This window comes from Crotalus tigris, unplaced genomic scaffold (genome assembly GCF_016545835.1).
Source record: "Crotalus tigris isolate CLP2741 ecotype Arizona unplaced genomic scaffold, ASM1654583v1 scf7180000024386.1433019, whole genome shotgun sequence".
Lineage (NCBI taxonomy): Eukaryota > Metazoa > Chordata > Lepidosauria > Squamata > Viperidae > Crotalus > Crotalus tigris.
This window is the reverse complement of record NW_024100556.1, coordinates 542,631-686,809: the sequence shown is the minus strand read 5'-3', so window position 1 is coordinate 686,809 and position 144,179 is coordinate 542,631. Positions and strand designations below refer to the sequence as shown.

At 42.9% G+C, this 144,179-nt stretch overlaps 2 protein-coding genes and 1 pseudogene across 3 annotated transcripts in view; 1 reads left to right on the top strand and 2 right to left on the bottom strand.

The window, feature by feature from the left end:
• Positions 1-10,246, top strand: part of LOC120301594 (zinc finger protein 345-like) — a 14,287-nt gene extending 4,041 nt beyond the window's left edge. For both annotated transcript variants that reach the window (XM_039329041.1, XM_039329042.1), the window contains exons 5-6: positions 783-912; positions 7,572-10,246. In XM_039329041.1, coding sequence (XP_039184975.1) covers positions 783-912; positions 7,572-9,340 — 1,899 coding nt within the window. In that variant the 3' untranslated portion in view covers positions 9,341-10,246. The remainder of the gene's footprint in view (positions 1-782; positions 913-7,571) is intronic.
• Positions 10,247-22,816: 12,570 nt separating this feature from the next.
• LOC120301581 lies at positions 22,817-35,596 on the bottom strand (annotated as a pseudogene).
• A 36,473-nt stretch (positions 35,597-72,069) lies between these two features.
• Positions 72,070-127,430, bottom strand: UGCG (UDP-glucose ceramide glucosyltransferase). Its single transcript, XM_039328972.1, has 9 exons — positions 126,933-127,430; positions 106,349-106,490; positions 91,029-91,131; positions 82,340-82,441; positions 80,904-81,016; positions 79,434-79,612; positions 78,013-78,099; positions 76,056-76,245; positions 72,070-74,644 (listed from the first exon to the last, which is right to left on the bottom strand). Exons 1-9 carry the CDS (start codon positions 127,028-127,030, stop codon positions 74,474-74,476), a joined length of 1,185 nt encoding a protein of 394 aa, XP_039184906.1. The 5' UTR covers positions 127,031-127,430; the 3' UTR covers positions 72,070-74,473.
• Between the last annotated feature and the right edge of the window lie 16,749 nt (positions 127,431-144,179).

Below are 144,179 nucleotides of genomic sequence, written 5' to 3'. Positions count from 1 at the left end.
AGATAAAATGTTCTCAATGTTAGCGTTTTCTGAATAGTAATCCTGTTAGTAATCCTTTGGCACGGAATTGTGCAATAATAACGGAAAGAATCACATTGGCACCTTACAGCTTCTAAAACGCCTTGTTTAGTGATAAGAAAAATAATGGCACCAGGTTAAAAGATGAAGCAGACTGTTAAAATCCAAAGAGAGTGGGCAGATCAAGGCCCTTCAGCCTTTAGAGGAATTTCTAATACTCCGATTTGTGCCTTGAATTTGGGGCCAAACAATCCAGCTTTGGAAAGGATGAGAAATGCTCTTCCCAAGCAGCTTTCTCTTCTTCGGCCATTGGGATGGGGTACAAGCCGTGGATTCCTTGTAATCTGAGGAGCAGCGGAAACAGGGCTTGTGTCCCTTTGTCTATTGATGACACCCATGTAAATGCCTGGGTGCCTCTCAAACAACTTTAATGAAGGTTTTGAGCATGGATAAAATTGTTTGCTCTGGGGACACCACAAGCCTTTTACTGAATTGGTAGAAAGAACCAGCACCAACTGCATTTTCATCTGCAAATATTGGGTTGATTGGAGTGAGTGATGGGTGGGGTTTCCAAGGCCCATTCCAGTTGATTTTCTCCAGAGCTGAAAGTCTTGCTGATAGAAGGGGACAGAGAGGCAGACCCAGACAAAAAGTGCAATTAATTTCACTAAATGGCCTGAAATGTATATCTTTGTTTGGAATCACTTAAATAATAGGACAGATCTTAAAAATCCTCCTGATTTTTCTTCTGTTTTCTTATGCAGGAGGATCTTGTGTCCTTTGAGGAGGTGGCTGTGTATTTCTCTGAGGAGGAGTGGTCTCAGCTGTATGCTGGCCAAAAAGCACTGCATCGGGAAGTCATGCTGGAAAATCATAGGAACGTGGCCTCTTTGGGTAAGAATATCCTACTCTCCAGTCCGAGTGAGATGTATTAGCTCTTTTTATTAAAGGAATTTTATCAGAATAAAAACAGTAACAACTTTGAAGTGTAAATGAAGAAAATAATTGAATAATAAATAAGAAAAAAGTATGATGAAATTAAGAAAAGAAAGAGAAAAGACAAAGTAATAATGAAGTTAAAATTTGTCCCCTGTTTTTAAGGTTACATCATTCTTTACATTACATAATTTATCCATTCTAATCTTTGAATCTGAGCGCCAAAGAATTGAGGCCTTTGAACTATGGTGCTGGAGAAGACTCCTGCATGCCCCTTGGACTGCAACACGTTCAAACTGGTCAGTCCTAGAAGAGATCAACCCCGACTCCTCTTTAGAAGGCCAGACCCTGAAGTTGAAACTCAAATACTTTGGCCACCTAATGAGAAGGAAGGACTCACTGGAGAAGGGCCTAATGCTGGGAAAGATTGAGGGCAATAGAAGAAGGGGACGACAGAGAATGAGATGGCTGGATGGAGTCACTGAAGCAGTAGGTGTGAACTTAAATGGACTCCAGAAGATGGTAGAGGACAGGAAGACCTGGAGGAACGTTATCCATGAGGTCGCGATGGGTCGGACACGACTTCGCAATTAACAATAAAAAATCTTTGAACTCAAGTTTGATGACAAGATCACTTTTTCTTTTTTTTAGCAAAGTCCATTGGAGGTTTCCAATCACTAATAAATATAGATACTATCCTTATCTTTATCAGAGTCACTTAAGTCGTCATTGAAAAGTCTATCATCTTCCCCAACCAGTCCACCATTCTACTTATTGCAGAGCCCTTCAGCTTTACGTGTATAATAGTCTCACTATGGCTGTCATACTCAGAAACTATCTTCTATGACTTTTAATTAGTGCCAACGTGAAGTGTTCTGATTTCACTTGGATATTAATCTTTAAAGATCTCCGTATCACTGAATGTCTTTGAATCCATACTTTTCTAGGTTTTTTACAAGTCCATTTGACTAAAGCATGACAAAACGACCCTTTATCTTGTCCACATTTCCAGTGTACGTTTGAGGTACATTTTTGCACTTTTAAATATTTTTCTGCTGATTTTCACATTGCTCAGCCTATTTAGAGATTTTAGCAAATACATATTCATCTTTTCTATGCAAGTGAGATTCAAATTCTGCTTTATGTTGTTGAATACTATAGTTTCCTTTATCTACCTAGAATCTTTTTGATACGAAAAATACTGACAGTTACATGTCTATGGAGATTCTCAGTCATCCAGGTCATAGTTGTCCCACAAGTACCTTTTCCCAAGAGCTAACTGGAATTTCTTTTGAAGGCAAGCTGTTTCCTTAGTTAATTGTCCTCACTGTTAGTAACTTTCTCCTTAGTTCCAGGTTGGTTCTCTCCTTGACCAGTTTCCAACCATTGTTTCTTCTCCTGCCCTCTGGTCCTTTGGAGAATAATTTGACCCCCTCTTCTTTTTTGCAGCCCCTCAAATACTGGAATGCTATCATGTCGCCCCTATTTCTTCTTTTCTTTAGAGTAGCCAAACCCAAGTCCTGCAGCCGTTCTTTGTATGTTTTAGTCGCCAGGCCTTTGATCATTTTAATTGCTCTTCTCTGAACTTTTTCCAAAGTCTCAACATCTTTTTTGTAGTTTGGTGCCAGAAATTGTTTGCAGTATTCCACCTGTGGTCTTACTAGGATTTTATAAAGTGTTATTAATACTTCATGTGATCTTGATCCTATGCATCTGTTTATACAACCCAAATTGTATTAGCTTTTTTGGCTGTTGCTGCAGACTGCTGGCTCATATCCAACTGATCCACTAGGACGGGTCCCCAACCCCCGGTCCATGGACTAGTTCTGGGCCGCGGCATGCCAGCAACCGGTCCGGAGAAACAGGGAAAGCCCCATCCAGAGGGTGAAGGCAGCACACAAAACCACACCCCCTCTGCTCCGTGGAAAAACCTCTCTGCACGTAACTGATCCCTGGTGCCCAAAAGGTTGAGCACAACTTTGTCTCCCAAAAAGTAGAGAAAGGAACTAGGGGATTAGCCATTTTGGATCTAATTCTCACTAACAGAGATGAAATGATAGAAGGTGTTGAAGCCACAGGAACCATGGGAGGAAGTGATCATGCAATATTGGAATTCAACATTATGGAAGCACAAGCAATAGAATATAGTCAAACTAGAGTCTTGGACTTTAAGAAAGCTAAGTTCAATAAACTTAGAGAGGGCTTGGGAAGGATTCCATGGATGAGAATCCTCAAGGGGAAAACAACTCAAGAAGCTTGGGAAATTTTGAAAAGTGAGATAATAAAAGCCCAGTCTAGTACAATACCAACAAAGAGGAAAAATAACAGCTCTCAAAAGAAGCCAGAATGATTGCATAAAGAACTCTCTGATAAATTGAAAGATAAAAAGGACAAGTATAGAAAGTGGATACAGGGGCACATAACTAAATCAGAATATCAGCAAATAGCCTGAGCCTGCAAAGATGAAGTGAGGAAAGCTAAGGCTCAAAATGAACTAAGGTTTGCGACCAAAGTAAAAAATAACAAAAAAAAGCTTCTTTCAACATGTAAAAAACAAGAAAAAAGTGAAGGAAATGATTGGTCCATTAGTGGGTGAAAGTGGCAAGAAGGTGACAAGCAACAGGGAGAAAGCAGAATTATTTAACTCATTTTTTGCATCTGTTTTTACACAAAGGGAAAAAACAGACCAACCTACCAAAAATAGTGCCATAAAAAACAGAATAGAAATACAAGTTAAGATAGGCAAGAAAACGATGTGAGCACCTGTTCAGCCTAGACGAGTTCAAATCACCAGGACCAGATGGATTACACCCCAGGGTTCTCAAGGAACTGGCAGATGTGATTTCAGATTCATTGAACTATAATTTTCAAAGATTGGAGCACTGGGGAACTACCGGAGGACTGAAAAAGAGCTGATGTAGTTCCCATCTTCAAAAAAGGAAAAAAAAATGGATCCAGGAAGTTACAGACCTAATAGCCTGACCTCAATACCTGGGAAGATTTTGGAAAAGATAATCAAACAACCAATCAGCAAACACCTAGAGGCAAACAAAGTCGTTACTAAAAGCCAACATGGGTTTGTCAAAAACAGATCATGCCAGACAAATCTTATTGCATTATTTGACCAAGTGACAAAATAAGTGAATCAGAGGAATGTTGTGGATATTATTTACTTGGATTTCAGTAAGGCATTTCATAAAGTAGATCACAACCTATTACTTGATAAGATAGAAAAATGCAGGTTAGACAGCATCACCACCAGATGGATCTGTAGCTGGCTGATCGGCCGTACTCAGCGTTTGGTCCTCAATGGAACCGCATCTACATGGAGTAAAGTGTGTAGTGGGGTGCCCCAGAGCTCTGTTCTGGGCCCAGTGCTCTTCAACATCTTCATCAACGATTTGGACGAGGGGATAGATGGGAAAATCATCAAATTTACAGATGACACCAAACTGGCAGGAATAGCCAACACGCCAGAAGACAGGCTTAAGATACAGGAGGATCTGGACAGACTTGAACACTGGGCACTATCTAACAAAATGAAATTCAATGGTGAAAAAAGTAAGGTTCTACATTTAGGTGAGAAAACCCAAATGTATAGGTATAATATAGGGGGTACCTTGCTCAATAGTAGTAACTGTGAGAGGGTCCTCGGAATCTTGGTAGACAATTACTTAAATATGAGCCAGCAGTGTGCTGCAGTTGCCAAAAAGGCCAACACAGTGCTAGGCTGCATTGACAGAAGGATAGAATCAAGGTCACATGAAGTGTTAATACCACTTTACAATGCCTTGGCAAGGCCACACTTGGAATGCTACATCCAGTTTTGGTCACCACGATATAAAAAAGATGTTGAGACTCTAGAAAGAGTACAGAGAAGAGCAACAAAGATGATTAGGGGACCGGAGGTTAAAGCATATAAAGAACGGTTGCTGGAATTGGGTATGTCTAGTTTAATGAAGAGAAGGACGAGGGGGGGACATGATACCAGTATTCCAATATCTCAGGGGCTGCCACAAAAAAGACGGAGTGAAGTTATTTTCCAAGACGCCTGAAGGCAGGAGAAGAAGCAACAGATGGAAACTAATCAAGGAGAGAAGCAACCTAGAACTAAGGAGAAACTTCCTGACAGTTAGAACAATTAACCAGTGGAACAACCTGTCTCCAGAAGTGGTGAATGCTCCATCACTGGAAGTTTTCAAGAAGAGACTGGACAGCCATTTGTCTGAAATGTATAGGGTTTCGTGCCTGAGCAGGGGGTTGGACCAGATGACTTCCAAGGTACATTCCAACTTTATTTATTTATTTATTTATTTATTATTATTATTATTATTATTATTATTATTATTATTATTATTATTATCTATGGTAATGGTACCAAACTGAGTCATCTGCCTGCCCTAAAGGACACCAGCCCTGGGAAAGGAATTTATAGCCACTCCTGTAAGATGCTAAGAAAAAGACTCAGGCATGTCTTCAGCAGAGGTTTGAAGCTGCAACCTAGAACTAAGGAGAAACTTCCTGACAGTTAGAACAATTAACCAGTGGAACAACCTGCCTCCAGAAGTGGTGAATACTCCATCCCTGGAAGTTTTTAAGAAGAGACTGGACAGCCATTTATCTGATATGGTCTAGGGCACAGGTTGGCAACCTGCGGCTCCGGAGCCGCATGCGGTTCTTTGAGCCTTCCCCTGTGGCTCCCAGCCTCCTCTGCCATTTGCAGAGAGAGACAGAGACAGAGAGAGGCAATTGCGCTTCCCTGCTTCTCTCTCTCTCTCTCTCTCTGTGTGTGTAAAAGAGAGTGCACTCACAGTGTACTCCGAGGAGCTGAAAAGCTTATTGGGCGGCGCTCTTCCCTTTGCTGCGTCTCTGCAGGAAGCAGGAAGGGCAGGAGATGGAAGACTTAGGCCACTATTCAATTGCCGCGCTGCCTCTCAGGAGGTCAGTGTCAGCTGCCAATGAAGCTGCGGGAAAGGTGGAAGACAATCCCTTCAGCCCAGTGGAACAGGTTTTCTTTAAGGATATCCCTATATCTGGCTCCATTCAGCTTTCCATCAACCTTGATCAGTCTCCCAGTCCCTGCTGCTGAAAAACATCCACACAGCATGATGCTGCACCACCAGGCTTTGCTTTTGGGATGGTATTGGGCAGGCAATAAGAATTGCCTGGTTTTCTCCAGACATAACGTTTATAATCGTGGCCACGCAGTTCAATCTTGGTTTCATCAGACCACAGAATCTTGTTCCTCACAGTCTGAGAATCCTTTAGGTGCTTTTTTTCAAACTCCAAGCAGGCTTTCATGCGTTTTGCACTGAGTCTTCCATCTAGCCACTCTGTCATAAAGCCCAGATCGATGGAGGGCTGCAATGATGGTTATCCTTCTGGAACACTGTCCCATCTCCACACAGGATCTCTGGAGGTTGGTCAGAGTGCCCATTGAGTTCTTGGTCACCTCTCTTACTAAGGCCCTTCTCTCCCGATTGCTCAGTTTGACCAGGTAACCAGCTCTTAGAAGAGTTCTGGTTGTGCTAAAGTTCTTCCATTTGTGAATTATGGAGGCCACTGATAGTAGGAACCTTCAGTGCAGCAGAAATTTTATTGTAGCCTTTCCCAGATGTGTGTCTTGCCAAAATCTTCTCTCTGAGCTGCTCAGGCAGTTCCTTTGACCTCATGGCTTTTACTCTGCTACAGTGTGCATTGTCAGCAGTGAGGCCTTCTATAGACAGCTGTGTGCCTTTCCAAATCATGTCCTGTCAATTTAATTTACCACAAGTGGACTCCAATCTAGGTGTAGAAGCATGTCAGCAATGATCAAGAGAAATAGGAGGCATGAATTTCACATGTTATTGCAAAGGGCCAGGTGTGCAAAGCTTGTCACATCATACCCAAAAAGTCTCAAGGCTATAAATGCTGCCAAATGTGCTTCAACAAAGTACTGAATGAAGTATCTGAATATTTATGTCAATGTGTTATTTCATTTTTTTCTTTTTAATAAATTTATAGACATTTCTAAAATTCTTTTCATTTTGTCTTTATGGGGTACTGAATGTACCTTAATGAGAAAAAAATGATTTTCAACCACTGTAGAATCAAGGTGCAACATAATAATTTGACAGAAACGAAGGGGGTCTGAATACTTTATGAATGCACTGTATATCCTTTTCGCATTCTTGACTTAATTTGATATTCCCACAGGTCAAATGCTAATGGCCCTCAAAATGTTATCCCATGTCATTTCCTCTTCCTGTTTTTTTTTTTTTTTTCTGAGAGCCATTTAGATGTTTTAGGGCGCAGCCTAAGTTTATATCTGTTTTGTGTTCTCAGTGTGGCATTTATAACATTACAGTTTTCAAATCTAGTTTGATCCAAAATTTATCGTACCACAAATATGCATGACATCCAAACCTTTATAAAGCCTTTCTAGTTTTAAAATTCTCTTATTTCTGAAGAACTCCCATTTCTTATCCAAACCACACAGCAGACTAGAAAGTCCAATTTGAAATCAGGCAAACCAAATCTTCCCTTTTCCTTCGAACCATGGAGAACTTGATATTTAATTTATGGCTTTTCCCTTGCCACACATGTTCAAAATTTTCAATCTTCTTTTCTTTTTGAAGGTAATAATGGGGAGGAAAATGAAGATTCCAGAAAACTATTCCAAGTGATCAGTCATGGATACAATACAAAGAACCCTACAATTCTAATGGAAGTAGAAAGCCATGAGAGAAACCAGTCAAATAATTGGAATCAGGAAAGTTCATCTTCCATTCATGCACCAATGAAAGCATCTGTGGCTCAACAAGGAAAAAGAAAGAACAAATATATTGGAAAATGTATAAAACCATTCAAAGACAAATTTGACGTAAATGAACAAAATCAAACCCAGATCAAAGGAGAAGATTATATATCTAGAGAAAGTGGGAAAAATTACAAATGGACCTTGTCTCTTCCTCATAAAAATGAGTGTGGGAAAACCTTTACTAGTAACAGTCATCTTACATGTCATCAAATAATCCATATAGGGGAAAAGCCTTATAAATACATGGAGTGTGGAAACAACTTTACGAACACTAAAGAACTTACTTCACATAAAAGGATTCACACAAGAGAGAAGCCCTACAAATGCACAGAGTGTGGAAAGTGCTTGAGCTCACTCAAAAATCTTTCTGTACATGAAACAATCCACACAGGGGAAAGACCTTATAAATGTATGGTGTGTGGAAAAAGCTTTATTCATACAACTCATCTTAGTTCACATACAAGGACCCACACAGGAGAGAAGCCCTATAAATGCATTCAGTGTGGAAAGAGCTTTACTCAGAGCAGCAATCTTACTTCTCATGAAAGGATCCACACAGGAGAAAAGCCCTATAAATGCATGGCGTGTGGAAAGAGCTTCACTTGTAGTACTTCTCTTACTTTGCATTATCGGATCCATACAGGTGAAAAGCCATATAAATGTATGGAGTGTGGAAAGAGCTTTACTCATAGGAACAGTCTTGCTTGTCATAAAAGGATCCACACAAAGGAGAAGATCTATAAATGCCTAAAGTGTGGAAAGAGGTTCCCTAGGAGCACTGACCTTATTTTCCATAAAAGGATCCACGCAGGGGAAAAGCCATATACGTGCCTGGAGTGTGGAAAGAGCTTTGTTAGGAACTCTCAACTTATTTACCATAGTAGGACACATACAGGGGAGAAGCCATATAAATGCATGGAGTGTGGTAAGGCTTTTATTACAAATAGTTCTCTTAACGTCCACAAAAAAACCCACACAGGGGAGAAGTCTTATAAATGCATGGAATGTGGAAAGAGTTTTTCTAGAAACAATATTCTTAACACCCATAAAAGGACCCATACAGGGGAGAAGCCCTATAAATGCATGGAGTGTGGAATGAGCTTCATTTGTAGGACTTCTCTAACTTTCCATGTCCAGATACATAAAGGACTGACACATAAATGCATGGAATGTGGAAAGAGTTTTTTTACAAACAATTATCTTAAGAAACATAAAAGGATCCACACAGGGGAGAAGTCACATAAATGCATAAAGTGTGGAAAGAGCTTTATTAATAAAAGCCAACTTATTTACCATAGTAGGACACATACAGGGGAGAAGCCATATAAATGCCTAGAGTGTGGAAAATGCTTTTTTGTCTCTAGTAGTCTTAACCGCCATAAAAAGATTCACACAGGGGAGAAGCCTTATAAATGCATGGAATGTGGAAAGTGTTTTTCTACGAAGAATTATCTTAACACCCATAAAAGGATCCACACAGGGGAGAAGCCGTATAAATGTATCGTGTGTGGAAAAGGTTTTATTACGAATAGTTATCTTAACTCTCATAAAAGGACCACACAGTGTAAAAGCCCTATAAATCTGTGAAATGTGGAAACATCTTCAAGACCAATGGGCAAATGTTCCATATACAGAAACATTTGGGCAATAATCTGTTTAACTGTTAGGTTTAGTTTTTGAAATATATGTATTTCCTAATTACATCTATTGAATTTTTTGACTCTGACCTTCACAATTGGAAGCCCCAGAGTGATGAATTTACTAATGGAAACCAAACGCTACGCATGTGGTGTTTTAATTATGAACAGTGGATTTTTGTAGCTACTGTCATTGACCACCAATGACATTTCACATAAATAAGAAAACATCTTTTTTCTTCATGTTTATCCCATTTCCAATTGGATCATAATAGAGAAAGCCCAAATTCCCAATGAAACTTTATAAAAGTTTAATTTTTGAGAGCAATCATAGGGCTTAACTAGCTAAATGTCATTCCAGGCATTCTATGGGAAAAGCATTAATCAGCAATGGTGTCAGATGTCTATCTTTGCTTTCTTTGAAGCTAGCTAGCAACTGCCATAACTAGGGGGAAGGGGACATTTGGTAGAGGAAGAGCACTGGAGGTGTTAAAGAATGGTGTGAGAATTTGAGTATGGGCATTAACAGGAACTAAAGGTACCAAACTGAGTCATCTGCCTGCCCTCAAGGACACCAGCCCTGGGAAAGAATTTATAGCCACTCCTGTAAGATGCTAAGAAAAAGACTCAAGCATGTCTTGAGCAGAGGTTTGAAGCTGCAGAACACCACTTGACAAACTCTTACTGCTTTTTATATACTTGTTAAATACACCAGCTTAGCCATTAGGTGCTGACAAAGGTTTCTTCATTGGAAAATGTCTTCATGTAAGCAACTATTTCCTAGTAACACATTACATGATCAAAGACCAGGTAAAGAGCAAACAAGAGAAGGAACTAACAAAGGTAGGAAAAGATAGAAGGAACTAAGCATATTATCTGTTTAGGTAGATAAGTCAAAAGGATATGACCTTCTGGCTGCTTCACTGGGACAAAGAGTATCAAAAGGTTATGAGGTTTGTGTGTGTGTGTGGGGGGAAATCACGGCAGTTTGCTACCCGTGCATTTTCCCCCACATACTCCTGAGACACCAGGTTGCTAAAACATTGGACCAGGATTGGATTGGACTGGTCTAGCCAGGGGAAGGGCTTTGGGCATTGGAGATTGCTTTCAATATATGGTTTTTGCTTGCCTTGCTTATGCTGCACTCGATATCTCTAGTAAAAGTACCTTTTCTCTAACATCCATGGAATCAAGGGTCATTCTTCCTAGGGAGTAAACTGTGGCCAGTCTGACAAGATTTGCAGAAATAATCACTAGATATGAATTATCAAAATAAGTGTGTTGCTAAAGAAGATACCTTATGAATAGAATGGTTTAAGTAGCCATCGTTTTACAGTTAAGCTTTTTATAGCTATCGGTTGTTGTTAGTTTCAAAGTTGTGTCCGACCCATCACGACCCCATGGACAATGTTCCTCCAGGCCTTCCTGTCCTCTACCATCTTCTGGAGTCCATTTAAGCTCACACCTACGGCTTCAGTGACTCCAAGAAATATCTTCTGAAGAAGCATCTTTAGAAATGAAGATGTTCCTTCGATATGAAGTGAAACCTTAAAGAAAATAAAAAGTCAAGTTGCCTATTGAAAAATTCCTTTGGGATCCCTTGAGAAATCTACAATGGAGCAAAAAGGTTTTCATATATAAACATAGAGAAGATAGAGATAAAAATATATTATGTGTTTCCCCAAAAATAAGACCAGGTCTTATAATTTTTGGGGGGGAACTAAAAGATCCATTAGGTCTTTGTCGAGCCCCGCGAGGCCGACTCGTTGTGAGGCAGGGACCCCCTCCCTTTAATGAAAGATCTCCTGGCCCATCTAGCCCAGGGTAGGATCTTTACAAAGTTAGATCTACGGGAGGCCTATTATCGGGTCAGAATCAAGCCCGGTGACGAGTGGAAACCAGCTTTAAATTGCCCCCTGGGTAGTTATCAGTTTAGGGTTATGCCCTTTGTTTTGCAAGGTGCCCCCGCGGTCTTCATGCAACTCATTAACGGAGTACTACATGAACACCTGTACAGTATCAGTATATCGTGATGATATACTGATATATATGGACACAACAGAAGAACACGTCAAACTAGTATGTGACGTGTTTCGTAAACTGCTGGAAGCCCGATTATATGTAAAGTTATCGAAATGTGAGTTCCACCAATCCCGCTTAGACTACCTGGGTTACAGGATCAGCAGTGGGGGTGGAGATGGACCCGAAAAAAGTACAGAGTGTGTTGGAATGGCAAGCCCCGCGAACACGCCGCCAGTTACAAAGCTTTTTAGGATTTGCTAACTTCTATAGGCAATTTATTCCTTCATTTGCTACGATAGCTTTGCCTTTCACAAACCTGCTGCAGACCCGGCTGAGCACTATATGACCACTAGCCTGGGCAAAGGAGTGCCAGACTGCTTTTGAAGCTTTGAAGGCTCTATTTGCTAGGGAACCGGTTCTGTTGCACCCGGATCCAGAATGACCTTCGTGATACAGGTGGATGCCATTGATGTAGCAGTGGGGGTGGTGTTGCTGCAGCACAACCCAGACGGGAGGTTGCAGCCCTGTGCCTATACATCGCAGAAGTTGACGGGAGCCAAGCGAGCGTGGGTGATTTGGAAGAAGGAGACATTCGTACTGAAGTGGGCCCTGTCCACGTGGCGGCATTTACTGGAGGGGGCAAAACACGAATTTGAAGACTGGACCGATCATAAAAACTTAGAGGTGCTGCAAACACCCAGGAGGTTGTCCCCGAAACATGTGCACCGGGCACAATACTTCTGCCGCTTCCAGTTTTGCCTCAAATATGTACCAGGAGGCAAAAACTTCCTTGCAGACGCATTGTCCTGGTCGCCGCAATACGCCAGCAAACGGGAGGAGGTGGTACAGGCAATCATGCCCCCATATAGGCAGGACGAAGCAAAGGCGGTTTCCCGTCCGGTAACCACAGCTCTTGTCGAACTGAGAACGGCTCTCGCGCATGACCCGTGGTTGCAGGAGAACCGTGGGTTGTTGACTCAGAGGGATGGTCTGGCCTGGTATGGCAATAAATTGTATGTTCTGCAGATGCTACGCAGTCGTGTATTCTACCATTGTCATGACTCCAAACAGGCAGGCCACTTTGGATATTTGAAGATATTGCATCTAGCCAGATGTCAATGCTTGTGGTCCCGAATGAGCACAGACATGGAAAAGTACATGAGGGGCTGCCCTGTGTGTGCCACCTCCAAGCCCAACCTGGGGAAACCTATAGGGTTGTTGCAGTCAGTGGCTGACCCAGACCAACTATGGCAAGACATAGCCATGGACTTCATTGTGGACCTGCCCGACAGTCGGGGGTATATGGTGATCTGGACTGTGGTTGATCTGTTCTATAAGCAGGCCCATTTCGTTCCCTGTAAGGGATTACCATCAGCTTGGAGATTGGCCCGCATGTTTTTGTCACATATCTATCATCTTCATGGGCCCCTGCGTCGGATTATCTTGGATCGCGGGGTTCAATTCACGGCTCGGTTTTGGCATGATTTTGTATGCCTGCTCGGATCCTCCCAAGGAGTAAGTTCGGCGTACCACCCGAGCACAAATGGAGCTGCGGAACGGGCGAATGCAGCGGTGGAACGATACCTTCGGAGCTATGTCTCTTACCAACAGAGAGATTGGGTGGAGCTAGTAGTGTTCGCGGAGGTGGCATACAACAATGCTGTGAACAGTAGCAGCGGTTTCACTCCTTTCCGAGTGGTTTCCGGCAGGGAGTTTGTACCAATGCCTGAGTACAGCAGTCAGGAATCCCAACCCTGTCAGCCTGGTGGATGGTTATTCCAAGTTAGCAGGGTCTGGGGTGTGGTGAGAAAGGCCCTAGCAAAAGCAAGAGATACTGCAAAAGTACAAGCGGACAAGAAACGCAGAACCCACAAACCGTTCAGGGTGGGTGATATGGTGTATCTGTCTACAAAAAATACATACGCCTACGAGTCCCTTGTAGAAAACTGGAGCCAAAGTATATCGGTCCTTTCCGGATTGCCCAAGTGATTAACCCGGTAACAGTGCGACTCCAACTCCCCCGGTTTCTGGGTAAGATACACCCTGTATTTCATACTAGCCTATTAAAACCACTCTCCCATGACCACTCAATGGAAACCCCGGGTCCTGTAGCGCCCGACCACTATGAGATCCAGGAAATCCTGGACTCACGGGAGAAACGGGGTAGTTTGTATTACCTTGTCTTGTGGAAAGGGTATCCTCTGTCAGAAGCGTCCTGGGTGAAGGAGACTGATATGCATGCCCCCCAACTGATTCGGACATACCATAGCAAGTATCCTGGAAAACCGGGGGGGGGAGGCCAGGGGGAATATGAGGACAAGGGGCATGATCATTAACTCTCTTTCATTTGCCTTCCAGAGGGACCCCTGGTAGGGGGAGCGGCATATCGAGCCCTGAGAGGCTGACTCATTGTAAGGCAGGGACGCCGCCAGACATCCCCGCCACCAACCAACAACCCCAATTGAAACTTAACCAGCATTGCCGCTCCATTAGCACTGTTGGCTGGCCGGTTCTGCACAGGTGGCACCAGTCGCAGCAGCCCTTGAACAGGGGAACCGGTTGCAGCGTTGCCGGCCTCCTCCTGGTTTCCATCGTTGCTGCCGCATGGCCGATGGCCTATCCTTGCGTGTGGCGTCATCTTTCAGTGCCTCCCAGGGCCGACATTGGACAGGGGGAGGGGGCTGATTGAGGCTCGCTGAATGTGCTGCTGGATGGGCTGCTGGTGTGGAACAGACGCAGGGCTGGGTGGCAAGGGAGGGGCTAGGCCCAGGGTTTATTCCTTCCAGGCCGGATGGAGGTGTGATGGGTGGGGCTAGGTCTGGCGTGGGTGGGGTGGGCATGCTTCCTATGTAAAGGCACTGGGAGTAAGCCACTCTCAGTGCCGACTTTATTCCTGTACGGAGTGCATTAAAATTCCGTTTGTTTCTCATTCCTGCTTGCTGGCTATTTTGTGAAGCACCAAGACAGGACGACCTGACAGTCTTATTTTGGGGAAATTTGTTATATATAGCAAGTGTGCGTGCATAAGTGGGACAATGTTCGGTATAAACAGCAGGGTGTTGCCTGCGCATGGGATGGAGACGCAGAGCTTCAATGTGCAGCGGCAATTGATCCAACCTCGGAGCATGGGGGTGGACCATCTACTGGTTCTGAGAGAGTTCAAAGAAAGGGAGTGCACATGCCATTCATGTGCCAATCCAGCCCCTGCAGCCCTTGGGCAGCGAGGGGAAAGGAGTGGGGGTGGCCAGGCAGATGCTCCTCTGGGTGGAGCAGTGATTCTTTGCCCCAGGGACACTAGGGGGCTGTCTTCCTGGTCTGGCATCACCGCCCAGCTACTCTCACTTCTCCCAAGCATTTCTTTGCTAACCTGCTTTCCAGCTCCATCGTGTATCTCTGTCTCCGTCACATTTCTCCGCCTCCACGTGCAGAGAAACAAATGTTTGTTGGATTAAAAAAAAAAGGTCAATCAGACCTTCCAACTTCATGAGATCTTTTTTGTCACAACAAATTGGAAGGTCTGATTGAACTTTTTTAGTTCTACAAACTTGTTTCGGTTGAAAGAAGTCTTCATCCTGGTTCATCGAAGCCGGGAATAAATAAACAACATGGCGACTGGTTTGGGAAGAAGGTTGCAGTTTATTGAAGATGCTTCTTGCAGGAAAGACCAGAGAAAAGAAGGGCTGAGAACATGGGTAGTAGGTTTTTATACCCTCTCTAGCCTTTTGTTTGGAATAGTTTCCTGTTCCTGTGGCATGAACTTTGAGGCTATTTCCTGTGTCACATATTCTGACCTGAGTCTGGGTGTGCCCTTTGGCCTTTGTGAGTTAATCCTACCATATCCTGTCACAGGTTGGGTATGCAGATTGTAGGTCTTTGTCTTCTTGAGCTTCTGGCTCCAACTTTCCTGATGGTTTACATTTGCATTTGTACAAGACTGGCTTCTGCTTGGGGGAGGGAGATCTGGGGTTATCAAGGAAAACTGGGCATGCTTTTCTATCTCTTTAAGATCCTTGAAGGAAATATATTTTTCTGCCCTTTTAACATTTCCTTCTCTGGGGCTGACATCCCACATTTCCCTGCATGTGGAGGCAGAAAAACACGACTGAGACGGAGAAACGTGAGAGCTGGAAAGGAGGTTAGCAAAGAAATGCTTGTGGGAAGCTTCCCCTCATGCCTTTGCCTCTCCCTGAGCGCTCAGCCTGCTAAACTTCACTTCTAGCCGGGTGGTTGATTTAGCAAAGTACACGCACAGGGGGAAAGGCGGGCAGTACAGTGAGGTCGGGGTTTTTTTCCTTGCTACTGGATTTTTGCTGCCATGCTGTTTTAACTTTCTTTAAACTTTAGTTGATGCAGAATTGGAAGGATCCGCATTCTGCATCAAGTAAACTTTAAACAAATTTATACAGTATGGCAGCGAAAATCCGCCAGCGGGTAAAAAAAACTTGTTTTTTTTCAGATGCCAGTCTAGCGTGAATTCATGTGCCTCCAATCCCCTTGCTTGTTGCAAAGCCAGATTGGAACCTTCGGGCCGCTCCTTCCAGAAAATTTTGGAGCCAGTCCAAAAGGAAAAGGAATGGTTCCCACCCACCCAATCTCTGTGGGGCTTCGTTTCCAAAGACCCTCTGCACAGGCTCCGAACAAACCAAGATCCAGGACTGAAAAAGCAACAGGAGCGAAGGGCTGATCAAAGGAGGAGGAAGGAGAAAGTTGGAGAAGCCACTGAGCAGGCGAGGCGCAACAGGTGTCAGGGTGTGGTAGGCCTGGCTGCAGGGGCCCTTCAGCATGGTAAGCTATTGTAGGACGTGGGGCAGCTCCCCCCCCACCTCCCCAACTGCCTTGTGTCTAGCAACCAGATGGTGTGACGGTATGGGCAGCCGGCGGCCATGCAAGCTCTTAAATAGGGCTTATTTTTGGGTAGGGCTTATATTAGGCCCAACACTAAAAATGAAGCTAAGTCTTCTTTTTGGGGTAGGTCTTATTTTGGGAGGAAAACTGTAGATCAAGCAAGATAGAAATAACTGCTAACCTGTGATAGGACAGTAGTGGCGAACCTATGGCACACGTGCCAGAGGCGACACTCAAGAGCCCTTTCTGTGGGCACGCATGCCATGCCGTGGAGATGGCAACCGTCCCTCTTCAACAAGCCACTTGCTAATTCACCGAGGTCCCACATGGCCAGATGCATCCCAGCACATTTGGTTCCCTCCCCCCCGTCCCATCTCTCCCGGCCTCGCATGCTCTTCTTTTCCTGGGCACGACCCACTACATTGCCTCCTCAGCTGTAGGCCGGCCATCCAGCTCAGAGCTAGCTTCTCTGAACTGTTGCCAAAGGGCCGTGGAGTCCCAAAGTGCACTGGTCGAGGGGCCAGCAGGCTGTGGCTGCTGACAGACACTGTCGGCCCCCATGCACTCACTGGCCTCTGTGTGTGGGGTCCGATGGTGTCAGGCAGCGGCTGCCCCAGCCCCTGCCTCAACTTACCCTGTGACAATTGCAACCCCGCTCTGCCTTGCCTTGCTTCACCTTGCATGATCAGCCTCCTGTCCACCGCCCCCTCCTGCCAGAGACCTCCTGGATCTCCCCCAACCATCCCTGTCCCTCCCCATGAGCAATATTGAGGTGACCATGCCCACCTTGGCCACACCCACCCAGTCTTCCATGACCACCACAGCCATGCCCACCCAGTGGGCCATGCCCACCTGGCACCCGGTGCCAGTGATGGAGGACTCATGATTTCTAAAGGCAAGCTGTTCCACTGGTTAATTGACCTCACTTTTAGGAACTTTCTTCTTAATTCCAGGTTGCTTCTCTCCTTGATCTGTTTCCAACCATTGTTTCTTCTCTTGCCCTCTGGTGTTTTGGAGAATAATTCAACCCCTCTTCTTTTTTGCAGCCCCTCAAATACTGAAATGCTGCTATCATGTCACTCCTATTTCTTTCTTTCTTCTTTTTTTGGCGAGTAGCTAAACCCAAGTTCTGCAGCCGTTCTTCATATGTTTTACTCTCCAGGCCTTTGATCATCTTAGTTGCTCTTCTATGAACTTTTTCCAAGACCGCAACATCTTTTTTGTAGTATGGTGACCAAAATTGTTTGCAATATTCCATGTGTAGTCTTACTAGGGTTTTATAAAGCGATACTAATACTTTGTGTGATCTTGATTCTGTGCCTCAACCCAGGATTGTATTACCTTTTTTGGCAGCGGCTGCACATTACTAGCTCATAGCCAAGTGATTGTCTAGTAGGACTCTAAGGTCCCTCTCACAGTTACTATTTTTGAGCCCAGTCTCACCTACTCTGTATTTCTCTCATTTTTCCTGCCTAAATGTAAAACTTTGCTTTTCTCCACATTAAAACATATTTTGTTGGATAGAGCTCATTGTTCAACTTTGTTGGATAGAGCCCATTGTTCAACAAGATCTTTTTGAATCCTGAACTTGTCTTCTGGGGTGTTGATTATTCCTGCCAGTTTAGTGTCATCTGCAAATTTGATGAGTTCCCCCTTTATTCCCTCATCTAAATTACTGATGAAGATATTGAAGCATACTGGGCCTAAGATGGAGCCTTGTGGTATCTCACTGCTTACTTCTCTGTGTTCAAGTCTATTTGTTGAGTAGTTTGTCAGCCAGCTACAAATCCATCTGGTGGTGATGTTGTTTATTCCAGGGCTTTTCAACTGGTGATACATGTACCACTGGTGGTACACGACCACCTGGCTGGTGGTATGCGGCATTGCCTTCCTTCCCCCGCTCATTCCCAGCTCACTTACTTGTGGAAAACATGCTGCTTGGGGGCGGCCTGCAGAAACCCTACCGAGGGTGCGCAAAAAGCACAGGCGCAGAGCAAGGCCCCGCCCTCCCGAGGGACTCGTGCAGCAATCAGATTGACTTCGCCTCGTGCAGGATCCATGTCACCCTTCCCCCCCTCTTCTTACTTCAGAAGCAAGCACAAGCCTGAAGGGGACAGAGCCATGCACTCACTCGGCAGGTCGGTGTTTGAGACCACTCGCATCGTGGCCCTGAGCACTAACCTCACAACTGCCCCCTCCTTCTTTTCCCCCTTCTCTCTCTCTCTCTGTTGCAGCCTCACTCTTTTCCATTTTCTTTTCCTCTCCCCCCCCTCCTGCGAGCTTGCAATACCCCTCATAGCCCTCACATTGCTTCCTGGGCTTGAGTCTTTTCCCCCCTCTCCTCTTCCCGAGGTGCCCAGCTTTATGGAGGAGAAAGCAAAGTGGCCAGACAGCGCACGCCCTCCCAGAGGCCTCATCCTGCAGCAGCAGGTGGGAATCCAGGCCGTATGTTTTGTTGATGTGTGTCAGGCGAAGCCATCAGAACACGGGTGTGTTTTCCCTTTCGGGGCAGAAGCACACAGCGTTGCCTGTATCACGGGCTTAACATTTTTTTAACTCGCCACTTTTAGGGGCAGTGTAAAGACAATCTCCGGGAGGCGTGTCTTGGCCATCTTCCTTTCCAGCTCACTTGCTTGCAGAAAGCGAGCGAGCAAGATTGCCGGGAGCCAGGGTAAACAGGCGTCGTCTCCTGCCTGCTTTGCACGGGGCGAGCCTGGAGAGATGCAGGGCTGTAATTTGCCTGAAAGTTGCTAGAAGTGTTTGGCTGGCGGGTGGAGGAGGGAGAGGACTGGGGCTCTGGCAGGTCTTGGGCTGGTGTTGTGCTTTGTGGGTGAGGGCGTGTGTGTGTGTGAATCACATACTCCTTCCCAGCTCACTTGCTTGCAGAAAGCGAGCAAGATTGCCGGGAGCCAGGGTAAACAGGCAGGCGTCTCCTCCCTGCTTTGCATGGAGTGAGCCTGGAGAGATGCAGGGCTGTAATTTGCCTGAAAGTTGCTGGAAGTGTTTGGCTGGCAGGTGGAGGAGGAGGGAGAGGACCAGGGCTCTGGCAGGTCTTGAGCCGGTGTTGTGCTTTGTGGGTGAGGGCGTATGTGTGTGTCAATCACACACTCCTTCCCAGCTCACTTACTTGCAGAAAGCGAGGGGGGTGGAGAACGGTGGGGGGTTGAGGAGGGAGAGGAGGGCTCTGGCAGGTCTTGGGCTGGTGTTGCGCTTTGTGGGTGAGGGCGTGTATGTGTGTATATATGTATATACACATACACAACGTAGGGATCCTTGGGGGAAGAAATGTCATTTGGGCTTGTGCTCAGAAACTCAAGAAAACAACCAAGTTCAGAGAGCGCCAAGGACCCCTCATGTCAACCCTGAGCTATAAATACTCTCCTTTATCAGTTGAATCAAAGTGTTATTCTTTTCAATATTTCTCAACTTTACTGCACCCTTCTAAGTTGCATTATCATTATCTTAACTTTATTGCAGTCATTAACCAGAACAAAAGAATTGGCATTCAAATACTCAGAATATCCAAAACTAAAGTGAGAAATTCAGGATGGTTAAAAAAGTACTTTCAGACAGACGCTTTGGCTAAAAAACAGTATCAAATCAGAATATGTTAAAAGGGCTTATACTACAGATATACAAGATGAAATTTAAATATGCAATCTGAATAATATGAACTTGGAATAGCACTGTAAAATATGTATACACAAATACATGTGCATATTCATATATATTCTCCCTCTCCCTTTCTCAGACACACACACACACACACACACACACACACACACAGTCCGCTTATCCTGGGGCTTTATTTAGCAAGCAGCATATTTGCTTTTCAGAGTATAAACAGTAACATGCCTATTGAAAAGTTTGGTTTCCCTCCTGCCCACTCACAATAGTAACAACTTTTGGCGTGTCTTTTATGGTGGGTTGTAGTTCTTACACAAAGGCTGAGATTTCTTGCACCAAATCTTGGCATGCAGTTTTTGCAATTGTTCCTGTATCAAGAGATTTAGTCATTCCTTTATATTGGACTTAACACTGCTCATCTTAATTATTACAGTAGCGGGGAGAGAGAGGGAGAGGGAGGGAGGGAGAACAGCCAACCAGCCACCTGACTATCAAGGTAGTGGTGCATATTTATATGGAGAAATTCCTCATACATTCATCAGTGCAAAAGGAAAGTGATTCAGCAAAGGAACCGCCACCGAAGAAATCAAAACTGGCACCAAATCGAAAATACAATGAAGATTATTTGAAGTTTGGATTTTATTTCCTGGAAGAGAATGATCAGCAGCTTCTTGTTTGTGTTATCTGCAATGAAGTATTATCCAAGCATTCCATGAAGCCTTCTTTGCTCCAGAGACATTTTACAACAAAACATAAAAAGCACACTGAAAAGCCAGTAGCATTTTTTTGTGAAGAGAGATGAATTTATAAAACACCGTGCTGCTTTCGTGAAGGGCACTACCATCTCCCAAAAATGTCTGGAAGCATCTTACCAATTGTCCTTGATAGCAGCTAAACGAGATAAGCCTCACACAATCGTGGAAGAAGTCGTGATTCCCTCTGCCATTGCTATTTCCTCAATTCTCTTTGATAGAAAAATAACTGGTGCTATTCGTAATATTCCATATTCTGATAACACCGTCCAAAGACGAATACAAGATATGGCCACAGATGTTATTCAACAAGTGGTGGAAAAAAATTGCATTTCAATTGGATGAAAGCACTGGCATCGCCGGTGAGGCGCAATTAATTGTCTTTGTGCATGTTCCTGATTCAGATGATATACTGGAACACATATTATTTTGCCGCCCACTAACTGGCAGAATGACTGGGGAAAAAATATTCACAATTGACAATTTTTTTCAATGAATATGGAATATTATGGACTTGGTGTGTAGGAATTTGTTCTGATGGTGCAGCAGCTCTTACAGGAAGAGCTTCAGGGATGATAGCATGACCTAAGGCAAGAAACAGCTCCATTGTTTCAAATCATTGCATCTTGCATAGACATGCACTTGCTGCTAAACGGATGAGCCCAGTATTACATGAGACTTTGGCGGATGCTGCAAAAATAATTACTTTCATCAAAAGCTGGCCATTGAATGGATGTTTATTCCGGCAATTATGCAAGGATTTGGATTCTGAACATAGCACTCTTCTTTTTCATACAGAAGTATGTTGGTTGTCAAGAGGTGAAACATTATCGAGATTATTCGAGCTACAAGATGAAACGCACCTGTTCCTGACAAATGTTTCATAACCCTTAGCAGAAAAGTTTAAAAATATCTTTTGGGTATCCTGCCTTGCCTATTTGGCTGACATATTTAAAAAGCTAAATGAACTTAATCAGTCACTGCAGGGCCACAGTCATAACGTGTTTATTATGGAAGACAAAGTTTGTACCTTCCACAAAAAAATCTCCATGGATAGGACAAGTAGAAAAAAGGAATATTGCCTCATTTTGCAATGTGTCAGATTTTATTGAACTAAATTCTATTGTTGACACTGAGGGCATTGAAACAGCCATCAAAAATAATTTAGAAAAATTGCACACAGAGTTTGAGTTGTATTTTCCATTCGTGTCAAGAGGATGCGATACTAGAATTTGCTGGGTTGCATCACCCTTCATCATGGACAATGTTGTGAACTCTGACCTTTCCTCTCCAGAGCAAAAGGCAGTTAAAATCAAATCACTGTTTGAAGGAACTTTTCAATGAAAAAACACTGAGTTCTGGAGCCAAGCTGCAAAATTATACCCGGAAGTGGGGGGAAAGGCTATCAGAGCCTTACTGCCATTTGGTTCCACATACTTGTGTGAGAAGGCATTTTCTTCCTCAACATGTATAAAAACTAAGGAAAGGAATTGCCTTCAGTTGGAATCTGACTTAATTCTGTCAGTAAGCACTCTCCAGCCATGACTGCAAAGATTAATGGCAGAGAAGCAGGCATAACTTTCCCATTAAAAGTGTGGTAAATGGGTACACTTTTTTCCTTTTTTTTTTTTTGTTCAATATAGTTTTTGACACCTTGCTAAGCTGGCACTCGAATATTGTCATGTTCTAAAGGTGGCACTCTCCTCTGCCTCTGCACGCGCACAGGGAGAGCTGTGATTTTCTCCAGGCTGGGGTCTGGGCGGCGTAGCACTGGACAATGGGAGAGAGGGAGGGAAGGAAGGACGGAAGGAAGGAAGGAAAGAAAAAAGAGACATGGAAGAGAGGGAGGGCACCCACCCCAGTCCCACCCCCCTCCACCAGAGACTGATGGATTCCCTCCACAAACACCCTGCAACCTGAGTGATGAGCTGGCCACACCACCACCCCCCGGCCATTGACTTCGCTTGTCAAAAAGATGCAAAAGGTGATCACATGACCCTGGGACACTGTGACCGTCATAGATATGAATCAGTTGCCAAGCATCCAAATGTAAATCACATGACCCTGGATATGCTGCAACAGTCATAAGTGTGAAAAATGATCATAAGTCACTTTTTTCAGTGCCGTTGTAACTTCAAAGTCACTATGCGAATTGTAAGTCGAGGACTACCGGTACTTTATCATCTTTTTCCTTTTTTTTTTGGTCAGGTTTTTGCAACCTTGCTAGGCGACTGGTGGTACTTGGATATTGCCTTATCCTAAAAGTGGTACAATGGGTGAAAAGATTGAAAAGCCCTGTTCTACACTGTGTGACTCCTTTTATGGGAGTTAAGATAACTGTTTTTAATAAAACCTTTTCCACACACCATACATTTATATGGCTTCTCCCGTGTGGATTCTTTTATGGATGTTAAGATAACTCTTCCTAGAAAAACTCTTTCCACATTCTATACATTTACAAGGCTTCTCCCCCGTGTGAATCTTTTTATGGGAGGTAAGGCTAGTAGAGAAAGAAAAGCATTTTCCACACTCCATGCATTTATATGGCTTCTCCCCGGTATGTGTCCTACTATGGTAAATAAGTTGGCAGTTCTTAGTAAAGCTCTTTCCACACTCCATGCATTTATAAGGCTTCTCTCCTGTATGTATCGTACTATGGTAAATAAGTTGGCAGTTCTTAATAAAGCTCTTCCCACACTCCATGCATTTATATGGTTTCTCCCCTGTGTGGATCTTTCTATGGAAAATAAGTTCACTGTTGTTACGGAAGCTCTTTCCACATTCCATGCATTTATAGGGCTTCTCTCCAGTGTGGATTCGTTTATGAACAGTAAGAGAAGAATTGTAATAGAAGCTCTTTCCACACTCTGTGCACTTATAGGGCTTTTCTCCTGTATGTATCGTACTATGGTAAATAAGTTGGCAGTTCTTAATAAAGCTCTTTCCACACTCCATGCATTTATGTGGCTTTCCCCCTGTGTGTATCCAGTGATGGGAAGTAAGAGAATCACTGTGAGCGAAACACTTTCCACACTCCATGCATTTATAGGGCTTCTCCCCTGTGTGGATCCTTTTATGGGAAGTAAGATTGCTGCTCTGAGTAAATGTCTTTCCACATTCCATGCATTTATATGACTTCCCTGCTGTATGGATCTGGTAATGCGAAGTAAGAGAATTACTACAAGTGAAGCTCTTTCCACACTCCTTGCATTTATAGAGCTTCTCCTTTATGTGGGTCCTTTTATGGCAAGTAAGACTTTTCAAGTGAGTAAAGCTCTTTCCACACTCCATGCATTTATAGGGCTTCTCCCCTGTGTGGATCCTTTTATGGGAAGTAAGACTGCTGCTAGCAGTAAAGGTCTTTTCACACTCCATGCATTTATACGGCTTCTCCCCTGTATGGATCCAGTTATGCAAAGTAAGAGATTTACTACAAGCGAAGCTCTTTCCACACTCAGTGCATTTATATGGCTTTTCCCCTGTATGGATCCTTAAGTGAGAAGTAAGAGAAGAAGTAGAAGTGAAGCTCTTTCCACACTCAGTGCATTTATAGGGCTTCTCCCCTGTGTGGATCCTTTCATGGGAAGTAAGAGAAGTAGTAGAAGTGAAGCTCTTTCCACACTCAGTGCATTTATAGGGCTTCTCCCCTGTGTGGATCCTTTCATGGGAAGTAAGAGAAGTAGTAGAAGTGAAGCTCTTTCCACACTCAGTGCATTTATAGGGCTTTTCCCCTGTATGGATCCTTAAATGAGAAGTAAGAGAATTACTACAAGCGAAGCTCTTTCCACACTCAGTGCATTTATAGGGCTTTTCCCCTGTATGGATCCTTAAATGGGAAGTAAGAGAATTACTACAAGCGAAGCTCTTTCCACACTCAGTGCATTTATATGGCTTTTCCCCTGTATGGACCCTTAAATGGAAAGTAAGAGAAGAACTAAAAGTGAAGCTCTTTCCACACTCAGTGCATTTATATGGCTTCTCCTTTGTATGGATCCTTTTATGGGAAGTAAGACTGTTTCTTTGAGTAAAGCTCTTTCCACACTCCATGCATTTATAGGGCTTCTCTCCTGTGTGGATCCTTTTATGGGAAATAAGACTGCCGATTGTAGTAAAGGTCTTTTCACATTCCATGCATTTATATGGCTTTTCCCCTGTATGGATCCGGTAATGCATAGTAAGAGAATGACTAAAAGTGAAGCTCTTCCCACACTCCATGCATTTATAGGGCTTCTCTCCTGTGTGGATCCTTTTATGGGAAGTAAGACTACTGCTCTGAGTAAAGCTCTTCCCACACTCCATGCATTTATAGGACTTCTCACCTGTGTGGATTCTCTTATGATGTGTAAGATGACAGTGCATAGTGAAGTTTTCCCCACACTCCATGCATTTATATGGCTTCTCCTTTGTATGGATCCTTTTATGGGAAGTAAGACTGTTTCTTTGAGTAAAGCTCTTTCCACACTCCATGCAGTTATATGGCTTCTCCCCTGTGTGGATCCTTTTATGGGAAGTAAGACTGCTGCCCTTAGTAAAGGTCTTTTCACACTCCATGCATTTATATGGTTTCTCTCCTGTGTGGATTCGTTTATGAACAGTAAGAGAAGAATTGTGAGAGAAGCTCTTTCCACACTCTGTGCACTTATATGGCTTCTCCCCTGTATGGATCCAGTAATGCGAAGTAAGAGAATTACTACAAGTGAAGCTCTTTCCACACTCCTTGCATTTATGGAGCTTCTCCTTTATGTGGGTCCTTTTATGCCAAGTAAGACTTTTCAAGTGAGTAAAGCTCTTTCCACACTCCATGCATTTATAGGGCTTCTCCCCTGTGTGGATCCTTTTATGGGAAGTAAGACTGCTGCTAGTAGTAAAGGTCTTTTCACACTCCATGCATTTATACGGCTTCTCCCCTGTATGGATCCAGTTATGCAAAGTAAGAGATTTACTACAAGCGAAGCTCTTTCCACACTCAGTGCATTTATATGGCTTTTCCCCTGTATGGATCCTTAAGTGAGAAGTAAGAGAATTACTACAAGTGAAGCACTTTCCACACTCCATGCATTTATAGGGCTTCTCCCCTGTGTGGATCCTTTTATGGAAAGTAAGAGTCTTTATGTGAATAAAGTTCTTTCCACACTCCGTGCATTTATAAGGCATTTTCCCTTTGTGGATCGTTTCATGCATAAAAAGATTTCTGAGTGAGGTAAAGCACTTTCCACACTCTCTGCATTGGTAGGGCTTCTCTCTTGTGTGGATCTTTTTATAAGAAGTTAGTTGTCTGCTCTTAGTAAAGCTTTTCCCACACTCCATGGATTTATAGGTTTCCTCTGCTTTGTGGATCCTTTTATGGAAAATAAGTTGATTGTTCTTAACAAAGCTCTTTCCACGCTCCACGCATTTATAGGGCTTCTCTCCTGTGTGGGTCCTTTTTTGAGATGTATGGGACCCATTTTTATGAGGAAGAGACAAGGTCCATTTGTAATCTTTTCCACTGTCTCCAGATATAGAAGCTTCTCCTTTGGTTTGAGTTTGATAGTATTTATTTACATCTAATTTCTTTGTGAGTACGTTTATACCTTTTCCAATATATTTGTTTTTTATTTTTCCTTGTTGGGCCCCATAGGCTTCAGCTGGTGCCTGAACAGAAGATGAATTTTCCCGATTACAATTATTTGCCTGGTTTCTCTCATGGCTTTCTTCTTCCATTAGAACTGCAGGGTTCTTCGTATTATACCCACGAGTGATCATTTGGAATAGTTCCCAGGAATCTTCATATTCTTCCCCATTACCTTCACAGGAAAATAAAAATAGCTTTAGAGAAAAAGAGCAAAGCATAGGAAGTTTAAATATAATAAAAAACAAACTACTTGAATCTTTTCAGAAAGCCCGTCAAGAATTTGATCTGGATTTTTTTGTTTAAAATTTTGGAAGTTAAATCAAGCTTTGTATGGCTAGGGCAAAACCATAGGTTAAATTTCAAATTCTCCAAAATTCGAAGGAAAGGGGAGGATTTGTCTGCCCAATTTGAAATTAGACTTTGTAGTCTTCTCTGTCATTTGGATAAGAAACAGGGGTTGCTGAGAATTATGAGAATGTTGTAACAAGAAGAGCATGACAGAGGTTTGCATGACATGGATCTTTGTGGTACGATAAATTTAGGCTCAATCTAGATTTTAAAACCATAACGTCAGAAATACCACATTGAGAATATGAAACAGATATAAAATCAGGCTGTGTCCCAAAACATCTTAATGTCTCTTAGCAGAAAATAGAAGCAGGAAAAGACAATGGATAACATGTCGAAAGTCATTATAATTTGAGCTGCAGGAATACCAAACTAAGTCAAGAATGGCAAAAGGATATAACTGTCAGTCGTTTTCATATTGTCAGAAAGATTCCAGGTAGATAAGGGGAACTATAGTGTTCAACAACATAAAGCAGAATTCGAATCTCTGTTGTGTACAAAAGATACGTAATTGTTAAAACCTTTAATCAGGCTGAGGAATATGAACAGAAAAATATTCAGAAGTGTATAAATGTACCTCAGACTAATAACGGAAATGTCGACAAGATAAAGGATCATTTTGTCGTGCTCTGGTGGACTTGTAAAAAAGCTAGAAAAGTTTGAATTCAAAGACATTCACTGATACTGAGAACTTTGAAGATTAATATCCAACTGTAATCAGAAGACTTTATGCTGGCACTGAGCAACAGTCATTGAAGATTGTCTCTGAGTATGATAACCGTAATGAGACTATTATAGACAAAAAGCTGGAAGGGCTCTTACCCAAAGAGGCCACGTTCCTATGATTTTCCAGCATGACTTCCCAGTGCAGCACTTTTTGGTCAGCATCCAGCTGAGACCACTCCTCTTCGGAGAAATACACAGCCACCTCCTTAAAGGACACAAGGCCATTCTGAATGACAAGAAAACAGAACAAAAACAGGGAAGATTTTAAAGACAAACAAAGATGTACATTTCAGGCCATTCAGTGAAAGGAATCCCACTTTTCACCTGGATCTTTCTGTCTGACTGTCTGTCCCCATCCATCAACAAGACGGTCAGCATCTGGAGAGAATCAACTGGAATGGGCCTTGGAACCCCCACCTATCACTCACTCCCATACACCCAGCGTTTGCAGAAGAAAATGCAGGTGGAGGTTCTTTTTACCATTTAAGTAAAAGCCTTGTGGTGTTTCCAGAACACACAATCCTATCCATGCCCAAAACCTTCATTAAAGTTGTTTGAGAGCCACCCAGGGATTTACATGGGTATTATCAACAGACAAAGGTACACAAGCCCTGTTTCAGCTGCTCCTCAGATTACAAGGAATCCACTACTTGTACCCCATCCCAATGGCTGAAGAAGAGAAAGCTGCTTGGGAAGAGCATTTCTCATCCTTTCCAAACCTGGATTTTTTGGCCCCAAATTCTAGGCACAAATTGCAGTATTAGAAATTACTTTAAAGGCTGAAGGGCCTTGATCTGCCCACCCCCTTTGGATTTTAACCGTCTGCTTCATCTTTTAACCTGGTGCCATTATTTTGTTATCACTGGTTATAAGCAAGGCTTTTTAGAAGCTGTAAGGTGCCAATGTGATTCCTTCGGTTATTATTGAGTAGCCTTGCACAATTCCACTTCAAAGAATTAATAAAAGGATCACTATTCAGCAAACACTAACACTGAAAATTTTATTTTTTATCATCATCTCTTACTTGAGTTTGAGTATCAACCACTCTTTCAGCACCACCATAGATAGGAGTCAAATTCGTTCTATTCTTCCCTGTGAGGGAGACAGAGTTTTTCAATGGATAATAAACAAAATAGCAGGAGGCATTCTACAGAATGGATGATATAGAACAGAGAGCTGAGACCTCTCTTAGGAATAGGTGGATTTTTGATTACCATCTGAGATGTCCTGACTTGCGGCATCCTGAGAGATCCTCCTGAAAAGCAGCTCCAGAGGGAGATTTGATGGATTCCTGATTCTCATAGGATCTCTAGTCTGCAGAGGGGAAGACTTGAATAAGACATTACACAACATGGATTCTTATTCTCTAAAAACAACTTCAATCCCACAATATCAATCAATGAGCCTAGAATGTAAGAAAGGAACAGCTGTCTCCAGTCTATCTTCTAGAATGGATAATGGAACAATGTCCTGCAAGAACTAGTGAAACATCGCTACATATTACGAAGAGCAGAGAAGTAGGAAAGGGAAGGGTGAAAAATTCAAACACATTCTTTATTCCCTTCTGAACTTCCAAGGTGAAGGTCTCTCACCTGCAACTTGACTTGTTCCTTCTGCTCCTCTGCTTGACTCATGAGGAAGCCTTCCGTCAGGGCCACCACTTGGGAACTGGTCTCTGCTCCACACTCCCGCAACCAGTTTTCCATCTGTGGGGGCAGAAGGGCCAGCAGCTGCTCCAGAACAACGAGGTCCAACATTTGGGTTTCAGGGTGCGTTTCTAGCCTCAGCCATTGACTATAAATATTGTGGAGTCGGCTGCAAAGTCCTCGGGGACCTTCAGTCTCTTGGTATTGGATGTCTCTGAAGTTCCAGGGCTGAATCTCTGAACGGATGATGGTTTTCTCCTCCAGGATCTTCTGCTCAGTTTTTGCCCAGATCTTCCCACAACTGCCAGGCTCAACAGCAGAGGGGCCTTTTCCAGTTCCCTCACTTGCTAATGGTTGTTTCTGCATCCTTTGCCTGTCCTAGAAGGAAATTCCAGATAGGTCAGAGGAATCTTGTGGATCTCCAAACATCTTTCAATTCATAGGACTATTCCGGTAACTGCAGGACTGACTGCACTTCACCCAAGAGTTAACTTTTTGTTGATAGGAAGGTTCTTGAGAGGACTCTAGTTTCTGCATCTGAAATGGAAAAGAAAATAAATTCAAAGAATGAGGTGGACTTAGCCACTGAACAACATTCATCTTTATGGAAGGGAGTCTTTTTCTGAGCTGGCAAAGGATTGCAATAGTAATAGTTCTTAGATGTATGTACTGCTTCACAGTGCTTTGCAGCCCTCTCTAAGTGGTTTTCATAGTCAGCATATCCCCCTCATCCTTCTCTACATCAAACTAGACCAGGGATAGGCAACCTTGGCTCTTTTATAACTCGTGGGCTTCAACGAACACCTAGAGGCAAAGTCATTATTAAAAGCCAACATGGGTTTGTCAAAAATAGATCATGCCAGACAAATCTTATTGCATTCTTTGACCAAGTGACAAAATTAGTGGATCAGAGGAATGTTGGGGACATAATTTACTTGGACTTCAGTAAGGCATTTGATAAAGTAGATCACAACCTACTACTTGATAAGATAGAAAAATGTGGGGTAGACAGAATCATCACCAGATGGCTCCGTAGTTGGCTGACCGGCCATACTCAGCGAGTGGTCCTCAATGGAATTGCATCTATATGGAGGGAAGTGTGTAGTGGGGTGCCACAGGGCTTTGTTCTGGGTGCAGTGCTCTTCAACATCTTCATCAACGATTTGGACGAAGGGATAGATGGGGAACTCATCAAATTTGCAGACGACACCAAGCTGGCAGGAATAGCCAACACTCCAAAAGACAGACTTAAGATACAGAAGGATCTGGACAGACTTGAACACTGGGCACTAACTAACAAAATGAAATTCAATGGTGAAAAAAGCAAGGTTCTACATTTAGAGAAGAAAAACCAAATGCACAAGTACAGCATAGGTAGTACCATGCTCAGTAGTAGTAACTGTGAGAGGGACCTCGGAGTCCTAGTAGACAATCACCTCAATATGAGCCAGCAGTGTGCTGCAGCTGCCAAAAAGGCCAACACAGTGCTAGGCTGCATTAACAGAGGGATAGAATCAAGATCACGTGAAGTATTAATACCACTCTTCAATGCCTTGGTAAGGCCACACTTGGAATACTGCATCCAGTTTTGGTCACCACGATGTAAAAAGATGTTGAGACTCTAGAAAGAGTACAGAGAAAGCAACAAAGATGATTAGGGGACTGGAGGCTAAAACATATAAGGAATGGTTGCTAGAATTGGGTATGTCTAGTTTAATGAAGAGAAGGACGAGGGGGGACATGATAGCAGTGTTCCAATAACTCAGGGGCTGCCATAAAGAAGAGGGATTCAAGCTATTTTCCTGAAGGCAACAAGAAGCAACGGGTGGAAACTAATCAAGGAGAGAAGCAACCTAGAACTAAGGAGAAACTTCCTGACAGTGAGAACAATTAATCAGTGGAACAGCCTGCCTCCAGAAGCAGTAAATGCTCCAACACTGGAAGTTTTTAAGAAGAGACTGGACAGCCATTTGTCCGAAATGGTGTAGGGTTTCCTGCCTGAGCAGGGGGTTGGACTAGATGACCTCCAAGGTCCCTTCCAACTTTATTATTATTATTATTATTATTATTATTATTATTATTATTATTATTATTATTATTATTATTATCTCCCAGAATTCCTGAGCTAGTATGGCTGGCTCAGAAATTCTGGGAGTTGAAGTCGACAAGTCATAAAAGAGCCAAGGCTGCCTACCCTAAACTAGACATACCCAATTCCAACAACTATTCTTTATATGTTTTAGCGTCCAGTCTGGTAATCATCTTTGTTGCTGTTCTCTGTACTATCTAGAGTCTCAACATCTTTTTTACACTGTGGTGACCAAAACTGAATGCAGTATTCCAAGTGTAGCCTTGCAAAGACATTGTAAAATAGTATTAACACTTCACATGATTTTGATTCTATCCCTCTGTTAATGCAGCCTAGCACTGTGTTGGCTTTTTTGGCAGCTGCAGAACACGGCTAGCTCATATTTAAGTGATTGTCCACTAGACTCCGAGATCCTTCTCATAGTTACTACTACTGAGCAAGGTACCCCCTATATTATACCTTTGCATTTGTTTTTTGTTTTTTTTGCTTAAATGTAGATCCTTACTGTCTTTACTATTGAATTTCATTTTGTTAGATAGCGCCCAATTTTCAGGTCTGTTGAGATCCTCATGTATCTTAAGCCCATCTTCTGGAGTGTTGGCTGTTTCTGCCAGATTGGTGTCGTCTGCAAATTTGATGAATTCCCCATCTATCCCCTCGTCCAAATCGTTGATGAAGATGTTGAAGAGCAGTGGGCCCAGAACAGAGCCCTGGGGCACCCAACTACACACTTCCCTCCATGTAGAGGCTGTTCCATTGAGGATCACACACTGAGTATGGCCGTTTAGTCAGCTACGAATTGCATCTTGTTGGGACCTAAAGTCACCCCAGAGAGGCGACAAAGAAGGAGGGGACCCTCGTAGATCACGGTGAGATGGTGGTTCAGCCATTTGATCTGAGGAAGCCTTCTGAACTAACAGATGAAAGACTGGCTGCAATCCAATGGCCAGTCAGAAGCTACCAACAGTCAGGAAAAAAAAGCACTATTCAGCAGTTTAAGCAACGCATTTGGAACTGGGTGTATTTTTTCTGCTCTACAATTTAAAAAAAAAATCCCTGAAGAAAAGAATCCCAAAAAGCAAGGCTCCAAGAAGCAAGAAGATGGAGGGGGGGGGGGTTCCTTGGTGCCCCTCTCCCTAGAAGAGGGGTGTCAAACTCAATTTCATTGAGGGCCACATCAGCATTGTGGTTGCCCTTGGGGGGGGGCGGGGGGGTGTGGCCAGGGTGGGTATGGATGGAGTGGGTGTGACCTACTGGGTGGGCATGGCCAGCTCTACATCGTTCGCGTCAAGGGTGCCTGTGGGGGCCTGGGCAGAAGTGGGACAGATCTGAGGGTCTCTGGCAGAAGGGGGGACCGGGGCAAGCGCCAAGGCATGGTCCATTTCTTCATTCCTCACAAAGGGTGACATCTCCCCAGCATGCACCCAGGGGGTGGGGCTGACACAGCAGGGGCTGGTTCCTCGCTGTTTCTAGATGGCCTTGTGGAGCTAAGACTGAATGCGTTTCAGCATAGATGGCCACCACAAAATTGTACATTGTCTCCCGGCTGGCCTGGGCTAGGGCCAAGGCAGCGGGGGTCGTTCCCTCACTGTTTCTAGGATGTCTTCGTGGGCCACATGAAACCACGTCGCGGGCCGCATCTTTCCCCCGGGCCTTGTGTTTGACATGTCTGCTCTAGAAGAACAGCAGTGGTTCAATATTTTTGGGGAGAAAGCAGATAGATTATAAAACTAATTTGGAAATAATTTAAAGTTGCAACACTGAAAAATTTGGGAGACTTAAAATATTTTGAAAACTTTATCCTGTTTTTGAAAAATACCAGATTGAACCTTTGAGAAATAAGTCCTGGTTGAAAAACACACATTTAATGACATCTAGTGGTGACAAAAGGAACAGCACTAAGACCTTGCTTTGCACGTTGCTTGGAAGGACTGACCTTGCCTTGAAGCCCAAACAGAGATAGCAACTAGACTCTTTGATGTGCCTGAACTTCTCAGCCTTTCAGACTGCAGCTGGAAAAGGATAAAAAAAAACCTCTTTGGGCTGAATACGGCCGGTCAGCCAACTACAAATCCATCTGGTGGTGATGCTGTCTAACCCACATTTTTCTATCTTATCAAGTAGTAGGTTGCGATCTACTTTACCAAATGCCTTACTGAAGTTTACCTTTTGCAGAGGGGTCTTAGTGAGGAAAATGATCCCCAGCCTGGAATAATACTGAGTGAAATGATCCTGGGAAGGAACAACATTCTAACAATGGCAGGAAGGCTGAGTTCACATCACATAAAATGACAAGGAAATGACCCTGGCTTCCTGTTTTTCAGCGCTGGTTTTTTTTGGGAACAAAGTCATACTATAACATGACGATTGTTGAGATGATTCTATTTCTACATCTGAGATGGAAAAGAAAATAAATTGAAAAAATGAGAAGATGGTGGACTTAACTATTGAACAACATTCCTCCTCATGAAAGGGAAGCTGGTAAAGGATTGCAGTGGAATTGAGCAGATGGATCCTCTGGGTATTTATGTTTCTGTCTGTCCAGCAAGTGTGGTATGAAATATGGTCCTTGCTTACATCAACACATGGAATATTTCATATTGGATTACAAAGCAAATCTTTTATATTTGGGTAAAAAGGAAATACAAAATCCTCCAGTGTAGGCTAGCTGTTTTTCAAATTTAAGATCATATATACTCTACATTTAGGGATCATATAAGATGCCAGAACTCAAGGGGCTTATTAAACTGGAATGGAATACAGAAATTGGACACGTTTCTTGTGCTTGATATTGAGACATTTAGGCATTAGACATTCATTAAGGATGTTCCCCACTCTTGTCTTTAAGTTTGTATGTTTGTAAGTAACTGGAGCCAGAGAAGAGGTAAGGAGGAAATTCGAAAAATGGCTTATCCCAAGAAAGAAAACTTTATCTTTTCTCAGGTGTCTTAGTGAGGAAAAGGAAGAAGACCCTAACATGGAATAATACTGAGGGAAAAGATTCTGAGAAGGAACAACTTTCAAACAATGCCATGAAGGTTGTGTTCACATCAAATGAAAGGCAAAAGAAATGATCCTGGTTTAGGATGCTCACTTTCTATTTTTCAGCACTTGCTTTTGGGGAACAAAGTCACACTATAACATAAAGGCTGCTCCACACAATTTGCCCTGACTCCAGCCATATAAGCAAAATTCACATGAAACACAGGGCTTGAAAGAACACACCCTAAAGTGATGTTCATCCACGCTCTTAAGCGGGGAGGATCTGATCCTAGTTTATTCTTTGTCTCCAGAATAAACACTAAAGATTTGCAGTTTACATATCCAAAATGGAAAACCAAAGAAAGTACCACGAAAACAGGGTCTCTAATTGAAGTAGCAAAAATCCATCCCCAAAGAAAAAATAACAAGAAGAAATCTTATAAAACCACTAAAGTCAGGAAAGAAAATGGAGAATCCTGTTACGTACTTTAACGTCTGTTCAGCTGGGGCATATTCTGACAAATCTTTCTTGATCAACTTCTATCAAAGACCTAAAATACATTTAAAATATGTTCTGGGTTTCTGTTTCCTAGTTATTTATTCCAATGATTTCAAAAGAGAGTTGGAGTTAAGAACAATCCTACAAACACGAAATGTCTCAAGTCACAAAACCGCAAGTGAGATGAGATCTACCGCATATCAATCGATTTAATGAGAATATGAATCAACATTTGAACTTACAGTAAAACTTTAGACAGCAGAACCCCATTAATCAGTCTGGCCCAAACCCCTTTGAGAACTTCAGAAGCCAGAATCAACAAGCCACCATCCGTTACACAGAGGACGAACAGCCGAATGAATAAACCATTGACAGCCTAAGATGAGCTTCTGATTCATGCAACTCCGACAAACACGTTCCCCGCTTCTTAGCCTAATCCACGCTTTTCCAAAGACGGACAAATGAAGATAAATATGGACTTCAACTCCCAGGCTTGAAAGAGGTTTGGGAAACACCAGCCCAACTGGGCATCCGGTGCGAATGATGCGTCTCCGCATTCTCTCCCTTCTGTCTGCCGGCAGAGCCCCTTTGAAGTTGTGGGGAGAGGCGGGGGAAGCAGCACCCCAGTCCCGGTCCTCCCACCCGGGGCCCCGGTCTTGCACCCGGAGCCGGCAGGGGGACTTCGGACCAGCCTCCCCCTCCCCCCCATGCAGAGGTTCCCCCAGGAAATGGGGGGAAACTGCCCCTCCCTTCTGGCGACCCCCATTTCTTTGTTTCCCCCCTCCGCCCGGTCAAAGCATGGGAAAGAGCGGCAGGGCAACATGGGACCCCGGACTCCCACCCCGGGGGAAGACTTGGCCCGTCTCCACGCTCACCTCCAGCGCGGGATCCCTTTGCACGGGAAGAGACGCCACTCACTGAACTCGGATCTCGTCGGGATCCGCGTCTTGCACGGCTTCGTTGCAGCCTCTGCGCCTCCCGATCCAGGCTCACAGAGGGGGAGAGGAAGCACATAGGGCAGACGCGCTTCCCTCCTCTTCAGACGAAAGCCCAAGTCGACACGTGAGCTGCGGTAGCGGAAAAACGCCGGGCATGCTCGGCTCCTTCCTGCAAGCTGAGCGCGCCCCCTGTTGGACTCTGCGCGAAGTGCTAGGAATCTCCGAAAGAGCGGGAAAGAGGAGCGTTAGGTGGTGGGACGGCAGGGATGATGGGCATGGGAGTAGGAGGAAACGTTCCTTGCTCGAGAAAGGCGTCGGTGTCTCCAGAGACAGCAGCTTCTCCATCTTCCTGTCCAGGAACCGTCTGTGGAAATGGAGAAAAATCTTCCAGGAGGATTTGAACCTGCTTCCCTCAAGAACAGCCACCCTGAAGGCTCTGCAGAGTTTGGAGGAGGCCTCAAAGGGGCCCAAATCCTCTCAGAAATGCAATCAGAAGATGAGGACCAGGAGCCTCAATTTGTGTCTTGCAGTTGTTGGGAACTCCAGCGTTAAGGGGGGGGGGGAGGAGACCGGACACATGTAGGGAAGCGGCAACTGGGAAAATGGAGATTTCTCCTGTTTCTGGTTCTGTATCCACATCTACCCTTGTCCAGTTCTTGGCTCCAGGTACCTCAGAATCACTGGAAAGGCAGAGTGAGCGGCTCCTTGTGACCAAGGAAAGGATGCTGAAGAAAAAAGCAAAAGCCATTGCAAAGTTGGGGAAAAGCTGAAACTGTTGGATGTTCCAGAAATTTTACCTCAGAAGGCTCCTTGGAGCACAAATGGAGGGGGGGGGCAGCGTTTCACCTGTGACTGAATAAAAGTCGGAACTGCAAAATGATGTAAAGTAAAGTAAAGATGGAATAGAGAATGTAACATTAAAACACCATGTGGGACAAAAAGGAAGAGAAAAATATGAGGAAATATGCGTATGAAAATTAAGACTTTTGTAGATGTCACGGACCCGTTGGAGCCCGGATCTGAGGAGGAGTTGGAGCCGAGGCCAATGGAGGGCAATGGGGCAGTCCCTATGGCCTATGAGGAATGACCTGGGGACAAGGCAATCCCAGGTCTCTCGGGCCTCGGAAGAGTAGGCAGGGAGGAAAAGAGGGTGCAGGCTGACTGAGGAAGGGTGGAGGCAGCGGATCGGAAGAACTCCAGAGGCTAGCAAATGCCTCCCTGCCCAGTACCTGAGAATGGAGAGGAGTCAGAGTCAGCACAGGGCAAACAAACTAAGTTAGAGGAGGGCACCCTGCCCCTCCTCAAGAGGGGCTTTTGCCAGCAACAAGTCTTTGTTTTTGCACTCCCCTGGCTTTGACTCAGACCTTTTGCTTTGAGGACTGTTTTTGCCTTTGAGGACTGTCCTTGTCTTGTCCTAGCCTTGAAGACTTTGCCTTTAGAGGTGCTTTTGCTTTGGACCCATCTTGTTTTATGGCCTGCTGTTTGTCTTGCCCCAGCCCTAAGGACTTTGCCTTTGAAACTGCCCTTGTTTTAGGCCTGGACATTTGATTTGTGTGCCTTGAGAACTGCCCTTGTCTTATGCCTGGACTTTTTCCTTGTGGACTTGCCGGGTAATCTACGGGCTGTTGTTGGGACTGAGGGTGGAGCCTTACTGGTCATTGGAGGGCCATTTGTTGAACCATTCACAAGAGAAATAAAGAACTGTCTAGAGGCCTGCCTAACCGTTACCACCTGGGTTATAACAGTAATAATCGTAATAATAATAATTGGAAGGGACCTTGGAGGTCTTCTAGTCCAACCCCCTGCTCTGCAGGAAACCCTATACAATTTGAAACAAATGATTGTCCAGTCTCTTCTTAAAAACTTTGAGTATTTGAGCATTCACAAGGCAGGTTGTTTCACTGATTAATTGTTCTGTCAGGAAATGTCTCCTTAGTTCTAGGTTGCTTCTCCCTTTGATTAGTTTGCATCCATTGCAGTAGAACTTGACAGAAGTAAAAGAAAGGTCTTCAAAATTTAATATTGAAAGAGAAATTTAAAATTGAATTTGCTGCAGTGGAAATTTACTGAGTAGAGAAGCTATGGTGGGAAAGAGGAAAGGTTAACATAAAGAAAGGATGTAAAGGAAATATGTAGGCAAAAATAGCTGGGTCTTAAGAGTGGGAAAAGGAAGAAGAAAACATCTGTAATAGAAGATAACTAGCAAAACAGGAAAGAACCTATTTTTCTAAAAAGTCATAAAAAAGGGGGCCAGAACTCAGGCAACTGTTGTTGTTGTTAATTGTGAAGTCGTGTCCGACCCGTCGCGACCCCATGGACAATGTTCCTCCAGGTCTTCCTGTCCTCTACCATCTTCTGGAGTCCATTTAAATTCACACCTACTGCTTCAGTGACTCCATCCAGCCATCTCATTCTCTGTCGTCCCCTTCTTCTATTGCCCTCAATCTTTCCCAGCATTAGGCTCTTCTCCAGTGAATCCTTCCTTCTCATTAGGTGGCCAAAGTACTTGAGTTTCAACTTCAGGATCTGGCCTTCTAAAGAGCAGTCGGGGTTGATCTCTTCTAGGACTGACCGGTTTGAACGCCTTGCAGTCCAAGGGACTCGCAGGAGTCTTCTCCAGCACCATAGTTCAAAGGCCTCAATTCTTTGGCGCTCAGCCTTTCTTATGGTCCAACTTTCACAGCCATACATTGCAACTGGGAAAACCATGGCCTGGACTATACGCACTTTTGTTGGCAGGGTGATGTCTCTGCTTTTTAGATGCTGTTAGATTTGCCATAGCTTTCCTCCCCAGGAGCAAGCGTCTTTTAATTTCTTGGCTGCAGTCCCCATCTGAGGTGATCTTTGAGCCCAGAAAAATAAAATCTGTCACTACCTCCATTTCTTCCCCATCTATTTGCCAGGAATTGAGAGGGCCGGATGCCATGATTTTGGTTTTCTTAATGTTGAGTTTCAAGCCAACTTTTGCACTCTCCTTCTTCACCCGCATCAAGAGGCTCTTTAGTTCCTCTTCACTTTCTGCCATTAGAGTGGTATCATCTGCATATCTTAGGTTGTTGATATTTCTCCCGGCAATCTTAATTCCAACTTTTGATTCATCTAGCCCTGCCTTTCTCATGATGTGCTCTGCATATAAGTTAAATAGGCAGGGTGACAGTATACAGCCTTGCCGGACTCCTTTTTCAATTTTGAACCAATCAGTGGTTCCGTGTTTGGTTCTCACTGTTGCTTCTTGACCCGCATATAGGTTTCTCAGGAGACAAATGAGATGTCTGGTACTCCCATCTCTTTAAGAACTTGCCACAATTTGTTGTGATCCACACAATCAAAGGCTTTTGCATAGTCAATGAAGCAGAAGTAGATGTTTTTCTGGAACTCCCTAGCTTTCTCCATGATCCAGCGTATGTTGGCAATTTGATCTCTAGTTCCTCTGCCTCTTCGAAATACTGCCTGTACTTCTGGTAGTTCTCGATCCACATACTGCTGGAGTCTAGCTTGTATGATTTTAAGCATAACTTTACTAGCATGTGAAATGAGTGCAATGGTGCGATAGTTTGAACATTCTTTGGCATTGCCTTTCTTTGGAATTGGAATGTAAACTGACCTTTTCCAATCCTGTGGCTACTGTTGAGTTTTCCAAATTTGCTGGCAAATTGAGTGTAGCAATTTTACTGCATCGTCTTTTAAGATTTTGAATAGCTCAGCTGGAATACTGTCACCTCCACTAGCTTTGTTGTTGCTCAGATTTTCTAAGGCCCATTTCACTTCACATTCTAGATGTCTGGTTCGAGGTCAATGACCATCTCATTGTGGTTATCTGGGATGTTAAGCTCATTCTTGTATAGTTCTTCTGTGTAGTTTTGCCATCTCTTCTTAATCTCTTCTGCCTCTGTTAGGTCCCTGCCATTTTGGTCCTTTATCATGCCCATCTTTGCATGAAACGTTCCCTTCATATCTCCAATTTTCTTGAAGAGATCTCTGGTCCTCCCTATTCGGTTGTTTTCTTCTATTTCTTTGCACTGTTCATTTAAGAAGGTATTCTTATCTCTTCTAGCTATTCTCTGGAATTCTGTATTCAATTGGGTGTATCTTTCTCTTTCTCCTTTGCCTTTCGCTTCCTTCTTTCCTCAGCTATTTGCAAAGCTTCCTCAGACAGCCATTTTGCTTTCTTGCATTTATTTTTCTTTGGGATGGTTTTAGTTGCTACCTCTTGTACAATGTTGCGAACTTCCATCCATAGTTCTTCAGGCACTCTGTCTATCAGATCTAATTCCTTAAATCTATTTGTCACCTCTACTGTATATTCATCAGGAATATGATGTAGTTCATACCTGAGTGGCCTAGTGCTTTTCCCTACTTTTTTCAATTTAAGCCTAAATTTTGCAACGAGAAGCTCATGATCTGAGCCACAGTCAGCTCCTGGTCTTGTTTTTACTGACTGTATAGAGCTTCTCCATCTTTGGCTGCAGAGCACATAGTCCATCTGATTTCTATGTTGACCGTCTGGTGATGTCCATGTGTAGAGCCGTCTCTTGGGTTGTTGGAAAAGAGTTTTTGTTATGACCATCGTATTCTCTTGACAAAATTCTATTAGCCTGTGCCCTGCTTCATTTTGTACTCCAAGTCCAAACTTGCCTGTTATTCCGGTTATCTTTTGGCTTCCTACCTTAGCATTCCAATCCCCCATGATGATAAGGACATCATTTGTTGGTGTTAATTCTATAAGGTGCTGTAGGGCTTCATAAAACTGGTCAATTTCATCCTCTTCAGCACCAGTGGTTGGGGCATAGATTTGGACTATTGTGATATTGAATGGTTTGCCTTGGATTCGAATTGAGATCATTCTGTCATTTTGTGGATTGTATCCCAGTATTGCTTTTCCTATTCTTTTATTGACTATGAATGCTACTCCATTTCTTCTGAGGGATTCTTGCCCACAGTAGTATACCTGATGGTCATCTGAGTTAAATTCACCCATTCCTGTCCATTTTAGTTCGCTGATTCCTAAGATGTCGATGTTCAGTCTTGTCATCTCTTTTTTGACTACGTCGAGCTTGCCTTGATTCATGGATCTTACATTCCAGGTTCCTATGGAGAAAAAATCTTTACAGCATCGGACTTTCCTTTCACCACCAGATATATCCACAGCTGAGCGTCCTTTCGGCTTTGGCCCAGTCACTTCATTCTTTCTGGAGCTACTAGTACTAGCCCTCTGCTCTTCCCCAGTAGCATATTGGACACCTTCTGACCTGAGGGGCTCATCTTCCAGCATCATATCTTTTTGCCTTTTAGTACTGTCCATGGGGTTTTCATGGCAAAGATACTGGAGTGGTTTGCCATTTCCTTCTCCAAGGAAACAAGGAAAAAAACCAAGAAAGTCCAGTTGCCTTTTGGAAAAGTGTCACTGGGACATCCCTTGTTATTAATAATGCTGCCTAAGGTGGGGGAAGGGAGTTATACTGGTCCAAATTCTGGAAGTCCATTGATGTGATGGAATCTCCAGCTGGGGGAGAAATGAGTGAAAAGACAGGTGTGCTTAGAGTTCTTGCAGGGAAGGAAGGAAGGAAGACATGGGAAACTAGACTCCCCCTTCAGAATTCCCGAAACCTTTATCTGGCTGTTCCCAAGATAATATAGTCAGTCTGATGAGATTCTTGTAAATAGGTAGGCAACAATAAAGAAGTTCTGATCAGCTCACACTGTCATTCTGATTCCTTGTACCTAACAACTATTTTTAAACCAACTCTAACAGAATATAACAGAATAATAAAGTCGGAAGACTTGGAGGTCTTCTAGTCCAACCCCCTGCTCTAGTAGGAAACCCTATACCAGGGGTTTGCAACCTTGACAACTTTAAGACTTGTGGACTTCAGCATAGCTGGCTGAGGAATTCTGGGAGCTGAAGTCCACAAATCTTAAAGTTGTCAAGATTGCAGATCCCTGCCCTGTACCATTTCAGACAAATTGTCCAATCACCTCTTCTTCTTTTTTTACATTTTTTAAATTAATTTTCTATTATTACATTTGATTAATGTTATTAAACATTGTTTTGTCTGGGTTAATTTGTTTGCTTAATAATAAAATTTACATTCTTAGTCTCTACCCCTTTTTCCCAACCATTGATAAAATAAATTCCATGTTTGAAAATATGCTGTATTTTCTTTCTCTTTGATCCTCAATGTAAGTCTGTCCATTTCAGCATAGTCCAATATCTTCTTGATTATCTCTTCGTCTAGTGGTGTTTCTACATTCTTCCAGTGCTGAGCAAATACAATCCTCGCTGCTGTTAGTACATGCAATTTTAATGTCCAATCACTTTTTAAAAACCTCCAGTGTTGAAGCACTCCACAACTTCTGGAGACAAGTCATTCTACTGATTAATTGTTCTAACTGCCTGAAAATTCCTCTTTAGTTCTAGGTTGCTTCTCTCCTGGATTAGTTTCCATCTGTTGCTTCTTGTCCTGCCCTCAGGGGCTTTGAAGAATAGGTTGACACCCCCCTCTTCTTTCTGGCAGCCCCTGAGATATTGGAACACTGCTATCATGTCACCCCTAGTCACTAAAGCCATTTAAAAAGAATTCCACATTATTTTGTACACTTGTAGGCTGAACATGTTAGCGTGAACTAGCCAGAATTACACTGATGAGACAACACTTTTCATTTCTATGATTTGCTGTTTGGTGGAAAGGTATTACAGAAGGCTCAACCAGTTGTGTGTTTTCCTGATCCTATAAAATGGTATCAGAGTTTAAGTATGGATTGAATACTGTAATACTTAATACTGTAAGCTTAATAATGCCTATATTAAGCTCATTGGCATGCCAAAAATGGACTTAGGTATTGAGCTCCTTGCATTACTTAGTACCTTTTCATCACTTTCTGTAATATCATGTTATGGCATGCAATGACTGCCTGCTTTCTAGAGTGTCAGCAATCAAAGATTTATTTTATTTTATTTATTTATTTATTTTCAGTGTTTATATGCCGCCCAATCCCAAAGGACTCAGGGCGGCGTACAAAGTTAAAACAATGATAAAACAATAAAATAAAGCAGTCATACCGCGAGTCCGATCATATCCCGGCCCCCCCGGGGACATCAGCCCCAGGCCTGCCGGAACAGGAGGGTTTTAACGGCCTTCTTAAAGGCCGGCAGGGTGGGAGTAGTTCGAACCTCGGGGGAAGTTGATTCCACCAGGTCGGAGCCACCACAGAAAAGGCCCTTCCCCGAGGGCCCGCCAGCCGACATTGTCTGGCCGACGGGACCTGAAGGAGGCCCAATCTATGGGACCTCACCGGTCTCTGGGAGCTGTGCGGCAGAATGCAGTCCTGTAAGTAACCTGGCCCTATGCCATGAAGGGCTTTAAAGGTGATAACCAACACCTTGAATTGCGTCCAGAGACCCACAGGAAGCCAGTGCAGCTCGCGGAGGATAGGTGACACGTGGGCGTACCTTGGCGCACCCACAATCGCTCTCGCGGCTGCGTTCTGAACCAACTGCAGCCTCTGAACGCTCTTCAAGGGTAGCCCCATGTAGAGCGCGTTACAGTAATCCAGTCTTGAGGTGACAAGGGCATGAGTGACTGTGAGTAAAGCCTCCCGGTCCAAATAAGGCCGCAACTGGTGCACTAGGCAAACCTGTGCAAAGGTCCCCCTGGCCACAGCCGATAGATGTTGTTCCAGATTTAGCTGTGAGTCCAGGAGGACACCCAAGTTGCGTGCCTGCACTGAGGGAGGTAAATTTGCCCCCCCCCAGGACTAAAGATGGACCATCCAGTTGGCCTTTGGGAGGCAAGACCCAGAGCCACTCGGTCTTGTCAGGGTTGAGTCTAAGCCTGTTCACCCCCATCCAGACCCTCACATCTTCCAGGCACCGGCACATCACGTCGACTGCTTCACTGAAAGGACACGGGGTGGAGATATATAATTGGGTATCATCCGCGTACTGATGATACCTCACCCCGTGTCGCCGAATGATCTCACCCAGCGGTTTCATGTAGATGTTAAAAAGGAGGGGGGACAGGACCGAGCCCTGAGGCACCCCATGATCGAGGCGCCTAGGGGTCGATCTCTGTCCGCCCGCCAACACCGACTGCGACCTGTCAGAGAGGTAGGAGGAGAACCACCGCAATACGGTGCCGCCCACCCCCACCTCTCCGAGACGACGCAGAAGGATACCATGGTCGATGGTATCGAAAGCCGCTGAGAGGTCAAGAAGCACCAGGATAGAGGAATGACCCCTATCCCGGGCTCGCCAGAGGTCATCGGTCAGTGTGACCAAAGCAGTCTCAGTGCTGTAGCCGGGCCTGAAACCAGATTGAAAAGGGTCCAGATAATTGGTTTCATCCAAGATCGCAAGAGTTGAGACGCCACCACCTTCTTTACAACCTTCCCCACAAAGGGGAGGTTGGAGACGGGACGAAAGATCTTCAAAACAGCTGGGTCCAGGGAAGGCTTCTTGAGGAGGGGCCTCACCACCACTTCCTTTAAAGGTTGCGGGAAAGACCCCTCCATCAAGGAAGCATTGATTATTGCCTGGAGCCAGCCTCGTGTCACCTCCCTACTGGCAGAAACCAGCCAGGAGGGGCACGGGTCCAATAAACAGGTGGCGGCATTCATTGCCCTCACGGCCTTGTCCACTTCATCAGGGGTCACAGGCTCAAACTCGCTCCAGATAATATGACTAAGACCAGCCCCTGGCAACTCGGCTGGCACTGCCCAGTCGGAGTCCAGGTCTCTCTGAATCTGAGTGATTTTATCCGAAAGAAACTGAACAAACTCCTCAGCTCTCCCCTGCAAGGTTTCCTCCGCCTCCTCCACTTTAAGAAGGGAGCGGGTCACCCTAAACAAGGCGGCCGGGCGAGATTCTGCGGACGCAATAAGTGCGGAAAAGTGAACACGCTTTGCCACTCTTATCACCACTAAATAAGTCCTAAGATAGGTTCTTAATAGTGATCGGTCAGATTCAGAGTTACTGGCCCTCCAACGTCGCTCTAGACGTCTCTTGTGGCGTTTCATCTCCCGGAGCTCCTCAGTAAACCAAGGCGCCCTCCGGGGACCACCACCACAGAGAGGTCGCAAAGGTGCAATTCGATCCAGGGCCCCGGACGCCGCCTAATTCCAGGCCGCAACCAGGGACCCGGATGAGTTGTGGACAAGGGAGTCAGGTATTTCCCCAAGCTCCTCCTGGAACCGATCTGGGTCCATTAGGCGCCTGGGGCGGAACCACCTAGTCGGCTCCCTCTCCCTGCGATGGGGGAGTGATGCTCTGAAGTCCAGCCTCAATAGGAAATGATCTGTCCATGACAAGGGCGAGATCTCTATTCCCCTTAATTCCAGATCATGTCTCCATTGCCCCGAGAGAAACACAAGGTCGAGTGTGTGACCACCCCTATGAGTCGGATCCTGAATTACCTGGGTCAGGTCCATGGTTGCCATGGAAGCCATGAACTCCTGCGCCGCCTCTGAGCGATCGCCGAGTGATGGTAGGTTAAAGTCCCCCAGTACTATAAGTCTGGGGAACTCCACCGCCAACCCGGCTACTGACTCCAGCAACGCAGGCAGGGCTGTTGCAACGCAGCTGGGAGGGAGGTACGTCAGCAGCAAGCCCAACTGAACCCGTGAACCCAACTTCAATAGGAGGGACTCACACCCAACAACCTCCGGGGCAGGAATCCCATGAGGACTCAAGGACTTCCGAGCGATGACTGCCACTCCCCCACCCCTGCCCTGATGTCGAGGCTGATGAAGCACCACAAACCTGTCTGGGCACATCTCCGAGAGGGAAACACCCCCTCAGGGCCCAGCCAGGTTTCGGTTATACATGCCAGGTCCGCCCCGCTGTCCAATATTAAATCACGGACAAGGGGGGCTTTGCTGACAACGGACCTGGCATTAAGCAACAGCAGCCTACAATTAGGGCCCTGTACTCCCCTGTCACCAGTACTACAGGATGAGCCTTTTGAGGGGCTGGAAAAAGGAATCGCTCTAACATAGCGAGTCCTCGTTCCCCAAAGATGGCCTGCCCCTCGGCTCCCGCCATATCTGCCCATCCCAGTCATGACCGGGATGCTCCGACCTTCTCCCCTCCCCGGAGTACCCCCACCCTCACCAGCCTTCTCCCTTCCTGACCGGACTCGCTTTCCATACAGACCAAGCCCAAGGGTAAGTCCTGCCCCCCCTACTTTTGCTATTGCACTCAGCAGAGGGGGTACCAGGCTCCACCCCCGACTCCACCATTCTCATACCCCAAACACTCAATACACATTCACACTCAATTTATATACATAGAAAATAAAAATGTTCACATTCATACGCCCTAAATACAATAATATGTATTTATGCATAACAGGGCCATCATTCATCTACATGCATACTCACACCCACAACAAACATTCTCTAAATATTAGTATTGCCCCTCTGTGTCCCAGGCTGGTCCAATGTGGCCGGCTAGGTGATCATTAGGTACTTGTCTTGGGGCAGACCGTACTTGGCCTTATGCTCCTCGAAGAGCTGGGTCAACTTCTCCAAGTTGTTGCTGGCCGTCACCGCAACGGTGGCAATTGCCGCCAAGGCAACGGGCAAAGTCACACGGGGAGCCCAGGTCACTGGAGAAGGCCCCGCCGTGGAGCCTGAAGAAAACAACGAGGCGGCGGCGGCAATGATAGTGGAGAAGGAAAAGGAAGCCACACACAGGGCAGCGAGGGTTGGCTGAACGCCGGGCCAGATTGCCCAGGCGGGCTGCTGAGGCGAGGCCTGCCGCCACGGGGGAGGCTGTGGCTGCTGGTAGAGCAGGCCGGCACTCTCCAGCGGCAGAAAGTCAGGCTGTGGGTCGCCGCCACGCGGGACGCGGGATATGCCAGGCAGCGGGGATGAGGCAGTGGCGGCCTCCAGGCACAGCGAAGCAGCCAAGGCGGCAGATAAAAGCCCTGCACAAACCCAGTTAGAAAACTGGCTAACCAGATCAAGCTTCAATGGGAAGGAAGCCATGAGGGTAAAAAACGCTGGCTGAGCTGGGCTGGGCTGGGCAGGGTAAGGCGGGGCAGCGGCAGCTGGGAGAGCCCCAGACGAGGCGCGCCCCGCCCTTCTCCCCGGCGAAGGCCGAAAAGTCTTCCTCCGCCCGAGAAGCCACCTGGCAGCCCCGCCCGAGCCCGGCCTCATTTCCGAACTCGCCGACAGGCCCGAACGCCACCGAAGATGAGTTTGGGAAGTTTCAGGAACAGGTTTTTATAGAAAACTCCCTCTGGAGCTTCAAGATGCATCTCCTTGGGTTTGTATTTGCTTCTTTAAAAACTATTCACACACATTTTTCTTTAATTTTTAGAAGTGTGGTAGGAAGACCAGTAGCTACTTACAAAGTCACTTTACTAATATTTTTGTAACTGAAGACTATAATGTAGGATATGGGATAATTTAGGGAATAATGTCCTTGAAAGATAGCCTGTAGCTATGTTTTGAAATAGAGCTACACGATTTTCTGAATTTACCCAAATTTCTGGGATCATAAAACCCAGCGAACTATGATTGACTATACTGACTAGGTTCAAAACAATTTAACCTTCAAACTGGCTAGCCTCATTTTAGCCCAATTTCACACTGCTGCCTTGAAAACTCCATGAACATGTTCATACAGTCGCAGAACTGAGCTCAACCTGAAGGAATCTACTGTGTAAAATCCAGGATTAAATTCATGATCAGCCTTAGATATTCCTCCCTCCTAATTTAATCTCCTTAACTGGATAATATAATTATGCTATGAATGTACTTTGCTTTTAATCCAGATTAATAGTTACAATTTCCTTGCATTTAAAAACAGGGACATTGTAGGTGTGAGCTTCTTGGGTATGAAGAAACCTCCAGTTTCCTTCATGCTATATCTGTGGAAGAGGATAACATATTTTGATGTTATCAAAGTCTTAAACAAGAACTGTGAGGTAGCTTGCCTTGCCCAGGACTTTTGGAAGTCAGATGCTGGATGAGCTTGGAATCTTGCTCCTTCTTTTATAATGTATTTATTGAACAAATTTATATAACCATCCAACTCACACATAGTGACTTCGGGTGGCATATAACATTAAAAAGCCAGAGTTAAAGTGGATTTAAAAATTCACAATTTAAAGCCCATCCCATGCCCAACACTATGATGGTGACAACAGAGTCAAACAAGCGACTTAATTGGCTTTGAATAGGACCCTCAGACCCACTGAGAAAACCAGGTCTTCAAGGCCTTGCAAAAAAAGCAACAAGATGGAGATCAATCTTATCTCTGGGGGGATGATGTTCCAAAGGGGAGGGGGCCACCATCTAGAAGGCCCTTTCCCCCTAGTTCCCAACAGAAGTATTTACTTAATGGTTGGGACACAGAGCATCCCCTGTCTTCTTGTTCTGGTGGGCCAGGTAGTTGTAATTGAGGAAAGGCAATCTGTTAAATAACCCCAAGCCATGAAGGCCTTTAAAGGCAATAAGCAGCAGCTGGAATTGCACCCAGAAACAAATCAGCAACCAGTGCCACTCTGGCAAAAGAACTGACACATTTACAAATTTGGCCTTGCACAAAGCCATGTAGGCTGCCTGCATTTTGAGCCAACTGAAGCTTCCAGATGTTCCTCAAGGTCAGCCCCATGCAGAGCACATTGTAATAGTCCAAACAGGAGGTGATCAAGGCATGGGTGACTATAAGAAGAGCCTATTGGTCCAGGAAAGGGCATAACTGGTACATAACACACAGCTGTGCAAGAGCCCTCCTGGCTGCAATTGCCACCTTCTTATAGTTGTGAGTCCAAGAGAAATCCCAGATTATGCACTCGGTCTGTCTGGGACAGGGGTAGGATACCCAAAACACTTAAAGAGCCACTTGGACCCGTTTCCCACCAAAAACAAAACACTGGGAGCCACAAAACCATTTTGATATCTAAAATGAAGATAACACTGCATATATCCTTTTTTACCTTTATTATGGGTGTGTGTGTGTTTGTGTGTGTGTATGCATGTGTGTGTGTATATATGTATATGTATGTATACATACATACACATACACAAACACACAAACACACCCACACCCATAATAAAGGTAAAAAAGGATATATGCAGTGTTATCTTCATTTTAGATGTCAAAAGAGTCTCTCTCTGTCTCTCTCTCTCCCTCCCTCTCTATCTGCCCTTAGTCTGCCACTCCTCTTCCCCCGCTCTCCTTCTTTCTCTCTCTCTTTCCTCTCTCTCTCTCTCTCTCTCCCTCCCTCTCTCTCTTTCTCTCTCTTTCTCCCCCCCCCTCTCCTATCTGCTGCTCACCTGGCAAGCTTCAAGCTGTTGTCCAACAAGCTCAGGGGTAAGCAACCTTGTCTCTTTTATGACTCATGGACTTCAACTCCCAGAATTCCTGAGTCAGCCTAGCTAGGCTAGCTAGCTTTCTCCTGCCCTTCCTGCTTCCTGCTTCCTGCAGAGATGCAGCAAAGGGAGGAGCTCTGCCCAGTAAGCTTTTCAGCTCCTCGGAGAACACTGTAAGTGCACTCTCTTTTACACAGACACACACACACAGAGAGAGAGAGAGAGAGAGAGAGAGAGAGAGAGAGAGAGAGAAGCAGGGAAGCGCAATTGCCTCTCTCTGTCTCTGTCTCTCTCTGCAAAGGCAGAGGAGGCTGGGAGCCACAGGGGAAGGCTCAAAGAGCCGCATGCGGCTCCGGAGCCGCAGGTTGCTGACCTGTGGTCTGGGATAATGCAATCCCATCCATGACCAAAGATGGTAACTGTCAAGAACCAAAGACCTCCAGATTCAAAACCATTCATCTTATCAGGGCTCCGTTTTAGCCTGTTGCTCCCTGTCCAGACGTCAACAACTTCCAGGAACCTAGAAAGGGCAATTGCTGCATCATTTAACTTACCACAGGCACAGATATACAACTGAGCACCTTCAACTAATTGATGATAGCTCACCCATGGTGATAGATAGTCTCCCTCAACAGTTTAATGTAGATGTTTAAACAGGAGCAAAGAAAGCACTGAACTTTAAGGCAGGAGTCCCCAACCTCAGCCACTTTATGACTTATTGACTTCAACTCCCAGAGTTCCTCAGCCTGGCTAAGGAATTCTGGGAGTTGAGGTCCATGAGTCATAAAAGGGTCGAGTTTGAAGACCCCTGGGTTAAAGTGTAGGGCAGTGGGATTGGTATAGCAAAAAAGAAATGGATGGAATAAACAGCATGAAGTGGCCTTTGCAGTAACGTTCCTCCTCATCTTCCAAACTGAGAAAATAATTTTAGATTGGCATTTGCTAATCTGACACCCTTCCAAATCTAGTGGGAGTGCAATTCTCAGACAGTACTGTTGACGTGGCCTTTATAGTCCTAACACATCTGGAGGACGCCAGTTTGGAGAAGAGTGAAAGTTTACATCTGTTATGAAAACAAAAAAGTGAAAGCATGGCTGGCTGAGGAATTCTGGGAGTTAAAGTCGACAAGTCATAAAGTGGCCGAGGTTGGGGACCCCTGCCTTAAGAGACCTGGTCCCCCACCCCCAAAGCAAGGGTCCAGGATTAGACCTCTCATTCCCCATCAATACCGACTGTCTCAGAGAAAGGCAAAGGAGACAAATCAAGACAACACTGTGTATGTTGTTTGAGTGTGTCCTCAAAGGTGTGATTAAAAAGAATCAAGGTGATATCCATGACAATACGAGAGAAGCCTTGCCCAATTTTTATGTGAATTCACATAACATACATTTAAAAATGGGTGGAATTTCAATTGCACCATCTTAATTTTTTTAACCACATCCCTGCTGACACCTGTTTCGGAGTTTTTGTTTAACGTGTCAGATTTAAAATTTAGGCATAATGACATTTACATGTGCAATTTTTGGCCCCGTCTAGCAACTAACCTAAAATATACACTTTGTTCTCCTTAGGCTAGGCAAACAGAAAGTTTAAGAGACCAGGATAGAAATTCTCTAATCCTGATGTGCATATTCACATCTTCCAATGAATATAAAATTCAGAACTGTATGTGCTTTGCATTAATTGAATTAACAGCAGTAGTCCACATATGGGATATACAAGCAAAGCAAATTTCAGGAAAAAAAATGAACTTCTAGGTCACAATCCCAGTCAAAGGGATCTTAAAATGGTATGGTTTAAAGCCCTGGTACATTTTATTATTCCCATTCATTCGATACAGTCCATTTCACTCCCAAAACATTATCACTCTAAGAAATTGCCTCTTCTGTGTAGTTTGAATCTTGTGAAACTCCAAGGTATCTGAAAGCATCACACATTTTCAAACATGTGTTTCTTTGTCTGCTTGTGGCACTGTTTTTCCCTCCAGGGCCAAACTCCATACTTAGAGCTTTCCTCTTTTCTCACATTATTACTTTTCAGCTTTGTTGCTAAAAGCCAAGTGAAATGTTCATCACTGTACTGATTTAGACAGTATCTGTTTTGGTGGTATTTCCCAGCTGCTCTGGGAAATCAACCATCTACACAAGGCTACCCTGCAGAAAGCTTCAATCCTGGGGTTCAGTAGCCCAATATTAGCAACTTTTGCATGCCATTCATAGATTCAGGAAGGCCTACGCCATGCAGTTGGAAGCAAACTTGCACAACAGCTAAGAATTCTTGATCTTGAGCCAACCAGTTTTCCTTTCCTACACATCTTTTTTTTTTCCTGCAGCTGGCAACATTAGAGTATTACAGTAGCTTCTCTCCAATGTCTTCACTTCCAACTTCCTTGCTTCTAATTCCTTCCTTCCTTCCTTCCTTCCTTCCTTCCTTCCTTCCTTCCTTTCTTCCTTCCTTCCTTCTCATTTTGCACAGTGCAAAGTTTTAATTTTTATTATTTTATTTATGGTACCAACTCTCCATTAAAGAAATCAAAGGTCCTGCAAAAGGATTTCAAATGGCTACTGATGGAACATTGCGACAGGTGCATGAAAGATCTAATTTGAAATGTGTAATATATACCATGATATCCAATCCATAATAATATTCAACATGATTCACAGTTGAATCACACAGCTATGCAAATCTCTAATTTAGGCAAGTTCAGGATTTGTTTCATGTATATTCTATATACCCACTCTCTCCCTTCCTTCTCTCCTTCTCTCTCTCTCTCACACACAAATCTTATTCTTTTCCCCATCATCTTTGGACATTTTTAATCCCCAAATCAAGAAATCATCCATTCAATCTTTTCTTCTTTCAACAAAGTCCATTTAAGATTTCCAGTCTTGGTTGTTGTTTTTCTCTGACAACAGAGAAAACTGGTCAGTTTAGCCATTTCTGCAAGTTCAATTAATTTTATAATCCAATCTTCTACTGTATTTCATTGCTTTTCCAACTTTTTGCATACAGTAATCTTGTCAGTTTCCATATACAATATTAATTTTCCCTATTTCTTTTCTAATTCCATTCCATAAAGCCCAATGGAAATAATTTTGGTTTCATGGTGACGTTAAGCCACAATGTCTTTTAGATCATTGTATGGATTGGAAGACAAACTCATGGGTTAAAGCAGGGGTCTTCAAACTCAGCCCTTTTATGACTCATGGACTTCAACACCCAGAGTTCCTCAGCCTGGCTAAGGAATTCTGGGAGTTGAGGTCTATGAGTCATAAAAGGGCCGAGTTTGAAGACCCCTGGGTTAAAGTGTAGGGCAGTGGGATTGGTATAGCAAAAAAGAAATGGATGGAATAAACAGCATGAAGTGGCCTTTGCAGTAACGTTCCTCCTCATCTTCCAAACTGAGAAAATAATTTTAGATTGGCATTTGCTAATCTGACACCCTTCCAAATCTAGTGGGAGTGCAATTCTCAGACAGTACTGTTGACATGGCCTTTATAGTCCTAACACATCTGGAGGACGCCAGTTTGGAGAAGAGTGAAAGTTTACATCTGTTATGAAAACAAAAAAGTGAAAGCATGTGGCATTCACCCAGAACATGAGATATGCCAATATTCATAAAACATTCAATCAAAAAGCAACATTAAACCTCAGAAAAAAATATTTTAGGGAACATTTCTTTAAACCAAACCATTCCATATGAGAAAGAATTGTTTTTTTCCCCATAGGAAAGAAGAAATTGCTAACACTCCAGCCTTCCCTTGTCAGAGGTTTTCACACACTTCTGCCCCTGAAAATAAATATTCTTCCAACCTCTTGGATGTGAAGAGCCCTGCAGAGGCAGTGACTTTCCAGTCTATGCATAGCTGGTGCCCCAAACGCATTGATGACTAAGTACAAACATCTGTCCTACACAGCTGCTGTAAGACTGGAGAAACCCATGAAACAGAATTACAGAAGTGAGAGAGAAGCCGCTTGTGTTCCCAACAAATACCGTATTTTCCGGCGTATAAGACGACTGGGCGTATAAGACGACCCCCGACTTGCATGGTTAGAAAGTCGTCTTATATGCTGGAAAATACGGTATATCAAAATGTGTGAGTCAAAAATCACAAACTTATGTCAATCTCTCAATAGATCATTCCAAATTATATAGGTTTTGCTGGCTCTATATTTGATATCAGTGCCTGAACTGTTCTCAGAAAGGACTATAAAACTGTCATAGAAGAAAAGGTTATATTATGAGACTGTAACAAAGAACTTAAACACTCCTGATGAATGTCTGTGGCCAGACATGGTATCTTCAGAAAATGATGCAGTTGTCCCATGAATTTTAAATGTTGGTTTCAGCCAGCTGATTAAATCAAGGTACCCATTGTTGGCACTAAGGATATACCTAAATTGTGACCCTGACACTGAGGGCATAATCTCAGTCAACACAGGTTTTTAATCTCCTGTCACTGCAGTTTGTTCACTTTTGCAGGAAAAAAAAAAAGAGTTGGCACTACCAGATGTATTGAATAAAGACAATCCTTTACTGTATTTTCCTTTGTGTAATATAATTATTAAATGATAATAATTCCCATTTATTATCCTTATTTATTAGATATAGAAAGGCAAAGCATCACACTTGAGGTTATACTAGAAACATGGTAACATCCATGCCAACAAATATTTGGTGGTTATTAAGCAAAATGTCTCATAGCTACACTGAACTTCCATTGTTTTTCATTGCAGTCATTAAGCAAATCAACCATTTATTTATTTATTTATTTACAAATATTTATATGCCGCCCAATCCCAAAGGACTCAGGGCGGCGTACAAAATTAAAAACAGTCGTAAAACAATAAAATAATCCAATAAAATAATCCAGTCATACCGCGAGTCCGATCATATCCCGGCCCCCTGGGGACATCAGCCCCAGGCCTGCCGGAACAGGAGAGTTTTAACGGCTTTCTTAAAGGCCGGCAGGGTGGGAGTAGTTCGCACCTCGGGGGGAAGTTGATTCCACCAGGTCGGAGCCACCACAGAAAAGGCCCTTCCCCGAGGGCCCGCCAGCCGACATTGTCTGGCCGACGGGACCCGAAGGAGGCCCAATCTATGGGACCTCACCGGTCTCTGGGAGCTGTGCGGCAGAATGCGGTCCTGTAAGTAACCTGGCCCTATGCCATGAAGGGCTTTAAAGGTGATAACCAACACCTTGAATTGCGTCCGGAGACCCACAGGAAGCCAGTGCAGCTCGCGGAGGATAGGTGACACGTGGGCGTACCTTGGCGCGCCCACAATCGCTCTTGCGGCTGCGTTCTGAACCAACTGCAGCCTCCGAACGCCCTTCAAGGGTAGCCCCATGTACAGTGCGTTACAGTAATCCAGTCTTGAGGTGACAAGGGCATGAGTGACTGTGAGTAAAGCCTCCCGGTCCAAATAAGGCCGCAACTAGGCGAACCTGTGCAAAGGTCCCCCTGGCCACAGCCGATAGATGTTGTTCCAAATTTAGCTGTGAGTCCAGGAGTCCAAATTTAGCTGTGAGTCCAGGAGGACACCCAAGTTGCGTGCCTGCACTGAGGGAGGTAAATTTGCCCCCCCCCCAGGACTAAAGATGGACCGTCCAGTTGGCCTTTGGGAGGCAAGTCCCAGAGCCACTCGGTCTTGTCAGGGTTGAGTCTAAGCCTGTTCACCCCCATCCAGACCCTCACATCTTCTAGGCACCGGCACATCACGTCGACTGCTTCACTGAAAGGACACGGGGTGGAGATATACAATTGGGTATCATCCGCGTACTGATGATACCTCACCCCGTGTCGCCGAATGATCTCACCCAGCGGTTTCATGTAGATGTTAAAAAGGAGGGGGGACAGGACCGAGCCCTGAGGCACCCCATAATCGAGGCGCCTAGGGGTCGATCTCTGTCCGCCCGCCAACACCGACTGCGACCTGTCAGAGAGGTAGGAGGAGAACCACAGCAATACGGTGCCGCCAACCCCCACCTCTCCGAGACGACGCAGAAGGATACCATGGTCGATGGTATCGAAAGCCGCTGAGAGGTCAAGAAGCACCAGGATAGAGGAATAACCCCTATCCCGGGCTCGCCAGAGGTCATCGGTCAGTGCGACCAAAGCAGTCTCAGTGCTGTAGCCGGGCCTGAAACCAGATTGAAAAGGGTCCAGATAATTGGTTTCCTCCAAGGACCGCAAGAGTTGAGATGCCACCACCTTCTCTACAACCTTCCCCACAAAGGGGAGGTTGGAGACGGGACGAAAGTTCTTCAAAACAGCTGGGTCCAGGGAAGGCTTCTTGAGTAGGGGCCTCACCACCGCTTCCTTTAAAGGTTGCGGGAAAGACCCCTCCATCAAGGAGGCGTTGATTATCGCCTGGAGCCAGCCTCGTGTCACCTCCCTACTGGCAGAAACCAGCCAGGAGGGGCACGGGTCCAATAAACAGGTGGCGGCATTCATTGCCCTCACGGCCTTGTCCACTTCATCAGGGGTCACAGGCTCAAACTCGCTCCAGATAACATGACTAAGGCCAGCCCCTGACAACTCGGCTGGCACTGCCCAGTCGGAGTCCAGGTCTCTCTGAATCTGAGCGATTTTGTCCGACAGAAACTGAACAAACTCCTCAGCTCTCCCCTGCAAGGTTTCCTCCGCCTCCTCCACTTTAAGAAGGGAGCGGGTCACCCTAAACAAGGCGGCCGGGCGAGACTCTGCGGACGCAATAAGTGTGGAAAAGTGAACATGCTTTGCTGCCCTTATCGCCACTAAATAAGTCCTAAGATAGGCTCTTAATAGTGATCGGTCAGATTCAGAGTTACTGGCCCTCCAACGTCGCTCTAGACGTCTCTTGTGGCGCTTCATCTCCCGGAGCTCCTCAGTAAACCAAGGGACTCTCCGGGGACCACCACCACAGAGAGGTCGCAAAGGCGCAATTCGATCCAGGGCCCCGGACGCCGCCTCATTCCAGGCCGCAACCAGGGACCCGGACGAGTTGTGGACAAGGGAGTCAGGTATTTCCCCAAGCTCCTCCTGGAACCGATCTGGGTCCATTAGGCGCCTGGGGCGGAACCACCTAGTCGGCTCCCTCTCCCTGCGATGGGGGAGTGATGCTCTGAAGTCCAGCCTCAATAGGAAATGATCTGTCCATGACAAGGGCGAGATCTCTATTCCCCTTAATTCCAGATCATGTCTCCATTGCCCCGAGAGAAACACAAGGTCGAGTGTGTGACCACCCCTATGAGTTGGATCCTGAATTACCTGGGTCAGGTCCATGGTTGCCATGGAAGCCATGAACTCCTGCGCCGCCTCTGAGCGATCGCCGAGTGATGGCAGGTTAAAGTCCCCCAGTACTATAAGTCTGGGGAACTTCACCGCCAACCCGGCTACTGACTCCAGCAACGCAGGCAGGGCTGTTGCAACGCAGCTGGGAGGTAGGTACGTCAGCAACAAGCCCAACTGAACCCGTGAACCCAACTTCAATAGGAGGGACTCACACCCAACAACCTCCGGGGCAGGAATCCCACGAGGGCTCAAGGACTTCCGAGCGATGACTGCCACTCCCCCACCCCTGCCCTGATGTCGAGGCTGATGAAGCACCACAAACCCGTCCGGGCACATCTCCGAGAGGGAAACACCCCCCTCAGGGCCCAGCCAGGTTTCGGTTATACATGCCAGGTCCGCCCCGCTGTCCAATATTAAATCACGGACAAGGGGGGCTTTGCTGACAACGGACCTGGCATTAAGCAACAGCAGCCTACAATCAGGGCCCTGTACTCCCCTGTCACCAGTACTACAGGATGAGCCTTTTGAGGGGCCGGAACAAGGAATCGCTCTAACATAGCGAGTCCTCGTTCCCCAAAGATGGCCTGCCCCTCGGCTCCCGCCATATCTGCCCATCCCAGTCATGACCGGGATGCTCCGACCTTCTCCCCTCCCCGGAATACCCCCACCCTCCCCAGCCTTCTCCCTTCCTGACCAGACTCACTTTCCATACAAACCAAGCCCAAGGGTAAGTCCTGCCCCCCCTACTTTTGCTATTGCACTCAGCAGAGGGGGTACCAGGCTCCACCCCCGACTCCACCATTCTCATACCCCAAACACTCAATACACATTCACACTCAGTTTATATACATAAAAAAGTAAAAAGATTTCACATTCATATGCCCTAAATACAATAATAAATTTAGATATAACAGGGCCACCATTCATCTACATGCATACTCACACCCACAACAAACATTCTCTAAAAAATAGTATTGCCCCTCTATGTCCCAGGCGGGCTGCTGCGGCGAGGCCTGCCGCCACGGGGGAAGGCTGTGGCTGCTGATGGAGCAGGCCGACACTCTCCAGCGGCAGAAAGTCAGGCTGTGGGTCGCTGCCATGTGGAATGCGGGATATGCAAGGTAGCGGGGACAAAGCGGTGGCGGCCTCCAAGCACAGCAAAGTGGCCGAGGTGAAAGACAAAAGCCCTACACAAACCCAGTTAGAAAACTGGCTAACCAGACCAAGCTTCAGTGGAAAGGAAGCCATGAGGGTAAGAACGCTGAGCTGGGGAGGGTAAGGCGGGGTAAGGCGGGCAGGGTAAGGCAGGGTAAGGCGGGATAGCAGGGTAAGGCGGGGCAGCAGCAGCTGGAAAAGCCCTGGACGAGGCACGCCCTGCCCTTCTCCTTGGCGAAGGTTGAAAAATTTTCCTCCGCCCGGGAAGCTACCTGGCAGCTCCGCCGCCTGCTTCGCCCGAGCCCAGCCTCCTTTCCAAACTCGTTGATAGTCCCGAACACCGCCGCTAGCCCGGCTCTAGTCCCCGCCTATCCTCAACTCCGGCGCAGCAATGGCGGCGTCGGCCTTGGCGCTGGCCATCAAAATAATCCTTAATAACCATGGTCATTAAGCGAGGCATCCTGTGACTGAAATTTGCCATTTTAATGCTGGCTTCTCCATTGGCCCTGTGGGAAGCCAGTTGTGAAGTCTGCAAATGGTGATCATGTGACTGTGGGACACTGTGAGGGTCATAAACACCTGAAAGTTGCAAGGGATTTAAGATCAAATTTTGATCAGATGACCATGGAAATGCCATAATCGTTGCAAGTGTGGAGTGGTTGTAAAGTTACTCTTCAAGGGCCATCACAACTTTGAACAGTTGCTAAACAGGGCAGTTGTTAAGGAAGGACTACTTGTACCAGATGTCCTCTGATTTTTGGCTACCATAGCTCAATCTACTCCTTTCCTAAAATGTCTGCCAACTGTGATGGTAAGTGGGAGTGACCACGACTGATAAGGGAAGACAAATTGCTGAGGGAATGACCAGAAAAAGGAGGAAGAGCCTGCATAAGGCTCAAAATGAACTAAGGCTTGCGACCAAAGTAAAAAAATAACAAAAAAAGCTTCTTTCAATATGTAAAAAACAAGAAAAAAGTGAAGGAAATGATTGGTCCATTAGTGGGGGGAAGTGGCAAGAAGGTGACAAGCAACAGGGAGAAAGCAGAACTATTTAACTCGTTTTTTGCATCTGTCCTTACATAAAGGGAAAAAACAGACCAATCTACCAAAAATAGTGCCATAAAAGACAGAATAGAAACGCAAGTTAAGATAGGCAGGAAAATGGTAAGTGAGCACCTGTCCACCCTAGATGAGTTCAAATGACCAGGACCAGATGGATTACACTCCAGGGTTCTCAAGGAACTGGCAGATGTGATCTCAGAACCACTGAACTATATTTTTCAAAGATCTTGGAGCACTGGAGAATTACCGGAGGACTGGAAAAGAGCTGATGTAGATCCCATCTTCAAAAAAGGGAAAAAAATGTACCGAGGAAATTACAGACCTATCAGCCTGACCTCAATACCTGGGAAGATCTGGAAAAGATAATCAAACAACGAATCAGTGAACACCGAGAGGCAAACAAAGTCATTACTAAAAACCAACATGCGTTTGTCAAAAACAGATCATGCCAGACAAATCTTATTGCATTCTTTAACCAAGTGACAAAATTAGTGGATCAGAGGAATGCTGTGGATATAATTTACTTGGACTTCAGTAAGGCATTTGATAAAGTAGATCACAACCTACTACTTGATAAGATAGAAAAATGTGGGTTAGATAGCATCACCACCAGATGGATCCATAGCTGGCTGACCGGCCATACTCAGCATGTGGTCCGCAATGGAACCGCATCTACATGGAGGAAAGTGTGTAGTGGGGTGCCCCAGGACTCTGTTCTGGGCCCAGTGCTCTTCAACATCTTCATCAATGATTTGGACAAGGGGATAGATGGGGAAATCATCAAATTTGCAGATGACACCAAGCTGGCAGAAATAGCCAATACTCCAGAAGACAAGCTTGAGATACAGGAGGATCTGGACAGACTTGAACACTGGGTGCTATCTAACAAAATGAAATTCAATGGTGAAAAAAGTAAGGTTCTACATTTAAGCAAGAAAAACCAAATGTACAGGTATAGTATAGGAGGTACCTTGCTCAATAGTAGTAACTGTGAGAGGGACCTCGGACTCCTAGTGGACAATCACTTAAATATGAGCCAGCAGTGTGCTGCAGCTGCCAAAAAGGCCAACACAATGCTAGGTTGCATTAACAGAGGGATAGAATCAAGATCATGTGAGGTATTAATACCACTTTACAATGCCTTGGTAAGGCCACACTTGGAATACTGCATCCAGTTTTGGTCACCACGATATAAAAAAGATGTTGAGACTCTAGAAAGAGTACAGAGAAGAGCAACAAAGATGATTAGGGGACTGGAGGCCAAAGCATATAAGGAAAGGCTGCTGGAATTGGGTATGTCTAGTTTAATGAAGAGAAGGATGAGGGGGGACATAACAGCAGTATTCCAATATTTCAGGGGCTGCCACAAAGAAGAGGGAGTCAAGCTATTTTCCAAGGCGCCTGAAGGCAGGACAAGAAGCAACAGATGGAAACTAATCAAGGAGAGAAGCAACCTAGAACTAAGGAGAAACTTCCTGACAGTTAGAACAAATAACCAGTAGAACAACCTGTCTCCAGAAGCGGTGAATGCTCCAACACTGGAAGTTTTTAAGAAGAGACTGGACAGTCATTTGTCCGAAATGGTATAGGGTTTCCTGCCTGAGCAGGGGGTTGGACTAGATGACCTCCAAGGTCCCTTCCAACATTATTATTATTATTATTATTATTATTATTATTATTATTATTATTATTATTATTATTATTATTATTTCTGTAGAGATGTAGTTATTTCTTATATAGAGAGCAACTCCACCTCCTCTTTTATTTGGTCTGTTTCTTTTAAATAATTTAAATCCCTCTAGCTGTGTGTTCCATTTGTGGGTTTCATCCCACCATGTTTCCGTAATGGCAACAATATCATATCTGCCCTCATTAACCTGAATTTCTAGTTCACCCTGTTTGCTGTTCATACTCTGTGCATTGGTGTATAGACATTTGAATCCTTTATGACCCATCCTGTGTTTATTTCCTATATAACCTGTGTGGTGCCTGAGTTCCCCTAATGCCTTACCACCTATTTGGTTAGTGCACTTTGTGTGGCACTCGCTATTAAGAGCTTGATTTTGCTTGACAGCAAAGTTGATGTTCTTGTCCACACACTCATCTGTTACATGCACTGATAGCCCTATAATTTTTAGATTACCGGGAACAGGGATGTTCTGTATCAGTTAGCTCACTGTCCCTGCTGTTTAGTTTAAATATTCCTCCAGAAAATCTGTGAATTTATAGCCAAGTAACTCAGTCCCTTTCTTTGATGGATGCAAACCATCTCTTTTGTACATTTTTTCATTGGACCAGTTGCTGACATTGTGACTAATATATCCAAAGCCTTCCCCTTTACTCCACTCCTTTAGCCATATATTGAATTGTGCTATATGCTGGCCTTTTCCATTTTGGTCCTTATACACTGGTAAGACCTCTGAAAAAATAAGCCTACAGCCTATTCTGCTAAGTTCCTGCCCCAGACTCTGGAAGTCATCTGCATAGTGAGTACATCTTTTTGGGACAGATCATTAGTGCCAAGATGTACAATAGCCTCCACATCACAGTCCTTGCTGGCATTCTTGATTATTTTACAAATACGTTTCTTCTCCCTACTGGCAGTAGCACCTGGAAGACACCTGACCTCTTTCGAAACGTCTGTGTCCTTTCCTAAATTTACATCCCTTATAATTGAATCACCAACCAGAAGATGGCTTCTGTTTTTGGGTGCCTTTCTGTTCTTGTATGACTGATGTGTAATACCTGATTCACACTTCTCTCTGTTGAAAACAAGTTCTTCATCTCGGATCAAGATCTCCTGCTTATTTGAGTTATCATCACAAATACCTTTACCTATCTCCTTATTGTCCCTATTAAGGTCAGCAAGGGCACTGTATCTGTTGTGCAGGGACACAGCGAAAGCTTTGTGTTTATAGTTCACAGCTTTCACCCTGCCATATCCCACGGTTGTCCACATTGCCTTTCTCCTGCAGGATCTTTGTGGCAGAGGGGGCTGATAACTTGGCAGCTCAATAGAGTAGAAGGGCTGAACCTAATTTCTGCCTGAAGAGCAGAGATTACAGATCCTAGATAAATAATCTGTCCTTGTAAACTAGTGATTTGTTTACAGATAGGACAGTTTCCAAGATTGAAAAGGGTACTGTGAAAGACAGCTGCAAAACAAGTGTTGCATTGAACTATGCCTGACATTCTTAGATACAAGGAATCACAGATGCACTTGCCCTGATTGTACTGCTGCTGTTTGATTTTTGGTTACAGTTACAGTTATAGCAAGCACTGGGAAGTTTAAATGCAATAGATCCAATCAGTGAGGCCTCAGCTTCCTTTAGAGCTGCACCCCCACCCTTACAGTTATAGCAAGCACTGGGAAGTTTAAATGCAATTGTTAATGTAATCTTACAATAAAGCAGTATTCTCTGGCTGTGCTTTCCTGCCTGGACTGCCTAGGAAGGTTGACCCAATATAGTGCAATAATCTCTGGATCATTCTGCTTCACGTGAATGGAGAAAGTCAGCAAGGAGTATTTGCCATAAGCCACAAGTGGTCATCCTCGAACAGAGTAGAAACGTTATGTGGTCAAGTCCCGTGACAAAACAGAGATTCCAGATGCATGGTGGTTTATACTTGCGAGTGATGGGGACAGAGCTAACATGCCTGGTCTTCCCTACGCATTTTATACATACTTTCTATATCAGTGGCCAACCTTTTGGGCATCAGGGACCGGTTCCATGGAGAGGTTTTTCTGCAGACCGGAGGAAGTGTGATTATGCATGCTGTCTGCATCCCAAAGGATGGGGCTTCACTTATTTGCGCAGCCCAGTTTCTGGCATACCACGGACCGGGGCCAGTCCACGGATCAAGAGTTGGGGACTGCTCTTCTATATAAGGCCTGGAGAGTGCTTTGGGAGCATACATGAATTTATATATTCATATTTGAAAGAAGGTTATAATGGTGCAAATGGGAAATGGTCCTATGCTAATCTTGATGTTGAGAATTCACTATGTATGGGGTGCCCAAATAGGAATAGCACTTCTGGTGGGCCTGTCATGCCACTTTTAGGGCTGCTTGTTCACCTTTGGTCCCCACCTGGTGTTCAACTCTCCACACACCAGCCACACCTTGATAAACCAATTTGCCAATAGGCCAAACCAGATGAGAGTAGCTAACTAGTCTTTGAGCCTCAGCAATGTAGGTGATCTGTCTATTTCAGCATGTCAAGTCTGGGTCAGGCAGATTAAGCAGAGGAGACCAATCAAAAAGGGAGGCCCAGCAGGTGCAAAAGATTGCTGTGAGCATGACGAGATACTTAGATATCCTGGTCATCCACTGCAGAGAAAGAGGTCTCCAGCTGTAATGATTAAGGTCTCTTCTGCCGAGGGAATGGGACTTAAAAATTCCAGTATGCATAGGTTTGTTGTGCAATTCATCTTCATTTACAATCCATCTGTAATTCACCTCCATTCCAAATGCAATTCCTTGAGTCCTGTGGCAATGGGGGAGTGACAAGGTAACAGGTGGAGATGACCATTGGCAGTTGTAGTCATAAACCTGGTCATCAAAGCAGTGGCTGGTCATCTCACTATACTGGGCAGCAGAGTTGTCCAGAAGCATCCAAGGTGACTGGACAGCTCTTTTTAAAGCTGTCCATCTTCGCCTGAAGGAGGGATTAGAAAAGGTATCCCAAATATTCCCTGTCCCACAACATCTGGTTATCTAACCACAGATGGCATATCATTTTCTTAGAGATGATATCGAGAAAAGCAAACAAAAGTTATCATTGGAGGCTGGAACATCTGCACACTGGGAGTAGAGACAAGGTGTCAAGCCTTCAAAGATGAACAACAGTTATAGCAGTCAACGTTATAGCATTGATATCACTGCACTCAGGTTGCAGATTAGGCTTTACTATAGGAAGCAGCAAGTGGATATACATTCTTCTGGGTAGGGAAAGCAGAGAGAGACAACCGCAGAGTAGCTTTTGCAATCAAAACTTCTTCTGAACCATGTCTCTATTCGACCCACTGGAATAAAGGAACATATTGTGAAGTTCCATTTCTTCTCAGCAAGTCCTGATATTATCACTATTGTCACTGTCTACACACCAAGTCTCACGGGTCAAGAGGAAGACAAGTAAGATTTGAAAGAGGACCTGGAGCAGATTATTCAAACAACCCCACCAGCAACAAACACATTAATTTGGACAAGTTCAGCACTAGACCAGAGACAGACATTGGCAATTAGGATGGAATTCTTGGGAGGCATGGGGAGGGAAAACTGAATAGTAATGGCTTGCTCTTCTGAGCAAGTGTGCTGAGTACAACCTGAGCATTACTAATATATTTTCAGACTTGCAAACAAGTACAAAACAACCTGGATACATCCCAGGTCCAAGTGTCACCACCTACTTGACCATGTCACAGTATGTCACCATGTCCTTAAAGATGTCATCATCACTTAGCCCATGCATGGTGCTGAGTACTGGACATATCACAGGCTGGTCTATGCACATAGTCCCATTACACTGTAAGGAACCAAGGGCTGTCAGAACATCATTCAACATCAGCAGACTCCAAGATCTAGGCCAAGTTTAAAGTTTTCAAGATGTATTTAATGAAAAACCCTCTGGCAACCTACCACTTGTAGGGCCTGTTTTGAAAAGTGGACAGTTTAAAGATGTCATTACACAGACTGCATCAAGTGTACTCAATTTAAAAAGCCAGATGCCCCATGAAGAGTTTAATGAAAACCATGAGACCATTTCAGTAGCCCTCTGGACCAAGAATAAGGCCTATGCAGGCTGGCTGAATAATCCATCATCTACAGTATCTCAAAGAAAGATAAGTTTAAACATCCACAGTCCAAAGAACAGGCAGAACTGTGAGAAATGCAGAACTAGTAGTGGCACAAGAAGGCTGATCAGGTGAAATGCTATGAAGAGATGCATCCGATCAGAGTTTTTCAGCACCAAAGTTTTGCAGTCTGGAATGCAAAATTCCATGCCTTAAGGAACTAAAATGTGAATATCCATGCGTAACATCCATGGCCAAGAAGATATTTTATCATCATGAACTAACCAACTGTATATCCGTACTTAGAGAAGAGATATTTATCTTCCACAACTCATGCACTGATTATATTAAAGCTGAATTATTGCAATATATTCATATGCAAAAATGTACCAGGAATTACAACTCATCCAGAATGCATCTCTGCTGATGAGTGGTACCTAAGGCCCTAAATCAGTGGTGGCAAATCTATGGCACGGGTGCCAGAGGCAGCATTCAGAGCCCTCTCTGTGGGCATGTGTGCCGTCGCCCCAGTCCTAGGCCTTCAGCTGGCCTCCACCGCCGTGTACAAAAAAAAGGTTCAATCAGTCAATTTCAACTTCTCGCAGGGAAAAAAAAGATCTTGCAAAGTTGGAATTGATTGACTGAACTTTTTAGTCCCACCCAGTCTGTTGTTACCAGCACAGCCACACCCACCCAATGGGCCATACCCACCCGGCACCCGACGATGCATAAGTAGGTTTTGGGTTGCAGTTTGGGGACTCGGTCTCTAAAAGGTTCGCCATCACTGCCCTAAATCATTTCTATGTTCAAAAAGCTCCACTTGTCTTCCAAGCCCAATTCAAAGTGTTCACAATGGTGTATGAACCCATTCATGACCTAAGCACAAAAGTAGGTTGGCTTCCTCCTGCCCTGTCATATCTACGCTCATGAACGGGGTACTACTTTCTGGTCCTGCTGTAGATAAAATTTGTCTGAAAGGATTATTTCTGTTTTGTTCCATGGTAGAGTCTATATTATGGAACCAAGCACCAGTCAAGTTGAAGTAAGCCCTTTCCTTGTTAGCAGTTTTTTTGAGTGAAGGGGCGTTGTCTTATTTGAACGCCTTTTTTCAGCATGATGATGTAGACTCCACCGGTGGGTTATCTCAGCCTTCCTGCTCAGTTAAGACTAAGTCAGAATTTTAGCCACATCTCCTTGTGGGCTGTACCTTCCCAGTTTTTGACAAGGGTAAAGCAAACATGACAAAGTCCGACACGTTGGCTCCTCCAAATATCACACAAACCAAGACGGCCGTGAAGGGTGGGTGTGGATTCTACATCATCATGCTGAGAAAAGGCTTTCAGGTAAGACAACGCCCCTTCTCCAGCATGATGAGTGTAGAATCCACCGGTGGGACATACCAAAGCTGCTCATGTCCCTACGGGGGGAAAAGAGTCTGGTCTTGTGTCTCCCTAGAAAAACCTACTTGTTGGAGAACCCTCCTACCAAGCGCAGCATCTGCCGCTGCAAATTTATCAAGCTTGTAATGCCTTATAAATGAGGAAGGGGAGGACCAAGTCGCTGCCCTACAGATCTCCACGACAGATGTCTGGGTAGACCAGGCTGCCAACGTAGCTGCACTGCGTGTGGAGTGGGCAGTGACCTGCGTAGGTACCGGGAGAGACTGCGAGAGATAGGCACGAGCAATGCATGCCTTAATCCACCTTCCAATGGTCAAAGAGGAGACCTTCTGACCCATGGAAGAGGGTCGGAAAGACACGAACAAGGCCTCCAACTTACGAAAAGTGGAGGTTCGCTTAACGTAGTATCGCAAAGCCCTGTGCACGTCTAGTTTGTGCCACTGTCTCTCCAGACTATCTGACGGATTAGGGCAAAAGTTCGGAAGAACCAGTTCCTGGGACCTATGGAACCAGGTATTAATTTTCGGGATAAAGGATGGATCCAGTCTAAGGACCACTCTATCCTCGAAAAAGGTACACAAGTCACTCCTGACGGAGAGCACAGCCAGTTCTGAAATACATCTGGCCGCCATGATTGCGATTAAGAAGGCAACTTTCAGAGAAAGGAATTGAAGTGAGCAAGACCGGATGGGTTTGAACGGTGAAGATATCAGTGCTTGCAGCACTCGTGGTAGGTCCCAAGAGGGATAACGATGAACAGCAGGCGGCCTGGCATTGGTCGCCCCTTTGAGAAAGGCACTGACTGCCAGGTGTTACGCTAATGGAATCAGATTGTCACAAGTAAGTACAATTGACAAGGCCGCTACCTGTCTACGGATAGTGCTAGCTGACAACCCCTTATCCATGCCTTCCAATAGATAATCCAATATGTTAGGGATAGTGACCAAAAATGGTCTGAGTTGATGCTTAGTGCACCGCGTGCAAAATTTCTTCCACGTAGAATCATAAATCCTACTAGTCGAGGGGCACCTTGAGGCTTGGATCATCGAGATCGCCACAGATGAATAGGATTGCTTGGCTAAATTCTCCCGCTCAGGTGCCAGGTGGCCAACTGGAGCCACTGAGGATCCAGATGCTGGAGTGTCCCCTGGCTAAGGAAGATGAGATCCGGAGGAATCCTCCATAGCGGGGAGATTGACAGATCCACAAGGTCGGCAAACCACGGTCGCCACAGCCAGTGTGGAGCAATAAAGATGATTTCCGCCTGCTCCTGAAGGAGCTTGCGGATGGCTGCCGGTATCAGCGGGAGGGGAGGGAATGCATATAGCAGTCCCCTGGGCCACTTGCTGCAAAGGGCATCTGCCCCCGGAGATGGGAACCTGATGAAGTATCTGGGCAGTTGGGAGTTTTTCGGTGAGGCAAATAGATCCAATCACAGTTGTCTGAATCTGCCCGTGATCTCCCTGAACAGAGCTGGGTCTAGGCGCCACTCCGAGTGGTTGACCGTAACCCTGCCCAGGGAATCTGCTTGATGATTCACCTACCCCGATATGTATTCTGCCCTGAGGGACCCCAGATTGGACTCTGCCCAAGACCCCAGGCCCTGAGCTTCTAGCATGAGAGACCAGGACCGGGTACCTCCCTGCCTGTTGACATGTGCCTTGGCTGCCACGTTGTCCATCAGTATTAGAACGTGCTTCCCCTTCACTAAGGTGGAAAATTGATGGAGTACCAGATGAATGACTCTGAGTTCGAGCCAGTTTATGTTGAGGACTAAATCTGAACGTGACCATTGACCCTGTGCTAGATGAGTCTGGAGATGGGCACCCCATCCAAACAGGCTGGCGTCTGTGGTCAAGGTGAACCTGATTGGTTCCTTGAAGAGGAACCCTAGCCATTGCCAATGAGGTCCACCACAGAAGGGATGATAGTGTCTGGTGTGGAACCCTCACCTTCCTGGTGGATAAACTCATTCGCCGTTTCTGAAATGGAAGAAGAAACCACTGGAGGTTTCTGGAATGTAGTCTGGCCCACGGAACAATCCCCAAACAAGAGACCATCTTCCCCAACAGTTGAGACAGTTGAACCAGAGGGACTACCTTCTCCCTCCGAATCCGGTGGACGACAGTCCTGATGCTGTTCTAGCGATCCTGAGAGAGGAAGACCTTGCATAGATTTGAGTCTATTATTGCCCCCAGGTGAAGGAGGCGCGTTGAAGGGATTGTGTGACTCTTTTTGAAGTTCACAGAAAACCCGTGATTTTGAAGAGTATTGATTATGATTTCCAGGTCCGACTGAGCCAACTGAAAAGAACTGGATTGGATAAGTATATCATCCAAATAACATTGTATGCACACCGGAATCAACCTCAGATGGGCTGCCAAGACTGCTAAGATCTTTGTAAATACCCGTGGGGCTGAAGAAAGGCCAAACGGGAGAGCCCTGTACTGGAAATGCCGGTGCGTGTAACAAAACCGGAGGAATCTGTGGTGTTTTGGAAGGATAAGGATGTGAAGATAAGCCTCCGTCAGGTCTATAGAGGAAAGGAAATTCCCTTTTCTGATCTGGCTAAAATGGACTTGAGGATCTGCATCTTGAACCTTTTGTAGGTCAAGAAGTAGTTCAGATCCTTTAAGTCCAATATCACCCTCCATCCCCCCGAGGCCTTTGGTACCATGAACAGAATGGAGTAAAATCCTTGTCCTCTCTGTTCCTTGGGCACTGGCTCTATGGCCTTTATCTCTAGCAGGTGGGAGATGGCTGTGGATACTAGACTGGCTTTGACGGGGTTTCTTGAAGTGGGACATTATAGGAAGCATTCTGGAGGATTGGAGAAGAACTCCAGGGCGAGACCGTGTTTTATGGTATCTATCACCCAAGAGTCGATGGTGGTGACCTCCCAAATGTCACTGAACCGAGACAGGCAACCACCTATAGGAGAGCCCTCCCTGGCGTCACTTGTTTCGTCTGAACAGGCGACCCCCCGAACCCCAGAAGGGTCATTTGGACTGGTACTGGCCCTTGACTCCAGGGTTCTGGCGGTCCTGCTGTCGATCCTGCCTAGGGGCAAAGGATCAAGAGCCTCTGGGCCATTCCCAGGACTGCCCGACCAAAAGGGCTGCCTCCAATCCCAGGTACTTACCGTACGGAAGGGCTGCCTACAGAAATCCTGTTGCGGTTTTCTGTCCGACCTCTTAGAGGGATGCGCAAGAACCTTGCACTTGTCTTTTCCCTCTATGAGGTAAGGCTCGAGGATTGAGCCAAACAGATGTGTTCCGCTATAAGTGGCGGTGGATAAATGCCACTTGGATTTCAGATCGGCCCGCCATTGCTTCAACCACAGCAGTCTGCGGGATGAGACAGTGGCCGCAATGGATCTCACGGAATACCCGGCAGAGTGGAGCAACGCATCCGCCATGTACTCAGACGCTGCTACTAACTTGCTCAACATCTGGTGTGCTCACGTCTGGTCAGGAGGGATGAGAGCCTGAAGTTTGCAGAGCCACATGATGGAAGACCTGGCGAAAAAGGGCAATGATGTTGCCGCCTTAATTGCCCATGCTGAGGCCTGGGGAGCTCTGCAGAGAGAGAACTCGAATCTCTTATCCTCCGCTTTCAGGGCCTCTGCCATATCTCCTGGAATTGTGGAGGTAGAAAACAAGGAAGTTAGAGGAGTGTCCTCCAGGAGGGAAGAGAAGGGAGAAGATACATTGAAGAGCTTTTTCTCCGTGCTACTAGGAGAAGGAAGAGTGGCCAATGAAGACCACTGTTTCTCCACCGTATTGCGGAAGAAGCTTGGGCAAGGAATTTGTTTCTCCTCCACTACTTGGCTCTGAGAACAAAGGGTTCGATTCCTGGGCAGTGGAGATAGATGATTTAGGATCCTGTTCAGGAGTAAGGTTGGCTGTGGTACGGGCCTTCATGAGTAAAGACCTAAATAGGGAAGGGTCAAAGAGACCAGAAGTAGGTGCTGGGTCTGACCCCGCCTCCTCGTCCTCTGACATGGGCATGTCAGCCATCTCAAAGTCAATTGACCCCTCCTCACCTAACTGAGAGGATGTCTCAGAGTTGCCAGAACCGGATAACAGTGCATGACCTGTTTGAGGCACAGAGGTCTGTGGAGGAGGTGGCCCATGCGGGGGTTGTTGACCCATGGAGGAGGCCATAAATTGTGCAAATGCATGGTGTATAAAGGCCTGAAATTGATCCAACCACATGTCTTGCTAGTCTGTGGAATGGACGCCCGCAGCTGTGGGAGTATATGTGGCTTCAGGGCCCTGTTGTGTTGTGGAAGAGGAAGAAAGAGGGGGACCAACCTGTCCAGTTTCCCCCTGAGGAGACCATGCCCTAGGGGCATCATGGGAAGGCGTGAATTGAGGCTCAAATGGGGAACGGTCCAGTGGAACAGGGGGAACTGCTTCACTGGACATGAGCCTTTGAGCTCTGGAGAACTCCCTCTCCAGCGCCTGATGTCTCCTCGAGGCCTCTCGCTCAGCTGCCTTGGAGGGCTCTTTGGTGGATGAGGCCTTTGCTTTGGGTTTTTTCTTTCCCCCTGCGTCCAATTCAGATGATCTGCGCTTTTTTTGTGCAGGGGGAACATCAGAGCCCTGCGATGGCTGAGGAGTTGCACTGTCTACCATTGCAGCCTGGATATTCCAGAAGATGTCCAGGAATGGGGGGAAACTAACACGCAGACCTGGTTGTCAGAGAGGGAAATCCCACGCTCTGAAACAACAATGGCAAACAGCCAGACAGTCCACTAGAGCTGCCTGCCTAGGCCTTGCGGCACAGCGCCACAAACTAATTTGGACAGGTGGAATCTAATTGAAATTCCCCCTCATTGAATTGAAATTCAGAGAGAAATAAGAATTTGCTGCTGCTACGTAAGATAAGGCCAATAGGTGAAATACAAAATGGCGGCCGCGCCCCAGCCCTTGTCCCTTCGATAAGAGTGGACAGGACCTTGCCCTTATATGGAAAGAGCGCTGAAGTATGTCCCCCCGTTTTAAGCCTGACACAGCAGACCGAGATAAGGGCTTAAAAAAGGCCCAACTGCCACCTGAGGTGCATGAGGCCTTTTCAAAATGGCGGCCACGCCTGTTAAGGCTCCCAAAATGGTGGCCGCACCAAAATTAATGGCCAACAGAAAGGCAGTCTGGCCTTTCCAGACCTGATAAGGGCCCTGAGGGAGCTCTGCCTGTAGTTAAAGGCTTTTTTTTCCCTTTCACCAAAGTTAGAATGAGCAACAACTTGCGGTTGTGTCGCGCAGCCTCCGCTGCGATCCAGGACGTTGCCTGCTTCAAACAAGGCATCATGGTGAAAACGCGATCCAAATGAGGCCATCCGGCCCACTAGAGCTCCAAGGAAAAACGACAGGAGAATCAATCTCCGTTTTGCGCAGATCAGCTGGAGCGGAGCTGCTGAAGCTCCGATGATCCGGAAATAATTAGAATTTGGAAATATTAAACTGATCAGTTTACTAAACTAATTCCTACAACCTAGTCTAAACAGAGGAGCCAAATCAATTGTGTCCTGCTGAGCTGAGACTAAGTCAAAAACTGGTAAGGTACAGCCCAGAAGGAGGTGTGGCTAAAATTCTGACTTAGTCTTAACTGAGCAGGAAGGCTGAGATAACCCACCGGTGCATTCTACACTCATCATGCTGGAGAACTTAAAACATTTATTTAACTGTGTGGTTTATATCTAATATGCTTTAAATATTCTTTTAATTGACATTTTAATTCTACCTTTGTAAGTCAGGCAGAGCCATTAACACACTGGAAGTATAAAAATGTATTAAACAAATAAATAACTTACACATTTCTGACTGATTGTAAATAACATTTACACATCTCCAACTGTAAATGTTTGTCTATATTTTAGAGACAGTTGTGTGCGTGTGTCTGTGTGTACATACACACAAATATACATACAGATAAACTTTAATTAAGATCATATTTGATGTAATTATTGAGTGCATTTTTATAGAAATGAGAATGGTAAAAACATTACAAGATGAAAAGCACTGATCTCTGTGGAGGAATTTGCACGTGCAGCAAACTGCCATGCATTGCCCCCCACAAACCTCATATAACCTTTTGATACCCTTTGTCCCAAGGAAGCAGCCAAAAGATCACCCCCTTTTGACTTAATATCTTACCTACCTAAATAATAAGTTCCCCCTTATCTCTTCCTGTCTTTATCTCTTCTTGTCTTTATCAGTTCTTTCTCCTTTTCTAATTTACCTGTATTTGTTTTACCTGCTCTCAACAGGTAATGTGTTACTAGAAAATAATTGCTTATATGAAGGAATTTTTCAATTACTTTATGTCAACAACTAAAGGTTAAACTTCTAAATGTAAAATGTCAGCAGTTAATGGTAAAGCCTATGTATGTAAAAACTATATAAAAAACAATAAACTCAGAGTTGGAGAAGCTGTGTGAAGATGTGTCATGCAGCTTCAAACCTCTGCCCAAGACATGCCTGAGTCTTTTTCTTAGCATCGTTACAGATCTCTATATGAGAAACATTCACAGGATATTACATGAAAATAAAAGCAATAAATAAAAGCATTTTCTCAAAACATGTGATTGTATTCAAAATTTATTTTTAAACAAAACAAGACAATCAATCTTAAATAAACATGGTATTCTTAACATGTTGACAGACAATTTGAGATTAAGCATTTTGAACCATTGCTTTGTTCTGTCACAGTGCCCTCTTACAATATTTTAAAGGTTTTTTTTCCCAAATCAACCTAGATTTCTTATACAAGAAATTAAGTTGTATATTAAGGTGAAGCATCAGTTTCCTTTAAGTCATAAAGGTTTCACTAATGCACGCACACACACTCGTACTTCTCTTACATAGTTCTTCATAGGTCTCTCTCACCCACATATCTCACACACACACACACACAAACACACATACACACACACACACACACACACACACACACTGAAGTCTGTCCAGCCTTTTTGGTTTTTGTATTACACTGCACATGATGATCAGCATCAAGCCAAGTCAGCTAAGCTTCACTTTAGCAGTGCAATGGATGGCATCAACCAAACTTCATAAAACAAAGAGAAATATACCAACATCATAAGCAAAATTAAGCTAGGTATCAGTGATAACAACAAACATGATAAAAACACAACTGGAATGGCTCATAACCAGACTAGTTTGCAATATGCAACCTTCCTCAGGAAGCAGCTCTTCCTGATTCACATGTAAAGAATGAAACATGCATTAAAAGCCTTTGTTCAAGGAAAATGATGCCCTTCAAAACAATTTCTGTAATGTCATAAGGCAAACAAAGCTCTGGGGAATGTTTCATAGGATTTGTCTGCACACAAAAATGTGCATGCTTAAACACGCACCCTATTACTTTACACTGTGTGTATACCAGACAATTAAATGCACTGGCTCAGTAAATTGGAAAAACATCCAATTCCATAAATACTCATAATTATTGCTAATATGCTACAAATTTTGCTCTTTATTACAGAAGTGTCACAACCCAGGACTTACAGCTGTCTTACTGGCAATGCATTTTGCAAATGTCCTTTATGGTGATAACATGCCATGCCCAAAGGGGTTTTTTTTGGGGGGGGGGAGAGGGGAAGCAACATAAGTACAAATACAAAAGAAAACAAAAGGCTTAATGCAGTGCCCCTCTCAATTTGCTTTGTGATCAAAGTCACATTTAAACAAGTCCAGTTCACCATGTTAAGAGCAATCCAATAATGGGTGAGAGAACAAACTGAGTAAAAGGGGTGGGGGTGGGGAGAGAGAAACAGCATGCATTTACAAATTGGTTATTACCTATTTTTTTCTCTTAGCAATTACAGCTTGAATACAAAAACCCAATTGAAAGACCAGATTAATAGAAGGAAAAAATTCAAAAGAAGATCCAGTTGATAATTAAAGCTTACAAGTTCAAATCAGTAATAGCAAAATCATCTTGCCTTTTAATATACTGACATCTATTGCAATTCGATACTTAAGGATGACTAGTGTAGACAGAAAGATGCCCACTTAAAAAAAGATAATAAATACCTGCTTCATGGAGTTACATTCTTAAGAAGACAGTAAGAAAATAGTTCATATGTGAAATGTTTCTGAAATGCTTCCCCTCTCCCCATAACTATCAAATGTTCACTTACAGAGAAACAAAAACACCCCTTTAAAAAAGTCAGAATGGGAATGGAGAAGATTAGCTAGGCTAATTACAGCACAGTGATTAAAATGGTTCAAGACAGAACCAGTTAGAGTTGGCCAAAAGATGCCCCCCCATTGAAGCACTAATTCTTCCCGTGTTCCACATCAAACTTCTGGCTCACTGAAGAGACCAAAATAATTTAATCTCTATATACCCAGAGATACACATTTTGCTATTCCTAAGGCCGAGTTACCTTTTCATATTTGCTCTGCAGCAACTGCAAGAGGTAGGCATAGATCATCTAGAAAGCTTCTCTCCTTGTGCCCCACTACTTGTGCTTTCCAAAGCTAACCACTATTGTATTACATTGTTAGCCTTTTAGTGGATGCAGTTCAATGACCAGAAGACCATTTGGGACAAACATATAGCTGTGCTTTGCATACATCCCATAGATTTTCAGTGGACCTATGCAGAATTTATTCCCAGTAGATTATGTCCTTTGATTAATAGAGAGTAGCTTTTGCTATACTGAAAGATGCTGTTTGTAGAATTTGCTGCAGAACATTCCTAAGAAAAATGAATCCTGGAACCAATCCTCTTGATTTGATTTTGTACATAAAAACAAGGTACCATTTGGCCAAGACTACAGATGTATCTTTTTTTTTTCACAGATGCAAGTGCCATGCAAAATAAATTAGGGAACAGATATGAAAACATACAGGTAATAAAACTATTGAAGGTAGATCTTTTAAAAGCATTTATAGAAACATAATTTGTAATACTTTCTCTTTTTTTCTTTTCTTGAAATACACAGTCACAAAGCTGTGGCTATACATCGAGGATCTCCTCTGCAGTGCCTCCACAGCGTAATCTGTAGCGTCCTGTCCTCCAGCTAATAGTAGGATCCCACAAAGCGGAGAGGAAAATGTATATCGTCATGGATTCTCTGATGAACCATGCTACTGCATAGTCAAGTTTTGAAAAACACAGAGTACCACCCTGGGGGATTATATGAACAGAAGTTCACAATTAGTAACAATTTCACCAACTAAATTAAATATTTACTTACTAAGCTTAAATTAAAAAAGATTACCATAAGATGCAGAAAAAAGTAAGTAGCTTAGGAATTACTTTTTAATTATTATTTCTAGTACTCCAAGTGAATCCGTAGCTCATATTTTTAAGAAACAACTATTCTAAACCCAGTTAAATAGAAACTAAAGGCTCTATGGGACCTTTAATAAAAGTATGAATAAAAACACTTTTAATTTTATATAGATAAATTAGTATCCTGAAAACATGGCATAGATCATAGTGCTTCACAAGAACGGCTCTAGATTTGTGGTACAAAGAGGCCAAATACAGGTAGTCACAATTGGGACCAGAATTTCCATCGCTAACAAGGCAGTTGTTAACGGAGTCGTGCCTGACTTTACCTGTTTGCCATGTTGTTAAACAAATCACTGCAGTTGTTAGTGAATCATGCAGTTGTTAAGTGATGAGGGTGAAGGCTCATTCTCTGAGCTTGTGGGTTGGTTTCTGGACATTTCGTTACCAGGCTAGATAACATCTTCAGCAACATTTAAGGGATGTCTGTGTCAGTGCTCTCTGCTGTGTCAGTTGTTAAGTGAATCTGGCTTCCTCTATTGACTTTGCTTCTCAGAAACCGGCTCGAATGATTGCAAATGATGATTGCCACATGTCTGAATGTTGATGTGACTGTGGGGATGTTGTGACTGTTAAGTGTGAGAACCAGTTTTAAGTCACTTTTTTCAGTACCACTGTAACTTTGAATAGTCACTAAACCAGGGGTCCTCAAACTTGGCCACTTTAAGACTTGTGGACTTCAACTCCCAGAATTCCCCAAGCCAGCAATTCTGGGAGTTGAAGTCCACAAGTCTTAAAGTGGCCAAGTTTGAGGACCCCTGCAACGAAACAAATGGTTCCAATTCAACGGCTACCTGTCACTGCAGCCAAAAAGTACACTGCTTCCTCAAGGTCTTCTGGGTACACATATGGATCACCAGAAGACAATTCTACTATGCCAGCTTCACCTTACAGACTCAGAGGGACATGCTGAAGGAACTACATAGCCCTGTTTCTACAGTGTTATCAGTACATGCATAATTAATCATCGTGGCATTGTTTATTTAAATTCCCCACCCAGATATCAGACACCTAACCCCCACTGTCACTTTTTATGACATTCCTTCTCTGTTTCAGAGATTTTTAACTCTCCACATTTTGGGGGTGGGGGAAAAAAACAGACAACATAAGAAAGAAAAGGAATTAAGCAAAAACCTAGGTGTCTTCAATATTTGTGCAAATAAAACGTTCATGCAAAAAAGCATGGTAATTAATTTGCAAAAGAATTTCTATTATATCTGAGTCGCCATTCAGTACAACCTACCTGGACAGCCCTGAGTTGAATGTAGTCAAATATAAACCATGCCAAACAATGACACATAAAAAACACCATTATGTCCCATCTGAACATATGATGAACTGCCCATCCAATAATCAAACTCGCAACAAAGCATTCTGAGATTGGCTCACATATTATTGTGGCTGGAAGCATGTTAATCCGTAGTTTGGCCCACCTATGTTTAAGAAATTCAAAAATATATTTAAACAGGGGAGTACTTGTTCTTACAACAACAATATCTATTTCTGCTTTCAGAAATTGATAAATGAAAGTTAATCAGTTTTCAGTTCATTAGTTTTCATGAGGAGCAGAGAAGTTATTTAAAGCTTACAGGCTTTTTGAGATAAATCACTAGCTATGTTTTTATTGAGTAAATCAGATATGTGATAACCTTAAATATCTAAAATGCTTTCAAACAAACCTTCTTTCATAATTAGACTTTCAAAGCCACTGACCCAGTCTCTTTCCCAAAACTAACAGAATGAGCCACATATAGGGCATCTCCAGTTAAAGGTAGTATACACAAAACTACTAGCTGTTATATTTACTGTATTATCTTTAATACTGGTGCAAGGTTTTAAAAGACTTCTGCTAATCTGGGGAAATCTGGTATAAAATGAATTTTTTAAAGCTGGTATTCTTTACTTATTGAGCATCAAATATAAGACAGCAATTTTATTCATTCTTACTCAGGAGTGAACACTACAGAATACTATGGATCTCAGTGCTGCACTACAAGAATTGGAATTAGAGTAACACTGGATTAAAAAGCAAGTGAGGTTAGAATCCCTTCAAGGGTAACATTTTCAGGCTGACAACTAATTAACTCATTTTACTTTATGAATTACATTGTACTAACAGCCGGACTTTCACCAGGTGCCAGCATTTTTTTCTTAAATAAAATATACTAGCTGAAAATAGGTAGATGTAGATCTAATAAATGTTACCTCAGTAGACTTGGATTTGAGGAAGAGAGGACTATAATAAAGTGACAAATCTCTAAAGAATGACTTACCTGCTGAAAATCTAACCCAAATCCTAACCCTACACCCTTCACATTTAATACTTCAGATCCAGCTCTGAGCAGTTTGCAACCACTCTGCAATATCATCTACCGTATTAGAACCAACATAAACCAGAAGTGAATCTGAAGTTAATTGTGATTTCTACCACAACAAACACATAAATAGATTTCAGAATTACTATCAAGGACAATCTGCTGAAACCAGACTTCTCCAGGACAAATACCACATCCAGGTATTAGGCTCTGACTTGCACGTGATTGCTTTTTAAATGTTCAAAAACTAAAATTCACATGTCGTAAGAACCAACTTAGAACAGAGGAGTCATTGCTTTGATGTAATTGTGTCCCCTTTCATTTACGAGTTCACATAATACCAACAAAATTCAACATAACTATGTATTTAGCTTACAATGTAGAAAGTAATTGGTTTTGTATTCTGAGTGGCCATTTTGTATCTTGTTTCATTCCCAGCATAATTTTGTGTCTGCCTTTACTTAGTGAATCTCAAGATTTTAGTTAAAAAAAAATAAAAGAATAGATATCCTTCATGCCTAAACTCTTTCTACATTTCTCTACATGAAACAAAGATGATTTACCTAAATTAGTTATGACTGGCATGCAGCTGGGCATTGTATTAGTAGTGCATATAAAGACCAGTTTCATCTGACATGACTTGAAAGCCAAACTCCTGAGTCTAGTTATTAATTACAAAATCAAACAAATCAGAAAATGAGATATTTATTAATATATGGCTGCCACAAATTTAATCACAAAATATGAAAAAAAATCAGAATAAGCTGTCAAAAATCCACACTATTGATTGAATAGAAAAACAAGAATAAATAGAACTATATATTTCACTAGGTTTGATTGAAGGGATCAATAAATGAGATAATAAAAAGTTGGGTATTTTTTTACCTTATCATTCTGGACTGAAACTGTGAAATTGAATAAGAGCCAGAGTTTTGCATTGCAACTTGCGTAGCCATTTGAAATTTCCAACCTCTGAAAGAAGGAATATAACCAAGATAAATAATCTCATGCTGAGGGATATTGGTTAGCCATTTTTTCTTTAAACATTGGAAAGGTAAACACTAATTGAGTTTGCTTTTTAAATACTTCGTAACTCCTGTCACAGAGCTCTAGATTTGACCCTAAAAGCCATGTTATACAAATTAACTAGAACGATTGTGCGTGAAGCCCTACCTTACATTTCTAGTGCTCTCACACAAACTGGGTAGGGCAGCTCTAACTAAAAAAAATCTATAGGCACAATTTAAATATTCCTTAAGCCAGGGATGTCAAACTCACAACGTCACGTGACGTGTCGCGACATATCGTGATTTTTTTTCCATTGCCGGCAATGGGGTGGGCGCAGTTTCGGCATGACGCATCCGGCCTGTGGGCCGGCAGTTTGACACCCCTGCCTTAAGCACATATAACTGAAATACCATGTCAAGAAAAAGTTTTCTGTTTAACATGCAACTTTTCTAAATTTCGTATAGTTTATATGGAGAGGCAAGTAAGTCGCATCTTAAAAGTTTGAAGTGACAGTTCCTCTTGAGCTGCATAGTGTAATTCTATAACCATATAGCTTGGCCCTTAATTGCATTTGTATATGTTATGACTGAAATTTCCATTTTTCTCTTACCTTGTGATTAACTCCAGATCACTCACTTTTAGAATACAAATATGATCAATTCAGAGTGCTGTCTGTCACCTTTAAAGCACTATGTGGCAGGACCATCTATATACAATTCTGCTCATCCCACTTCATCTAGCAGGATAAGTATGTTCCTGGGGCTTCAATATTATTCATTGTTTGATATTTTGAATGGTTTCTATTGTATTGTGTTTTTATTTGCTTTCCAGAGTTTCTTCTGATAGCTGAGTGGCCATATAAATTTGTTTAATAAATAAAATAAACAAATATAATCAAAATATATAGACACGGCATGATAAAAGCACAATACCATAATTGCTTATTTTTTTTAATCATCCTGTTAACTGGAAAAACCTGAATAAAGTTTCAGATTTTTTTTGAAAGATAAATGAGACAAATTCCTCTGATGTAGGAGAGCTTTAGCTAGGTGCTGTAAATAATTATGTGAAAATAATATAACTCTGTACAGAAAATAAATTATGATAGCTTGGCCTTAGCATAAAAAAAAGGAACTTCCTATTTGTAACTTCATTTTGATGGGAAAAAAATTCTGAAGATGACAGAAGATGAACCAGTTTAAGTGTGTTCCAGAACTCTATTATACAAACAAGTAAAAACATGGCAAATTATGATAAGCATTACAGGTGAACTTTTCCTGAGAACATTATCATCATACCTGTCAGCTATTGCTTTAGCCATAAAGTAATCTTCAGCAATATACTGTGCAAAAGCTATAAGTCCTCCAGCTTGGTCCAAAACATCTTTTCTCATCAAGCAAGACATCCCTGTCACACATTTAAAGGCAGTCATATGGGCAGAAATGTATGTCCTTGGATGGGAAGTACCAAAATAGACCTTTAAAAAAAAAGTATGCCAAAGTCATGGTCCTGTAGTGTCCCTTATTATTACATTTAACACTTGCCATAGATTTTTAAATATCTGCCTGCACAAATATACCAGAGGTAACACAGTCTTGTGAAAATATGCAATAAATGTTTCAGTTTCCTTGGATTTTTCCAGCCATTTGTAATATCTTGCTCATCTTGTATAGAAAAGAACTTTGTCATTATGCAGTCATCCTTATTATTTAATGAAAATTGTAATCTCCAAATGAAGATTGCTGTTGTTTCTGTATTGATCTGAATGTAGATTATCTTAAAACTGAAGTTCTTAAGAGTACTTTGTCACTACTTCTGTTAGTGAACATATATCAATGGATAAATATTCATCTACCTACGAAATGAGCCCAGAACATAAAGCAGTTCTATGAATTTATCTATACTGCCACTTTTCAGTTTAAGTACAATAGAATTATGGGGTATAGCAATAAAAAGGGGGAAAATGGGAGAAGGAATACAGGGATGCAACAAATATTTTGCTCCAATACTATTTTTAATCCAAAAACAATAAACTATTTTTTGTATTATATATGATGTTTCTACTTGAATTAGCAACAAAACAAATGTAGTGGCAGTAAGCACTATTCAATTCAGCATTAAGGCGTAAAGTTAACAAAGCAGAAAAGACTGAAATTTCAAATCAAGAATGCAATATCTGCTAGGGAACTAACTACACTTGATTCCTTTTAATGTCAACATGCCATTGTATATAAATTAAGGCTGCTATATTTGCCACGTGGGAAACTATGAATTCATGCAATTCTTTATAAATATGTCAGTTCATCCAAATTTAAAAAATTGCTACCTCTGCAGTACTAGCAATGTATTAAAATTCAAGAGCTCCAAAGAAGTTATTAAATGCTGCAAGCAATGGCCTCCCACTAAAATATAGACTATAGAGAGAATGAATCATCACTAGAAGAAGGAATGCAAATAAGCCTTTTCATTCAAAGCTATTAGAAAGTTCTACATGTAAAATGCTACGTGTAAAAGTAATAAACATTTTGCATAATAAACTGTCAGCAAAGTACTGACAGTTAAATACCACTATTCACAAATATCAGACTATCGAGAATAATATTTTGGAGTTAATATATGAAGGAAGACATGGAACCACTTTTACTACTGTAGTGAATATTTTTTGTGGTAAAATGTTTACATTTACTGATTCTTTTTTCAGCTTTAAACTATTACAATGTACAAAAAATTAAGCCTACGAAACTGAGCAAGCATAAATGAAAACTTACCTGTTCTAGAGTGGCAGCAAAGCCCTGTCTATCTGCTACATAAGGCAGGCCATGAACCAAACCAACTTTTTCAGTCATTTGATTGGCCATATCTGTTAGTGTATCTGGGTTAACTGAAAAATAAGAACTGTGTTTAATGTTTTAAAAAGTTACTCTCAGATAGTTAGGTTACTACCGGTACCTTACAGTATAAAATCCTATTATCTAACTAAAAAAAATCTCCCCATGAGATTTCCTAGTTCTGGCTGCTTTGCTGAACATTACAAAAGTGAGGGAGATTAATTTTTTGTTGTGTAGCCCTAATCTGACTTGATAACTCAGTAATTATAGGAGTGATCAGAGTCTAGAGAATAAATACCATCAACCTGAGATAGTTGTTATCCTGCAAATAGCAAATACAAGCACTGAAAGGGAAAAAAAAAAAAACCAGTATTGCAGGAGTCCCCAGTGACTTGCCTGCAAGATATCTTATTTGGAATCTGAAATCTTATTTGGAATCCTGTACCATCTAGAAATGTAAATGGAAAGCTGGCATATAATACAGTATCGTATCATAGTATAATATAATATACCTTTATTTTTGGATCACTCAAATAGGTGTACGTAATGCTTCTGCCTCCTATTTTCCTCAAAACAACCACCTTGTGAGATGGACTTGGATGATATAGAACATGATTGTCCCAAGTACACCTAGCTGTTTTTCATGCCTAGGGTATAATTAGAACCTGCAGTCTCCTAGTTTCTAATCTAGCGCTTTAACCTCTACATCAAACTAGCTCTACTTCATTTTTATTATTTAAGAATGGCTTTCTTAGAAATAAAGATGAAGCTACACAGGTAGTTATTGTACAATGACTTGCCTTGAAACATGCCAACCCTTCTAGGATGGATGGATGAGATAGATAGATAGATAGATAGATAGATAGATAGATAGATAGATAGATAGATAGATAGATAGATAGATAGATAGATAGATAAGACAGGCAGGCAGGCAGACAGACAGACAGACAGATATTGTAGAGATCAATTGGGAGACTACACAGGATAGCCAGAAACAACAGTTTGTCTCCTTAGTTTTCCTAATGAATACAACAGATATTTTTGAACAGTAATTTCCATCAGTGATTTTGAGAGTAAGCATCCTCCCCCCAAAGGTTGCCTACTGGGGAATGGCTTAAAAGCTCCAAAAATTCAAATAACAATCTGACAGTATTTGCCTCCATATGTTTCATGTTGCCTGTGATTCTTATACCTTCTGCCTATGAGAATTACTATAACTCCACTTCCACAAAATTTGTAATGTCTTTTTGGCAGAATGTAACTTTATTAAATGAATGATACCATCAACATTTTAATATTATGTTACTTATTTCAATAGCTTGCAATCAGGAGCCTTTCCAAAAGAACATTCTGTGGCATTGAAAGAAATCACTTACCTCTAATGCCACTATCACAGATCCATATAAGATCATATTTGGCAACTTCATATGCTGGCATCAAATTGTTGATCTTTGGATTTATTCCAACTTTTTTACCACCTTAAAAATAACATTTAAATTGTTAGTCATTACCAAGAAATAAATTATGTGCAAACTCTATATCTCTGAATTTATTCATCCATCCATCTATATACCATACAGAGTTGATTGAAAAAGTTAAAATACCCCTGTTCAAATTGTATATTTCAATGTATCTACAAGTTAACAGAACCTGACACGGCCTCTACGATGGTCTAAAGTTAAACATGTACCCTTCTGCAGATTTGACTGTATATTTTGTATTTATGTGCAATTGTTTATAGGTTCAAAATATGAAAATAGTGAATATGGTAGAAGTTTGGACATCTTTTCAGGTAGTATTTTGTAACATCTCATTTTGCAGAAATAACAGCTTCCAAATGTTTACAGTAGTTAGCTAAAAGACTTTCTTTTGTTGCTTTTAGATTTTTTTTTTTTAATCTTCTAGCTCAGAAATTTTCTTAAGTCTCCTAGCATGCATTACATGCTTAAGATCTCTTCATAGATTTTAAATAATATTCAAAACTGGAGGCTTAAATTTTCCTGTTAAGTACATCATGGAGATATGTTTTAGACTGTTATTTTCTGAAATATTGCACTTTTTTCAGCTTCCGCTTCTTCACTGACTGTGGGATACCAGCTCCTAAGATTGCTTAATATTTATTCAAACCCACTCTTCCTTCTATCTACATAATATTTCCTGTGACAATAGCTATCATATAACCACAAAATAACACCCATGCTTAACACTTGGCAAGGTTTTTCTGTTCTTCAAATGCTTTATTCTTTTTTTCCTTGTCTGGTTATCACTGAACTATTCAAGTTTTGTTTCATCAGTCTAAAGCACTTTGTTCCAAAACATTTCAAGTTAATCACAGTTTTCTTTTGCATACTTTGAACTGTGATTTTTATAATGAGATCAGAGAAGAGGTTTCACCTGCCAAGTCTCTCATGCAGATCACTGCAATCCTATATACTGTGAAGGTGTGGAAACTCCAATGTCAGCTAAACTTGTCAGCAGATCATCTGCAGTGATCTGTGGGTTCTGTTTTGCAGACCTATCTGGTTTTCATTTCTAGCATCAATGTTTCTTAGTTTTCAAGACTTTGGTTTTACCTCAATAGTTCCATGTAACTTACATTCCTTAACTTTTCTCATAACTGAAAATTCTAGACCTTTTGTAGTCTTAGCCTGCTTTGTATGAGTGAATTACGTTTATTTTCATATGCTCAGAAAGCTGCTTAAAGGAGGTCTATGATTGTTGAAAGCAGAAAGAAAAATCACAACTTGAGAAGTTAGAACAGAGTATTTAATCTATATATTTGTTTTAATCTACTTAACTGTACACCTAATGAGTGGATCATCTTTTGAGACTATATTAACAACTTTACAATAAAAACAAAATCGCACTGTCAACTGAAAATGATGTTCAACTATTTTATCTGTTATAGTCATTGTCAACTAGACATATTAAGTATACATTCAGATTTAAAAACCCAACTGTGTTTAACTTTACACCATGTAGAGGTAGTGTTAAATTCTGTTCCTTTAGTATTTATTGAAAAATGCAGCTTGACCAGTTATGTTTTATCCGCAACTACTCATACACACACCCTATGTTATAAATGAAACTGAGGTAAATATTTGTGCCTGTAGTCTTAGGCTCTTCACTCAGCAACTTTATCCAGAATTCTTGACCGTAATCTGAAAAACGATGTTCTGCTATAAATGTATAATATGTATAAGCTACTGATTTAACAGGAGTAAGCAAAGGGGCGTTGACTTACCTGAACGCCTTTTCTCAGCACGGAGATGGATAATCCACGCAGTGGGTTGAGACTGTATTCCTGGCCAATCAGATCAGTCAGCCAAAGTTGCCACGCCCCGTCTTGGACCATGATCCTTAGTCTTGACTCGAGCGCAGCCATTGACTGACAGTAAGACGTTTTGGCTCCACTAAATATACCCTATTATTCTAGTCTATAAGGGTGGGTGTGGATTATCCATCTCCGTGCTGAGAAAAGGCGTTCAGGTAAGTCAACGCCCCTTCTCCAGCACTGGAGATGGATAATCCACGCAGTGGGACATACCAAAGCCTATTGTCCCTTGGGTTGGGGAATAGACTGGTCCCGTGTGCAACTTTGGTCTAGCACCTGCTGGAGAACCCTCCTACCGAAGGAGGCCTCTGCAGAGGAGTACCTGTCGATTTTGTAATGACGAATGAATGGAGAGGGCGAGGCCCAAGTGGCTGCCCTGCATACCTCTTCAATAGAAGCCTGCATGGCCCATGCTGCTGAGGTGGCAGCACTCCTTGTGGAATGGGCCGTGATATGCTTGGGGACTTGCAAGGACTCCGCCTGGTATGCCCCCGTGATGCATGCCCTAATCCACCTACCGATGGTAGAGGACGAGACCTTCAGGCCCCTAGTAGCGGGGTGGAAGGATATGAAAAGCGCTTCCGAGCGTCGGAATTCCGCTGTGCGTGAAATGTAATGTCTTAGTGCCCTTCGTACGTCCAAGGTGTGCCATTGTTGCTCCAGGGGATGAGCTGGGTTTGGACAGAAGTCTGGTAGGACTATTTCCTGTGATCTGTGAAAAAGGGAGTTGACCTTTGGAATGAATGAAGGGTCTATTCTTAGGACTACCTTGTCCCTGTGAAAATGGCACAGGTCCTTCCTCATTGAGAGAGAAGCTAACTCGGATATCCGCCGAGCTGACGTGATGGCTACCAAGAATGCTACCTTATGGGTCAGATAGCGAATGTCACATGTTTTGAGTGGTTCGAAGGGCGCTCTGGTAAGAGCTTGTAGTACTCGTGGTAGTTCCCATGATGGATACCTGTGCACGGTTGGCGGTCTGATGTTCGCAGCCCCCTTGAGGAAGGATCGTATTAAGGGATGCTTGCCCAAGGATTCACCGGGGCTGGCAGAAAGTATAGTTGAGAGGGCGGCGATTTGCCTGCGCAGTGTGTTTGGCGAGAGGTCCCTCTCTAGGCCATCTAGTAAAAATTCTAGGATCTTGGGAATTGTGATCCCTTCGAGTAACAATTCCTGTTTAGAGCACCATGATTGGAAGCTTCTCCACGTGGCCTCGTAGATACGGTTCGTGGAGGGGCGCCTTGATGCCTGTATGACCCTAATTACACCCTGTGAGCAAGCCCCCTTGGCTAAAATTGACCGTTCAAGAGCCAGACGGCTAGTTGTAGCCATTGTGGCTCTGGGTGGGAGATCTCCCCCTGCTTGAGGGAGATCCTCTCCGGAGGAATCCGCCATGGATTCGTGCGGGAGAGACTCCTCAAGTCTGCGAACCAAGGTCTCCTTGGCCAATAAGGGGCCACAAGGATTACCTCGGCCCTTTCCCGCAGAATCTTGCGTACTACCGCCGGAAGGAGAGGTAAGGGTGGAAACGCGTATAGGAGCCCCCTTGGCCATGGGCTCCGTAACGCGTCCGTCTGCTCTGCTCCCTTGGATGGGAATCGGGAGAAGAAGCGAGTTAGGTGGGCATTGGAAGGAGAGGCAAAAAGGTCCACCTGGGGAAGCCCGAAGCGGTGACAAACCTCCCTGAAGATCCTCGGGTGTAGTTGCCACTCCGAGTAATCTATTGTTGATCTGCTCAACAGATCTGCTTGGATGTTTGCCTCCCCCGATATGTGGTCGGCCTTTATGGAGGCCAGATTTTGTTCCGCCCAGGCCCCCAGTAGGAGGGCCTCGGCCGAGAGCGAGTGAGAGTGTGTGCCTCCCTGACGGTTTATGTGGGCCTTGGCTGTCACGTTGTCCGTCAGGACCAGTACGTGCCTGCCTTTTATGCTGCTGTGAAAATGCCTTAACGCTAGGTGAATAGCCCGCAGCTCGAGCCAGTTTATGTTGTGTCGGAGATCCACCGCTGACCAGCGGCCCTGTGTCCACTTGGTCCCCAAGTGGCCTCCCCAGCCGAATAAGCTCGCATCTGTTGTGACTACTACTCTGTCTGGTTCCCTGAAGGGGGACCCCCTGAGGAGAGCTGGAGATAGCCACCACCTGAGGGAGTGTCGTACTCTCAGAGGTATGCCTACCCTCTTCCGGGATGCACTGATTTGTTGTCTCTGAAACGGGAGCATGAACCACTGCAGTTCTCTTGAGTGCAGCCTTGCCCAAGGAACTATTGCTATGGTCGATATCATCTTCCCTAGCAGCTGGGAGAGGCAGACCAGCGTCACTGACTGACCGCGGCTTACCTGTTTTACGGCTTTCTTTATGCTGCTGAGGCGTTCCTGTGATAGGTACACCTTGCATTCCTTTGTGTCTATGACCGCTCCCAGGTGGAGTATTCTCGTAGTTGGGGTTAGATGGCTCTTTGGAAAGTTCACCGAGAAGCCGTGGTCCTGCAGCATTTTTATCACTAACTTTAGGTCCGCCCGAGACTGCTGGGCGGACGATGACTGGATTAGAATATCGTCCAGGTAGCACTGGACTCTGACTGGTACGTTTCTTAGGTGTGCTGCCAGAACCGCCAGAATCTTGGTGAACACCCTGGGCGCTGATGACAGGCCGAATGGAAGTGCCCTGTATTGAAAATGGTGCCCCCTGTAGGCAAACCGTAGAAAGCGGCGGTGAGCCAGAGAGATAGGGATGTGCAAGTATGCCTCCGTGAGGTCGATCGATGCCAGAAAATCCCCTTTCCTTACGCTTCCAAGGATGGAGCGTAGTGTCTGCATTTTGAATTTGCGGTATTTTATGTAGAAATTTAGCCTTTTCAAATCCAAAACGGCTCTCCAACCCCCCGAGGGTTTTGGGACCACGAAGAGGATAGAATAAAACCCCTGGTCTCTCTGGTTCATAGGCACCGGCTCTACGGCCCGTATGTTTAGAAGGTGCTGAACGGCCTCGTTCATGAGCCTTCTCTTTGTTGGGTTTGTGGGACAGGGGCACGGGCGGAAGCGGTTCGGGGGCTTTGAGAGAAATTCTAGAGATAGACCATGACGTATGGTGTTCCTGACCCATACGTCCGTGGTGGTCTCTTCCCACTGGGGAGCAAACCCTGCTAGTCTGCCCCCTATGGGAAGGTCTGGGCGGGAGTCATCTGGTACGGCGGAAGGGGCGGTTGTTCCCCCGAAAGGGCCGTCTTCCCTGTGTTTGCCTATGTCTTGTGTTCTGTCTGTCCCCCTGTCTTTCCCTATCCTGTCTAGCTTGGAAGGGTTGGGAATTTTGAAAGTAGTTGACCCTGGCTTCCGTACGAAAGGATTGTTTCCTTCCCCAGGAGCCGGGTCTCTTGTCCTGCCTTTTAAGCATGTGTTTAAGGACCTTGCGCTTGTCCTTGTTCTCTGTCAGGTATGGCGTTAGTGCCTCACCAAACAGCTTTGCCCCTTGGTACGGAGCCGAAGCCAATTTCCACTTGGATTTGGTATCCGCCTGCCAGTTCTTTAGCCAGAGGATGCGCCTGCTCGTGTTGTTTGCCGCCATTGCCTTGGCTGAAAACTTGGTCGCTAAAAATGTTGCGTCCGACGCATATTCCGTGGCCGCTACCATTTTGCTGAGTTCCTGGTGAGTGCGTATATCTTCCATGGGAACCCGGCCCTGTAACTCACGGAGCCAACAAAGTGTGGCTCTGGTGAAAAAGGACGCGGAGGTAGACGCCCTGGTAGCCCAAGCTATTGCCTGGTGCGTTCTCCTGTAGTTGGACTCACTCTTTCGGTCCTCGGCTTTAAGAGCCTCAGCAAAATCTCCTGATATGGCCGTGTCCGATATCAGGGGACCTATGGGTTCGTCCACCACCGGCACCTCCAATGTTCCCTCTAGCTCCCTTGCTACGTTAAATAGCTTCCTCTCCGCATTGCTAGGAAGCGGTAGGGAGGTTGGCGCTGCCCACTGTTTCCTTATTGTGTTTAGGAACATGGTCGGGCATGGTATGCGGTGTTGAGTGGTTACCTTTTCGGCGAACGTCGGCTCAGCCTCCGTGTCAACTGTGACAGGCTCCGCTGGTGTCCCATGCCCCAGATGGGCTGTGGCCTCAGCCTTGCGCAGAATAGTAACAAAAAGAGAAGGGTTAAACAGGCCGCTGAAGGACGGCCCTTGAGGTGAGGTGTCCTCCTCCTCCTCAGACATTTGAATCCCTTGTGACGTACCTGGCTGGTCCAGGTAAGCTTCCTCAGAGACCGACGAGTCTGAGACGGAGGAGAGGTCCTGATGGTCCTCCGTTTCCTCCCGATGCCTCGTTCTAAGTCCTAGAGGCTTGGCTTTTGAAGTTTGAGCCCTGGCCTCAAATGCACGGTCCACTGCCTGTGCTATTAGGGTAGCTAGCAGATCCCCCGTCAATGCAGGAGGAGTGACCATTGCCTGCGACCCTGCAGGTGCTGTGGTTAGCATGGTCCTCGGGGTTTCCTGTAACCTCCGTGGGGAGGGGGATCGGGAGAGCGATGAGAATTCGCCTATCCCACCCTCTGTTTGGGACTGTGATGAGCTCCCTAATGACCAAATGGCCCGTGGGGATGAAGGGAGACCCAGCGGTAGATCAGGACCTATTCCCCCATTCTGCCTATTTTCAATTCTGGCCCTTTTCTGGGCTCTGTCGAACTCTTTTTCTAGGGCTTGGTGTCTTCTGATTGCCTGTTTGTCAGCCTTCTTTGATGACTTCCTTGCAGCCTTTCTAGGGGCTGCAGAGGATTCCGAATCCTCTGAAGCAGGTGCTCCAGAGGATGAAGGTGGGGCTCCAGTGGAGGGAATGATTGCTTCCTCCATTCTCCACTAACGCTGGGCCGCGATAGGGGGGACCCAGGTAGTAGGAGAGCTCCAACTTTGAGTAAGGACAGGCGCACTACTGGGGGCGTCTGGAACTCAGGAGCAGACTCTGCAAAATTGTCAGAGTTAGTCACTGTGCACGGATAAGAACAGGCACGCTAATGGGAATGCCTGGAACCCGGCTTGACTATGGTGGGTAAGGACAGGCATGCGACTGGGGATGCCTGGAACCCACCACTAAATCCAGAGGCGTACGGGCCACTAATGGGGGACCCGAAGTCTGGAAGGAGTCAAAGGCAACTAAACACAGTTAGTTATGAAAGGTTCTTATTTACTTTAGGTAGAAGACACCAAGTCCTGGAACCAGTAGCTATGTGTCTGATTTGAATGTCTCTGAATGAATAATAGATGCTTTAGTACCCCAGTACTGCTTGCCTATTAATTCACTCCAGCGGCTGAACCTAGCTTTCTTAAGGAACTTTAACTCCCCTGTTTGGACAAAAAATATGGCCGCCGCTGCCAGGAGACTACTGCGCATGTGTTAACAAGGCTGCCTATGCCACGTGCGGTTGTAACAAAGAGCTGCGCGTGCTTCCAGCTGTGCAGACAATGGCGCCTCATTTAAAAAATCCTGAGCAGCCTGGAGTGAAAAGACTGCTCCTTCGCACGCCAGCTGTTTCCCTTAATCAATCTCCCTCCCAGCATGCGTCCCCTTTGTCCTCCGCTTCCCTCGCTAACTGCTTGCCTTTCTGTCTTTTTTTTTTGTTTGTTTTAAACGCGAGGGGTTGCCCGAGCCTCCCCGTTTGTTTAAGGCGGCTGCCGGCTGCTGGAAGGTGGCTGGGGTTGGTTAGGGAGGGGAGTTAGGGATTTCCCCCTTTTAAGTGGGGGTGGTTTCCCCTGTAGGAATCTGACTTCCTGAGTTTTACAATTTAGCAAGGAAATTTTTGAGTGATCAATTAAATTGAATTAAATTATCTCTAACTAACTTTTAAACTAAGCAATTTCAGCTACTAGAAAAAATCCCCCCTAATGGAAAGGAACTATACCTGCCCAGGAGCCAAAAGTTGTAGGTGTCTCTGTATGGCCAGATCAGTCAAGACTAAGGATCATGGTCCAAGACGGGGCGTGGCAACTTTGGCTGACTGATCTGATTGGCCAGGAATACAGTCTCAACCCACTGCGTGGATTATCCATCTCCAGTGCTGGAGAATGCACTGTTCAATAATTATTATTTGGTTCCTTCTGCAAAGATCAGCAAAACAAACCAAGAAACCTTCACATAGATTTTACTTAGAGGCATATCCAAACTGTTCTTTCTTGGCTTGTTTAGTAATTTTAATCCTACTACTTTCTCTGAGTTCAAACTACCACACAGAGCTGTTGCTGTGAAAATATATTCATTAGCATATAATAATAGAACTACTTTTCATTTGTCTAGTCAGTCCTGTTGTGAGAAGAAGCCAAGCAGGAAAAATGTATAGTAATAACATGCCACCAGCACATTAGTTCATTTTGAGTAAATATTAAGTCTGTTAAGGACAAATGAAAAAGACAGGTTTTTTTACTACTGAACATAATGCAAACGTAGCTTGGATGGAGAATCTAAGAATCATACTTGAACTCCTAGATGCTTTTATAATATACATACATTACAGAAATTTAAAAAACACATGTTACCTACTTATATTTCCATGAATGACAGTAGACATTCATGTAATCAATCATCGCACAGAGGAGATAAAAGCTATTTTTTATTAAAATACAAAAACAAGTTTCTGTCAAAGTGGAAAAAATATTAACTTATTATTCCAGATTTCTCTCTCTACTTCAATTGGTTTCTGTATCAACTTCCCCAAGCAATTATTAAAAAGGAATTTTATAACTTTTCTTCTTACCTATAAATAATCTTGCATCAACATTGGGGTATTTTCCAAGCAGCTTTTTACACACATCAATGGCAGGATCATCATGATCTTGCACACAAAGAAGCACTTCATACTGGGAGCAAACAGAAACAATGCAAGATGTTATATTTATTAGCAAATGAATTTATTAACAGTTCTTGCCAATTTTGGACCACTTACAATATACTAGCAGATAATATAATGGCAAAACTCTAAAAATCCCCAAAGTTTAAAAAGATATTTTGAGCCTCTCCTGAACTTTAATAAGGAAAGGGCATGTCTCATTTCCAATAGATGTTTATTCTATAAATTAGGGCTCACAACAGAAAAAGGAGCATAGTACATATTACAGCAAAGCCTGAAAAAAGCACTCCATGTGTTATTTGAGATCATAGGATGGACTGTACAGGAGGAACACTTCTGTAAATAGCTTCAACCAAAGTCTTGTAAGGCTTTGGAAGCACATTTTTTCAGCACTAGGTATATTGGAAACAATTAAATAAAGACACCTGGATTTTCACAATTATATTTTTATATCTACCTAACATTTAAACATCACATCTTTGCTTTAGGAAACTTTTAAAAAGAGCATTTTAATAAGTACAAATGGAATTTCAAAGGTAGTTTAAATTGCTATCAATTTATATATCTATAACATGTCCTGTAATGTCTTGGTTTAGAATTAATTTGGTTATATTGCTGAAGAAATTTAAGCGATAAACTTTCTGTAAGTATTTAAAGTATTTAATGCTGAATATGTATTAACGGAACGGATTAGAAGACAAGCATGTTTTTAAAATTGGAGGAAGAAACATCAATAACCTGCATTATGCTAATTCCATTAGCCAAATATGCAAAAGATCTGCAAACTCTAGTAATAAAAGTTAAGGAGCAAAGTGAAAAAATGGAACTAAATAAAATATAAAGAAGACCAAACTCATGGCAACAGATAGAACCAGCCTCAAAATTGGCAATGAACATTCACCGTAAAGGAACAAGCAGTTAAGAAATATCTCACAGCCTAGCAATAGCAACAGTACTGTACTTAGACTTATATACCACTTCATAGTGCTTTACAGCCCTCTCTAAGCAGTTTACAGTGTCAGCCTATTTCCCTCAACAATCCGGGTCCTCATTTTACCGACCTTGGAAGGATGGAAGGTTGAGTCAACTTTGAGCTGGTCAGGATCGAATTGCTGGCAGTTGACAAAGTTAGCCTGCAATACTGCATTCTAACCACTCCACCTCTTCAGTGGCACTCTGCAGAGCAGCCATGAACGCCGTGGAAAAAATATTCGGGTGCCAATCAGATCTATTCTAGAAAAATCAAATTGCGCAAGGTATGGTATTCCCTGTGATACTCCAAGGAAGTGAATCTTGGATTTCAAAGAAGTAGGATACGAAAAATATTGATGCTTCTAAATTAAGAAGTTTTGGAAAAGATTTCTGAGAACGCCATGGTTAGACAAAAAAAATCTAACCAATGGATCATTAAACAAATTGACCCAGACTTCTCATTCAAAGAAAAAACAATCAGGCTCAAATTATACTACAGTGAGCACATTATGGAAAGATCTGGCTCTCTGGAAAAGTTGTAATGCTGGGAAAGGTGAAAGGAAAGAGAACAAGAGGAACATCAGAAATAAGGGGACTCAGTTACAATGGGGATGAGTATGTACATGGAGGTCAGCAGGTCATGGTTGTCCCAAAGGTGTCTTTCAAAAGGCAACTGGGCTTTCTTGGTTTTTTTTCCTTGAAACGTTTCAAGAAGAAACTTCTTTAGTTCTGACTGAATGGTGGGGAATGGAAAGATTTATATTCTATGTAGTCATCTAGTGGTCAGTCCTTAGCTCTCTGAGAGTCATTGAGGCCATTTGGGGGGGTTATCTGTACCCTCAGAGTCACCTGAATCACGAATAAAACACATGAAACAGAAGATCCAATCCAGATGACAGGGGACAGTGATATGTTACAGAGAACTGACTGATGGAGGAGCTTACTCAAACAGAAAATAATGTTTCCCCCCCCCCAAAGGACTAAATTTTGCAATAACAGCAGAACAATTACCACTTGCAGATTTCATCACAGCCATAGTTAACTATCAGGAGTAGCAAAGTGGTAGAACCAGAGGCAGAACAATTAAGGATGAGGGGATCTGCAACCTTTGCCAGTGTTAAAACACCCCCTTCCAACCTCACAGGAGAGCAATGACATCTCTAGGAAGACACCCAAGCATCACCATCTTGCCAGCTGATAAAAGAAGATGCACAGTTATCCCAAACACATGACTACAATGCCAAACAGTTTTCTGAAGGACACTGCTACATAAGAGATTGTAAAGGAGACCACACTGGTAATTAAAAAGGTCATCAATTTCCTGAAACAACTACTGAAGGACAATGCCATTGATAAGCCACAATATTACTGCCTTTACCCTGGGGAAGCCACTCCATGCATATATGAACTCCTCAAAATCCACAAAGAGGGAACTCCACTCAGAACATCAACTCAGTCACTTTCAACACTGCAAAACATCTAACAACTTTATTAGCTCCTCTGGTTGGCAACATCACCCATCAAATCAACAACTCACAGGACTTTGTCAGCAAGGTTTGGAAACTAAAACTGGACCTGGATGAGACATTCTTATGATGTCACTTCACTTTTCATCTGAATTCCAACAAATAAATCTATCACAATAATGAAGAAACAATTGCTATAAGACAGGGTTTTTCAACCAGTGGTATGGGTACCACCTGTGGTACATTGGCACCTGGCAGGTGGTATGCGACCATCTTAGAAAAGTGGTAGCGGGGAGGGGTATGAGCTGAACCAATGGCAGCACCGCACAAGCCTGAGCGAGAGACGGCTGGAACTTCAGGGCTGTCAGGGCTCAGCAGAAGCACCAGGATCAGTGCCGCTTTCCAGCTGATCGGCACTTCTTCAGGGCTGTCAGGGCTCAGTGGAAGCGCCTGGATCAGCGCCAGGATCCAGCTGGAGCTCGGTGCTGATCCTGATGCTTCTGCTGAGCCCTGAAGAAGCACCAATCAGCTGGAAAGCAGCACTGATCCTGGCACTTCTGTTGAGCCCAGAAGAAGCGCCGATCAGCTGGAATGTTGCAGCATCTCCAGGGTCTTGCGATTTACATTCAGATGCTTGGCAACTGATTCATATTTATGACAGTCACAGTGTCCCAGGGTCATGTGAAGTGACCAAAACCTGCTGCAACCACCCAGCAGATGGGGGGAATAAAAACTAAACATGCCCCACCCCACCTCCGCTGCCAATCCTCAACAGAAATGCTCACAACAATGAAAACCTCGGACAGGAGGAAGAGCGCTGCCTGGCGGGCAGGCAGGTGTCTTGCTCGGCTGTGGCTTGGGGGGCACTTTTTTCAGTACCTTTGTAACTTTGAACAGTCATTAAGTGAACTGTTGTAAGTCGAGACTACCTGTACTTTATCACTTTTTCCTTTTTTCTTTTTTTTTTTTGGTCATCAAGTTTTTGACACCTTCTAGGCGACTGGTGGTACTCGGATATTGCCATATCCTAAAAGTGGTACAATGGGTGAAAAGGTCGAAAAGCCCTGCTATAAGACAGAACATTAGGCAACAGTACTAACCTCAGCCCCGACCACATATATGCCATGTTGGACCTCTGCCTGATAACTACCTATTTTAAACACAATGAAGGTTTCTACACACAAAAATGACTGCAACATGGGTTCACCTGTGCCCTCCACTGTGGCAAATCTCTACATGGGAGAAATAGAAACCAAAGCCCTAAAACTCCTTCATCGGAATTCTACCCACTCACTAATATAGATTATGTGGATGATATTTGGGTCAAGATTAAAACACAGGAAGTGAAAGACTTCACCGAACATATCAACACTTTGGACAGATACATTAAATTCACACAGGAAAATGTTAAGGAAATTAGTCTGGTCTTCTGAACTGTGCAATATACATTAAGGAAGACAAAAGATTCAATATCGAAATATACAGTAACCCCCTCCCCATAGACCAGTATTTACATTTTGATTTTCACCACCCACAGGAGTACAGGTAGTCCTCCACTTACGACCACAATTGAGTGGAAAATTTATGTTGCTAAGTGAGATATTTGTTAAGTGAGTTTTGCCCCATTTTACGACCTTTCTTGCTATTGTTAAGTTAGTAACACAGCTGTTAAATGAATCTGGCTTTCCGATTGACTTTGCTTGTCAGAACATTGTAAAAGGTGATCACATGATCTTGGGACACTACAAGAGTCATAAATATGAAACACTTGCCAACTGTCTGGAATTTGATCATGTGAGTATGGGGATGGTGCAATGATTTAAGTGTGAAAAATGGTCCTAAATCACTTTTTTCAGTGATGTTGTAACTTTGAACAGTCACTAAATGAACTGTTGTAAGTCGAGGATTACCTATACAAAATGGAAGTGATTACCAGGCTGAAAGTTTGCCAACCGGCAAAGAAGGAAAAAAAAAAAGAACTAAAACACATCAAGGAAGCCCTCAGAACTTGTTGCTATTCCAAATGGGCTTTCATCTAACCCAGAAAAAGATACAGCAGGAGCTCCATAACAAAGACAAGAACAACAAATGAAGCAATGCTGTCACTGCATACACTGCAGGAATATCTGAAAAGCTCAGCAGGATTTTCAACTAACATATATACACACTTTAAACCCAAGAATACATTCAGGCAGTGAGACTATGCAGATCTGTACATTGGGAAAATAAAACAATCACTTCACAAATGCATGGCACAACCCAGGGAAACAAGCCCATCAAGATTCAGCAGTCCATCTGCATCTCAAAGACCAAAGTCAGTCTTTTGAAGACAGCAAAGTTCACATTCTGAGAGAGGACCACTGGTTTAGAAGAGGGGTCAAAGAGGCCATCTATGCTAAAATTGAACAGCCCTCTCTCAACTGAGGGGGAGGGATACCACAGGGATACCCATCAGTCCTTTCAACAGCCCAAAGAAGGTTCCATACCCGTTTGCACACTGTTTTAGGTGACCCTGAGGGCACAGATAAATCCATAAGTGGCCTCAACAATTCTTAGAGAGCTAAAGACCAGATGACTACAAAGAATATACCGTAAATGCCGGTGTACAAGGCAACCCGGCGTATAAGACGACCCACGTCTTTATAGCCGGGCCGCATTCCTAGAACGTCGTCTTATACGCCGGAAACTACCAGTATTTCCGGTGTATAAGACGACTCGGTGTATAAGACGACCCCCGTCTTTGGCGCCGATTTCAGCGCTCGCGGAAGTCGTCTTATACGCCGGCATTTACGGTAAATCCTTCCACCCCCACCATTATGTCAGAACTGAAGAAACTTCTTGGATGAGAAGCGGAAAAAAAACAAGGACAAAAACAAGGAAGTCTAATTGCCTTTTGAAAACCATTTTTGGGAGAATGGCAATGAGTATATCATTGACAGACCTGAACGGCAAGGCTTGGCATAGATTGCCATGGAGAAAATTCATCTATGTGGTCATTAGGGGTAAAAAAACAATTTGATGGCACATAATCAATCAAATATCCTGGAATAACACTATTTATCAACTATAATGTAGTAAGCTTTCTATTTCAGAAAATAGAAAATACTTCCTTTTTTTTTTTGATAAAGTTTCATCCCTTTTGCAGATATAGCCAAAATACACTTTTTCATTATCATGGAGAAAACAGACGAAAACATTACTTCTTTCTCATACAGAGTAGAATACAAAGTTACATCAGAGACACATATATGTAAAGTTGAAAGATACATAATCAGATTTAACCACAATGAAATTCCATTTGATGCGTTAAGAGGCTCTTTTATAAGCTTCTATACAACTTAGCTTTTGATTATTAATCTTCCCACAACAGGAAAGATTCCATTACTGAGTAATATTTTAACTTAATTTCATATATGAATCATCTGCTCAACGGAAAAAAGTATCAAAAATAATGCCTTAAAGCAGCAGCCCACAACCTCTTGGGCACCAGGGACTGGTTCTGTGGAGAAAGGTTTTTTTGTGGACCGGAGGGGGGTGGGGTTTCGCTTGTTTGCACAGCCCAGTTTCTGGCATACCGCAGACTGGTGCCAGTCCATGGACTGGGAATTGGGGACCCCTGCCTTAAAGTATCATTCAATTTATTGTGCTACCTTATTGAAAAACATAATTTAAAACTTGTGTGGTTACATTCAGTTAAAATAAAATACCAAGCAAGAGGAAAATGAACTTCTAAGTTAATCATTACTAAATTCTTCCTAGTCTCAACATTATTAAGTAGAAAAACTGGAAGGTTGAACGGTATGGTTTTCTTTAATCCTGCTTGCTATCCAATCAAAATATTTATGCACTTTAAAAACACTTACCAGGTAGTTTAGAATCAAACTGGATAAACTATGCACACTTTTTTTCCATATCATAAAGATGGCTACTAACACAAGCCAGATTAAGCTTTATACTGCTACAATATCATGAGATTCTAACAGCTTCACCATGAAGATAAGATCCAACTAATGTAACTTCAACATATTTTATCACATGCTAAAATAAGTATAAAGATATCCAGCAGCTTTGGAAATAATTGCAAACTTTGATAAGACTTTCTCTTTTTACAAGCTTAATACTTTACTTTGCTTGCCACATATGGAGCAATGTTTCCAAAAAGACTTAAAATTCAGAGATGAATAAGATTTCAGAGATATACGTCAGACGTCTATCTGGGCCTTAAGCCATTTACTGTTTTAAATATTAAACTCACAACCTTGTGAAATGAGCCTGGAAATTAGGCTAGGATTCAAGATAATTATGATTGGAAGATGAAATTCCAATAATAGTCTTGTACTTTACTTTGAACCAATTACAATATCAAAATAGCCTTTAAAAGTCAAGCTCTTACATTCTTATATATATTACATTCTTAAAGATTTCCAAAGTGTGACAGACCAGCAATCTTCATGTTGATGTGGTTGCAGCTGAAATATCAGCTGAAAGTCATAAAAGATTTACAATATGATAAAAAAAATCTCCCCAAATGAAGACCATGATATTAAGAGAAAGTTTAAAATTTTCCAGAAACTTGAATATCAGTCAGCCAATTGAGTAATCACCTAGCTATATATCCATTTTATTTAAATTAAATCTCATATTTGTTCATCCTTATCTCATCCATTACTATTTCCAAGCATTGATTTCCACTGCCCTGAATGCATCCGCTAGGCAAAAAAACCCCAAACCAACAACCTTGATATCAGTTCTTTGGATACCAAATTTATTTTTATTTCTACCCATATGCACATCTTCCTTTCTCCCTTCCTTCCTTCCTCCCTCTCTCCCTCCCTCCCTCCCTCCCACTCTCAAAGAGTTGATTTCATATGTAAAGCTCTACATGGCTCCAGACTGGATTCTCTATAGCAGGGGCCCCCAACCCCTGGTCCATGGACCAATGCTGGGCCATGGCATGCCAGCAACCGGTCCGCACAAACAAGGAAAGCCCCATCCACAGGATGCAGACAGCACACAAAACCATGCCCTCTCTGATCCGCAGAAAAATCTCTCTCCACGGAACCGGTCCCTGGTGCCCCAAAGGTTGTGGACCTCTGCTCTATAGGACTCTATAGGATTGCCTTGGGTCAACTACCTCTGGGTCTCACCTACATAAGGATCTTGGTGGGGTTCTGAAAGTGGACATTCTTGACTACTGCCCCCATGTTTTGTTTTGTTTTTTTTTAATTGAAAATTTTTTAAAAGTTTTACAAAAAACAAAAAAAGACAACAACAAAAAACAAGACAACCCTCACCCAAACCCTCCCAAACCACTCCCTCCCTCCCCCCCAAGCTTCCCAGAGCTGAATATAGGCTTAATTAAAATTTTAAAAGTTCTAAAATAAATAATCAACTTATAAGATAATTAACAATAAAATATATATAACAATAAAAACATAAGCATTAAGAAAAAAAAATACTTAAAAAAAGAAAAAAAAGAAAGAAAAAGATATAAAAGAAAAGAAAAGAAAGAAAGAATACAATCTATAAAATACAAATTTCAAACATCCATATCTCCAACATTTAGGCTGTAAGTCAGGATACATACGAGACATTTTTTGTGGATCAAGGTGTATAAAACATCTATAAAACATTTTATAAAAGTTCTCCCTTAGGTTCTGGGCTTGCGTAAATTTAACATTTCTCACCCAGATAATTTCCCAGGTGTCCAATAGAACTGGTTCACCAAAATTTTGTGCCCATTTAATCATACATTCTTTAATTAATTCTGATTCTGAATCCAGTTCCACTAGAACCCCATAAATTCTCTTAATATGAGTTCGCCTTTGATCTCTTACTTGTTTAAAGAGATTCTCATCTTCTCTAAGCAAGCCTGTACTACTATCCATCTTCCATCTATCCACTATCTGTCTATATTGAAACCATGAATAGGTAATATTTTCATGTACTAAATCTTCCGAAGATTTTAACTGCCAATTTTGACCATCCCATTTAAGTAATTGTGTATAAGAAACCCTATCCATTTTAACTCCTCTCCTTATCCCCTCTATTGCATGCCCAGGTATAGCCCATAGTGGTATTTTAAAATCACTTTTATAATATTTCCTCCAAACCCGAAGTAGAGGAGTCCTTATAATATGAGATTTAAAAACCCGATCCACTTTTTTATTAAAAATTAGATAGGCATGCCATCCAAAAAGTAAGTCCCAACCCTCCAAGTGGAGTATTTCTACATTTGTTAAGTTTACCCAATCACTAATTAGTGTTAAAACTACGGCTTCATAATATAATTTCAAATTCGGTACCTTGAGTCCACCTCTTTCACGGAAATCCTGCAAAATTTTGAGCTTTACCCTTGGTTTCTTCCCTGCCCAAATGAATTTATTAATACCTTTCTGCCATTCATTTAAATTAACCTCATTCTTTAAAATGGGTCCAGCAACCATCAAACCTAATCCTTCAGACTGCTGTTCCACCTCCTTGCCGCCCAGAGCTTTCTGAGTCATAGATGAAGATGAGCCTGCTCCCAGGACCGTATTATAGAACTCTTTAGCTTTGGCAACTGTATTAAGTCTGTAACGTGTCCCCGCATGGCTCAAAACAATACCCATCGGGATCTCCCATCTGAATGGCATCAATCTTGTTTTAAGCTCATTAGCTAGAAAGGCAAAATCTTTTCTATTTCTTAAAATTTTAGATGGGATTTCCTTTAAAATGATAACATCTTGGGCAGCAATCTGGAATCTCTTGTTATAAAAAGCTTGTATGATTTCATTACGCAGAGATCTCTTTACAAAGCAGATCACCACATCTCTTGGCAGGTTCTTTTGTTTCGCAATCCAGGAATTAACTCTGTAAATTTTTTCCACTTCTCTACGTAATTCATCTCTATCCCTATTCAAAACAACAGCTAGATCATTAATCACCATCTCCATCAGATCTTGGTTCATATCTTCTTTGAGACCCCTGATTCTCAAAGCATATTCCATTTGCCTATAGTGAGACATAAGAATATCCTCTTGTGAAGTTTCCATCTTTTTTTCCATATCTTGGAATTTATCCTCAAGGAAATCTACTTTTTCTGCAACTTCTTCAACTCTGGAATCCAATTTCACAACCACAGAAGCCAATCCTGATAATGCTGCAACTATGTCTTGCCTCAAAATAATATTATTCTCCACTAAAAGCTCCTTCATTTCCTCTTTAGTTTCAGATTTATTCTGTTCAAAAAGATCTTTCATTTCCTCTTTACTTTCAGATTTGTTCTGTTTAAGAAGGTCCTTCATTTCCTCTTTGCTTTCAGACTTGCTCTGTTCCAAAAGTTGCTTCATTTCCTCCCTGATTTGGGATACAGCATTTCCCATTATATCTTTAATGTCTTGTGCAGATAAGCCTGGCAAGGGAGGAGAAGGTGGAGGTGTAACCTTAGGTTGCAGCACTGGTAGTGTAGCTTTAAGTTGTTGTTGTCCAGTTGCAATTGCAGGAGAGGAAACCATCTTAGAAACTATAGAAGCTGGTTGTCTCTTTAAAGCCATTTTTAAAAATCTTATTCTCTCTTTCTTTCTTCTTAAAAAAAAAGAAAAATACTAAAATCCTTAAGATTAAGAAAAAAGACCAGGGAGAGTGCAAGAAAAAAAAACTTCAAAACCTCCAAAACCCTTTAAAAGAGAGAAAAAAAAAACTTGAAAGAAAAAGGGACTGTTTTAAGTCCATTCTTTCTTTCCAGAAGGAAAAAAAAAGAAAAAAGCACTTTCAAAACGCCATCTTACTTTCACTCTCACTCTCCACCCAAAAAAACAAAAAAAACAAAAAGAGAATCAGCATAAACTAAAAGAGAAATAAAAAGAAATAAAACTCTACACTCTAAGTAAAATCCTTTAAACAGTTCTGTCCGCTTTAAAAGTCACTCACCAGAAAACTTTAAGCGCGGAGATGGTAGCGGCGTTTCGCTTTGTTTCCAAAGAAACAAAGACAGCTGGGAGGCGGAGAAAGCACGAACTCCGAGGGAACACTCTTTCTACCTCCCCAAAAAAGAAATCCAGGGGGGGGGTTAAGAGGTTCTACCTCTATTCGTGTAATCTCTACCCCTTCCCTTCGCCCGGGAAGGGGATTTCGAGCCGCGGGCCAGCTGGTGTGCGCTGTGCTCCGCAGATCTGACGCCGTCCCAGGAGGACAGCTACAGAGTAGCCGCCATCATCGTCGCTGACCACCGGAAGCTCCTACTGCTCCCATGTTTTGAAATTCCATTCCCATGTCCAATCTGTTCCTTCACTCCGGGCTTTCCAGAAAGCAACTAAAATTTGTCTGTTCCATGTAGCAGAGAAACTAGCAGGTGCATAACTTTGTCTATTGTTGATAGTTTGGATATTGCCATTAATTCAGTTTATATTGCATTTGAGTTTATTTATTATTTTTCAGGGTTGCATTTTAGTCTAAGATTTGTTTTTGACTGTCAGCCACTCAGATCCTTTGAGAGCAGAGGGCATACAAATAAAATAAGAAATCACTCAACGGTATTAGCAATAATTCCATGCATCACTTCCTGAAAATGGCCCATCACATCAGGGCAAAGCCTGTAATCTGATCACCAGTATTACCTCACGCCCAACTCAGTGTACATCTAGAAGAATACCAGGAGTGATAATATAACAGAGTACAGAGAAGTCGAGGAAATCCATTTTTTTCAAAATCATTTGGGAAAACACAACACTTGCCTCTTGTTTCAAGCACACTTTTGTCGAGTCTCCTCAATATCTCAAAAATGCCATACCACCTTCTGAACTTAGCAAACTATTCCTTCCCTGCTAGATTAACCAATCAAACAAAAGCTTGAGCACACAAAGGCTCTGGCACAAACAACTGAAATTCAACCAAAAGAAATTGGTTCCTGACTTATGACATTATATAAATTAGAATTGAAATCCAGGAAACAAAAACATGCTTACTTGATAATATTCCATCTCTACTTTTTCAAATATAATCATTATACCCTTTTTCATTATCCTGCAGAAATCAGGAGGAAGCATTATCTCTTTTTATATGAAACAGAAGAGAATGTTGTATCCAACACACACACACACACACACACACACACACACACACACACACACACAGAGAGAGAGAGAGAGAGAGAGAGAAAAATTAGTTTAAAAGACACAAGGAATAATCCAGAATTAACCACAGCGAAATTCCATTTGTATTTGTTAAAAGGCTCTTTTGTAAGATTCAGAGTAAAGCTTAGCTTCAGAACTATATTTATCTTCTTCCCACGGCAGTGAAAGATTCCATAAATAAGCAAGATTTTAACGTATTACTATTCATGCATTACTTGCACAGCATAAAAATTTTAACGTATTACTATTCATGCATTACTTGCACAGCATAAAAATGATAATAAAAAATGAACATATATAGGACATATATTAAGTTCTCTAAAGGTACCAATTTTACAAAAATATTTATATCCACATAAACAAAAAATTCTTAAATTCTATTTTTTTTCAAAGATGCAGTGTAAAATTAACTGCCTTAAAGAACATTGTTTCTGATTATCTCATATTGAGATCAATTCTACATTTTTCCATAATTATTCTCAGAGAATAATTAGAAAAGGTGTGCTGTAAACTTCATTGTACTGGTAATGAAAAAGAATGGAGGATACTTGTATATACTAAATGGTTGTCCCAATACCATTTTTGGTTTATGATATCAGCAGAAAAATGGACTTAAAGATGTTAATATGTGGTAAAATTTATACCAAAATTTGGAATGTATCAATACATGAAGATCTATGGATTTATCAAATATGGGATACAGTAAATTATTACATTATGATGGAAAAATTGCCTGGAGGAATATGTGCTCTTTCTCTCCTTATGCATTGGCTTGCTATCAATATAATATAAAGGATTAACGTTTAATCAAGACATAGTTCTGTCTTTAAAAACAACATGCTTTTCCCCCCTTTTTTCTCATATGTTTGGGTATTTCTCTTAAGAACTATTCATATAATTTCAACCTGTTTCAGGACATGCTAAAATGAATATTAACACACTCAGCTCTGTATGAAATATATTATTTGTTTTGTTGCTCCCATTTTTGGAATAACAAAAGCAGTTTTGGAAATATTGCTTCAGTCATTATTCATGGATTAAAGAATGCTGTCCTTCTGATAAATTAAAAGAAATTATAGAAATTTATATTTCTATAGTTCAGTAACTGGTTAGTTTATAAAATTTTAATTTAAAACATCTGCTACTTAGCAAAACTATTTTTGTTTGGCACAGAGCACTACATATATATAATTTCTAAATTTTTGCTTTGGAACCAGCTGAATCTTTTCCACATATATCAATAATCATTGAGTGATTCCTAAAACCCCTTGCCATTCATCATGCTAGCTGTGGTTGATAAAAGTGTAAATCTAAAGGGCAAAGTTTGTCTATTCCTGACCTAGCAGTAACAAACAACAGAGTCCTATTTATTTGTTATTATACTATATGTTGCTTAAGTAACTTTATTTAGGGCTTTTCCTACTGGACTTATTAGAGTTATTTTTTAACACCTCCTTTCCCTTTCCTTTTTCAAATGGAAGACAATGACCCATTTGCAGCCTAGAAAGTCAAATTAATCGAGTGTGCTATTATTTGAATTCCAAAAATAATATTTTAAATAAAATATCTATACATTTTAAATAATCCTGAGGATTTGCCAATGATTACAACTTATCTCAGACAATATTAATCAAGGCAATATTAATTAAGGTGTTGCTTAAATGTTGGTAAATTATTATTAAATTTTCAATATTTTTGCATAAATGTGACCCAAAATGTAATCTATTCTTGATCCAAGCCCTAAAATTAGATAAAAACCCAATTAAACAAATTACTCAAAAACTTTATATTTGTGATGCTTGATAAAATTGATAGACCATGCTTTTTTGAAACTATAAAACAAGAAGAAGGAGCAATGGATGTTTAAGAAATTAATGTGACAGGAGATTTATAATACAAATAGATCTGATGGATAACTTATTACATAAAGGAGATGAACAGACATTAAATCAGGAAACTGATTTGGATATTTTTTTTTCTTCTGAATATAAAAAAACTGCTAAGATAGAAGAAAAATCTGTTAAAGTTCTAAAGGATTTTTACTTTGAAACACAGATAAAAATAAATTACCTCTGGGACTTTTTTTTGACAAAATCAAAGAATAATTTTAAAAAATCAGAGAAGATTTATGAGATTGATTTGTTCAATCAGTTTTTTTTAAAAAAAAAATTATATCTGGTTCTCCTTACTGGACTTTTATGGATAAAGACTGATTGACAGAGCATTTGGACTTTGTTTTCCTTATCTAAGAAATGAACTATGAGAAGAAGTTAGATTATGAAGACAATAGTCATATCTAGTTGCCCTTATTGGACTTTTGCTGATAAATGTTGATTAACATAGCATTTTGATTTTCTCTTCCTTAACTAAGAGATGAGCTATGGAGAGAAAAGACATAATGTTTTATTTAGCGACAGTGATAAATTATTAAAATTGTTTTTACCTGCTGGGATGAAGAGAGAAACTATTTTATTCTTTACATGTGTAATACATAATACAATTCTTTGCAAAAACTTTATACTTGTTCATTTATTCATTAAGGAAAATGGTCCTCAAATAGTAGAAATTTTACTTTCTTAATTTTGAAGTTTTCTAAATATTAAAATGATTATAATTTGAAATTATTATGAAAGGGGAAAAAAAAGAAAAAAAATACTGAGAGCCAGTTTGGTATAAGAAACTATGAGTTCTAGTCCTCGATTGGTCATGAAAAACAGCTAGATGACTTTGGGCCAGTCATTCTTTGTCAACTCAACCCCACTTCACGGAGTTGTTACTGCGAGGAAAAATAAGACGGAGGAGTATTATATACTTTTGCTGCCTTGATAGAGAGAGAAAGGGTTACAAATCTAATAATTCTGACAAATGGATTGCTCCTTCCTTTGTCCTCTGAATTATTCTGAAAACTAGCACCCTCAGGGAATTTATAGCAATATCAATATCAATAGTGTTTAGACTTATATGTCACCCCATATTGCTTTACAGCATTCTTTGGGTGGTTTACAATGTCAATTTCAACAATCTGTGTCCTCATTTTACCAGAAGAATGTTTGTCAGGATCAAACTCCAATTGTAGGCGGTTTGGCTGCAATACCACACTTTAGCTACTGTGCCACAGGGCCCTTTTATTTATGAGCATAATTGACTTAATTTACGACTTTACGAGTGTAGAGTACTTAATATTATCCATTATTTCAAAATTAGAAATACCTTGTATCCTCATATATATTAAATATGATGTGATGTTAATTATACAAGAAGCCAATAAATAAATGAACATTCATCTCAGAAATCCAATCTACTGGCGAATCTGTAGTCCTGAAGATATTGTTAAATTATATCCTTCTTGATTATTTGATTTTGTTTTTGGTGCGTTCGAGTTAGTGTTTATCCCTAGTGACTGATTGACCAAATCCCCTCCAGTTTTCTTTGCAATGTTTTTCACAAATGGTTTGCAACTGCCTTCTTCCTAGGACTGAGAGTGAGAGAAGGAGGATTGGCCCAAGGTCGCTCAGCTGGCTTTGTGCCTAAGGAGGAACTAGAACTCATGTCTCCAGTTTGTAGCCTGATGCATCAAACTGCCTCTCTATCAAGCATTAAAATATTTTATTGATCAAGATAACAAAAACACAGAACGCTATATCTTTTGTTCATTAAAAAGTACTTTGATACATACTTTGGGATAATCCAATTCAAAGAAGGTTTCCAAGTTGTTAATAAGATTAGGATCAACACCCTTTAAAGGCTTCAAAAGTGAAACACCTGGAAGCTTGCTATATGGTTGTTTATCTGTTGCTTTCTTGTTGAGGTGTAGGTGCCTAGAAGAAAAAAGTGCCATTTAAGAAATGCAAGAATAAAATGATAATTAAACTTTAAACACTCCTATGCAAATATTCATGTTTGCCTTGTCAGTTTCATTGCAGTAGCAACTTTTAAGCATACAAATCTCGTAAACTACCATATCTATATAATCCTTACCCACCCACTCACCCACCCTCAACCCTCCCCCCCCCACTTCCCAGAGCAGAGTACAGGGTTATTAATAAGAAAGTTAACAATAAAAAAAGAAGAAAAGAAAAAAGAAAAGGAAAGAAAAGAAAAAAAAAGAAAAGAAAAGAAAAAAATATCATACTTAACCTTTAACTCCCCTTAAATTAAATCATCATAAACGAATCTCTACAACATTTGCTATAAAATTTACTCATAAAATAAATGAAACTTTGTAGTCCCATACTTTTTCTGAATATAATCTATCCATCTTCTCCATACAATAATATATCTTTCTTGTGTATGATCCTTCAAATAAGCAGAAATTTTTGCCATTTCTGCAAAATTAGAAACTTTAAATATCCATTCTTCTAAAGTAGGCAACAAATCTATCTTCCAATATGAGCCTATTAATAACCTTGCTGCAGTTAATAAATTCAACATTAAAATAGTTTCTTTGTCATTTAAGTCCACAAAAATACCCAATATGCTGCGTTCATGTGTTTGAGAGGGATGAGAGAGGAGGAAGGTGCAGGGAGGAAGTAGGATGGTAAGAGGAGAAGGGGAGGGGAAGAGAGTAGGAGGGGAGGAGAGAAAGAGGAGGGAAGTAGGGAAGGTACCAGAGAGGGTGGACGCAGCCTGGGGGGAATGGGCAGGCGGTACCAATGGTTATGAATTTATTTTATCTTGTGAATTGTATTTTGTATGAATAAATGGAAAATTAAAAAAAATATTTTTTTAAAAAAGCATACAAATCTGCTCTAAATAAGATACAGAAAATGTTAAAGGAAATCTCATGCAAAAATATGTAATAATGCTATAAGTCAAAACATTGATACTTTCACATCCATTCCATATTCCTGATTGCACTAATGTCCTGAAGATGAAAGGGAAAAATGGATGAATAGGTCAAATATTTTTATTTTATTCTAGCAATCTATGTTTGAGAGACATTTCCAAATGCCAACACTTCTAATCTTCTGTCTCAGAAAATAACATGGTTCAAACAGACAAAAAGATAGAAATTAACTCCTTTATTCACTCCATCAATCCTGAGAAAAATCCCTCATTGTCATAGAGATTTCACTAAAAATAAATCCAAACAGTAGTGGAGGATATTCTTCTGTCAAATCTACACAATTCACATTAATCATTAAACCCTGCCATACCTTCTTTTTCACAGTCTGGAGATTTCTTTTTTTAATATAACTAAATGTATGTTTACCAGATGTTTAGAAAAAAAATCATTTCCCAAAAAAATCTATACTTCAGAAATGAATTCCGTATTACTTTAGCAAACATGTCAACAAAAAAACAAAATATGCAATATGAACAACAATTTCATTGTAACAGTAATCATAAGGCACTGATAGAATAGTGGTTTAGCTCCAAAAAGTATAGAACATTTCAAAAGAAACAATTTTGAAGTTAAAAACTTCATTTTTAATATGAACAGATATGAGTTTTCCAGAATATCTTGAAATAGCTGTTTCAAGCTCAAAACACTTCCAAAATGCTAAAAAATATCTTGTGTCCTACTCAAGGAAGCTACTTTGCACTCCAACTGAGCTGTTTTAAATTTAATTAAAATGAAAACATCTCTACCTACAAATATGAATAATGTATCCAAGAATACCACAAAGAATAGTCTACACTTATAAAATTCAAATCAATGTTCAATTTTTGTCAAAAATACAGATTTGTGCATATGTGTATGTTTTTAAATATAGATTTGTGTGTATATGTTTGTATATTAACTTTACAATAGAACATGTGTTTGCTTATACAGGTACATGATTGAGGCATAATATTTTAAATCAGCTATTATTGATTGGTTGCCAAAAATATAAGCAGGATTGTATATAATTATTATTTGAGTAGGAGACCATCAGGAAATGCAGAACTATAGTCTAGAGTCTAGACTGAGAAGGTGAAATAAATCTTGGAAGAAGACAGTGAAAAACTATTTCAATATTGCTGCCAGGGAAATTACACAGAGTAGGTGTTAAGCTCAACAGGAAGAGACCTGTATTTTTTATTTCCATATAAATCACATGTGCATGCTAAAAGAACAATTAGAGAGAATACCACAATGTGTTTGGCCACATTTTAGCACATATTAAAAATGGCACTATGTACACTAAATTGGAATTAGGCAAATGACTAACAATCTTAATTTCTCCTGGCCAACCAAGAATCTTTTTCAGAGCTAGGTTTGATATGCTCTTTTTAGCTTAAACGGAATTTTACTAAAATTCCTATGAGTCAAAGATTGTTCCTTGCTGCATTGGAGGCTCTGAAACTATCACCCACATGCTACAGTATATTACAATTACAAACATGAAAGTGGAGGAAGCTACAGATATCAAATTAGTTAACTGACTATATCAGCCTTTCTCATTCCAGCCATCTCCATGCTGGCTTGGAGTTGTAGTAATCCAATTCAACTGGCAGATGCCAGGTTGAAAGGCTGGATAGTTAAAACAATTATTTTTCATTTGGGGTTTCACCTTAGCCTTTATTTAGAAGAAAAATTGTAGGCCAGTTACAACTAAGCAACAGCCAAATGAGTAATATGCATTGTTTTATATGCTAATAAATACTAATATACTAATAATATATACTAATCATACTCAGTCCATATCTGAACTGGAAACCTCCGGTAACTTGTACCAGCCAGCTCCCGAGCATCAGCAGAATACTTTCCCTTTCAATTAATTAAATGTAGTCTGCTATCCTGGGGTGATGACATTTCTTCCTTACAACACTCTGCAAGTCTGTTAGAAAAAGCACTTTCCCACATACCTAGCAGATAACCCATACTTAACTATTTATTTTCTCCAAACCTGAATCCTGTTCTCTCAGCAATTCTCATCTGCCAGTGCTCCATAATTATATTTCTTAACTCTTTTGCCACAAGCAAGCTATTTTGTACACTTATTCCATCTGATGGTTTTATTTTTCCACTTAATGTAGAATGCTGAAAAGCAATTTCTCCCATGTATGAAACCAAATTCCATTTTTAATTAAGATATACCAAGATCTTTCAAAACATACTAAACTGCCCATGTTACACTGTAGGTCTATCTAGCTCACTGTAATCTATAATAATAAAAATTATGTTGTAGCTCTATTTGTAGATGCCCAGTACTGAACCTGGAAACATCTACATCTGTAAGTTTAATGTCAGGCTATAGGCCTGCCTACACAAAATGTAGGTTTATTTTCTATGTTTTCCCCTTTGCTCTTTATCTTACCTGCTATAGCAACTTAAGCAGCTGCCCATTTTATGCTATTTGAAAGCTCTTTCTCTTTGAATATTAAAGATACATACATTAAAATGTAGTGGTACAAAAAAAGAAAAAATAACAAGCTTTTATCAGTTTTAGCTACAGATATTGAACCCAAATCAGATAAGCTACTCCATCTTCATTAGAGGAGAGTAAGAAAACACAAAATACTTCTGTTTGAGGCATTTATAGATATTGATTCCTTTGGGTAGGAATCAACAGGTTTCATTAATTACTGAACATTCTTATTCACAGTGAGACAGTTCATTCAGTGGTGAAAGGAAGTTTGTCAATTCTTCAGAAAAATCTGAATCCTACAGTACTGTGACCTACAATTTAATGTGAACTTCATCTAGATCCTTTTAATAAATACTTGAAGAAGGATAGATTAGCTCTGGGAGAAGATACATTAATTTACTGGGGGTAAACACTGCAGCACAGACTGATTTTTTTTCTAAGCTGGTGGTTGCTTTTTTTCCTACAACATGGAGCATTCATGCCTTTTTGCTGAATCTGCTTCTCTTTTCTCCACTTTACCAACCTTTGGTAGCTGGCCAGATTTATGACTTATACCAGGGATCAGCAAATTACAGTCCCAGGGCCATTTCCTGTTTCTTTGAAATCCTCAAGCTGATGGACAAGTAGAGGGCAGATACTAGGCCCAAATCTCAGCCACGCTCCCAGGGAGAAGAGCAGGCCAAGAGGCAAAGGGCTACAGCAGGGTATCTGGGGCAGCAAGCTATCAATGGCCTCCTTGCTGGTAGGCCTGTGCTGTTTTATACTACACAAACTCTTAGTCCAAGGGTCCCCAACCCCCCCCCCCCGGTTTGTGCACTGGCACCGGTCTGCGGCATGCACAAACAAGCAAAGCCCCATCCACAAGATGCAGGCAGCATGCAAAACCATGCCCCCTCCGGTCCACAGAAAAAAATTTCTGCACAGAATCGGTCCTTGGTACCCAAAAGCTTGGAGGCCACTGTCTTAGTCAACAACATTTGTCTTTTCTTGGTTTTTTTTTCCAGTAAGCTTTTTCTCTGTAAGCTTTACAGGCCTGTTCATTTACTACTCTCTCTCTGATGCCTTACCCTCAGCTACACCTTCAAGTCCAAGTAACTGCAGAAAGCAAGCACTGTTTAATTTAACTTTTCAAAAACAATACTAGGAGCTACAAAGCATGTATACAGTTTAGGAACTGCAAAAGGATTTTTGGACAGCCATAGTTTGATTGTCTCTTAACATACACGTTACAGCAAAGATTGCCAGGCAGCTAGCTTTATTTCATTCAATGTCTCACAATGAGAATATATCTATATCTTTATCTATTAACTATACCCCCTAGCCATATAGCTATGTACCTGTATAGCTTTAGTAAAATTTTGCTAGGATTTATTACAGCATGTATACAAACACACAAATACACGCACACACACCAAGGTAATAACAACAGACACAATTTTTTCCTTTATCAGCAGTAGCCATCGATTGTGGTGTCCTTCTGGACTGGCTCCAGGGATTAAGGGTGGGAGGCATGAGAGAGCCAAACCCTGAGGGCTCCTTAGTCTAGAAGGGCCTATGGCTAAAACTCTCTCCCCTGCCCCAACACCAAATGAGCCTGGCCATATAGGAAAGAGAACCACTGCAAAACAGTGGTCCCCACCCCTAATCCCTGCAGCCAATCCAGAAGGATACCACGGTTGACTGCACTGTAAGCCACCGAGAGATTCAGGGCTTCCCTCGTTCCAAGCCCTCCAAAAGTCATCCACAACCACAACAAAAACTGTAACCTGCCCTGAACCCAGACTGTTATGACTGTAATTGAGCCCAGAATTATGATCATAAGTTCTGACAACTATATTGCAATTGTTAAGCAAATCCATTTCTGCAATGCATGTGTTTTGCCAGAAAGTAGACATAAATGCTAGTTTCCATCCCCCCCAAAAAAGAATTGTAAATCATGGTCACATGACTCCAGGATGCTTCAAATGGCCAAGCTGGTTGCCAAGCGCTCAAAATGCGATCACATGACTGTGGGAGAACTTTGAATTTGAGTCAAGTATCTTGTTTTGGATCAAACAATTGCTAAATGACAGGTCATAAGTCAAGGATTACCTGTAAATACATGTCTGGGAAACATGGGGCATCTTGCAGGAAAGAAGAGGGAATTTTGAACTAAACAGTCACCAACATTCTGCTTTTCTTACTGAAATCATACATTATTTCAACCAGAAATATAGATTGGTTCTTCTTGCAGGCCAAGTTACACTTAGCAAACACTTTCAAATCCATCATTATCACTTGCAGATGTCTTTATTTCCTGTTATTTTTTTATCCTCCAATTTTTCACAACTGTATGTTACACTGAAAAAGCAATTGGTTTAACTATTCTGATTTTTGTTATCATGGAAATATCCTCATTCTTCATGAACTTGTCTGTGTTTATAATTGCCACCTTCTTAGGTGTGCCCTACCTTCACTTATTTGCCATCAATTGTATGGTCGCTAACATACTGGTTGACATAATATGTGCCTTTTTAATACTAACATTAACACAATTTTTTTAGTTTCCTTTTTATTTAAACAATTTATATTTTACAAGTTTTCTTTATTTTCAGTTAATAAACGAACATCTTCATATCTTACAGTGTTTTAGTTTCATTTTAATTCTGGATGTGCCCTTTTCTTATACTACTATTGTTATATTTCTTCTCTAAGTTTAAATAGATATGGGAAAAATATTCTGAAGCACTCTCTTTTCAATTCTGAGCTATTGTATTTCTCTGATCTTGAAGTAGTGTAAGGCAGGGCTTTTCAACCAGTGGTATGGGTACCACCTGTGGTACATTGGCACCTGGCAGGTGGTACGCAACCATCCTAGAAAAGGGGTAGTGGGGGAGGGGAATGAGCTGAACTGGTGGCAGCACAGCACAAGTCTGAGCAAGAGACGGCTGGAGCTGCAGGGCTGTCAGGGCTCAGCGGAAGCACCAGGATCAGTGCTGCTTTCCAGCTGATTGGCACTTCTTCGGGGCTGTCAGGGCTCAGTGGAAGCGCCAGGATCAGCGCCAGGCTCCAGCTGAAGCTCAGCGCTGATCCTGGTGCTTCTGCTGAGCCCTGAAGAAACGCCGATCAGCTGGAAAGCAGCACTGATCCTGGCGCTTCTGCTGAGCCCAGAAGAAGCGCTGATCAGCTGGAATGTTGCAGCATCTCCAGGGTCTTGTGATTTACATTCAGATGCTTGGCAACTGATTCATATTTAAGACGGTCACAGTGTGCCAGGGTCATGTGAAGTGACCAGAACCTGCTGGAACCACCCAGCAGATGGGGGGGAATAAAAACCAAATACCCTCCACCCCACCCCTACTGCCAATCCTCAACAGAAATGTTCACAACAATGAAAACCTTGGACAGGAGGAAGAGCACCGTGGGCGGGCAGGCAGGTGTCTTACTTGGCTGTGTCTTGGGGGGCACTTTTTTCAGTGCCATTGTAACTTCGAACAGTCACTAAGCGAACTGTTGTAAGTCGAGGACTACCTGTACTTTATCACTTTTTTTCCTTTTGGGGGGGGTCATCCAGCTTTTGACACCTTGCTAGGCGACTGGTGGTACTCGGATGTTGCCATATCCTAAAAGTGGCACAATGGGTGAAAAGGTTGAAAAGCCCTGGTGTAAGGGTCTGACAAGTATTGTAAAGGTTCATCAGAAGAATAATCAGGTGTTTTGCCACAGCTATTATTCTTAAGATACTTCACTTTCAGATAAACAAAAGCTTTGCTGCAAACATTAAAACAAAGATAAACTTTCTTTTTAAATTTCTGTTCTCTCCATAATCTATTGATCTGACCTTGTGTCCCTTTTTCTAAACTTGCCTGTTTTTCTGGCATTTTCTTTCCTCATCTATGGCTTTATTCTTTGTAAGATCTTAAAGTTACACATTATTTGCATGATAAATTAATGCAGTGGTTCAATAATTTGCTTATTCTCTTGCCTCCCCCCTCCTTTTTCTCTAGGTCTTACTGCCTTGTTCCATATATATTTCTTATTAGATAAACCCACATGTTCCTAGTGAATGAGTTCAGGGCATTTTATAACACAAAAATAAACATTAACCAGCATCGTCAGTTCAAACATCATCAATAAAAGAGTAAAAAAAAAATTCCTAATCTTATTTGATTATATGGGGCTGTTAGCACAAAGAAACTCTTTTCTTTCAGTTTTAAACACTTCAGGTGAATAGCTCATGTATGCTGGATGCTTCCATATTTGATAACTGATTTATTGCCTCATACATCTCTTCCTAGTGGAGTTGGTTTCTGAATATAGCCTCTCTATAAATGTTTCTATCACTCTACGTTCTTGTTTGTAAAGAGTTTCAGTATTGTATTTCCATGTATTTTTAATCTTATTTAGTATAACCCTATTAGAGCTTTTCTATGATTACTTCTGACTATTTTTGTCCTAGCTGTACACTTTCTTGAGATTTCTTTACAAACATCTCATTTCTTTTTTGTTTTTTTCCTTTATTTGCTGATATTCCTGATTGAGGTATTTTTTGCTGTTCTTTATTGCCTGATGTTGGAAGTTGGACGGTTAGGCAGTTTGGCAGTTCATTAAACAAAAGTAAACAATACAGACTGAAATATAATCATTACAGTCAGTTGGGGAAAATTTCTCAAGACTTTCATCTTTAGTCTTTCCTTGGTTATTGTGACAGATTTTTCTGAAAATCACTTGAATATTTTCCTCTTTGAAATTTTGAATTTTTTTCCTGATTTTGTTTTTGCGGAATGTTTTCTCTTCCTATAGCTGCTTTATTTGCCTAAGTACAATGTACAAAATTGATCCTCATTGCTCTTTTTTATTCTGAACCACAATCACAATTGAGCTAAAAATTTCTAAGCACAATGGTTGTTTTGCCCATTTTATGATCTTTCTTGCCACAGTTGTTAAATGAGTAACTGTAGTTGTTATTAGTAATATAGTTGTTAAGTGATCTTGGCTTCCCCATTGACTTTGCTTGTCGGAAGGTGGCAAAAAGTGACCACATGACCGCAGGACACTGCAACCATTACAAAAATATATGCCAGTTGCCTAGCATCTGAGTTTTGGTTATGTGACCATGGAGCTGCTGCAACAGTTTTAAGTGTGAAAACCATCATAAGTCACTTTTTTCAGTGTCATTGAAACTTTGAAGTAATTAAATAAATGGCTTTAAGTTGAGGATTACCTGTATGTCCTTCAAACCTTGCTAGCATACCTGCGTTCTGAAATTTTTAAAGTTTAACCTGTATATTTAGCATCAATTATGATTATTTATTTATTTATTTATTTATTTAAACTTTTACTTTATTTATATATTCATGCATCTTATATCAAACTCTGGGTAGCTTCAAAACAACAATTAAAACAATTTTGATAAGAAAACAAAATACATAAAAATATTAAACCATAAAAGACATGAAAACAGAGGTAAACATCTAGCGTACAGTTCCTCAAAATCCTCTCTCTCCCCTCACCCTATCCTAGCACTTGGGGGAAACCCAAGTTTTCATTGCTTTTCAGAAGGCTAGATGAGTCAGGGAAAGGTTCCATAGAGTAGTAGGGGTTGCTACAGAAAAAGTATGCTTTCTTGCTCCCATAAGATGGCAGTGTTTAAGAGAAGGAACTAGGAGTGTGCCCACCCTATCTGGGTGAATGAGTAGATATCCCTTAGGGCAGTGATGGCGAACCTTTTAGAGACCGAGCGTCCAAAACCCGCCCTGCCCGCTCTGCCCCTACTCCATCCCTCTGCCCTGGCCCCCGTCCCATCCGCCTGCAGGACCACCCACCGCCTCCACAGCCCACTGTAGCAGATCGCCCAGGTGGCCCAGCAGTGTCATGGCAGCCATCCCCTCCGCCCGCATCATCTATGCACGACAGGGCGCGAAGGTGGAGTCTTGTCCCTGCTGCCATGTGCTTGGGTGCGCTGCTCCATGCGGGCCGTGCCCAGGGGCAACTCTCAGCCGGGGGGGCTGCTGGTGAGGAGGGGGCCATGGGGAGAAGCAGGGCTGGGGCAATGGCATACATGCTCTGGTATGCGTGCCATAGGTTCGCCACCACTGCCTTAGGGAGAGGTGATCCTGTAGATCAGTGGTTCTCAACCTGTGGGTCAGGACCCCATTTGGGGTCGAACGACCATTTCACAGGGGTCGCCAAACAACGCAGTCCGCCATTTTTTCCCCTTTTCCTTAGTTGTGCTACTCCCTTTTATTCTCTTGGCTTTTGAAAGCCAATAGAATAGACTCTCTTGAATAGAGTCTAATTCTATTGGCTTTCAAAAGCCAATAGGAATTGTCCAGGCTGTCTCTGCCCTGCTGAGCCTGCCAAAAGTCCCATTCTGCAAACGGTGCTGCACCAGTTGAGTAGTCCTCGACTTCCAACCGGTTGGGTGTCGCGACATTAAAAAGATTGAGAACCACTGCTGTAGATAATCTGGCCAATGATCACTGATATGTTTCACAACTTTCAACTGAAAGTCCCCTGGCTGACTGGATTTCATTTCTTCATTTTCTATCACTATGCAGACAATTTGATTTTATTGTTATCCATTATCCATGCAGGGATGCCATTATGCAGACTCTTGAAGCTGATGTTCTATTAATCTGGTACTGTGTTGTTATGTTCATCTAATTTTTGTATAATTCCAGTTTCTTTATTTCTTCAACTTTTTAATCCTGTTGCTACTGTTCCACTACAACCTTTGTAGATGCCTCATTTAGCACTTTTGCAGTTTGTCGTAATTCCTTAACATTTTCTTCTTCGTGTATGCAATAGATCTATCTATACACTGGTGTTATACAAATATTGCGCAAGTATATGAATGGATCTACTACAAACACAAAAGATCTATAGAGACACTAATTCTAATAAATACAATTCTATTTGGTTAAAGCTAAGCACATAATTAGCAACATTATTTTTGAGTATCATTACTATTCTATTCCCATCAGCTTGTCCAATGTTGTAAAGCAGTTTATTCTGATTCCTCAAAGTGATTTTAATATTTCAGTTTCAGCTCACAGTTGCAGTTCCGACAAATAAATTCCAGCCATTTCACCTGGTCCTAATAAGATTTTTCTTCAGGTGACCAAATATTCAATCTCCAAGTTCTTGATCCTTTTGTTGCTGAAATTGTAAGGAGCTTGAAATAGTGTCTTCTTAACAAAGTCCTATTTTCAGCAGGTCTATACAGGAGTTTATATGGAACTATAAGCTGATGGGAATTATTGTACCTCCCCTTCAGTTTCTGCAACTCAATCAGAAGATGTGTTACATTCAGTTTAGATAGTTGGTAGCTCTTTTATCTCTATTTCTGTCTCTTATTTATTCAAGATTAGAAAAGGTTTCTGATCTCCATGTCTTCTGATTTCTTAATAATTGTAAGAAAACTTTAATTGGAAACTTTAACACATCACAATAAAAGGAATGGCACTATTTTTACTGTCATCCCTTCCTAACTCACTTTGCTGTTTTAGGGTGTACTATACAATTTTCATACTATTCTAAGAAAAATGTATTCTTTTATCATCATCTCTTAGACTTAGTAGGAGAAGGAAAGTGGGAATGCAGATACTGGATGACTCATTTAGCTAACTGGACATTTCTTATTAGTCTGTTCTAGATCTGACAAGAAATTGATCTCCTTGTGATATCTGGCATCTCAATGTTCAATCTTGATAATCAGTTTATACATATATACATATATTCCTACATACATACAGTCTCCCACTTTTATTATTTTTACAAATAACTCAAGGTGGTGAACATATCCAACATACTGTCTTCTTCCTATTTTCCTCACAATGGCAACCCTGCGAGGTGAGTTGGGACGAGAATGAGTGACTGGCCCAAAGTCACCCAGCTAAATTTCATGGCTAAGGCAGGACTAGAATTCACAGTCTCCTGGTTTCTAACCTGGTGTCTTAACCACTAAACCAAATTGGCTGTATGGCAAAAATTTGAAAATCCTAATGCCTAGACACAATATTTCCTCCTTAATCAATACATACATATTTAGTATAAGAATATGTATCCAGGTAGTCCTTGACCTATGACCACAATTGAGCTCAAAATTTCCATTGCTAACAAGGCAGTTGTTAAGTGAGATTTGCCCCATTTTACAACCTTTTTGCCATAGTGGTTAAGCAAAGTACTGTAGTTTTTAAGTGAATCATGCAATCATTAAACAAATTTGGCTTTCCCCATTGAGTTTGCTTTTTGGGAAAGGTTACAAATGGTGACCACATGACCCTGGGACAATGCAACTGTCACAAATACAAGCCAGTTGCCAAGCATCAAAGTTCTGATCACGAGACCACGGGGGTGCTGTAACAGTCATAAATGTATAAACCAGTCATGTTACTTTTTTCAGTGCTGTTGTAACATCAAACGGTCACTAAACAAATGTTTGTAAAATGAGGACTATCTGTATATGAACGATCAGGAAAATTAGCAGTCCATGTCTACCTTCTATAGCTAGAGCCTGTTGGAAGAATAAGTTCTTAATTGCTAAGTGAAATACAAACAAGGTGGAAGTTCCCCATGCCCCAGGTATTAATATATGGAGACCACCATTGGGAATGCATGTCCCTGGACTCCATTTTCTAACTGTGGGGAGGAGGAGATTCTCACTAGCCCTTTTTAAGATGATTGTACAGGGCAGGTTATTTCTGTTTGGGAGAAACAATCATATGAATATATAGGTGCCAAATTTTATAGAGCTTTGAAGATTAAAGCCAGCACTTCAAATTGGGCTTCAAAGCCTATATCCAATGCAATCTCCATGTCATTTCTTCCATATATGTCATAGAGCAGTGGTTCTCAACATTCTTAATGCAGTTCCTCATCTTGTGGTGACTCCCAACCATAAAATTATTTCCGTTGCTACTTCATAACTGTAATTTTGCTACTGTTATGAAATAATTGGCCCATTAGTGCAGGGCTTTTCAACCTTTTCATCAATAGTACCACTTTTAGAATATGGCAACATTCGAGTACCACCAGTCACCTAGCGAGGTGTCAAAAACTTGATGACCAAAAAAAAAAAAATGGAAAAAAGTGATAAAAGTACAGGCAGTCCTTGACTTACAACAGTTTGCTTAGTGACTGTTCAAAGTTACAACGGCACTGAAAAAAGTGACTTACGACCATTTTTCACACTTATGACTGTTGCAGCATCCCCAGGATCGTGTGATTTACATTTCAATGCTTGGCAACTGATTCACATTTATGATGGTCACATAGTTCCAGGGTCATGTGATCGCCTTTTGCAACCTTCTGACAAGCAACGTTAATGGGGGAAACCAGATTCACTTAACAACCATGTTACTAATTTAATCTCTCTCTCCGTCTTTCTTTCTCTCTCCCTCTCTGTCTCCCTCTCTCCCCCCTATTTCTCTCTCCCTCTTTCTTTTTCTCTCCTCTCCCTTTCTCTCTCCCCCTCTCTCCCTTCCTCTTCCTTTCTTTCTCTTTCCCTCTTTTTCTCCATCTTTCTCCCTTTTTCTCTCCCTTTCTCCCTCACTCTCCCTCTCTCCCCCTTTCTCTTTCTTTCTCTCTCCCTCCCTCTCTTTCTCTCCCTCTGTCTCCCTTTCTTTCTCTCTCTCCCTGCCACTCTCTCTCTCTCTCTTCCTCTATTTCTCTTTCCCTCTTTCTCTCCCTCTCTCTATTTCTCTCTCCCTCTCTTCCTCTCAAAGATCCTTAAAATCCTTAAAAGTTATGCTTGGGTGGAAGACTTTTTCTTTTACAGATGGGGTGGGTTGGCAGATAAGTACTCAAAAAAAAGGAAAAAAAAGTGCGAATAGGTGTCCAGTAGCTAGCTTGAAGTTTGAACAACTTCTTTCTCTTGCCACCGGCTTCTAGGAGCAAAAGACATCCAGCACTGCAACTAGGCGCCCTGGACTGGCCATTCCAGGGCTTCCTGCACTGGCTGACTTAGTTGTCTGAAACCTCCTGTTGTCGCTTGAGGGGGGGAAGGGACACGGGCAGGAGAGATTCCTTCTTTCTCATCCGAGGAAGGAAGTTATGTTGGACTGTCGACTCTGTGTCGAGCCCCGTGGGCCCGACATTCACAGGCAGGCAGGAACCCGCCCACCGAACCGCCACCTCCCCATTGCCCTCCATGTCGGCCGGCTCCGTCACCAGACCTCCCAGCTGACAAACGCACATTCAGGGAGTCGCCAGCTGATGGGCACAGAAGATCGGCGCCGCGGCGGCCTCCCAGCCATCCATTTCTTCGGCTGGAGCAATTGCCAGGGTTTGCATGGTCGCCGGCGGCAGGGAGCGCGTCAGCGACCATTGGGGACGCCAACGGTTTTGTGCCACAGATGCTTGAGGTGCGGGACATGGACCGGCGCAGTGCCGTGGAAGGCAGCAGGACAGGGGGAGGGGTTATCTGCATCCTGCCGGCTGAACTTTGGAAGCCTGCCTGAATGAAGAATTTTAGGGGGAGTTGAAAGCGAGACAGGTTCCTAAGAATATGATGTGTGAGGCACGGGGGGCATCAGTGGCGGGCTGCCCCCCAGAGCTGGAGCGGCTGGTGTAGCTGCCCCTGCCCCATACCCCCGCCTGCAGCTGCCCCGCTAGCCCTGCCACCCACTCCGCGCAGCCCCTCCGTGTAGAGCAGGCCCTGCAGCTCCCACAGCATCATCCGCACACCACACTGATGGCGCAGCTTGCGGTTGCTGAGCCAGAAGCCAGTGCAGGGTGGCAGGAGGGCGTGGGCTGCAGGCAGGCCGAGGCAGCGGCAAGCGTTGTGGGCCAGGCACTCCAGAGCGGCCATGTAGGCACACAGGGTGAGGCAGCGGTGGTGCAGGTCCAGCACTGGCTAGGCCACCAGCTGGCCCGACCCAAGGAAGGTCAGCCACCCGCCATGCGCCACCTTCGCACCCAGCACCCGCTGCTGCCCCGCCAGCACCTCCGCCACTACCTTTCCTGCACAGCCCTGCTTGTCAAGCAGGCTCCGTGGCTCCCACAGGAGCAGCCGCAATGCACACCAATGGCACACGAGGTGAGCACGAGGCAGGCGAGCACGTTTTCCATGCTTCAGTGCCAGGCTCTCCATGCTGCAGTGCAACATGGAGAGCCTGGCTGACACGGGTGAGCACGAGGCAGGAGTGCACATGGACTCCGCTTTTTCAGCAGGGCAGAATTAAGTGCTGCTCCCCACCTCTCAACCCTGGTTCTCTTTTACTTACAAGTAGGAGATGTTGTAGTTGCTCAGCAGGGAGGGGTGAAAAGTTCCTGCAAACTTGCCTTTGCTGCAGATAACTTGCATGTGCAACATTTGTGGGCTGGGTCTTTTGGTGCGCTCAGCAATGCAGAGACAGCCATTAACGACCAGGTCTGGACAATTCCTATTGGCTTTTGAAAGCCAATAGACTAGAGTCTATTGAATAGACTATTCAATAGATTAAGAGTCTATTCAATAGAGTCTATTCTATTGGCTTTCGAAAGCCAATAGAATAGAGGGAGTAGCACAGCTCATGGAAAAGTTGAAAAAAATCCATCAAAAAAAGGTGCCAGAACACCGTTCTGAGTGTTCTATGAGAAAAAAAAGCCAAAAAAAAGCCTGGTCTTAGGCGACCCCTGTGAAATGGTCATTCGACCCCCAAAGGGATCGCGACCCACAGGTTGAGAACCGCTGTCTTAGAGTTACAGCAGTGATGAAGAATCTTTTAGAGACCAAGTACCCAAACCACAACCTAAACCCAATTATTTATCGCAAAGTGCCAGGGCCACATCAACATTGTGGTGCCATCGTGGGGGCGGGAGAGTGGGCCACTGGGTGGGTGTGGCCAGCTCAACGTCACTCGCATCAGGGCACCTGTGTGGGCCTGGGGTAGATCCAAGGGTCTCTGGCGGAGGGGGATGGGACCGGGGTGAGCGCCAGGGCATGGTCTACTGGAGAAGCCTCACCGTCCCTCTCAGGCCCTGGACAGTGACATGGACTGCCTGGAATCCTGGGCAGTGGAGGTCAAGCGCCCAGCCCGGCCCTTGAGCTCCCACAGCCCTGCCTAGCCCAGCTGCACTTCCCCAATCTCCTTCCTTCCTTCCTTCCTTCCTTCTTTCCTTCCTTCCTCCCTCCCTCCCTCCCTCCTCCCTCCCCTCCTTCCCTGCCTCCCTTTTTCATTCCCATCTCTTTCCTTCCTTCCCTCCCTCCCTCTCTCTGTGCCCAGGAAGGGACAAGGGGGGGAGAGGTTGGCAGTCCAAGCCAGGAATAAACAACATGGCAACTGCTTTAGAAAGAAGATTGTAGTTTATTGAAGAGCCAGACAGAAAGATGGGTCTGGAAAAAAAAACTGACTACATGTAGCAGGGAGTGGGTTTTTATACTTTCTCGGGCTCTTGAGGTTGTTTCCTGTTTGTGTTTAAAGCTTTGTATTTCCTGTGTCAAATACTTTGATCTGAATGTGCCCTTCTGGTATTCTGATGGTGATGGATTAATCCTATAATGTCCCAAAGGTGATATCCTGTTTTCATGTGGCTGATGACTGTTGGAATTTTTGGTGTGAGGGATTGTTGATTCTAGGGATCTTTCTTTTTCATCCCAGCTTGCTGACTCCAATCTTTCTGACAAGATTATCACATCTTCATAGACATGCTGGCTACATTTCCACAACATTCTTAATTGCAGCTTATTGACTTAATGTTACTTTTTGGGTTCAGAGGGAGCTCTGGACTAGTTTATTTAAACCCACTGAGCACACCCATCTTCCAGGATTAGTTTATTAGTTCCGTGTCGTAAAAAATGTACAAAATTGGGTTAACTTACTAAACTTTCAGCGAGCATGTCATGCCAACAGAGCACACCATCGTGCTCTGCTATGGACCACAAAATACTTTGGCTGTCATGCTGCAGTTCTCTAGTGACACATCCAATGTCACAGTGGCAGTTAAAGCAACAAAAACGGGCATTTTAAAACACCCAGCCGCCTCATGCCTTCGCCTCTACAGCTGTTGATAACCGCTCCATGCATGCATCGGCAGCCTACCACTTCCATGTCCATGATGATGAAACTCTCTCACATGGGCAGTGCCTCTCCTGAGGTGAGTCCACATGCGCCTTCACACATGGTCTGGCGACGTGGAATTTCGAGCATTCAGAGAGAAACTCAAGAAGAAAAGCACGCGCATACTCCCCCATCCTGCTGGGGCTTTTCCAGCCCCTCCCTCTGCTCTCAAGGCGCCAAACACCCTGCGTCCACTGAGACTATGGCAGGGTGGCGGGACCAGTGGCCTAGCAACAGACATGGAAATAGTAGGCCGGCCAATGCGTGCATGTCTGCATGGAGTAGTTATCAACAGCATCAGCAACAACAGCATCCCCGTGCAGTGAGAGGGGCACGTGCAGTTTGGGCAGTGTCAATGGAAGCAGGTGAGCGGCTGCTTCCTGGAAGATGGGGACCAGAGTAAGCTGCAGCAGGCAGGGGATAGCCCAGTGATGGCAAACCTTTTAAAGACCAAGTGTGCTGGGGTGACGGCATGCGTGCCCACAGAGAGGGCTCTGCATGCTGCCTCTGGCATGTGTGCCATAGGTCCGCCACCACTGCTATACATTATCATTACAAAGTGAGATAGCATTTTATTTATTACAGTCACCAAGAGCCAAGCCAAACGTGATACATTTAAGTAACTATTAAAACACCTGATACACAGTATTAGTGTCTGAGATACATACTAAGTGGGAGCAATAGTTTCCTGAAGTTGTAGTCCAGAACTGTTTTGTCATTCACTACTTTATAGGACAGTAAAGAAAGATGCAAGAAATAAATTACATTAGAAATACATGAACAGTTGCATTTACAAATCTCCATTTTATCAACAGTAATTGCCCTACACTTCTCTTGAATAGTGCTATATAAATAAAACCTTTAACAGAACCCTTTCCCCAAACTATCTTCTTTTCAAAGAAAGTACCTTTGGCTGTTTTGCTTCATATAACAAAAAAGATACAGAGATCTATATATCTCCCTTATTGTGCAGGAGCTGTTCAGGGACTACTGAATAGAAACAGCCTGAATGCTAAAACTTAAACAAGACTATTCATTCACCCTCAGGCGGCTCCAGTGTAACACCTGCTTTTTATTTTAAACAGGCTACAGGAATACCAAAAGAAAATCCTCTTCTTACAATTATCTACACATAACATTAATAATTCTTACAATTATCTACACATAACATTAATAATCAGTTAAATCAGTTTGGGGATCAATGATAATCTACTGAGGAAGGTGTGTGCTGTGATCTCTGTTGCTCTCTGCCCTCCAAATGCACTGGGCTTTGCTAATCAGTATGCATGCAAAGATGGGATGTATGTAATGGATGTAAGAGTGTAGCCACTTTGACTCAGGGTGTGTGAATAAATGTCCTAACACTAAATACCTTTGCAGCTATCTTGCCTTACCACAGATTTCTTTTAATCATGTCCTTCAACTAAGCCAATATGAATATTTTTTATTACATTACTTCCCAGTAGAGAAGAACTGTACATTTATTTCAAACTAGATATGCTATGGTTGAATTTTAAAATAGATGATAGTGATGGTTAAATTGGGTTGAAAGGCTAGAACTAAGCTGTTTGTAATATATTATTCTATCTAAAGAGAAATCAATCTGTTCCATGCATTACTTTTCTTTTTATAAAATCAAAAGACTTCAAATGGCTGACAGTTATGAAATACAGGATCAGATAAATTATGCAAAAGTGTATATCTCTTTTAACTCAAAATACTATTTCCTAATAGACTCATTATATACATTTGTAAAAATGTTTTCAAAGCATGTTTTAAAAATCAACATCTTAATTCTTTATGCAATATGTACTTATTTCAGCCAACTGGCCTATATAAAAATGATCTTATTCTTTATACAGTAGATAAGCCTCGTCTAGCTGTTAAGGAAGAGATGTAGAGGTTACTATGCTACATAGTATACTAAGCTATTTGTGCTATATACTAGTTACATTTCTTGCTCTGCTCTGTAGGTATTACAATATGTATTGTCTCCTGAAATAATATATATAAATGTCTTCCTCACAGACTTAAAATAAATCTAGTCAAAGTGGTTGCACCACTGTTTAACTAATAAATCCTATAATCTCCATATTATAGAATCCTGATTGAAATTCAGCCATATACAGATTTAATGTTCTTAATTTTCTGCATTGCAGAAATGGTTCCTCCTATAGTGCTAATAGTACCTGCTTCCTTGTGCTAAGTTGCTACAGACAAAGACATAGCATTCAGTGGAAATCTCAAACATCACATTGTGCTTGAAGGAGGACAAACAATACAGCCACCAATACAATGGATAATTTAATTTTCCACATCAATATTCAAATTGCTCTTTATATATCAGCTAATAATCATCTTCTAAATATGATTAATGATGTTAGATCTCTTCTAGCTAATCCTCTTTCTTTTCATAGACATTTTCAGTATTTAAGAGAGTACACTACAAAAATGTGGTATATAGTTGGAGAAATTAGACATAAGTATCTCAGTCAAGTTATAAAAGCTATTTAACTTGTTTAAAGGAGAAGAGCCAAGAATTCCTTCAAAAGTCTAAAATCAAATTCATTGTTTTAAAAGTTAAAATATTATCAATGTTTGAAACACACAGCCATAGAAAAATCAGTTCTAAAGCCCCAAAGAAATCATTTTATTTATTTCTAAACATTTTGCATAAGCCTGAAGGCTATTCATTATAACTAATAACTGGCAAAAAGAAATTAGGATTTTTACAAGAGGTCAAACTGTGTCATTATAAGTTTTCAGTGTCCTCTTCTTTTACACATTCCAAATATCCCAACTTCCAGTTATTAATAGCTAACAAATTTCTATGCACTTATTTCATAATTTAAGAATATTTCAAGAAGCATTTATTCATCTGCCCATTACAACACAGCTACTGTAGAAATCGGACAAACTGAAATAGAATTAAGTAATACATCTTACATTAATCATGCATTAATATATTGCTTGCATAATAAAACCTGTCTCCCTTCAATGATCCTTAAAATCAACTTAAATCCATTCAGGATTTATATAAAAAAATGTTATAGCCTCATGATAATTTAACAACAAGGAACACCCAATTCCAGAATTTAAACACTAACATTGGGAGATACAAACATTGTCTGCCAAGTATTTGGGGAGGGGGAGGCATCAAGTATGGCATCTAGGAGAAGAAGAAGAAATCACAACAGAAAGGTAACTGCAGCAAAGAAAATACCACCACTTCGTTACACCAGATCTACCGCTGAATCCTGGCGGTATGTATTAGAGACTACTGTAATGCTTCCTCAAGGATCCGCTGACTTACAGCAGGTAGACAAAGGCAGCTGCTAAAGCTTATTTATGGCAGATTTAAAAGCATACCTCCCTTATAAGACAAGAATGCAGGGTACAGGGAGGATTCGCATTGTTAGCGGCAGTGACAAATCTATACAGTACGACTTGGCTCTCGTCTAATTTTTCCAAGCAAAGGTCGGACTAGTCCCCAAAGGGCAGGAGGGAGCTCCAAGGCGCTTTAGCCCACCGGCGGGATTGGAAGTGTCAGCTGGTGATGACGAGAATGGCCGGAGAGCGCCCCAATTGGGTCGGGGGAGGGCAGGCGAAGAAAGGGGTGGCCGGGAGAGAAAGCTGTGAAGGCGTCCATGGCGGGGGGGGGTGCGGCATGGACGAGCGGGGGTGGTCCCCCCCCCCAGGGCTGCAGCCTGAGCAAGACAGGTGCGTCGCCTCTCAGCCTGGGAGGTTTGGGGGAGGGGGGGGGGGACAAAGCGCAGAGGCGCCGGCTAGAAGAGAAGCAGCGCAATCGGGCGGGGGTGGATAGCAAATGACCCCCGCTCCAGTTTCCGCTCCCGCCCGCCCGCGCGCGTGTATGTGTGTGGGGGGGAATTTGGAGAGGGGAGGGGCGAGGGGCAGTAGCCGGCAGCGGAGAGGCCTCACTTACGTGTAGATGATGGACATGAAGTGCATGAGCCACAGGACCACGAAGAGGATAAGCCCGAAGACGGCGAGTCCTTCCAGGGCCAGATCCAGCATCGCCATCTCCTCTCGGCCACAGGGCACAGAGGGGCGGAGGGGGGGGGGGGGAGAGCTTTGACGAGCCGAAGCGGCGGCTGCGGAGGCTAGCTAGGAAGGCCCCGCCCCCCTCGTTGGCTGCCCTCACGTTCCCCCTCAGACGCGACTGTCTTCCTTTTCTAGCCTTCCTTCTCTTCCACGAGCCCCCTCTCGCCCCGCCCCTCCTCCGTTCTTTCTCTCGGCTGCCCTTCCACCCGGCAGGCGGCGGCGGCGGCGGCGGCTGCTGCTGCTGACAGGCTGCCTCGCGCTTTGACGGCCCCCGCCGCGGCGTTTCTCCTCCTTCTCCGCCACCGTCGCTGGCAGCCGCTCGTTCGCGTTCTCCTCTCCCTCTCACACACTCATAAACCAAACCGCCTGGGCTCGCGCGGAGCTGATCAGGCCCCGCCCTGCCATTGTCATCCTCTAAAGCCACGCCCCCTCCTCTCTCTCTCCCCCTCTCCACTCGCGTGGTCCCGTTAAATCCGCCGCGAGGGTGGTGCTAGAAGGAAGATGGTGGGGGGTGGTAAAAGACAAGGTGAATTAGGATGTGGCGGGAAAGCAGGAAGGAGCGACGTCGCCATTTACTATAAAGGATAGAGACGTTGCACTGTAAGGGGAAATCAAGAGTACCGCTCTCTCCTTTCCTCTTTGCAAAGAAAAAGGGAACGGGAGCGGCGCACAAGGGAAACCTAACCTTTCTCTCTTTATACATCTCAGGAGCCATTCGCCACACAGCAGCCGCATCGGCTATCCTCCAGTCCTACACACACACACCGCCAAAACATAAAGGAAAACACCCTCCCGGTCGCAACGTTTCTGTCCCTTGTAAGCCAAACTCTGCATTGCTCCGCAACACCACCACCGCCACCTCCGAGAATGCAACGCTGTGTGTCTCGACTGGAAGCGGCAAAGCCAAAAGCGAGCCCAAAATGCGCGACCACCGCTCCGGAAATGTCACAGCTGGAACCCCCAAGAGTCCTGCAGCCTATCGACAAATGGAATCCCTCTGGGTTCTTCTGTAATGCAAACTGCTCTGCAAAAGTTCACTCAAAAATTTGTTTATTCCTGCAAAATTCACCTTTCTAAAGCTGAATGATGTCGATTCTTTATTCCTCCGTTCATATCCCTCTTGTATTATGCTTACGGTTGTAGTTGCTTTCATTCAACAACGGAGAAATTGCACGGGACAAAGTGGAAAGAACGATGGAAACCATGAAAAGTTTTACGCTGTGAGATAGGTGTATGTGTGTATGAATAACATTTGAATATGAGAACATTAGTAATTTTAAGAAGGAAAAACTTAAATATCTACATTCAATCTTTTTGTAGAAAGTAATACTTTAGAAATCAATATGATCAACAACTGAAAATTAGTATTTTCAATTTTATTTGCTCATGTACATCTTTCCTCCATTGCTTCATCCATCCTAGTACATATTAATCTTGTTTGAAAATTATGCATTTCCCATTTTTTTATCTGAAGTTTTTTCAGATACTATTTTAATTTTATTTATATAGACTCACCCTCTGAAGGCAGCATAACTGATGTTAAGCCTCAAAATTACATATATTTTTGCATTTATATAAATACCCAAAGACGGTGAGTGGGGAAAGAAAAATACAAGGAGTAATCAGCATTCCATCCAGTTTTACAGGGAGTTGCCATTTATTTGTACAAAGAACTCAGTGTAGAAGTTTTTTTTTTAATATGATCAATGCACAGATATAGAGACAAATATGGCAAGTTAGTGGAAGTTAGTATGATTACCTGTTGCACAGCATAACATTTAATAACTGACCAACTGTCAGTTACTCAGTGCAACAAGGGAACATCACTATTAAATCAAGATGTACATCACTCCATATTTCAAAACTGAAAAGAAAATTGACCATTAAGTATAAGATAGAAAAGTCAGATAGCATAAGTAGCATTACTGACATAATTATAAATACCCCAAATGTACAGACCAGCATGATCCAGAAGTAAGGAAAGAGCTGAAAGGGGTTATATTCTCATAAGGTACCTTTGGATATAAACATTTTAAACCAAGCAGATCTTTTCCTGTGATCTCACTGCTGCAGTAAAGGCAAACACTTGATCTCAGAGAAAGATGCAGCTGTTTTAGGCAGTCTCTAACAGGTGTTTCCTAAGCCCCCCTGCATGTTTTGAAGCATCTTTGTGCCTTTTAAAAGCAAGGCGCTTCAGCCTAATTTCATATATAAGCAAAAGCACACAATAAAAGTTCCGCCTTGATTAAAAGTACCCTTATTCTGGAATGGTTCTTTTGTTCTTCTGTTGGATTCTCTGTGACTTGTATGAATCTTTATACAATTTTACTGTTGTAGGATAGTGAAGGGGGAACTTATTTTCTGAGCAACAACGAAGAGCTTCAAATTATATTATTATTCTGATGCAGTATCAAACTCTAAAGAAAATCATCATATATAAGTTGGGCTTTCTTGCTGATACTGCTGGAAAAAAAAAGTCACAAGTTTTGGTCTGCTGATGTTCTCTTGCTGTACTACCTCAAAACAATTCTTCAAGTACTTTCCTTCATTTTTCTACAAGTCCTGACTGAGAAAATGATGCCTAATTACAGTCTTTGCAAATTGCATATACAAACCCTTTTCTGCATTCTCACATTGTACCTCTTTAATTTTTTTTTTTTACGTATTTCAGTTTTGTTTCCCTTTTGGCTGTGGATCACGAAAACTACTGACTTGCAAAATACATTTATTTTTACAACTCAAAGATCAGAAAACATATGTTCAGAACCTAAGCTAAATGATCAACAAATAAAAGCCCGATTGAATATTTAGGTTTTCCCTTTCAATTATTTTGGTTTCTACTTTCAATCTTCTATCTGCTGGGATAACCAAGCAAAGGTATTAGCTACAAGGGCCCAAGAGCATCTCCACCAGTTTCAAAATTTGCAAACTGGTATGGAAACAGTTGTGTCCCAGCTGCTTTTGAAGATCCACATTTTGGGGATGTGGCTATATGTTAAGAAGATATCAGTCTTCATCGTTATATAAACTAAGTTTCTAAAAACAATAGCACACGTATCTCACCTGACCCCTTAATGTTGTAATACAATTGGAATTGGGCTGCATCTGTTGTGGGATCTATGCAAGACTTACCATTTAAGCCAGACATGTCAAACACAAGGCCCGGGGGCTAGATGTGGTTTCATGTGGCCCGCAAAGCCATCCTGGAAACAGGGAATGGCCCCCACTGCCTTGGCCCTGGTCCAGGCCGGCTGGGAGCCAATGTACAATTTTGTGGTGGCCATCTATGCTGAAACGCATTCAGTCTTAGCTCCACAAGGCCATCTGGAAACACCAAGGGACCAGCCCCTGCCATGTTGCTTCTGCCCCCTGGGCGCGTGCTAGGGAGGTGTCACCCTTTGTGAGGAATGAAGAAATTCACCATCGCCTGGAAGTGGCCAGCAAATGGCCCTCACCTACTTCACATATCCGGCTTGATGGGCTCCAGGGGATGGGTTTCAGCAGGCAGTGGAGCGCTGTCCTCACAGCACCAAGAGGCTGAGCCAGGCGGCGTGAATCCAAAAGGAAGCATGACATCACTCAGCCCCCAGCTTGCCCGATTTCAGCAGGCAGCGGGGCGCTCTCCTCACAGTGCTAAGAGGCTGAGCCAGGCAGCGCAAATTCAAAAACCGTGCCGCCACTCAGCCCCTAGCCTGCCTGATTTCAGCAGGCAGCAAGGCGCAAAGCTGGCAAGCTTCGCTCTGCTTGGCTCAGCCTCTCAACACTGTGAGGAGAGCACCTCACTGCCTGCCGAAACCAGGCAGGCTGGGGGCTGGATGGCATTGCGCAGATACCGTCCCGACTCTCACGTTGCTCATGGTGTCCCCTTCTCCAAAACCCACCAAGCCAGATATGTGAAGGAGGCAAGGGCCGTGTGCTGGCCACTTCCAGGCGATGGTGCATTTCTTCATTCCTCACAAAGGGTGACACCTCTCCAGCTGCGTTTCTTGCCTGTTTTTCTCCCTCATCTCAAATATTTTCCCACCACTCTATGGGAAGGAAGGAAGGAAGGAAGGAAGGAAGGAAGGAAGGAAGGAAGGAAGGAAGGAAGGAAGGAAGGAAGGAAGGAAGGAAGGAGAGGGAGGGTCTGAGGGAAGTCCTACCTTAATCCTGCCCTGCTGCCCTTTCACCATCCCCTTGCCCCCTTCTCCTGGCCTATCCTGGGGATCTCCCATCCTATTGCTAAGGAAGCTTTGTATACAAAGCCAGGTCTCCTCCCATGGAGAGGGAGTGGGCTTCCCTCTGACTTTGCACTAATACCCATCATGAGCAACCTGGCTAAGGAGAGCAAGCACAGCAGCAGCAGCTTTGAGGAGGAGGTAAGTGCAACTGGGCACCCCTTTGGGGTAATGGGGTTGGGCTTGGTGCTGTAGGTGCTTGAGGGCCGGGCTGGGCATTTGACCTCTGCTGCTGAAGGCTCTGGGCAGCCCAAGGTACCATCTAGCCCCCCCTCGCATGGCCTGAGAGGAACAGTGAGGCTCTTCCAGTGGACCATGCCTTGATGCTTGCCCTGGTCCCCCCCCTTCTGCCATAGACCCTCAGATCTGTCCCACTCCTGCCCAGGCCCCCATAGGCCCCCTTGACGCGAACGATGTAGAGCTGGCCATGCCCACCCAGTAGGTCACACCCACTCCAGCCACGCCCACCCAGTAGGCTGTGCCCACTCTGGCCACACTTACCCGCCCCCCCCGAAGACAACCGCAATGCTGATGCGGCCCTCAATGAAATTGAGTTTGACACCCCTGATTTAAGCCTTAGGCAAAGCAAATCCTTTGCAGGACCTCCTTGGTTCATCTTACTCTGAACAATAGGTTTTTATATCCACCCTATAAAAGCAAATAATCAAGGATTGATATATTGTGGTCTCTTAATACCAGCTTTATTTACTTTTGGATCAAACTTTAGCAGAGTCTTAGATATTCCCTCACATAGGACCAAAATTTCTCATCCTTATTATAGTGTACAGCAGTAGAATTGCCCTATCCTCTTGGACTTTTCCTGACTGCTTTTTTAAAGATCATGCATGCTCTGAATAAGAAACATTTTGGGCTGGCCTAAATTGATGCACTACCCATCAGAAGATATTTCAACCAGTGGGGTGTTCACCGAGGAGTAGTGTCCCTGGTGGAAGATCCTGCTATGCTTTTTAAGGCTGCTCACCTGGCACTCAGTTCTCATCTGTAGCTCCAAGTAGTTGTAACAGACTTCAGTGAGATAGGGATTTGGCTATCCCAGCATGTGAACCTTCCATTCAGAAATCATATTTGTATATGTTCAAATATGGAGACTGAATCTATAATCTGTGTTCTTTTAAAATGTCTATTCTATCCACAATGGTGATTAAAATTTATAATACCGATTATTACAGAGTTTTACTTCTTATGATGAGAAGATCACTGATTTTCTTTTAAATGATCAATTTCTAAATGTATTAAGGGCTCTGTCGAAATTTTTATCTGTAGTTTCTTCTATAGGAATAGGGTAGTTATTGTATTCTAATACTGTAATAATGATATTATTTTATTTGATTTGGCTAGTACTTTCCCTTACAGTTTTCATTGGTTTTGGTTTCTATGTAATTTGAATATATCATATATTTTTTGTATATATTTTATTAATTTTTATAGAGGTTAGTTTGGGTTTTTTTAAATAACATTCTTAATATTTAGCAAACAGCATATTGTCTGGGTTCATGTATTTAAAAAGCAATAAGAGTTAATTTCTATATTATCATAATATGTTAGTTAATCGTTCATTAGTCTTCTTCTTACTAGTAAATATTCAATGTTACATGGTACATATCATGTTCCTTTCTCTCTAACTCGCTTTTCTAGCCATTGGTAAAAATTGTCCCATGTTCTAAAGTACACTGAGTCTTCTTTCTCTTTTATCTTTAATGTCAATCTGTCCATTTCTGCACAATCTAAAATTTTCTTAATTAGTTCTTCTTCCACTGGTAAATTTTCATTTTTCCAATATTGGGCAACTATAATTCTTGCTGCAGTTAATACATGTAAAATTAAATATATACAATCTTTTTAATATATCATGTATTTTTAACTGCTCTACATGCTGTAGTGTTTATTGGTTTGGTCTTGGCAACAACAATAATGTAATTCTAGTCTGTAAGCATAATAAACTGTTAACTACAACAATATGCCATTTGTAATTTCTTAAGGTGACCAACCGTCCTCCTTCAGGGAGGACAGTCCTCCTTTTTTGAGTTCTGTCTTCCCTCGAAAAGTGTCCTCCTTCATGTCCTCCTTTTCGATATTTGAAGACTAATCTGCAGGGCTTTTTTTTTTCTCATAGAACACTCAGAACGGTGTTCTGGCACCTTTTTTGATGTTTTTTTTTTCAACTTTTGCATGAGCTGTGCTACTCCCCCTATTGGCTTTCGAAAGCCAATAGGAATTGCTGCTGAGCACACCAAAACACCCGGCCAGCAAACTTTGCACATGTAAGTTGTCTGCAGCGAAGGCGAATTGGCAGGAACTTTGCACCCCTCCCTGCTACCCAACTACACCATCTCCTAGTTAGTCCCGAAGATACCTGGAGGAGACTGGAGCGGCGATGCCACAGTAACTTTCTCTTGATCTTTAGCCCTGCTAGGGCAATAATGGCTGCGGGCGCAAGAGGCAAGGGTGGCGGGACTGCTGCAGGCGGGGGTATGAGGGGCGGCAGTGGCTGGCTGCCCCCTGTGAGGTGGGAGCTGTGGGGCCTGCTCTACACGGGGCTGTGCAGGGTGGGCGGTGGTGCTGGCGGGGCAGCTGCAGGCGGGGTGTGTTGACAGCGGGCTGCCCCCCTGAGGCCAGGGCCAGCACAGCTGGTGCTTTGGGAGCCACGGGGCCCACTCTACACGGCAGGATAGCAGTGCTGGCGGGGCGGCTGCGGGCACGGCATGTAAGCATAATTACAATATAAAATGTTATTGTTATAAATGTTTTTATTATGTATTTATCATATTATAGTGTATTCTGTATTATTGTTGCAATGAATAAAATGTTTCTTTTATTTACAATATTTTTTTCTTCAATTTATTTGTGTCCTCCTTTTCATTGTAAAAAAGTTGGTCACTTTAAATTTCTAGAATTAGAAAAATAACTCTCAAATGTTTATTACATAATATTTATACAGTAGATCAGTGGTTCTCAACCTGTGGGTCGGGACCCCATTTGGGGTCGAACGACCATTTCACGGGGGTCGCCAAACAACGCAGTCCGCCATTTTTTCCCCTTTTCCTTAGCTGTGCTACTCCCTTTTATTCTATTGGCTTTTGAAAGCCAATAGAATAGACTCTCTTGAATAGAGTCTAATTCTATTGGCTTTCAAAAGCCAATAGGAATTGTCCAGGCTGTCTCTGCCCTGCTGAGCCCGCCAAAAGTCCCATTCTGCAAACGGTGCTGCAAGTTGTCTGCAGCGAAGGCGAGCTGTCTGGAAGTTTCCACCCCTCCCTGCTGAGCAACTACTAAAAATATAAGTAAAAGAGAGCCAGGGGTGGGAGGTGGGTGGCCGGCGGGCGCAGGGAGGGCTGCTGGCACACGTGGGGCCCGGCGGGTGCCTTACCTCCCTTGGGCTGGGCCAGCTGGTGGTCGGCCTGCGCCATCTCTGCCGCTTGCCAGCTACGCCTCAGCCGGCACAGGGGGCGGCACCACGCATGTGCGGCGCTCCCGGGCAGGGAAAGTCCTCGACTTATGACCGGTTGGGTAGTCCTCAACTTACGACCGGTTGGGTAGCCCTCAACGTACGACCGGTTGGGGTCGCGGCATTAAAAAGGTTGAGAATCACTGCAGTAGATGAAGCTGAACTGATCTTACTCACTCTGTTTAATCTTTGGGGGTTGTGCTTCTCTGTCTCCTATATGTGATCATTTACTGAATGATGATAATAACATTGCACTGTTTTTTTCCTGTTTAAACTTAATGTAATTTTTATTGTCATTTTATACTTTATTTTTATTTTATTTATAAACAACCTTTATTATTTTTTAAAATATCTGGAGGAGGGACATATCTAATACTCCTTCCTTCTTCTGTTTTCTCCACAACAGCAATCCTCTGAGGTGAGATGGGCTGGGGGGGGGCAATTAGCCCAAAATCATCCAGCTAGTTTGTATGACTCACAGAAGCATTTGTCTTCCTGAATAAATATCCTTATCTCCCTCCATCTTCATGGGAAACTTGCTTTTCAAATACAATTACCAATTTATTTACCATAAAAGTTCACCATATTGTTTTACAAGTGCCAAAATGTTCCATTCATTGAACTTGTAAAATTGGCACTGAATTGTATGACTTTTTTTTTTTTTTACAAATAATTACTAAATTTAATTTTGTTCTTATTTGACAAGGACTTTATCAAGATATAAAGTTCAGTCAGAGCACAATTTCACACATCTCTACTCAGAAGTAATTAATATTAGACATGCCAATATACTTTATAAGCTAAAAAAAATATAGGATTACAGCAGTGGTGGGATTCAACCAGTTCACACCACTTGAACCGGTAGCTAATTTTTTGTTGCTTAGGCCCAGAATGGACTTCCGGAAGTGGCGTTCACACAGAGAACCGGTTGTTCACATATTTGAATCCCACCACTGGATTACAGCCTAAATAAAAACAGAAACTTTGTAAGATCCAAACTACTCAGTTACCAAATGAACGATCACTTTACCAGTGATTAAATAACATATTCAGTGGCTCTTGCCAGGCATTTGGCAAGGATGACTAATGTTCTTTTCTTCCTTTTGTTTGCTGCCCTCTGGGTTTACTTTCTTTGCCAATCTTGTTCTTTTGTCTTGTGCCTCTTTTGTGTTTTTACACCGTTTTTAAATGTTTCTAATAATTGTGAATCACTCAGTCACTCAGGTGAAATATAATTATTATGGTTGGTTTTATTATTGTTATAATTGATAGCATCTTTAGTAATAATTTACTTCCAGAACTTATGTTAATAGGAAAAGATGAAAAGCTCTGTCTCATTTTTACTCTGTCCACTGCTGCAAATATCACTTTGCGAGTAAACTTCCAATGTCATTTCTACACGTTATCTAAATAATAATTGTCCTTATTTAGTGACTGATGACAGGTAGTCCTCAACTTACAACCACAATTGAGCTCAAAATTTCTGTTGTTAAGTGAGACATTTGTTAAGTGAGTTTTGCCCCATTTTATGACTTTTCTTGCCACAATTGTTAAGTTAATCACTGCAGTTGATAAGTTAGTAACCTGGTTGCTAAGTGAATTTGGCTTCCCCATTGACACTGCTTGTCAGAAGTTTGCTAAAAGTGATCACATGACCTTGGGACACAGCAACAGTCATACCTGTGGATCAGTTGCCAAGCATCTGAATTTTGATCACATGCTCGTATGGCTGCTTCAAAGATCATAACTGTGAAAAATGGTCATGTCACTTTTTTTCAGTGCTGTTGTAACTTTGAATGGTTACTAAGTGAAATGTTGTAAGTTGAGAACTATCTGTAATTTAGCAATCATTCAGAGTTACAACTGTGGTGAAAAAGTAACTGTTGAAAAAGTAACTTTGCAATTAATCCTCACATTACAATATTCACAGGTCTGTAAAGCAAAGGAAAGCTGAAGTAAGATCATTAGCACAGTTATGGTTTCACTTAGTGACTGCTTTATTTATTGACCAAGTTGCAGGTCCCAATTGCGGCTGCTAAACAAGGACTACCTGAATTGTTCTTCTTCTTGTTGTTGTTAAATGTATATGCTGCCTGGATATTTCTCCATTCTGAATTCTAGTGCAATATGATACCAATGATATAAAATAAGGAAGGCAGAATAATGGATCACAATAAAATGAAATAAAGCTGGAACATGCAACATTTTTACTCATCTTCATTAACCAATAGGGCAGAGTGCAATGCTGTTCTAGCCTCATAGGCTAGGCAACAATGATACACACTCCACAACTTCCACAACTAGACTCCCATGCCACAAAGGAGAAAATAGTGAGATTAGATAAGCATTAAGCAATATACAGCACTTTATTAGTACTTTTGGCAGTCATTTACATATAGAAAAATTTCTATATGTCATAGAAATATAGGGTCATAAAGAAAATTTACATTCATAGGGTCACCTGTACTGAAGTGAAGGAGACCATTTTATTTTTAAACAAAGCAACTAATGTAATATAAAGCCACGTAAAGGTAAGTGGGATTGAGAACTTTCACAGTCTAGGCAAAAAAAAAGGGCAGCTATACACAGTATGTTATTAACACATTTTTTTAAAAAAATAACTATTAGTGGTCACATAGCAATTCTCCTTGAGTTGCCCACTACCATGTTGTTGTTGTTAATTGCGAAATCGTGTCCGACCCATCACAACCCCATGGACAACGTTCCTCCAGGCCTTCCTGTCCTCTACCATGCCCACTACCATATTGAGGACCAAAGAATACAGTGATGGAGGAATGCTTGAATATGAAGCTGGGGCCTTTTGAATAATGATAGCCTGGAGAAGAAACCAAGTTCTGTAACTGTACCAATGAGTGCTGGCTGAGGGCAGAACAGACGGAGCTGTTGAAGCATAAAACCCTTCTTTGGAAATTAGCAGAGTTGCTACAGAAACCTGTAAAAGACAGATCTGTACACTGGCACTCGAAACCTCAAGTTTGGTTTGTTTGCTCATGTTCCTACGCCTTTGCCTATACCAGGGGTAGGCAACCTTGGCTCTTTTATGACTCGTGGACTTCAGCTCTCAGGAATTCTGGGAGTTGAAGTCCACGAGTCATAAAAGAGCCAAGGTTGCCTACCCCTCGCCTATACTCTGAATTGCTTTTTTCTTTTGACGTACAAACTGATCACAAATTCCTCCTGTATTAAAAGGATATGACTGTAATTGTCTTGGGTGTTCCTTATCTAATCAAGTAAGCTCTTTTTCCTATCTTGGTTCTGGATCTATAGGAAATGACAAAGTCTCTCCTTATATTTGTGCATATGTGTATGTGTAAAGAGTCAGAAATAATACCTAGTAAATGCTGGAAAAAGTTGTGATAGAATGAAACAAAATGGAAGAGCTAGATTTCCTCTGTAATCCACTATTATTTTATTGAGAGCCAGTTTGGTATGGCGGATAAGCCTTCAGACTAGAACTGTGAGTTCTAGTCCACCTTGGCACCAAGCCAGCCATGTGATCTTGGGCCCATCACTTTCTCACAGCCCTAGGAAGAAACCAATGGCAACCTAATTCTGAAAAATCTTGCCAAGAAAACATAAATCTTAATAATCTAATGTTAAGTGCCCTGCCAAATAAAGATAGATCTTTTAGAAATTGCTCTGTGTTGTGTTCTCCGTTCCCGTGCGAATGATGATGACACATGATGGCAATCAACAAAGCTTTATTTCTCCCACTCCAACTCTGAGCAAAAGGCAAAAGGCACGCAGGCCTTTTATAGGACTTGAACCCCGGACAGAGTGAGCCAATAAGAGTTCTTCTTTCTTCGCACCTTGTGCATGCGCACAAGCTGGCGCCGCTCTGTCTGGTCCCAGGCAGCTTTTAGAATGCCCGGGACCATTTGCAACAACTCTGGGCCTGCTGAGTTTCCTCATCAGGCCCAGGACACAACACCCCTCCCCCTGGATAGAACACACACAATTCCACTTCTTTACAATCATAATAAAATAAATCAAAAGAAAATAATAGTCTGCTCACATGCAGACACCCTTCTTCTACTAACATAGTTAGCCAACCAACCCACTCTCTAATGTGGACTTTGCGTGTCTATCTTTTTTCCCCCTGCACAGGTCCCATCTCCTCAACTAGACATGTAAGGTCCCTTGTACTGACAAGAACCTCACATATTCACCCAGATGCTTAGGAGGGGCCTTAGCCCGTTGTGACCTATGCAAGGTTAGGGAGGGTGCCTGGCCTGTCAGCTCACCTGCCCGGCTAGGCAGACCAGGACTTGTTCTTAAGGGCACCTGGCCTACCAGCCCGTCTGTTGAGTTCGCTAGACCAGGACTTTTATGCACAAGTTTTGCAGGTGACCCCTGGTGAGGCATGCTGGCAGAATTGCCAGAGCTCTCCCCAGGCTCCGTGAGAGCAGCTGAAATTCCCCAATTCTCTGAATTGGCTGAGGATTTCCCAACTACTCTGGATGGCTCCAGGGAACTGAGTCCCTCGAGCCCGCGACCAGTCTCGGACGTGACCTGCGTTGCAGGTGTGCCCCAATACTCCCAGTCCCCAGTGGCCGAGGTGCCAGCATCAGGAGTCACCTCATTAGCAGACCCCGCCTCAGGTGAATTCCTGTTTGGAGCTCTTGCGAATACGCATGACTCCCTGTTCGGCACAATAACTGAACTATGAGAATGTCCTTGCCCCTCCCCTGGGAAGTCCCTAGCGCCCTGCGGTACATCCCAGGAGCAGTGAGGTTGTGCCTCATAAAGTGGACCTGAAGTGTGAGATTGTATCTCAGGAGGTTGACCTGAAGTATGAGATTGTGTCTCAGGATGTTGACCTGAAGTGCGACTTAATTCCTGGGCCGCCTCCCCCCCCCGAGAGCAGACGCAGGGGTGGAATCCACAGGGGACAACCGCTAATGCAGTTGATCAATGTGGCGCCGCAGGACACGGCCATCTTCCAAGGCCACTTCGTATGATAGAGGTCCAGAGATCTTACAGATGACAGTAGGAACCCACAGAGGACCAGGAGCGTAGTTCCTAGCCCAGACCAGATCACCCAACTGTAGTCTCCTTGGTGCCCGCGGATGCAACACCTGTGAAGTCACTCGGTCTGGATGCAATCTGTCCAATTTAGTGATGAGTCTGCGACCCCAGCGGAGTTCAGCTGGGCTCTTCCCTGTGGACGTACAAGGTGTGGTGCAGTGTGCAAGAAGAAAATCAGCTAACCTGTGATGCCAATTACCATAAGTCAGTTTCTTGAGGCATCTTTGGTGGTGCGCATCATTCTCTCTGCCATTCCATTGGATGATGGGTGGAAGGGAACCGAAGTTGCATGCTGGATCAGATTGGCCTGAAGAAAAACCTGGAACTCAGAAGAGGTAAATTGAGGGCCATTATCTGAAACCAAAACATCTGGGAGACCATGTGATGCAAAAATACCTCTCAGCACGTGGATGGTCCTGGCAGTAGTAGTGGAGGAAACAGGAACAGCCTCTAGCCACTTGGAATGGCTATCAACCACAACCAGGAAGAATTGCCCCTGAAAGGGCCCAGCATAATCTATATGCACCCTAGACCATGGGGCATGAGTTTCCTCCCACCTATGTGGGAGGCATACGGTGCCTGAGGCATTTCAGGCCGCAACTGTTGGCACACTTGGCACTCGTGCACCTGGGCCTCGATGGCTTTATCGAGTCCAGACCACCAAAGATGGCTGAGTGCAAGAGCTTTCATCCTGACTATCCCAGGATGTCCCTCATGTAGAGAGATTAAGATTCCAGATCTCAATGAGGCTGGGATGACTACCCTGCTACCCCATAAAAGGCAACCATTAAAGGTAGACAGTGCATGTCTCCTTTGCCAAAAACTTTGAAATGTTGCATCTGGACACGAGTCAGGCCATCCTGACAGCACCCATGTCAGCACGCATGTGAGTGTGTGATCAGTGGCAATTTCAGCAGCCACGTCTCTAGCATTGAGGGGAGATTCAGGCAACTCCTGAATGGAAAGAATATTTATGGCAGGAGCAGGATCTGCTTCCACCTGAGTTAAAGGCAATCTGCTTAGGCCATCTGCATGGCCCATTTCTTTTCCAGGTTTGTGAACTAGAGAGTAATCATGTGCTGACAGGAAAATGGACCATCTCAGCATATGAGGAGAAATAATATGTGGTGTCTGTTTGTTAGTAGTAAACAACCCTAACAAAGGCTTATGATCTGTATATACAGTGAAATGGCGGCCATATAAGAAATCATGAAATTTCTTAATTCCAGCCACTATGGCCAAGGCTTCTCTGTCAATCTGAGCGTAGTTCCGCTCTGCAGATGACAGAGTCCTTGAATTTAGACTTGAATTCCATCAGCCTTCAGATGGCTAAGTACTACTCCATACGGAGATGTATCACATGCAATGCAAACAGGCACTTGCTCATTGAAATGTGTTAAAACAGCATTAGAAGTGAGCAAGGCCTTAACCTCATTGAAACTCTTGTCATGGACTTTAGTGCGCTGCTAAGGAGCCTGCTTGTCTAAGAGCCTATATAACGGCTCTGCCACTGCAGCTTTGTGTGGGAGAAATGCATGGTAAAAATTTAAGAGCCCCAAGAAGGCTTGCAGCTCACTCTTGGACTTGGGGCTTGGGGCCTGTTGAATAGCTTGTAGTTTAGCTTCAGCAGGGTGAATGCCTTGGGCATCAATCCTGAAACCTAAGAAGTCAGTGGAAGTGACTCCTATCTTTCATTTATCCTGCTTAAGCTTAAGGCCTGCTTTTCGAAAACGAAGTAAGACAGCCCTTAATCTTTCTGTTAAATTTTGAGATGACTCCCCAGCAATGAGGACGTCATCTAAATAGGGACAGACCCCAGGAATACCTCGAAGTGTGCTTTCCATGACACTTTGGAATATGCCAGGAGCTACATTTACCCCAAATTGCAGTCTCTTGACCTTGAAGGCCCCCCTGTGAGTTACAATAGTCTGGGCCTCTGCAGCTGCCTCATCAACAGGTAGCTGTTGATATGCCTGTGTCAGGTCAAGCTTCGCGAAAATGCGCCCCCCCCACCTTGAGGGAGGCCAGGTTGTGGCTTACAACAGAGACTGGATAAGCATGCTGTTGCAGTGCCTTATTCAGTGTACATTTGTAGTCTGCATATATACCGTATATTCCGGCGTATAAGACGACTTTCTAAACACTTAAAATCTTTGCAAAAGTCGGGGGTTGTCTTATACGCCAGAAAAATATTACTCAGCAAGTTTTCTCTCCCCCCCCCCCTCTCTCACTCAAAAAGAGTCCTAGGGTTATTATTAAACCAGCAGATCAACTAAAGATATCTCTTTCCAGCCTCTATACTGGGAGTACGATAGGCATTATCTGGCTGTCGTGACGGTAAGATTTCCTGGAGGTTTATTCCCCATTCTATAATGCTACATTGCAAACCGTCTCCTCTCTTCTTCCCTCCCTTTTGCATCCCAATTCCTTGCCCACCCCTCCAGAACTGCGGATTGGTAGTAGCCGTCCCCTGATTAATTCATTCAAAGGAAGTAGAAAGGGATGGCCCATGTAATGGGGAAGGGGGGAAAAGAGTTGTAGGGTGGGTTTTTTTATATAATGAAAACAAACCTAAGCATCTGCATCCATTCGAGGCACTTCTCAGTGCTTCTTCATGCAGGCTTTTCAGCGTTTACCTCTCACTGCCAGTGAGAGTAGCTTGGGGGAGGCGGAGCTTATGGGTCTGGAAGGGGAGGGGTGTCAGCTAAATTCCTCTCAGATTTACGAAGCAGGAATGGAGTGGGGACAGAAAACAGCTACACAATCCTTTCGCCTGTTGACTTCCACCGAGCTTATGCAAGCAGTTCCCCCCCCCCCGCCTAAATAAACTTGCATGGTGCATTTGTGGTGTTATTTATGACAGATCCTGGCTGGTCAATCTGGCTCCCATCTATAAGTACTGTAGTGCACTGAGTTTTAATAACAAATTAAAAGGAAAGCATTTACTCCCCCCCCATTACCTGAAAAGGGGGCAACTTATCACATTTGTGGAAATGCAAGTTTTCGAAGGGCGAATGCCTTTCTTACTTGGTTTATTAACTGCTTCCTTTCCTTCTTCCTTAAATATTCTGGCTGTCGCCAATTTCATTCTTGGTAGTGTTGCTTTAAAAAACTGCTGAGAAGTCCTTTTGCAGGCAGGGCAATTTTCATCAAGGTGTGTGTGCGATTGACAAGGCAGAGCCTTTGACAAACAGGCAGGCTTTCTGCTCACTCAGCTTGGAGAGGCTGTGGAGGATTCTCAGGGTGGAAGACTGAGAGGAGGAGATCCCTGTGTGCAGCCTGCTTGCTCCAAGCCAAAGCTTGCTACTGGGGGGGGGGCAATGGAAGGGACCCGGGGAGTCACACGCATGCCTACACGTGCACGCACACACCCTGAGCTACTCATTTGGTGGCCAATGAGAACTCAGAAACTGCGCTCCCTTTCCCCCTCCCTCATGGAATTAGCTTGTCCATTTTTCCCTAGGGCACAGGTCGGCAACCTGCGGCTCCGGAGCCGCATGCGGCTCTTTGAGCCTTCCTCGGTGGCTCCCAGCCTCCTCTGCCTTTGCAGAGAGAGACAGAGACAGAGAGAGGCAATTGCGCTTCCCTGCTTCCTTCTCTCTCTCTCTCTCTCTCTCTCTCTCTCTGTGTGTGTGTGTGTGTGTAAAAGATTGCACTCACAGTGTTCTCCGAGGAGCTGAAAAGCTTTCTGGATGGAGTTCCTCCCTTTACTGCGTCTCTGCAGGAAGCAGGAAGGGCAGGAGAGAGCTAGCTAGCCCAGCTAGGCTGACTCAGGAATTCTGGGAGTTGAAGTCCATGAGTCATAAAAGAGATGAGGTTGCTTACCCTGAGCTTGTTGGACAACAGCTTGAAGCTTGCCAGGTGAGCAGCAGATAGGAGAGAGAGAAAGAGAGAGAGAGAGAGAGAGGGAGGGAGGGAGAGAGAGAGAGAGAGAGGAAAGAGAGAGAGAGAAAGAAAGAGAGTGGGGGAAGAGGAGTGGCAGGCAGACCAAGGGCAGATAGAGAGGGAGGGAGAGAGAGAGGCAGAGAGAGAGAGACCCTTTTGACATCTAAAATGAAGATAACACTGCATATATCCTTTTTTTACCTGTATGTGTATGTACGTGTATATATATATATATGTGTGTGTGTGTGTGTGTGTATACATATACACACACACACATATATACACACACACAAACACACACACACAAACACACACACTCCTATAATAAAGGTAAAAAAGGATATATGCAGTGTTATCTTCATTTTAGATATCAAAAGGATTTTGCGGCTCCCGTTGTTTTGTTTTTGGTGGGAAACGGGTCCAAGTGGCTTTTTGAGTGTTTTGGGTTGCCTACCCCTGCCCTAGGGCCTATACAGGGGTAGGCAACCTTGGCTCTTTTATGACTCATGGA

Bases quoted from the DNA above. Each gene is read 5' to 3' on its own strand.
- UGCG (XM_039328972.1), bottom strand. From the start codon at position 127,030: ATGGCGATGCTGGATCTGGCCCTGGAAGGACTCGCCGTCTTCGGGCTT. The intron at 82,442-91,028 runs GTAAGAAGAAAA...GTTATTTTTAAG, and splicing joins TGATGCAAGATTATTTATAG to GTGGTAAAAAAGTTGGAATA. The intron at 78,100-79,433 runs GTATGATGATAA...TCCTTCTTTCAG, and splicing joins GCTAAAGCAATAGCTGACAG to AGGTTGGAAATTTCAAATGG.